This window comes from Periplaneta americana, chromosome 4 (assembly GCF_040183065.1).
Source record: "Periplaneta americana isolate PAMFEO1 chromosome 4, P.americana_PAMFEO1_priV1, whole genome shotgun sequence".
NCBI lineage: Eukaryota > Metazoa > Arthropoda > Insecta > Blattodea > Blattidae > Periplaneta > Periplaneta americana.
The window spans coordinates 44996279-45140457 of NC_091120.1; the positions used below are offsets into that span (position 1 = coordinate 44996279).

Below are 144179 nucleotides of genomic sequence, written 5' to 3' on the forward strand. Positions count from 1 at the left end.
CTTTGGAGAGATCACAAAACACAGCATTAACTTGTGACCTATTTTCAAAATTTCTTAAAATTTCGGTTATTAAAAGCTCAATTGCATCATTTGTTGATTTCCTTCGTCTAAAGCCAAATTGGTTTGTACTAAAGAGATTTGAATTTTCAAAGTAGTCATAAATTTGATTGAAAATTACAAGAACAAAAGGTGGACCATTCTTGTTCTGTTTTCACATGCAATCTTACATTTTTAATGCCTTATATTATTGAAATGCCATCGTATTTACTAATAAGAGGCAATACTTAAGGAATTTAATTTAGTTTCGTTAAAAATGTGAAAAATACATCTACTGTATAGGTACTTTCCATGTTGATATTTTTCTGCAAAACTTGAAACGGATGTTGACTAAATTGCAAGCTTCCTTGGAGGCAGGATGTTCACCCCTGACCCATAACACAACACGAGTGGCAGTTCCTTCCGCCCTCTGCTTGTTCGGGCCCTGCTTTATAGACTATTGACGTCCTCCCCTCCAACATGCCATACACGTTATAGTAAAGGGGAAAGCACTCGGGTTTTTCCATTGGCTTTGATCTTACCGGAATACAAGCTGGCGTTTATTTTTCTGATTCATGTAGGCAATTCGATGACTCTACACCAAATAATGAAGTTGTGTGGTTTGTAATCAAGGCTGTTGATGAATGGAAACTCCAAAAATGAGGGATCACCGTTTTGAAATCAATAATTAATTTTTCACTAGGTATACGACGTGTAGAGAACAAGTATTGTGAGCCTCCAAGATACAGATTTCGAGATTTTCACCGAAACGCAAGCTTTCTGTGTCCCTGACACTGAATACATACTATTTGAGCATACCACCTCCAGTGACAAAGCCAGTATACGAAGAATGAGTAGGCAGAACGCAGTAGGTACATTACTATGTTATTAATGGGGACAATTTTATTCCTGTCGCCGAGTGACGTAAGAAGTCGCTAAATTCTATTGAAATAATTCACAATACAAAAGTTTAATTAATTTTGTCGCTGAAAAATTGTCAAGAGTAATTACATCTAGCTACGGTAAATTTGCAACACCAAGTTAAAGCAAGGGAAAGTCTGAATATTCCTTGTTGATAGCGATTTGTGATTATCATTATTGTATGAGATTTTTTATGGACATATCATGTAAGATTTATAGTTGTCATTATCATCTGAGATTTATGATTGCCATAATATGGGATTTATTATTGTCATAATATGGGACTTGTGATTGTCATAATATGGGATTTGGGATTTTCATAATATGGGAATTGTGATTGTTATAATATGAGATTTGTGATTATCATAATATGGAATTTGTGATTGTCATAATATGGGATTTGTGATTGTCATAATATGGGATTTGTTCATTCATTCATTCATTTATTTTATTCCATAGATCTTACATGAGCAATGAAGCTTTAAGATGTGGAACATGTCAACATTTTACAATATTACAATTACAATTTTTACAAATTTTTATAGTTTTACAATTTAGTAATTTTCTACAATTTTTACAATTTTGTACAATTTTTTTACATTTTTTTACATTTTGGCGAGATGTAGTGAGATGAGATGAGGTCCGAGGATTCGCCAAAATATTACCCGGCATTTGCCTTTTCGGTGGGGGAAACCTCGGAAAAACCCAACCAGGTAATCAAATCAAAGGGGGTAATCAAATCAAAGGGGTTGATGCCAAGGACTCGCCATAGACCATCCGGCTTCAGTCCCACGGCTGGGGAAAACCTCCGAAGAAACCAAAGTCCAAAGGGGGATCCAACCCAAGCCCGAACGCAGCTCCGGATCAGCAGCCCAGCGAGTCTGTCGACTGACCAACATCGATGGCTCTACTAAAAGTATACAATACATAGCCAATCAGATTATTAAATTTACAAACGCAAACGATCATTCATAAGTTGAGCTATATTATAATACAAAACAATTTAATTAAATTTAAGGCATAAACAATTCAACCAGTTGTGATATACAGAAATTGATAATACATATCATGCAAACTACTTCAAATTACAAACACAAACAATTTATCAGTAGAGCTATATAGATTACTATTCAATTTAAGGCATATACAATTCATCGGCCAAATCTATACAAATATATACAATACAAAGTAGCATACTTTCATTAAGCTATACAAATTTGTGCAATTAATATCAAGTAGATTAATTTGTGATTGTAATAATATGGGATTTGTGATTGTCATAATATGAGATTTGTCATTGTCATAATATGGAATTTGTGATTGTAATAATATGGGATTTGTGATATCAAAATATGGCATTTGTGATTGTTATAATATGGGATTTGTGATTGTCATAATATGGAATTTGTGATTGTCATAATATGGAATTTGTGTTTGTCATAATACGGGATTTGTGATTGTCATAATATGGGATTTGTGATGGTTATAATATGAAATTTGTGATTGTCATAATATCAGATTTGTGATTTTCATAATATGGGATTTGTGGATGTCATAATATGGGATTTGTGAATGTCATAATATGGGATTTGTGATTGTCATAATATGGGATTTGTGATTATCATAATATGGGATTTGTGATTGTCATAATATGGAATTTTTATTGCCATAATAGGGGATATGTGATTGTCATAATATGAGATTTGTGATTGTCATAATATGAGATTTGTGATTATCATAATATGGGATTTGTGGATGTCATAATATGGAATTTGTGAATGTCATAATATGGGATTTGTGATTGTCATAATATGGGATTTGTGGATGTCATAATATGGGATTTGTGAATGTCATAATATGGGATTTGTGATTGTCATAATATGAGATTTGTGATTTTCATAATATGGGATTTGTGGATGTCATAATATGGGATTTGTGAATGTCATAATATGGGATTTGTGATTGTCATAATATGGGATTTGTGGATGTCATAATATGAGATTTGTGATTATCATAATATGGGATTTGTGGATGTCATAATATGGGATTGGTGAATATCATAATATGGGATTTGTGATTGTCATAATATGAGATTTGTGATTTTCATAATATGGGATTTGTGGATGTCATAATATGAGATTTGTGATTACCATAATATGGGATTTGTGGATGTCATAATATGGGATTTGTGAATGTCATAATATGGGATTTGTGAATGTCATAATATGAGATTTGTGATTATCATAATATGGGATTTGTGGATGTCATAATATGGGATTTGTGAATGTCATAATATGGGATTTGTGATTGTCATAATATGAGATTTGTGATTTTCATAATATGGGATTTGTGGATGTCATAATACGGGATTTGTGAATGTCATAATATGGGATTTGTGATTGTCATGATATGGGATTTGTGATTATCATAATATGGGATTTGTGATTGTCATAATATGGAATTTTTATGCCATAATAGGGGATATGTGATTGTCATAATATGAGATTTGTGATTGTCATAATATGAGATTTGTGATTGTCATAATATGGAATTTGTGATTGTTATAATCAGGCTTCGGCCTAGGGACACAGAGTAACCAGTATGAGGTTTAGAGTACACGGAGTATAAATGACGTCATGACCCGTGTGCAGTCACCCGACTGCAACAGCACAGGTGGGTCCGTAATGTGCATTACAGTTGTGTGTATTGCTGCTTGGCTCGGTACGTGTAACAGGCTTCGGCGTAGGGACACCTGATTGAAGGTTACAACTCACGTTAATACTTTAATGGTAGACATTTATTGTCTACACTAGGAATGTACGGTATATACTGCATCTGTACAGGATGAAATATATTTTGTGCCGTACTGTGACGGACTGTTTACATGTTGAGACACGAAGTAACGGCGCGCTCCATCTCCCACTCCACTCGACCAACACCACTATCAACTGTGCGTTTTGAACTTCATGCGTTTCTGTGCCCAGGACCGAAGCCTGGTTATAACATAAGATTTGTGATTGTTATAACATTGAATTAGTGGATGTAACATTAAATTAGTGACTGCCATACTATGGGATTTGTGACATTCATAACATGGGTTTTGCAGTTATCATGTGAGATATGACATGTTGAAACAGCACGTGGGTTTGGATGGACTAGTCATACTCATCTGCCCTTCCATTTCACGCAAATATTTAAAGTGCAATTAAAATTTGTTTCAGAGCATTAACTTTGAAAACAAACACGTTATTTTCATTATCTTTGTATTTAGCTCACGATTGAAGGGTTCAGAGCCATAGTGGGCCACGCGCCATATACAAAAAACCGAGAAAACAAGGATTAAAATTAAGTGATTATCATAATTTAATTAAAAATATAGCTAATAATAATAAAGTATGAATATTAAAACTAAAATATATGTCAATCTTCATTAAATTATGGTATTCACTTAACTTTAATCCTTGCTTTCTCCGTTTTTAATAAATGGAGCTTGGCCCACTGTGGTCCTGTACCCTTCAATTTTCCCTTTAATTACCTCACAGCTTATCTTATCGCTGTACCTGAACCGAAGTATTCTTGATTGAACTTATTAAATCTTCTGGAAATATTAGCTCAAACTCCTTAGTGTTTCGGCATTTCTATTTTACGCAAATAGAAAGTATCTCTCATGTTTATGAGATCTAAAATTACAATTATTTTTCTTGATTAGTAATAATCTATTCCAGAAACATGTTCGTTCGTGTTGGTGCAGATAACGACGGGTGTCCACCTTAGTTAAATTCAGAATATTGGTGTCTCCACTGTGCAGTAAGTTTCTTTCGAGTATATAAGTTTTCCCTTTCACTATTGTTCCAACATTACTCCATTATCATATCATCTCGTTGTCATTGATGAACATCTATAGTTGAAAATGTGTATAATAGTACATTATGCAACGAGCCTATAATGGTAGTAATTAAGACGCGAGTATGTTTGTTTATGAAAAGAGCGCAAGCGAGTTTCATAATTTTCATACGAGCGTCTTAATTACCATTATAGGCAAGTTTCATACCACTTTTTATGCTCGACCATATTTCTAACTTGAAATTATTCATAAGTATTCATGTTATGGTTATGTAAGTGAAGAGCGGAAGTGACCTTCTAAATTGAGAGATGTGCGCAGACATGAAAGTATTGATTTTTTTCCGAGCGACGAATGTCATTGATCTTGATATAATCTAGAGAATAACATGAACATTAATATTGATATAACTTGGAAAATGATTTAGAATTGAAAAACGAGATGACAAATTCTATTTATTTGAATATTATTTACAATTAACGCTAATTATTATAGTGACAGAACATAACCTTCTGCGACAGTATTGGATTTCCAGCCTCCGTGACGTTTCGCTAATTGTCTTTCGATTGCATATCCGAGAATAATCGATACTTGCGGTTTTATAATGGTACAGTGGTGATTTCTCATTGGCTGAACAACTGAATTATAATGAATAGGTGTACTTTATGAGGTGTATAATTACTACATTTCGGCATGGTCGAGCATAAAAATAATTATGTATTACAAAATCGTCGTTACATAATACGTTATGGGTTTTAAGTTTTCTTGTCTTTAATAAAATTACGTAGGACTATCTCCAGACTTTCGTGCGACACAAGCTGACTGAAAATTAAATTTGAGTGGCTTCGAGTATATCTCGCTATTGAGTTTGTGGATCCGTTTCCTTTCCGCAATAAGTTCTGTCGCCTTATTCTTCTGCGAGTTTAGGAACTGAATGGCTTCCTTTCTGAGGTCATTATCGTTTTGCACTTCGACTCGACTTCTGAAACTGAAATGGGCAGATAGTGTCCAATACTGGCGTAAAAGCCTCTTCTCACTTTCTTGCTTTCTCGTTGTACGAAATAAAATGAATTGAGATGTTGTAAAAAAGTACACAATGTCCAGTTTAAGACACCAGTATTCGTAAACAAATGTTATAACTGAAAATGTATGAGTTCGGATAACAAAGTAATGAGACTGATTTTTTTCCACCTGATGATGCAACCCTGCAGCCTCCTACCAGAGATGTGTTTGAGCTTGGTCCTATCTCAGCCCGAATTCCAACTGCCAGTTTTCTACTTGCTGTAATATCAAATCGTAGTGTGGACATAGCCTTCTTTTTTTTATTTTCTGAAGAATTAATTGCTATTTTGGTATCCAGCTGAATTTGCTTCAGTACTTCAAAAAATCTGTGTATGTCTGGATTGCATTCATGGTACTTACTGTGGAAACTTTCGCAAGTGTTGGTAGTTCTCTACCTACTGCAACTCTGCCCACACGGAAGGAGGAAAAAGTGCGTTTTCGTCGATGTACGTTTCAATTAAATAGTCACAAAAGTTTGTAGTTTTGCTGAGTCAGGCTTCATTGACATGAAATCCTCGACAAAATAGTCACCAACCATATCAGTGTCCAACATCGGCAAATGAAATATGTGGGCTAAAAATTTTCCTTTTTCATTTCTGAAATTATTATTATTATTTTTTTTTTTTTTTACTTTCTCTCTTACGAGCGGGAGGAGAACATCCCTGTGCACCGCGACCTGAGGTCTATTGTGCGCCCCTGGGATGAGTTGCGAGCCCACCGACCGCACCCTCGCCGAACCGATCTAACCCTCAACACCCTAACGACCAGTTCCTCCATCCTTCTAAATCCGTGTACCATTCCTCCCTCAAATGGTCTGGAGTGTACGCCACCCCTCCCGTCTGGCCAACGGTCTGTAGTGTAGGCCACCCCTCCCGTCGGGAAGGAAGTGGGTTCCACTGTTGGGTCACCAACTGCCAACTTGCCACATATCCATGGAGGCCGGCCGAGAGCGCTAGGATCTTCGGAGGGCCGTCGCAGGCGCGATCTGAAAATCTAGAAGACAACCGGAATGATAAGAAAGGATGATGAGGGTGGAAGGACATCCATAGGAGTGAGGGAAAAATCCCGAAAGAACCTCACCCAGGCAACTCGTCACAAGCCGGAAATCGAACCTCGGCCCGCTGGATTCGGGAGCGAACACGCTACCACGAGACCACAGCGGTGGACTTCTGAAGTGATAATCGTATTCAAATCCCAAAAATGTTGACGGAATTTCAGCCCGAGTTTATTACATTTATCAACAATTGTTGAAAAGACATTCTCGTATGATGAAGTTTTCTTGTCCTTGAAGAGGGAAAAAACCATATGAATGTACGTAATGTCTAACGAGCCATGAATTGTAAATAGCTGACAAAAAAACTTGGTTAAACACTTGAATGTTCCATCAATATACATTGTTTCGCATTGATTCAGTGCTTTCAAAATTTCAGAACCGCAAAATAGCATAAGTAACACCGTCGGATCGTTGGAAATTACCGAATCTCCGTCTGAAACTGAGGTTGGGGGTTGGTGCTGAGAAGAGCTGGGAGGATTCAGGGCTATTACCTGCTCGATACCCGACCAGTGCGGAAGGATTCGGGGCTGCTCCCTGCTTGGGCACCTGGAATACGGGGGATTCGGTCCTGTCTCCGCTCGGAATAGGATCGGTGAGTTCGGGAACTACGATCCTCATACACTTGCATTTCGGCCGTCAGCCCTCTCGCTCGCTACAGTAGCGCCGCCAGTCCATCCTATTTCGAGCTTGGTTGAGTAATAGCTGGAATTAAGTTCAAATTCAAATCCAAATTTATTTATTTAATACATTAGGTTTACACTACATTAGGCATTGCAGCCCGAAAGAGAAGAAGCTCGTGCTCGGGTGCAGTTCAGTTTAATTATACAAAATTGAAGTGTATTCATTTAGCACAAAAACATTAATATAGAGTAAAATACAGACAGCATGTAATAATGTATACAGGGATATCATTTTATTTTTACTTCAATTTTTATTGTACATGAGTTTTTTAATGTACTTCACTCACACCCCCTCTACTAGTAAAATTTCAATCGTTCTCCACAAAGAACCAAGGCTGGGTATGCATTCAAAGTCGCCTTACGATCATTGTAAACACTACTGAGGTAGTGAGTATAGTACGTTCCAGAAATATGTTCGTGTTTTCCAGTGACGAAAGAGCTTTCATTATTGAATCATATTTTCGCACAGGTACTGTCGTCCGTTTGCCTACGTCACAACCCGGTTTCCCCCACTCGCTTCTGCTCGCACCTCTGTAAAGACTAGTGGCTGGGCTGTCTTAGCTCTTTTATGAAAACATTAATTAGGAATTGAACGTCTACGTAATATTATGCAACTGATTAAAATAACTTAAATTAAAGGGCTTCGTCAAGTAATTAACGGTCACGTGATTTCTCCACTTTCTACGACCCTGCGACAAAACCACTTGGACGAACAGTAGATAGCATGTCTGAGTAATTTTATCTTTTCCAATCGGGCAGAAATGAAGACTGAATTTACAGTACGTAAGGTACTCTTTTATAGAGTAGGTACAGAATTATTTCAACATGAGTTACTAGTACGAAGGACGAAACTGGTAATTGGAATTAGGTGTAATAGTCTATAGTGCGATAATATGCACAAAAGAACTGAAGCCTGTATCGAAATGAACGGCCACCATTTTAAAAAATGTGTTTAAATATCCATTTTATGATTATTATTCAATTTAACTTCATTCTCTATATTATTCGCTAATGTGCTGTAGACAGTATAATATAGGTACACTGCATAATGAATACGTCCTAATGGATAGCTCAGTTTGTGAGTAAAAACACTTATTGTTAATACAGTACTGTATTTTGACTAAGCAAAAACCTAATGAAAATTATCAAACTCAAAATCGCGACATTTCCTAGTTTACGTAAATGAATGAACTACTTTTCTTCCCTCCTATACCTAGTAGAGTGACTTGTTTGTATTTTACGGCAGTATCATCGAACTCCAGTCGTGGAAGGGGGTAGCAAACGGTGTTTCCGGTTCTCAACAGTTAATCCCAAGGTATAGCAAGGTTAATATTAGAAATGTTAGTAAAAATAAAATGATGTCCCTGTACAAATATGGAAATTCCAAAAGTGCATGTGTATTAATCTTCAATTTTAAGCGCAATTAGCTTAAGAAAAGAGAAAACAATTAAATAATTAATTTAATTTGTTTCCTAAATCTACACTCTGGAATCTTTGGAGTAAATGATACGAAACAAGTCATTTGCGCAAGTTGTGAGTGGAGGGGGTCAGTCCAATGGAGGACAGCATTGATTGAAGAGGAGCGTCTAAAATACCACCCCCACCTATCACCTTCTGCCACGCGCATCTTACCTCCTGGCGGTCATGAGTCGATGCATCCCGCAATACATTTCCGCACTGATATAGACCACCCAAATGTATCGACTTCTATAAATTTCAGAAACAGAGTCTATGTGTGTTAAGTGTAAGGTAAAGTACCCAAATAAGAGACAGGACCCTAATAAGAGATACATTGTTAACTTCTCCGGTATAATTTGCCATCTCTCGACAACTATGGGAAATCAATGTTTGTGCTTCTCAGTGCATGAGGGTTAAGTTGGCGTGATTTCTACTATCCTTGTCTGCGGTCCTTGTCTATCGACTGTCAACAGATGTAAGGGGGGAAAGGTTTTCTTTTGTAGAATTCTTGGAATTCCCTTCCCTCCTTCTCCCTTGGCCCTTCTAGAACACACTTTTGCAAATCCAATTAGTGGGTCTCTCAGTGGCGTCTTGGCGTTGTTCGAGTTCATTTATTCAGTAGTGTTTAGTGAATAGTGAAGTAAGTGTGTGTCTCGTTGTGTCAATTTAATATAATATAATATAATATAATATAATATAATATAATATAATATAATATAATATAATATAATATACAATAATTCACAATTTAAACAAAATGTTTTCGGAATTGCATGGTTTCCCTGTTATCTTAAACATTGTAATGTGTGTTGTGCTCTTGTTTTTAATAATCATGGTAGGCAATATGGGAAAATGCGGGAAAGCCTTGAAGTCGGACAGTATGAACATGGTTATTAATGTACACAAATTCTTTACTGAAGAATATGAGGCACTGAAACGCGGAAAGCAAACAATATCTGTGTCGAGTGTTATCGAAAGAACTGCTGCAGCGACAGGTATATCGTCTCGTAGTGTTAGCAGGATTTTAAAAAAACAAAGGGAGGCACTAGAAAGTGGAAGTGTTCTGCGAACTCCAGGAAAGAAACGCCCAAACAGGACCCCTCAGAAAACTGCAATTGACTCATTTTCTGCCGCCGCTATAAGACGAGTAATTTATTCTTTGTATCGGACTGATTTTTTGCCTAGTTTGAAGGATATAAATGACGCATTAATTAAGGAAAGCTTATTCACTGGAAGCATATGGAGTTTGAGAGAAATTCTTAAAAAAATGAAATTTAGGTATGTTAAAAATACTCAAGGCAGAAAATTTTTAATGGAAAGGTCAGATGTTATTTTAAAGAGATTTAAATTCTTAAGAAAAATAAAAGAATTACGCGCCACTGGACGCGCCGTTGTTTATCTAGACGAAACTTGGGTTAATGTGAACCATACGAAAAGCAAAGTTTGGAAAAGCGATGATCACGAAATTGACTTCCCACTTCAAACCCCAATAGGAAAAGGTCAACGGTTTATTATTTTACACGCCGGATGTTCGACAGGTTTCATTCCAAACGCGCTTCTAACTTTCAAATCTAAATCAACTAAAGACTACCACGAGGAGATGGACAGCACTGTATTTAAGAACTGGTTCATTAATCAATTATTACCAAACATTCCTCTCAATAGCATCATTGTAATGGACAATGCCCCCTATCATTCAACAGAACTCAATAAGGCACCAATTTCATCAACACCGAAATCTGAAATGCAGTCCTGGCTTCGTAACAATAACATTGAATTTGATTTACGATCCACGAAACCTGTATTATATGAACTTGTAAAAACTAAAAAAGATAATTTCAAAACATACGAAATCGACCAAATTGCGACAATGCACTCCCATACTGTAGTGAGACAGCCACCATACCATTGTGATTTAAACGCGATCGAATTAATATGGGGGCAGGTTAAAAATGACGTTGCGAAGCGTAATATTTCGTTCAAAAGTAAAGATGTGAAATTGTTGTTTGAGAGCGCTCTTGCAAAAGTGACGGAAGATAATTGGAGAAAGGCCTGTGAACACGTGGAAAAAGTCGAACAATTTTATTGGGAGAAGGACGGACTAGTAGACGAAATTAGCGATCGATTCGTAATAAATTTGGATGACACGGACACGGACGAGGAACTTTCTGGCGGAGAGGAGTCAGAATTTGAAGAGGAAGAGAGTGCCGCCGCTGCTAACTCCTGGTCGCTGGAAGGAGTGTCGACCATACCGCCGTCACCATAAATGAGGGTAGAGAGAGATGGTGAGTATTCTTTCTCTTTCTAAAAGGGACTAGACAAGTAAATCCTCATGGACTGTAAGACATCGTGTTCTTTGTCTAACCTCAGTTGAAAGTAAGCAACGAAGCTGAGAGCAAGCAAAGTAATTTTTCATACTTTGAACTTTTTACTGGTTTTTGTTGAGGAAGAGAACAGCAGTTAATGTAAGCTACAACAAATTTATTATTAATTTTATAAAATGGCTGGGAAAATGTTGCATATAATAAGATAGATTGCTAATAAGGAAGATAATAATTTATGACCTTGGGTAGCTATTTCATTTTTACTTACTCTGTTCCCTAATAAGAGATACCTAGGGTCCTATTAAGAGATAGTGCCTCTTATTTAAAACCCTTATTTTGTATTATTATGATGCTCACATTTGAGAGTTTACGAAAAGCGATAATGCTTCCAGTCGTGTCAGTTTGTCTGCCAGGAACTACATAAGAACCAATGAAAGATTAATTGAACTATTATTTAAATTTAATTACGAATTAGGTCAATCATTAATTATCCATTGTCCTCAATTGTTTATTACAAAAATTACTAATTGAAATGGTTAAGTTATTATTATTAATGACTAAAATTAATTATTCATTGAGATGACAATAATATCAATAGCTAAAGTCAATTAAAATTGGCCAGTCCGACAATATTTACCTTACTTAAAGATCAAAACATAAGTGCTTAATTCGTAAAATATTCTCTATACATTTCTAATAAAAAATCTAGTGTAAGTAATTATTAAAACTAGTAAATTTAATTGTGATTCCTGGTTTCGAAAATTTCGTTGGACCTGTGTAAATGTCGCCACTACAACCACTGCCAGCGCTGTGGCGCGTGTTCTTGAGTAAAAAACCAGTCAGTGAGCACTTGTTGCCAGTGTAGTTGAGAACGGCACCGGTAACACCCAACACGTCACATAAGAAATCTGCCAATCACAGTTGTCAGCTTTAATGCCCATAGGCTGTTGCAAAGATAAGTTATTTTCTCTCAACGTTCCCATTACTTACTTCACGCGCCAAAAACGGTGACTTTGGTTATGCCACAGTTATACCTACAGAAGCAGCAGCAACAACCACAACCTCAAAAGCCGCAAGCTTCAAGCAGTGGGTAGTCGCATGTAAAGTCATCCAGGACAGGAAAATGAGCTATCATAATATGAACTCTTATCAGAAACAAATGAGAGAGAGTTTAGAGAAGGAAAAACAAAGAAAAAATGGAGCTCGCAAGAAGTTGTTCGAAAAACAACAAAAACCACAGAAAAACTCAGTCCAAGAAGTACTGGTTGAGTTCGTCCAGTGATGAATAATCCGATGTGGAAATGGAATTAATTAACTCTAGTGACTCGGAATATGGAGAAAATTATGATGGAGAGTGCTTGTTTTGTACTGAATTTTTTTCAGAGGACACCAGGGCCCAGGGGGGAGAAATAGATTCAGTGTTCAAAATGTCATTGTTGGGCACACGAAGACTGCAGCACTGATGAAGAACCTTTCATTTGTCCAACTTGCTCAGTACACCGAAATAAGAATTGTGTCAATTAAAGGGGTCGGCAAAATAAATGCAATCAACTTAAAATTAAAATATGGAGATCGAAATTTAATATTCTATCATTTTTATTTCTCTAGCAAAATATTAACGTTAGCAATAGTAGCCGAAATAAGATTAGTACATTCATGTCCGATTTCACCGACTTTGTGTTCTTTTAGTAAACCATCTTAATTTCACTTGGAAAAAATGCCAAATAAAAAACAGAATTTCTGTTGAGAGGAGTTAGACCACTGTTGCACTGACCCCTTCAATTTTAAAATGTTCCTGAATTTATTAAAGTATCTACACGACTTTACAATGTTATAGGCCTATATTGCTTCAATTTTGAAGCCAAATGATAATAATTTTTGTCCACGTTCAAAAATAAACTTAAATAACACACGTAGGTATCTCTTATTTGGAACCCATTTCCAAAACATCATTATTTCCCAGTTTTACTTTTTTTTATAATTTAAAGTAATAATAAAAACTGATTAAAATTTGTATTGTCAATTCTAAAAATAGACGAAATGCTGTATGTATTCCCTCATTCAGATTAAAAATTTCTATTCCCATCCTCATTTATAAGCAATTAAAAAAAAGTGTCTCTTATTTGGGTACTTTACCTTACTTAGTTCAGGGTTAGCTCTAATTAATGCATTATATATTCTGGGACAAACGTTTCTGCTGTGTTTTAATCCAACAGTTGTGTGGCATTTGTAGGTATTTATAAAGAAACTATAATTTCGTCTCGTGCAGTATTCATGAGGATAAATTTAAAATTTATTTTGATTTTTACGGAAGCAAATCAGCAATGTTTGTTTATAAATTTGTTCTAAACTTAATATATCAAATTCCTAAAAAAATAGTTTTGTTTTGTCCACAAGCACATGACTTTGCCCATTAGTTGTTCATGAAAGAGCCGAAGCTCAACTTTCAGTGGTTCTGGATTATCAGTTCATTTTCAAAGATAGTGCATGATTGCTGTTATTCAGAGGTCTGTGTGTTTGCAATTGCAAATGTTTTGGGATCTTTGCAAAATAAACAGTTTCATCTAGAATGTATAGTTGAGTCAATCATCAATCCTCGACACGACAGCGGCTGCTTATCGCATTAACAACGATTAAACAAAACAAAATCGATGCCTCGAACTGAGCTGCGCGTACTGCAGGGTCCATCAGCCTCCACACGTCGCGTCGCCTGTGTCATTTCCTGTTTGTAAAGAACTTCCTGGACTTGGGTATTACGGCCTCTGAAAAGACTACTCAACTGGTTTATTATGGCTATTCCACCGGGCGTTGTTTATTACGACTGGACAATTTGGGGCTATGAAATATTTAATAGTGCCGCAGGTGTTGTAAAATGTAATCTTGGGGATAAAATTGATATTGCCCTTAACAAAGTTGTCAAGTTCGGTGGTTTCACAGAAGGAGCGAAGTGAATTATACTCCGTATTTGCACTTCTAACCTAAGTTTACTCTTTGTACTGTATCGATCGGATTTTCCCATACACAGTCAACAAAAGCTCAGTGGTCTTGTTCGAATCTACTAACTTTCTGTCCCACATAGGTCTGTTCTTTGGATAATAGGGCATCTGCACCTTTGTATGTAATGGAGTGTAATCCTTTTCTTACTGCTTGGGTCAGACGCTGTTACAGATTCTGATTTCATCTATCTACGAGTATATCATATTCTGTCCACGTCTCAGGATTTTTAGGTCTTCCCTATTTCGCTCTTCCTCAATGATATTGTGACTTTTATTTCTACTTTAACCACCGCGCACTCGATAACAATGCAACTTTTAGTTTTAATAATTCACCCTACAACAATGGGTATTCCACTCAACACAGCAACACAATAGTACATTATGCAACGAGCCTATAATGGTAGTAATTAAGACGCTCGTATGAAAATTACCATTATAGGCAAGTTTCATACGACTTTTTATGCTCGACCATATTTCTAACTTGAAATTATTCATAAGTATTCATATTATTCTTATCTGACTGGGGAGCGGAAGTGACCTTGTCGTAAATTGTGAGATGTGCGCAGAAGCGAAAGTATTGATTTTTTCCGAGGAACAAATATCATTGACCTTGATATAATCTGGAGAGTAAAATGAACATTAAGCTTGATATAACCTGGAAATTGATTTAGAGATTGAAAAACTAGATGACAAATTGAATTTATTTGAATATTATTTACAATTAAAGCTAATTATTATAGTAACAGAACATAACCTTCTGCGACAGTATTGGATTTCCAGCCTCCGTGACGTTTCGCTAGTTGTCTTTCGATTGTATATCCGAGAATAATCGATACTTGCGCTTTCATATTGCTTTCTGATTGGTGGAAAACCTGAACTTTAATGAATAGGTGTACTTTAATGAGGTCCATTAAAGGGCTGCTACCAGGTGTATAATTACTACATTTCGGTATGGTCGAGCATAGAAGTCATTATTGCACTCCATACGACGTGTATTATAGAGACGAACAACAATGTACTCCTAATTTCAATTAAGGTTCACAGTGCACTATTTGCAGAACAGAACTGTCAGTTCTCAGTTCACAGTTCTCTTGCCTTGGCTAGTTCTTCTAGCTTACTTACCTCACTGTTCAAGTTCACTGCACGTCGAACTCAAGTCTTCCGAACTGCGTCGCACTCGCCTAGTCGACACTGTTACAGTTACGGACTCACTCACTCAAGTTCATTGCACGTCGAACCCAGGACTTCCGAGCTGCGTTCTACTGTACGTCGAACTCAAGTCCCATTTGTTCGCTGTTGTCCAAGACAGGACTTGAAGACTGACTGACTGACTGACTGACTGACTGACTGACTGACTGACTGACTGACTGACTGACTGACTGACTGACTGACTGACTGACTCTTTTATCGGCACTCACGTTGTTATTTATTACTAAACCACATGTTCTGGAATCTTCGATACGCGTGGCTTTCAGAATCTTCGAGAGAAATATGCTTCTAGATGTTTCTCCTGCTCTCTCCGCTCCGCGCCGTCACCGTAGCCTTCTCCCCTCGCTCCGTACCGCTCTACAGCTCCTTCCGAAGCTCGAGTTTCCGTTTCCACGCGCCTTCCTTCTCGCTAGATGCGCGCGCACACTCCTGAGGCAACCAGAACAATCCTAACTGGTGCCACATTATTTATATAGAAGTTGTTAATCTGATTTGCAATTGATTTTGGGTTCTCTACTTTACAATCATTGGTTTTAATATAAAAATATTTCCATTCTTTGAATACCGATTACATAGTTTCATTTTTAGTAATATCCCAAATAGTTTTAATTTTATTATTTGGATTTTGTATTTTTTCATTCAGATGCATTCTCTTTGCCTCTTATAGAACTTTTGACAGAATTTTACAGTAGTTCTTATAGTAGTTATAGTAGTTAAGAACATTAGGATCATCACTATTCCTACTCATTAAATACAGATTCCTTTCTTGTAATACAGGATATTTTAATTCCCTGAGTTACCCACATGTTTTCAGTTTTAAATTTTTTCACCAACTTGATTGGAAAACATTAATTGAAATAATTTGCAAATGTACTGAAGACTGCATTAAATTTATGATTAATATCAATTGCATCTGTACTATACACATTTTCCCAAGAACCATTTTGTAGACATTAATTTAAATGGTGAAGAGATTTATAATCCTTTTCATTTTGTTTTTAAATTAACACTGAAATTTTTCAGTCACATCGAAAACACTTAGAATTTGTGCCTCATGATCAGCCAGTCCATTGATTAAAGGTTCTGTTGAATGTCTCCATTGAAAATGAATTTTGTGCATCTACTCAAATACTTATTTTTATTGTATCATATCGTAAGTGTATTCATAACTAAATCGAAAGGATAAACTGCAATAATACAACAAAGCAGATAATATCTATCTATAATGTGATAGGTTGAGCTATATATAATCATAATTTTCCTTACTGTGTGTACTTAAAAATATTGTATTCATTGTATGATTTGTACTGCACTATGTTATTATTACTATTAGTATTATTATTATTATTATTATTATTATTATTATTATTATTATTATTATCATCATCATTATTATTACTACTATTCTTATTTTTTATGATTATTATTATTATTATTATTAATTTATTAATTGTCTTATTTTTTATACTTTATACTTTGTAGGCTATGTCTCATTTATTTTGACCTGCTGTTCACATTTTATTATGCTTTTTTCTTTCTTTCTGTATGTTATATATTATGTCTGATTTCTACTTACTTGTTGTTTACATTTTATTATTATTATTATCTTATTCAGTTTTGTGTGTAAAATTGTAGTGTATATTGTAAATTTTTAGTGTTTTTGTAATCCAGTTTTACTCCTGGTTGAGTGTTAGAGAAGGCCGTAAGGGCCTTAACTCTGCCACGTTAAATAAATCCTTATTATTATTATTATTATTATTATTATTATTATTACTATTATTATTATTATTATTACTATTATCATTATTATTATAATAGTTTTATTATATTATTATTATTATTATTATTATTATTATTATTATTATTATTATTATTATTATTATTATTATTATTATTATTATTATTATACAATATACTATACGTACAAACAGTGAGATGTAACTTTTCTTGTTGCAATTTGTTAGGCATTCCAAGGTGCACAAGTGAAGGAAGGGTTGCCTACCTTCCTGTTTGTTAAAACGTATGTCTTGTAAATTATTTTCACATTTTTATCTTAGGCGTTTCTCGACCGGGGTTCCTGTCTCAGATGGTCACGAAAACAGTTTGTAGAATAAGCTGATAAATCAGACGGTCCACTTATCTACAAAAAAATTTTCCAAAGAAAAATTAATTAATTATTATGTGTAGAATTATTATTTCCAATTTTTCTTGTGCATTTTGTTGAAGTATCCGATCGGAAGTCAGGTATGAGAGTGGAGTAGAGGAGAGCTTCACTGATTTAATCGGTTATTTAACGACGATGTACCGACTGCGAGTTTACTTATCATAGGTAGAATTGGTGACAGCGAGATGGTAACTTATTTGGCGAGAGTCGAGGGATTACATCACGTTCGTCTTCAACAGCGTGAAATGTCAGAAAAATTCCCGATAGGTGCGTGCTGCTTATCTTTACTACGTAGAAATACGAGTGGGTGTGATATCTGTCGGCAGGTGTAGAAAAGGGAATAGAAGAATAAAGAGAATAATGAAAACAAGGAGAACACAGGAAGAACAAGGGGAAAACAAAGAGAACGATGGGAAAAATTGAAATACAAGAAGAACAAGGGGAATGAAAGAGGAATATGGGAAATACAAGGATAACAGGGATAGACAATGATAACAAGGCGGATAAGCACAAGGGGAAAACAAGGAAAATAACGAGAAGACAAGGATGAGAAGTGGAATACAAGGGGAACACGTGGAATGCAAGAATAACAGAGGATAGACAATGAGAACAAGGGAAATATAGCAACGAAAATGAGAACGTAGGGAGAACCAGGATAACACAAGAACAAGAGAGAGACAAGGAGAACAGAGTAAATACAATGAGAACGAGAGAAATGCAAGGAGAACAAGGAAAGTACAAGGAAAATGGTGAAGATAAGGAGAACAAGGAGAATTCAAGGAGACCATAGGAAATTCGAGGAGAACAAGGGTAATGCAAGAAGAACAAGGATAATGCAAAGAGAACAAGGAGAATGCATGGAGAAGAAGAAGAAGAAGAAGAAGAAGAAGAAGAAGAAGAAGAAGAATGCATAGAGAAAAGGAGGAATATAAAAAGAACAAAGGAGAACACAGAGAGAAAATGAGGAATATAGGGTAAATGAGAGGAATATAAACATTCCAAGAGGAGAACATAGTAATAATAATAATTAATAATAATAATAATAATGATAATAATAATGATTTATTTTAGCTGGCAGAATTAAGGCCGTAAGGCCTTCTCTTCCACTCAACCATCAAAAAGTATATATACATATGCATGAACTTACAAATAATTCATAGGAAATACAAAGAGTACAATGAGAATAAGGGGGGGGGGGTGCAATGGTAATAAGGAAGTGCAAAGAGGACAGGGGGAAATATAACGAGAAGAAGGGAAATGCAAGAAGTAAAAAGAATATTCAAAAATATTAAGGGGAATACGAGGAGAAGAAGGGAGATAAAAAAAACAAGTGGAATACAAGGAAAAGAAAAATACAAGCGGGACAAGGAAAATATAAGGAAAGCAAGATGTAGACAAGGAGAACATGGGGAATACAAGGAAAAGTGAAATACAAGCAGGACTAGGAGAATATAAGGAAAGCAAGAGGTAGACAAGGAGAACAAGGCGAATACAAGAAAAAGGGAAATACAAGCAGGACAAGGAGAATATAAGGAAAGCAAGATGTAGACAAGGAGAACATGGGGAATACAAGGAAAAGTGAAATACAAGCAGGACTAGGAGAATATAAGGAAAGCAAGAGGTAGACAAGGAGAACAAGGCGAATACAAGTAAAAGGGAAATACAAGCAGGACTAGGAAAATATAAGGAAAGCAAGAGGTAGACAAAGAGAACAAGGCGAACACAAGAAAAAGGGAAATACAAGCAGGACAAGGAGAATATAAGGAAAGCAAGAGGTAGACAAGGAGAACAAGGGGAATACAAGGAAAATGGAAATACAAGCAGGACTAGGAGAATATAAAGAAAGCAAGAGGTAGACAAGGAGAACAAGGGAAATACAAGCAGGACAAGAAGAATATAAGGAAAGCAAGAGGTAGACAAGGAGAACAAGGGGAATCTAAGGAAAAGGGAAATGCGAGCAGGACAAGGAGTATATAAGGAAAGCAAGATGCAGACAAGGAGAACAAGGGGAATACGATCATAATAAGATGAAGACAGCGAGAATAAGGGGAATGCAAAGATAATAAGGGGAATATAAGTAGAACAAGGAAATATTAGAATAACATGGGGAGCACAAGAAGTAAGCAAGGAGAACAATGGGAATGCAAATAGAAAAATAGGGAATACAATGAGAAAAAAGAGAAAGACTAGGAGAACAAGGGCAATACAAGGAGTAGAAGGGAATACGAGTAGAAAAAGGGGAATATAAGAGGAATGCAAGAAGAAAGGGAAAATATAAGAAAAACATGAGGGAATACAGGGAGAACAATAGAGGAGGGTTGAATTTTTATGTGACGGTCAATTCCCGAATTACCTCCAGACTTAGTGAGTGTAAGGACGTACGGTAGTTCTACTTCAAAAAACCAGCAAGTTTTATATGGCGCAAACGGGACTTCAACCCACGCCCGAACGCAGCTGCGGATCACTGCGTGACCCACGCAGTGGCAGCTCTATTGTTCACCGGCTATTAAAAGAAACACCTCTGTCGTTAAAGCCATTTATTACGTGTGAGTGCACCAATTAAGCCTCAGGCCGTGCGCGTTTCTCTGCTGCTCCGGTGTTGCGCTCGATTCCAGTCTCGGCTCATTGTCTGGTTGTGCTTTCTCGAGGTTTCTTCTAACTGTAAGGCGAATGTCAGTTAATCCCGTGGCGAATCCTTGGCTTAATAAATATCGACTAACAAAACGAAAAGGTAACAGGGGACTATTAGAATCCCTTTAATTGCGTGAACCGTTTATAGACCTATTTTCGGTTGAACGTTCTTGTGATAGATTTTTCAGGGATTGGTACTTATTTATGAGGATTGTGGTTATGATTCAGACTTAAATAAATTTAATGCAATTTACATGTTGCATTATCAGTTATTGTTGTTTCTTTATTTTATATTAATTGAAAGGTTTTTTTGAAAAAACAACCATAGTCCAAAAACATAATTTTCAGGAGAAACAAAAGACTATCTGTCATGGGTGTTGTTGACACCTCAAGTATGAAATTCATCATACTACTTCTTAAGGTTCTGTAGAAACTTGGGAAAACTGAAGGACATTTATAATTAATGTGTAATTAATGTGACTAACTGTGGACAATGGTTGTTTTAAGAAAAAATACTCTGTTGTGTGTGAAGTATGCCTCTCCTTTAATCTTCTTTTTCTTTATTATATCTCGCTCCTTCTCCTTTCTTTGCTTACGTTTCTTCCATGGGGTTACTTCTGCACCTGAAGATGACTCCATAACTCTGCAGTGCTTGGTAAAAGTGACATAAGTCAGTTTTCACAAACCTTTTTTGATAATTTATTGACAACTTACACTGGTTTAAGTCGATTTGATTTTTTTCTGTATGAATTATTGTAATGGGAGGAATACCTATGTATTTTTTTTCCAAGCGAGCAGATGTTCCGTAAGTTGTTAATAAATTATCAAAAATGGTTTGTGGAAACTGACTTGTGTCACTTTTCCCAAGCACAGCAGAACTAAGACATAAATGCTAAAGTATTTTTCTCTGAGGTGACTTTTGCCGCATACATAGGCTAAGAACCAGTACTACGAATCTACTACAGTTTAAAATTGTATGGATAAATGTTTCAAGGTGAGTCCATTCATTCATTCATTCATTCATTCATTCATTCATTCATTCATTCATTCATTCATTCATTCATTCATTCATTCATTCGGAGGCATTTTCAGTTATCTCCAACATAAATGGTAAAGAATAAGCTTTCATTTTCTGTGATATTTACCGATATAATATTATTATTACGTTATGTGTTGCCAGCTTGAAAATAGACATTGATTTATCAGACACATTGTAATACACAATACAAAATATGGGCAAACTCATTCTTCACATTATGGACCAATATTATGCAATCAGTTTGTTAAAATAAATACAGAATTAAGTCAATTTGATAATACTGTACTTCCAGTAAGGGAATTAAATGGTATATTTATTAAAATTGAAACTGTTCATTAGGCCTATTTAAATTTATTTAAATATATAGGCCTACTCTTCTTTTCGATTTCTACTTAAAATTTTAATTATAATTTCACTTAAATTCTAGTACCACATCATGCAACTGGAACTGTGCCAAGCACGAGCATTTGTTGTTTTGGATGCAAACTATACTATTCTGAATATTTACAATTCATTTTTAATATATCAATATGCCTGGTAAATTATTAATAAGTATTTAATGAATTTCAATCTTAAGGCATATAAACTTGCAAATGTTTATTTGCTATTTAATAACAATATATGAACGTTTTCGCCGTTTAGGGCATCTTCAGATATAACAAAACATATTATCTGGACCTATGATAACATATTATGCAAATAACAAGGAAAATAGAGAACAATATATGTGGTACATGAAATTCATGAGCTTTATGTAGATATAACATGAAACAGGATGAATATTGAGATAATCTTTGAATTTGAACTTAGACTGGACGAATATTTTATTTTATACATATAGCTCATGTTACAATTAATATACAATGTTTAAAATTTGTCAATGATGTTAATTTTAAATTTAAAATGATGATAATAAAATATTTAAAGTAATCATGGCTGAAAGTTGTCGTAAGTTACAAGATAGTATGCGTAGTTAATGTTCTTGTGTTTTGTAATTATTTCGCTTAGAGAGGCCGTTGGCATTTGAATGAATGTTGTTTGACGCTGATGACTACTTTACAATTGATATACAGTGATTAAATTAGTCAATGTTAAAATTTAATTTTATAATGAAGATAATAAAATATTTAGAGTAATCATGGCTGGGAATTGTCATAAGTTCAAGATAGTTTTCGTAGTTGATGTTGTGTGTTTTGTAATTGTTTCACTTAGAGGTCATTGACTTTGAAATGGCTACTCTGATGTGATGACATCCTATTACGTGTCCTCAGGTTTATTGAAGTATAAATGAAGAAGTTCTATAAATTTATGTGTACTGGTGTTGATGTGTTGGAGGTTTTAAGAGTTCTCTTTAATTTAATTTAAAATTAACATCATTGACAAATTTTAAACATTGTATATTAATTGTAACATGAGCTATATGTATAAAATAAAATATTCGTCCAGTCTAAGTTCAAATTCAAAGATTATCTCAATATTCATCCTGTTTCATGTTATATCTACATAAAGCTCATGAATTTCATGTACCACATATATTGTTCTCTATTTTCCTTGTTATTTGCATAATATGTTATCATAGGTCCAGATAATATGTTTTATTATATCTGAAGATGCCCTAAACGGCGAAAACGTTCATATATTGTTATTAAATAGCAAATAAACATTTGCAAGTTTATATGCCTTAAGATTGAAATTCATTAAATACTTATTAATATTCTGAATATGTATATGTAATTTATAATTTCAATAAATTCAATTAAATTTTAAAAATAGGACAATATTGAGGAAAACCGTCACAACTTTGTTTTGTTCGCCATAAATATAATTAGCCATGGCCGGGATTTGAAACTCGGGTCTTCGTCATCGTAAGTCATCCATGTTTTAGATACTTACTAATTATGTGATATTTTGAATAATAGTTCACAAAAATAAGCAAAAAACGATCATATTATTCGGAAGCTGATAAAAGAACTGAATTATTGCGAAACGCGTAAAAGATGTGGTGATGGATTCAATCTTCAAGACACTCATTCCTTTTTCTATAGGCCATAAAAAAGTAAATGTTTTAAAAGGAGCTGTAATATAATAGTTTGGATACCCCTGCTCTGTACTTATTATGTAATACAACAATATTATTACAGACTTTCACCTAGAGGCTAGTTTCCTTCATTTGCATACCAAATGCTGTGAGGAACAAACCGTCTAAAAATGTAAAACGTGTGATGAGACAGAGAAGCTCGCGTGGAATGCGAGCGATGTGAAGTGACACCCAGCCGCGTCCTCCAGAGCAGCTGGAGGCTTGACTCACAGCTTGTCTCGCAACTTGCGGCCCCATTCAGGATTCGGATTCCGCCCTGTTCACTGGAATTTTTGGTAAAGTCACAATGGAGCCTTCCACACAGGGGCGGCTCGTCCATAAGAGCTGCGGAGCTGCAGCACTCCCTGCTTTGACAGGAAAATAAAAATAATATTTATTTTAATTTTTAGAAGAATTGTTACAGCTTTTATTGGTAAATTCCTTTATATTTCATCTGGCCGGGAATATGTACTATTATCTTATGCATAATCTTTTTGCGCGTCGACTGTACTGGAATTGACATTGCATTCAAAGTCGTCCTGGGATCTGCAGGGTGGTCAGCTCATAGAGTGTGTCTCTTGCATGGTCAGGGGGTAGAGAGGTGAAGGGAAGCAGAGGGAAACTGCCGCTGTTTAAAACCCATATCGTGCTGCAGTGGCTTGCAGAGCCAGGCCACAAGGGATCTTTCCTCTCCTCCCACACCGCTATTTTAATGCTGCGTCAAATGGATTCTCTATTCCCTTGAAACTTAATGACAAAATGTTTATTTTCTTTTTACATACTTATTGTTGTAGAATCTTATTGAGTTAATATAACGAACTTAATATTCTCTTTTGCCTTCTTATTACTTATATATCCAGCCTCCAGCAGAACCTAATATTTGCCTTAACTCAAAATGATTGCACGAGTAGAATCCTTTTGATATAGCACGTAAAATACGAAAGAGACTTATTTTCCAGTTTTAGAAAATTGTTGACCATCAGTATATCTGAGTGTTGCTTTGGTGTGACGTCTTAATATCGTAACTTAACCAGTGCAAATTTGCAAGCATGAGTGTGTGTGTGAATTACAGAATATTAATTTTATTTTTCTCAACTTTCCCTTGCGGAGAATATTGATGTAATGAAGTGAAATTAAAGGGTCGTCCGTTACCCGACTTAAATCTTATTTAAGCTTCATCCAGCCGAAATAGTGCATATATGTAAGGACGTATAACAATGAAATTTAAGCTAAGCATTTGTGGTTACGTGGATGTAAACAAAAAATTCTTTATTTTGTTTTCCTTGCCTCCTCTTCGGTGGTGATGCTGCTTGGACTAGGAGTGGTGTGACAGATTTAGGACATTTGCCCCTAAAAAGCAAAATGCACGAATCTTCGCAGTCTCACCTGAAAAATGTTGTTTCATTGGCTATGTTACGCAACTCATACTGCTGTGTAATTAAGTGAAACGAACAGAACAAACATTCTCAAACATAATCAAGAAGTGAGAAAAAATCGTGAAATTATTTAAAAAATAGATATTGATTGTATCAAATTTTGTGGACAATATGAACTTCCCCTTAGGGGACATGATGAAAAAACGATTCGAAGAACCCTGATGTGTTTCGTGGGTTGCTACAGTTCGTGAGTAATCTAAACGAGCCTCTCAAAAATCATTTGGAACATGCCACTCTTTAAGGTTATTCTAAGACAATTCAGAATGAACTGGTAGATTGTAAGTTGAGTGTCTGGCGATCTGAAATTCAGACTGAAATCGATGATATTAGTTTTTCTTAGGGATTAGCAAATGGTTCCACAGACATCTCCCAACTAAGTCAGGAAGTTTTGGTTTTTCGATATGTAGTGCATTTATTTTTGTCCTATACTTATTAGTAATTGTATCAAGAAGTGAAATTTGTATGTACCGAAATCTACTGCAGCTCTCCCAATCCACAAGGTCACGAGCCGCCACTGCTTCCACAGCATCAGACAGAAACCCCTTCGAAAATATTCAAACGAAAAAACACCACCAAGGTAAAATAGTGTACAAAATAAGAGATGTTGATGAGAACTGTAAGGCAGAAATGTGACAAATCGAATAGGACTACCTATACTTTTATTGCGTGAAAGGTGTCTTCTGTTCGTTATTGTTATTGTGCGCAAGGTTGATATTGTAAGGATGATTGGGATTTGAAATATCTGTATATATTTTCATTTTTGTCTTCATACTCCCCTCATTTAAATTTAACAAGGGGGAGCCTTCTCGTTAATTACTTCATAATCGTATCCACGTTCCATTAGGCCTAGTCTCGAGGCAACAAGGCAATTGACAGTTGAAATGATTCACACAAATGAGTTGTTAGAAACTGTAATACATTTATTTTATTCATAGCGTTCTGCCCAAGATCAGACCTTTACTGCAAACCCAGCATTCTCCAGTCTTTCCTATTTTATACGTTCCTCTTAGTCTCCGCATATGATCCATATACAGTGGAAGCTCTTAAATTCGACAGAAAACAAGTTCGACATAGAAACTTGCCTAAAAACATCCCTTGGCAGAATTAGAGATCTAACCCGAGACCTCCTGATTAGTAGCAGCGTTGTTAACCATTAAAGCAAGAAGTTAGATAAATAATATAAATTCAGCAAATATGTTACGAGGTCTTAATTCCTTCAGGTTAACAATTTTTATGTAATATCTTTGTACAAAAAATCACAAGGAAAAATATTTATTAAATCAAAATTAAATTTCTTGCCACAAAGCTGGCACGCAACTTCAGAAGTTTCAGTCCTAATCAGTAGGCCTACGGTCTGTTTTTATTTCATTATCTTTGTTTATAGTGTCTTACAATGTCGATTGGTATTCAGTTTTTCTCCTCTCGGGGATTTGGCCTCATATTTTACGTGATGTTTTGTCTATACTTTAACTTTATTCTTGGTTTCTCATTACACAAAATATGTGAAAAAGTAATGCTAGAAAAATTATTTTGAGATATTCATAGAAATGCGCTTTTTCAGCAACCCTGATACCGAGAAATGTATTTTTGGCCGATCGTGTTTTTAACAACCTTACCTATGTTGTTGGTAGGCCTTGTAAATTAAACTTACAACACACGTGCGTTAAGTAAATAAATCAAATAAACTTTTATTTATTTACTTAAAAGTAACGAACTACCAGTGCCGCGCACCACTATGCCGCTATGAGTAAATAACTAAATGCCTTATTATACCTGTAGCCAGTGGCGATTTCTCTTAAGGAGCATAGGAGCAGTGCACCACCTCTTCAAATAAACATGTTTTTAAATTTATATCAATGAGCTGCAGTAGACTATGTGAGCGACATAATTCTTTATTATAATACTATGCAAAAATAACACTGCATGTGTACTGTTCTTGTTGACGCCTGGGACTTACGTTTACCTCTCGACACTTGCGGCACACTGTTCCATTCGAGCATGCGCAGTAGTAATGTTTCACTGGCAGGCTTTGGAGCATGGTAGGGAGGCAGTACAGTGTGCGTAGGAGGGGTTAGGAGTACTTTCAGATGTGTTCTCAAGCTCGTTCCATCATAATGTTACAATGAATAGTGTGTAAAATATTTTAAATGTGTAATTTTCTATAAGACCTTTACACGAAAAGATCAAAATAAAGAAGATGGGTAGACCTACACATGAATTAAAATTATAAGTGACGAAGAACAGTAATAGAGAAGTGGCAAGAAAATTCAACATTCGGACTTACGAAAAATGCAATATGCGACTGCAATATAAAAGACGCTGTAATTTGTTTTCCTTGTCTGTTGTTCAACGGCGAACATTTACTGACAAAAATAAGACAAGTACGTTTTATGAATTTTATTTATTTTTCTGTTTGAATTTAGGACTGTGCGTAGTAACTAAATAATTTTGATTATCGTTCTGCAGATATGATTGATTTGAAGCACATGAATGAAAGAATTAAAAAAACACGACTCTTCAGCTGCACACATCAACAATAATGTTAAATTAGCAGTGTTGGGTCGAACAAACATACAGACACAATTGGATTCAATTGGATTGTTGCATTTCACAATGATAAAGTTACCAAGAACAGATACAGTATGTGCGTGCGGTTTTGTGGAGCTTTTGAGTTGGCTTTAAGAGGTCACGAAGATGGAAACTCATCTTTAAACGTTAGTATTTTTCTTGGCCTCATCAATTTCACTTCTGAATTAGACGCACTCTTAAGGAACATTTGGAAAGATGAACAGTGTTTAAGAGCACATCAAACACTATACAGAACGAAGTCCTTCAAGCCATTTTGATGTATGCCATGATGAGATTTCAAAGAAATACAGAAAGCTGCTGACTTTTTAGCAGTTAAGGCTGATGAGACGACACACGTATCGAATGCTTGTGAACGTGTGAACTGTGTTATAAAACACAATATAGCGAAAAGAATATTATTTACGGTGTGCTGCAATAGAAATTGAACACTTTACTTTGCTATTACTGGACCTACATAGGAAACTAATTAACTGTAATTCCTTGACTAACAAAATTATGTAAATCTATACCTACGTAACATATGTTGGAAGTTATGTAGTAGTTAGTACCTATAATAATAATAATAATAATAATAATAATAATAATAATAATAATAATAATCATCATCATCACCATCATCATCATAATAATAACTATTTGTGCACCACCAGGATTATTTATCACCACACGCCACTGCCTGTAGCCTACTCTTTCTAAATTAATTTATTGGAGTGAAGATTTGTAAGAAAACAGGAATTAATGAAGGTAAGACGTAAGCGTGAAAACCATTTCTGATGACTTTCGGTTGTTGCCACTCGTGGGGTTGTGGCTGAACGCGAAAATATCCATGGAATAAAATACATATTCAGGCCGTGTCTCAAAGCTACATTTTCAGCTGAAGTGAACTAGATTGTTGACTAAATAGCCGAATGTGACGTCAGAAGTCATGATCCAAAGCTACATAGTCCATAGCAATCAAGTCCGTAGTAGCTAGTCAACGAAAATGCTTGCTTGATTGTTGACTTGTTCACTAAACAAACATGGATACCTCATCAGCAAATGGGGTTATGAAATCTGAAAATGCTTTGGAAGTAAAATAATGTAAATATAATTTAGAATAACACGTTAACTTTGAACACTGATATTGTTAGTACCTTCTGTACAATGTTTTAATCATTACTGTAATATTTTAAGCCCTTATCTTTTCCATATAACTCGTAATGAAACTGCATTAGGACACTGCCTTCTTAATTTAGTGCTGCACCGTAATGTCATGGTTTTTAGAAAAATAATCTACGAAGAAGGCCATGTTTCAAGCATACATGTCCAAAGCTCCCTAGTGCGTAGTTTACAAGTCATCTAGTTGCTAGTCACTAGTGTGTAGTATGGACTTGAGCTTTGAGACACAGCCTGAATACCGGTAAGCAATTTATTTACATTGGTGTATAATTAATGTCACCTACAAACATTGTCTATATGCTATTTATTTATATTGATATAGACTATAATTAATGTGTCACCTACCTACTTCTTTGAAAACAAAACTAAACTTTCTATAATTTATTTTATTACAACATTTTCACAATCGCCGCCGAATAATAACAAATGAATAACACCTATCGACAAATACGAATAGGCTAATAACAAATGAATGACGCCTATCGACAAATAACAAACGGCGATCACACATGAAAATGCTGGCGTCCAAAAACAAACTGCAATATTAAATTTATTTAAATTAAAAATGATTAATAATTATTAATTTTCTTTTATTGAAATCGGCCAAAAAATAGTAGGCTGTGCAATACATGTGTTAAGTGAATAACAGAATAACTCGACTTCGGCTCGTCTTCTCTAACTGTTCCTCAGTCTATTAAAATGCACTTACCATGCTTGTATCGGAATATACTATTTTGATATAAATGCCCTCTATCCGTCCGTTTAGTTTAGGTACACATTAACTTTCTCCTATCTATGGACGAATTACCTCTAATTGAAGTTCTGGCTGATATGTACATCTATTATCAGGCAGTACATCTCACTTGACGATATGTGTCAGAGGAAGAACAATTTGTATGCATCTGAAGTCTGATTAGTGAAGTATGTAGCTAATCGGCGATGTATGCATTGGAGGGGGAAATGAACTGGCTACTCTACCCCATTATCTTCTGGCCTAGTTGCCTCCTGAATGATGCCTTATTGGTGTCACTTATGATATTCAAACCTGTCTTCGGACAGATGACTAAACAACAACAACAACAACAACAACAACAAACAACATATAGACGAATTTCGTTCATATCCATTATCTATCCTAATTCAACACATATAGGAGCTATTCACATGAAATACAGTAGGTTATATTATTGTGATGTACTGAAGTACATATGATATTTTCATGCAGATATTCTGCATTACCGTATGATGTAGGATGAGTGGAGCGGAGAAAAATTCTCTCCGGCACCGAGACTCGAAACCGGGTTTTCAGCTCTACGTGCTGACGCTTTATCCACTAAGCCACACCGGATTCCAGTTCCGATGCCGAATTGAATCCTCTCAGTTTAAGTTCCACCTCTTAGTTTCCCTTTAGTGACCAACCAAGTTTTCGCCACAAATAATCTTCTTCACTGAATAAAAGAATTCGTCGTCCGGGTTCGCGTTTATGACCCTGTCCAGTTTATTTTAAAGAAGTTTTGTAATGTTTTACAAAGAACAACTGTCGTAGAAAATATTAGGAAACAGAATAGCAGTGCTTACCTCTTTGCTGCAACAATTGCAGATTACGAAATCCCCCCATATGATCTAATAAAATTCTTTTCTTTAATCCCCTGTGCAAAGAGTAGGCCTACACTTTGGAATATTTGGAGGCATATTAGGAGCACATTAATGCACACAAACAGAATAAACAAACACATTAACAACTTACGAGATTCACACACTGCAAAGACAGTTTAGCGAATGATTCCAATTTTAGAAGAATCTAAACTGCTACTGTAAAGATACAAACAAAACTATCTGATAAATTCTTAACAGTAAATGGGGTGATGCAAGGAGACTCCTTACCTACAATTCTGTTTAATATCGGCCTTGAAAAAGTCATTAGGAACATTGATATAAATTTTAATGGTACCATATTTAATAGGACCAGACAGTGCATGGCCTATGCGGATGATATTGTGGTCATGAGTAGATCTCTTGGAGTGCTAAATGAAATAGTAACCCAAATTCAAATAGAAGCAGAGCACATGGGGTTAAAAATTAATAAAGAGAAAACTAAATATATGAGAAACATAAGACCAAGTGGCGTTTGTAATAAAGATATTATAATAAATGGACAGAAATATGAGGAAGTAGATTCTTTTAAATATCTAGGAGTTCTAATTACCCAAGAAAACACTGCAGATGCGGATATGAGGCAAAAAATTGCTGGGGGAAATAGATGCCTGAGAGCCCTTAACAAAACTTTGAGAGCAAGATGCATAAGTAAAAAAGCAAAACTCACATTATATAAAACAGTCGTAAGACCAATTGTGCTTTATGGCAGTGAAACTTGGACTCTGTCGAAGAAAATGGAACAACAACTGATGACATGGGAAAGGAAAATTCTAAGGAAAATCTATGGTCCTAAATATGAGAATGGGCACTGGAGAATTAGATATAATACAGAACTGAAAACTCAATATAAATCTCCAGATATTGTTGCTGAAATCAAAGCCCGTAGGTTGGAATGGTTAGGACATGTAATCAGGATGAATGATCAGAGAATACCAAAAAAGATTCTAAACACAAAACCAGAAGGCAGGCGCAATATTGGCAGACAGAAACTAAGATGGTTGGATGGAGTGGAGGAAGATTTAAGGACTCTAGGCGTGAGAAGATGGAGGCAGAAGGTTCTGGTTGGACAGGAGTGGACCAAGATCCTAAGGGAGGCCAAGGCTAGACTACAAGGGCCGTAGTGCCAAAGAAGAAGAAGAAGAAGAAACTGCTACTGTACTGAAAAGGGGAGAGAGTATTTACAACCTCCATGAAAAAGGGTGCTTTTGACCTAAATTATTTGTCGGCAGTTTCCTAGAACCAGAACCCCTGTATATATCCTCTCTACTGTTCTCAAAATATCCAACGTAATAAATCCATTTATGACACGCAGTCTCTAGAGGGTCGTCGGTAAAGTGTTGTAAAAGTGAACTTCCGTCCAGGGAAAGTCCTCTAACATCGTATTGTGAAAATTGTAACATTTTATTTCATTTCTCTGTTATTTTTTTTTTCTTTTCCTTCGTCAATCCTGATTCCTGAAGCTAAAATAAGGGACATAAAAATCGAGAAACTGAGATGTTCACTTAAAACAAGCATTTAAACTGAATATAATGTATATTATAAACATAAATAAGCTAAAAATTGGTTAAATATGCATTCTACATGTTTTTATCCCCAAAAAAACAAAATATGTAAATATGCAAGGAAAAAGTACACATATTTGAAACCGGAAAGTAATGAAATGGATAAGTACTAGTTCGAGCTATATCCTGTGTTCCTATAAAACATGCATGTGCATGAAATTCTCGTCTCTAATTATCACAAGTACGTACAATTGACACTACATAGTTTTATTACATTTCAAAACCATATGTGTAAGAGAAATTCCTTTGTGTGTGACATAGGAAAACAAATGAAATCTCAGAGTCTTCCCAAAATAAGATATTTCATTTACAATATTTTATATTCATGAAAATCTGTCGGCCTACATTTCGAACAAAATGTTGGAGCATAAATTGTACTCCAGATAGAAGCACTGGTCATAACTCTCGAGCTGCCATCTAGCGCTGAACTTCGAAATTGTCTTGCAGAGGGAGATTCAAAATAGTAGGCCATAGAGCAGCGTTTTTCAACCTTTTCATTCTCACGGACTAGTAAATATGATGGGGAACATTTTGCAACGAGTTGTTTTTTTAGAATTATTTTTAACCTTAATTATTAAAATTTACAATATTTTAATTCGAAATTTTACACTCACATCAACAAACAGAAATTTAATCCGAACAAATGTAACTTTTCGTTCTGCAAAGGAATTTTGTAGCAGAATATTATTTTTTTTAAATTTCATCATGTATTTTTTTAACATTAATTTACATTTTCTTTTTTGTTCATTTGAATTGATTAGGATGCCGATATTTTAAATCCAAGATCTGGATGGCTATCATTTCGATATACTACTTGTTCAGATCAAATCTCTGCACATTTAAAGGATAAATCTAAAATTCTTTCAATCATTCATCATAATAATACATTGCGCTCTTAAGTTGACTGAGCATATTGGGAATTCAATCAATGGCTTTTTCGAAAGATGCTATGAAATGTTTCATATAAAACAATTTTTATCTCGAAAGGAAGCAAAAACGAGAAAAATTATATTAAACTTTTTTTGTTTGAAATATCTCAAAGAAAAAGCCTCTGAAATTAATGACAATACTTACGGTCCAGCCTGTATGTAAAATGTACAGTGCATACATATTCCTCCACTAGTGGATGTAGAGCATATGCGGCAATGCACAATGCAGTTGTACACATGCAAGTGAAGAAAGATAAAATGTATACATTTCATATATATATATATATATAATGTAGGGGATTGACTGGTATAGTCCACACCTGTGGAGTAACGGTCAGCGCGTCTGACCACGAAACAGGTGGCCCGGGTTCGAATCCCGGTCGTGGCAAGTTACCTGGTTGAGGTTTTTTCCGGGGTTTTCCCTCAACCCAATAGGAGCAAATGCTGGCTAACTTTCGGTGCTGGACCCCGGACTCATTTCACCGGCATTATCATCTTCATATCATTCAGACGCTAAATAACCTAGATGTTGATACAGCGTCGTAAAATAACCCAATAAAATAAAAATAAAAAATTGACTGGTATATGAAATATGACTGACTCCATATTGAACTTGCTAATCAGGAAAAGAAAGTGCTATGTTTTTATTGCAATGCTTTTGTAGAAAAAAAAAAAAAAAGTCCACGAAACCTATTGGCTACGAAATTGGAGGATATCTTTACTGTAAATGTTTTTCCCAATTCGAAGAATGGTACCCAGAAATTTTAGTTTCACGAAAATCCACAATAGCAGTTTAGGATTTAGGCTAAACAGCAGTGAAATCTAAGTTCCACAGGAACATTTTACGTTTTATTTATTGCATATAGACATCAGTTTTGAAAACTATCGTTCTATGGGGAAAATGCCTTATCTATTTATTACTGTCTAAACCTGTACAGGACAATACGAGCTTCTACAACATCCACGGACTTGGTGCAATGCTCTACTACTGCTGCCTGACTGCCAGCCTGAGGAATCATCTCTTGACACAGCTGATGTGATGGTGTCTGGCAGCCACAAAGTGCATGCAGCACCATCTAACCCCCTGGCAGCCGATTGGTGTTGATGATGACCACGTAGGTGGTGCTGTGCTTGAGTGTCTTACACAACGTGTGAATGTTGCTGGTGTAGACCACACTCTCTGAGATGCATGGGTGAGACTCACAGATTCTTCATATATTTTTATTGTGACTTTATTTCATCATTTGGCTCACTTGTGTTGTAATGATATTGATTTATTTATTTATTTTATATATTTATTTCATCAATCATTGTTCACGTCATGGCGGATTAGATGCATTCCAGTTCTTAATCCACCACCACTCTCAATAAAAATATAACACAAACTAATACATAATGAACCTATAAGCATCCTCTGTTTACAATAATAATAATAATAATAATAATAATAATAATAATAATAATAATAATAATAATAATAATAATAATAATAGCTCTTGTATTTAAAACTCCTACCTTAGCTTTTTCATTTTATGCTCAATCTCTTAAGAATTATTCTGTTAACTTCATTGACTACACTTCGTAGTTTCTTATCGTGTCACTACTCAACATTTATAATTCCATCTCCGTTAGAGCTTTGACTTTCTCTTCCCATCTAATTTTAACTCTAAAAAGAAATTTTCCTAATTTATGCAAATTGCTGGCGTTTAGGTGACCATTCATTTTTTATAAGCTACTATAGCGTTTATTTGTAGAAATTTTTTATCTACCCAACTGTGTCTCAAATTATTCGTTGCCTGGCACTTTAGCACAATATGCATTGCTTCTTCAGCTAGACCACACAAAGGACATTTATCCTTCTCTACGTTCCCTCTCCCATTCTTGAGTGTAATGATATTATCCTAGATCATATATGTAACAGATAGGTCGGCCTTATAGGCTTTGACGTTAACAACTTTTGTCAGGTATACTATGCTGCCATCTAGTTGTTACATAAGGAGTCACTCATAATTCCCATTTGAATTGCATTAGCGACTGTACTGCCATCTCGTGTTCGTTTACGGCAGACGGGTGGTGATCCTGGCGATTGTTCTCTTCAAAGTGCTGCCGATTTTTAACATAGCAATGAGTTATCTGTTAGATATATGATCTAGGATATTCTATAGCAAATGTTTTAAAAATGGAAGAATCAGGTCTAGATTATAGTATTTACATAAAAATGGAAAAACAATCAAATAAAAAATTGAAATTTTATTCCAGTGTAAAGTTACACAGACAAGGAGTGATTTTACACCTTTGAACAAAATTTCACATGCAGTGAATTATTTTCATGGTAGAAGTTACGGGAACTTGGAACATGTAGAAAACTCAATCAAATGTATAGGCCAGCAGTTTCCAACATTGTAGCTACTGGACCTTTTAAATAAAATCACGAATATTATGAGCCGGATGAATAAAGGATGAAGAACGTGATAATAATGCAATAAATTATTATTTATATCAAAACACATTAAAACAATATAGGAAAACATTCCTGAGTTCCTGTACAAAAGATTTCGGTAAATTGAAGACGTGCTCATATACTTATGTCGGTTTTACTTTAAGAATACAGAACATTCTTTTGATTTTTTGTTCTTTGGTCCAGGAGCATAAATTCAAGAAATGACATCTTTAGATTCAAAAGAAATTGCCCTGGACCAAAGACTTTAGAAGCACCTTCGATTATCGATTATTTGGTTCAGGGAGCATGCATTCTTTGTTGATAATTAACAATTTGTGATACAATTAAAACAATAACTTATCTTCATTGCATTTAAATACATTGTCCTGGACCAAAGAACAAAAATCAATAGAATTTTCTGCATTACTTGAAGCAAAACAACGTGAACATATGGACACATCTCCTATCAATTTATCAAGAATACTGTTCTTGATAAGGGGTTACAGGCAAAATTTGTAGGACATTTCTAGCCTACATTGAATTTCGATTGTCAATAATCTCTACAGCTGAAAGCATCGTTAAAACTGTATGTATGTATGTACTATACGTAGCAGTATTTTATTTAAAGCCATGAACCTTGAATCCATTGAATCCAACAGCCAGCATTGTAACCACACATCATCCTTCCTTTCATTCATCCATATCTGTCGTTGGTCTCAGTAGTACAGTTGGTATAGCACTGGCCTTCTGTGCTCGAGGTTGCGGGTTCGATCCTGGCCCAGGTCGATGGCACTGAAGTGTACTTAAATGCGACAGGTTCATGTCAGTAGATTTACTGGCATGTAAAAGAACTCCTGCAGGACAAAATTCCGGAACACCAGCGATGCTGATATAACCTCAGCAGTTGTCAGTGTCGTTAAATAAACCATAATTTAATTTTCCACATCTGTCTCTATACGTACATAATTGCTGATACAGTAGAATCCAGTTTATCCGAAATAAAGGGAGCGGAATCATTTCGGATGTGATTTTTCGGATAATCGATGAGAAATGTTTTCGGTAAAAGTGGGAAGGAAAAGAGAGCATTAAGCATGCAGTTTATACTAGCACAGAAATATTTACCGTCTTCCCCCAACATTTCCACTAATAACCTAGCCTTTTCTTGAATTATTGGCCCTGACAATGGCATCTCCTTCGCACGTTGCTGCATAAACCAAAGAAACACAGCCTCGTTTATTTTTTCGAATTGAGCTTCTTTCATTGTTTTCCGATTCGGTATTTTGCAGGAATGTTTCAAAAGTTTGGATTTACATTTTACCCAATCAGAGAGATTTGATACTCCTACTTCATAATCGGAAGCAACCAGTGAGGGAAGTGGGGGAAAAAACCAGAGGCGGTATTCTATCTCAAGATTTTTCCCTGGCATACCTTGATTTAAAAAAGGCATAGCCCCTTCCTTGTAACATACACATACATGATGTATACAATAAATTGTTTCGTGCAGTCAGTAACGCGAATCTTTGAAGCTTACGCACCACATTAAATTTCTTAATAAAATAATTCCAAGTTATTTCAGTTATTTGCTAAATTATTTTGCAATGTCCATTGAGACTATCTTATCATTTGAAATAATGTTAAAGGTTCAAAGTGCCTTACTTAATTATTAATAAAAAGGACAACAACAAAACTGACACAGTCACTAAATTGGCAACAATGGCCACAACAAGCTACAGACCACAGCCTTCTATACTTTTAAGCATTCCAGGGGTTGACTTATCAAATAAACGCGTCTAAATACACGTTGAATACAGTTCCTGAAAGCTGTGGTTGAGATTTACGAAGCAAATAGATAGTATTCTTCGTTGTGAAGAAATGTATAAACAAATTGTTAAGGATCACACTTTTTCATGTCGGTATGTCATTTTTCACTAATCGTATGTCTTCTGGCCATAGAAACCAGTGGTGGTATTCCATACAGGCGCATACTGTCTCACTTCCCTCACTGGAAGCAACATTTCGCAAGAGTACGCCACTTTTCACACTTCTCACAGCTTCGAACTTATCCTATATGGCTGCAACAACACGTTTTCTTTTACTCGACATCGCTCTTGCGTAACTAAAAAATAGGACATACCAATAACGTGATAACCGCAACACAACTAAAATGAATGAGAAATTGGAAACTTACGTTGAATGCATACACCATAATCCTGTAATTCCTGGGTAGGTGGAAGGAGGGAGGGGGGGGGGGTGAAAGGAACGTCTCATTTAACGGGACTGGCCACATCCGGTTACTAAACAAAACAAGTGTTTGTGGGATAGCTTTGTGAAGATGTGGAAATGAAAGATGAGGACCTGCAACGAAATTTGTAAAATTATGTAGGCTAATATCGTTAAAGGAAATATATAAATACTAGTGGCTTGTGCAGCAAATGCTGCAAACTAAGTTCATTAGACGTTCAAATAAACATTTTTCAGATTTATTTTCATTGAAGAATACACAGACATTCTGAAAGTTATTTGCTTCCACAATAATGAAAGATACTCTCTCTTGAGCCAATACTGAAGAGAACGACGCATATAAATATCTACACCACACCGCCATTAAATATATGAAAAAGACCCAACCCCACTTGATTAATAACTATAAAAATATTTGATTTTTAATAATATTATTATCTTACGTAAGTTTTATAGCTTTCGGTAACATATACTATATATACTATATAGCGGCTACTCAGTAAAATATAGAAATAAAAATCTAATTTAAGTTATTCTCTACATCTACTTATAACCCCAAAACGTTTCACTTTCGTATAATCAATATAGCATTAATATGTATAATTAATGAAAAATAGTCACATCACGGCATTAACTACAATAATATTTCATTTCTAATAGTAATAATGTCATCAAACCACCTCAAGTTTTATAGTTTTTAATATCCAATACACAGCTGTACCCAGAAAATTACACACCACAGAATCGAACCTGTAAATTATTTTTAGTAAGTTAAGTTTTTAATAACAAATTTAATTTGAGCTCTAAATATGTCAGCATTCTTGCAGATCATGGTCTTCGTGTAATATTGTTTACTGTAGTGTGTGTTTTGTTTTATTCTGAAATGCAACACGGCCGACTTGATGCTCGCTTCGCTTCTCCTGAATGCAATTAGCTAGTTCTCAAAACTGACGACAGATGGATTTTGGAAAATTGACATTTCACTGAAAACTACTATTTTTTCGAAAAACTTTGGGTTCCAAGTTTCAAAATGAGGGGCCATTTATTAAAATCCGTTCAGCCGTTTTCCCATAATTTCCATTACCAGTTCAAATTATATATATATATATATATATATACATATATATAGATGAAAACTTGAAGGAAAAATGATGAATGTCTAATTTTTACAAAAATGAAATTCTTTTACAACATTCTGCAGAAAATTCTAAATAATGTTGTTGAGAAATCATCGAAGTGAAAAACACGAAAAGACCAGAGAAACAAGCGAAAGAAAATATTACATAAGCAGGAAAAACGAGTTGGTTTGATTTTCCTTGAAATTCATAAAATGTGACATTCATGCCCCCTCCCCTCCAAGTATTTATACAGTGTGGAAGGGGACTGATGCACCAAAATTAAACAGGTGATTCTACATGTTAAAAATAAATGAACTTTTATTATACTTTTTCTTCAATGAAGCACTGCTAAACAGGAAAAAAATCGTCTTTGCCCAATGTTTGCAGAGCTCTATTATGGTAATGGCTCGAGAGATATGGGCTGATTGCTATACAAGCAGATAAGTAAAAATTATCTGAACAGTTAATATCTTGAATCCTTTTTTGAAAATTAAATAGCTTAGCCAAGAACTTAAATTGAATAATTTCAAAAATCGTTAAAATAAATCCTGCAGCACAGCACACTCGCATGTCACCGACAAAATACAGCAGAGGGGAAGGGGAAGGTAAAGAGTGCAGGCTGCGCTTGCTACAGTAATATTGCAGTAGCTGTGAAGTTGCCAAATGCTTTACAGAAACAATGATTTCCTCTAAAATGGTGAATGTTAGGAAAAAACTTATTTAGATTTTTCAAATTTCTCCTTATGATCTATTACCAGTTTCATTTTAGTGCAGAGGTAACCACCCACCCTGAATTTTATATATATAGTAGAGCATCGATTATCCGAAACAATTGGGGGGAGGGGTGTTCGGATAACCGATCATTTACGAAAACAAATTGTACCGGTGTCATAAGAGCAGTGTGAAACAAAGAAACACTGATATTAAACACAAAACTGTACATGGGTGAATATTCTGAAATGGGCAAATATGAATAATAAAATTGGAAAAAATATATTTTATTAAATTGTGTACTTTTTTCTCACATTGGTTACATTTGCTCCTATTATTGAAGATTCTGGTATCAGTTGAGCTTAAAAAAATTTTCATGTGAGATTTTCTAATTTAAAAAAAAACCAAGGGATTGTTGTTATCTTTCCCTTACAGCCCATTGTTTAAGGTATCTTCTAAACTTCTGTACTTCAGATTTCACTTGCCTTCAAACATTTTTTTTTTTCACGATCAGTCATATCTGCTATTTTCTTTTTCTTTTTTATATTCTTTGCCATAGTCCCTTTTTTTCTGCAACTCCTCTTCAGTCATATTTTCCCTCTGCCTACGTATCTTCTCCCTTTCATATTTCCTACTTTCATCATCAGACATTTTTTCTTTCCTTTTTTCTTACACATGAAATAATATTCGAAGTTACTTTATCCACCAGTATTTAATAATTGTATGTTAAATGAAACCTCGGTCCCACAATAAAGGGACCGATGTTACAGGGACCATTGTTACAAATTAGTATAGTTTCCGCAATAGTTCTGACAAAATAAATCGTTAAAAATATCATGGAGGTTAGATTTTTTAGTCGACAAACATTGTAATGTTTTGCATATACTACGAAAGTTTAATATGTACAAACTATATTTAATGCCACCTGGGACCGGTGTTACCAATAGAAAACGTAACATTCAGTCATCAGTGATGATTTTTGTATTTTTCAATAAAATAAATTACGACAATGGACGAAAAGTTTTTTAACTGGCGCCATGTTGACCTCTCATCACTACCAACCATTAAAATTTACCACATGAAGCAAAATTGTCTTTTGTGTAGCTCTTTTATTTCGAGGGACCGGCGTTACAAAATTTTTGGGGACAAACTTTACGTTAAAGTTGTGTCCTTTCAAAATTAAACAAACAATTCCTGTCTTTCATAAGTATTTTAACTATTTATTTTTATAATCTTGGCCGAGGAAATAAAATCAAATCGAAACATTCCGAGAAAAACTTAGTAAACCAGAGTAAAATGTAGTTGGGGACATAGGGACCGTAGTTACATTTCGACATTTGAACGTTATTTTTTAATTATAAATTTTAAAATTAATCCTTTTATGCTTTGTTTCCAACTAAAACATGTGAGAGTTAGTTAATTAAACGCAAAAGTAATCAGTTAACATTTTCAAGAAACTCCTTAAATCAGCCAGGACGTACATTTACCCATTTCAGAATATTCACCTATTTTGTATTACACGTCTTCCAAATAACACAGAGAACTGGCTAGCCTAGTTTGAAAAGTTCAAAACGGTCTACAGTTTAGGAAAAGAAGTCCAAACTGTTTTTTTTTTTTTTTTTTTGCTTCAGAGCTGAGACTCATTGTTTTGCCACAAAATCTCGCAAACAGTGTTAGCGAAACTTCTAAATGACGTGCGCGCAAATTCAAATTTGCCGACTGGAACGCTTTCAGTTAATCAATGTTTCGGTTGATCAGTATTCGGATACTCAATGCTCTACTATACATATACGAAATATGAAAAGCCTGAAATACCATAAGGGCAACGGCCTCCTACAGGAGTATATATACATCTTCAAGAATTATGGAATTATGGACATTTTATTATTTGGACTTGTTTATTGTGGATATTCAAGTAGTGGACATATTATACTTAATTTATGAATAATACCAATGGACATCATGTCTGTTTCCCTTAAAATATATTATATTATTTATTAAGTACACAGGATCTATTTCATATTTACATTTTCTATGTAAAAGCAACAGCAATATTAATCGATTTAACCATCCTCTGGAATGACCTGAATTTCCAACTGTACATTCCCTCTAATCACAATCATCTTGAGAGGTCCTCCTTTCTCTAATGCTGTGTATATGTCACCTGCACCATGAACAGGCACGCCATTTATGTGAGTCACAATGTCTCCAGGTTTCAATCCTCCTCTGTAAAAAATAAACAACATGAATGTAATCAATTTTGTATCCTGAATTTCACCCTATGAATATTACACAGGAATCCCTATAATTTTGTTTATCTTCTTTCCAATGTAAATTTTACCTTCCTGCAAATAGCCAACCTTGATGAACTGTTTCGCTATTAATAGTTCACCATGTTACACAGATTGTTCCAATCGCCTTTTATCTCCCTCAAAATATGATTTCTTAAAGTTTACAAACATTATATTGGTTCCTCATTAATTTTTATTCATTCATTGTTTTCTGCTCAAGGGTAAATCTCTCATTGCAAACCCAGCATTCTCGAATTTTTTCACTTTCCTCTTAGTCTCCTCATATGGTCAATATAATATTCTTGGCTTAAAAATCGATAATGTGTTAAATTGGAAAAATCATATTAAAGAAATTACCTCCAAACTAAATTCAGCTTGTTTTGCTATTAGATCTATGCAAAAGAGAGTAAATATCAATACCTTAAAAACAATATACTTTGCATACTTCCACTCGGTAATGAGTTTTGGAATAATATTCTGGGGAAATTCCACAGATAGTAACAATATATTTCTATTACAAAAAAGAGTAATTAGAATAATAGTAGGTGCCAAATCTAGGGAATCATGTAGGACTATTTTCAAAAAGCTACAAATAATGCCCATGGCTTGTCCGTATATCTTTTCATTAATAATCTTCCTCATATGTAATCGTGAAAACTTTTTAACTAATTCAACAGTTCATAGCATAAATACACGTCAAAAAAATGACTTTCATACTCCATCGGCAAGTCTATCGTGCTATCAAAAAGGAGTGCGTTATATGGCAGTAAAAATTTTTAATAGCCTCCCTATCGAGATAAAAAATGAAACTCAAAACATAAAATTATTTAGGGCCAAATTAAAGAAGTACCTAATTTCTCACGCCTTTTTTTCTGTAGGTGAATTCATGACATTCAATAACACTTCATGAAATTGATACTAAAACTTTGTGTTGTACTAGTAGACTATATTGTAATTCTCGTCTGTATATATTTCATCTAGACTGTGATTATAAATTAAGATTTTATAACAGTATTAAGTTTTTTGACTTGTTCCATATTCTAGCTGTAAGCAATGTATGAATACCATGGAATGTTAATAAATACAATACAATACAATATATTAATGTTGTGACACTAATACAATGCTTTAAATATAAATGATATGCTGCAAGCTTACTACCATTGTTAAAAAAAATATTACATTGTAAAATACAAATTAACAAATAAAACCATAAAAAGTAACATGAGTAGGGGAACCTCGGCTAATTCCGCAGTACGTGTAATTCCGCAGTAGTGCATATATGATTTTACTGCTGCTTTACAATAGCGTGAACATAAGTTTTGAGAGGCTGTCAACAGGAGGTATGTCCTCTGCAGTGCTATAGAAAAAAATCAAGGATATTGGTCGACACCTCTGTCGGCAATACAGTGAAACCTCGAAAGTTGGCTGTTTTGCTACACAGCTGTGAAGAAAGTGAGCATTGTTACATATAAATTGTTCCTTTTATGTTACTTTCATAATGTATTTCATAATTATTTATGACTGCAGAATTAGCCAAGTCCTATTGCGGATTTATCCGCACTGTTGCGGAATTACCCGAGTTCTTTTTCAACTGTAATGTATGTACAACTAAATATATTTGCATTTTAATAGGTTTCTTTATCTCATTTGGTAATGAAAAGTTTTGTCCATGTCTACATATCTTGATAATATTTTTCAATAAACATTTTGATAAAAATATGACAGATTTACTTCTTAATATTGTGGAATTAGCCGAGTCTTCCCTACATTACAACCTAAAAATAAAAGATCATCATCATATCCGTCACGTATTAGACCCTACAGGATCGGTTACGGTCTCATGCCAGCGCTTTCGTGGTCTTCTCAATTTCCTCTTTCCTCTTGGTATATAAGTAAGAATCTGTTTAGGCCATCTAGTGCGATCCATCCTTTCGACATGTTTTTTCCACTGAAGTCGATATTGGTGAACAAAATTAACTATAGGATTCATTTTTAGTTCCTGCAATATGTCCACATTTTTACCGTGTTCCAGCAAAGAGCATCCCGCTGTTCGTCTCATGAATCTCATTTCAGCTGTCATCAGCCCTTGCTCATCAGCTTTTCTGATTGTCCATGCCTCGCTACCATAAGTGAGGACCGGTCGAGCTAGTGTTTTATATACCTTTAGCCTTGTATGTTTCTGAACATGGGAGGATTTGAAGACGGAGTTAATGACGCCAGTGATTTTTATAAATTTAGATATTTTGTTCGACATATCTTCATCAGTGATGTAAGAGAGGTTATAACCTAAATAGTTAAATGAATTAACACGTTCAATTAAAGTATTATTTATCATGATCTTACTTGGAATTGGATTCTCTCCCGAAAATGAAATGACTTTTGTTTTCTCTTTTGAGATTTCCATATTGAAATCTGAGGCGGTTATTTGTAAATTATAAATGGCTCTTTGTAAAGCATCCTCTGTTTTAGCGATAATAACCTGATCGTAACACATAATAATTTCTCTTTTTAAATATTGTTCGCTTTTCAAGTATTTTTGATACAGCAATTGTACTGGAAAAATGGAAAATATACTGCTTTGCCGCCATTTAAAAAATTTAACTTCTCAAACTTTCATAAAAATGGAATATTAAATTGACCAGAAATTAACAGTGATTAATGTTAACAGACTTCGATGAAAATGGCAATAAAAAATAACTGCACTAATGACAGAAATCATTAGTCTGACAATCACAGTATCAGTAACTTCAAATTAAGTGACGTTCAATGACCCACAGCTGAGTATCACATGTGTTCAAGTCAACGAAATATTGATCCAGCTGATTGCTGAAATAGTTCTGTCAAAATCCAATTAGTGCACTTAGCTACAGAATGAAAAAAATATTTGTTTACATTAGGGCTCGTCTCCACTATTAAACATTTAACAACAACAAAATGTTAAATATAACATGTTGAATTTAACATGTACAGTAGCGTGGAAATTAATCCGAACAACGTAATTACTTATGCAAAAACACTCAAACGGGATAAAAAAAAGGATCTAAGACATACCTCAGTAATCTATGTGGCCTCCCTTGCTCCTAATAACAGCTCTGAGACGATTTGGCATGGATTCCACTAATTTCCCACAAATATTCTTCATTTCTTCATCGCGAAACCATACACCAATGAGGGCAGAAATCATCTTCTCCTTTGTAGAACAATCCATTTTTTGCATTCTTCTTTTGCAAATTGACCACAAGTTCTCAATGGGGTTGATGTCGGGTGAGTTGCCTGGCCAGGGGAGTACCTGAATATTCTTCTTGTTGAAGAATTCTGTAGTTTTTCGAGACGTATGGCATGGTGCCAGGTCTTGTTGGAATACACCTCTGCCATCCGGAAATGATTTTTGCAGCTGGGGTACGATTCTGGTTTCCAATAAGTGAATATATTTGTCAGAATTCATCATTCCCTTGATAGGTATTAATGCTCCAGGCCCTTCATGTGTAAAACAACCCCAAAACATTACTTTAGGGGGGTATTTGGGTGCTTGTTGGAGATGAGCTGCTGTTATTTTTTCGGATCCTTTCCATACGTAAGAAACACGGTGGCCATGGACCTCGAAATGAGACTCATCGGAAAAAAGTACATTCTTCCAGTCATTCACTGTCCAGTGTTGATGTAATTTTGCCCACATTAAGCGTGTTTTGCACATAACAGGGGTTAGCAGTTGCTTCTTAATAGGCTTACGAGCCCTTCGTCCAGCTTCCAAAAGCCTATGCCGCACTGTTGTGACGTGAATATTCGCCCCAGTGGTAGCCATTAACTCGCGGGTTAAGTCGACAGCAGTTAGTCTAGGATTTAATTTACTTTTCCTGACAATTAAACGATCATCTGCAGGTGAAGTCTTCCTTTTCCCGCCACAGTTTCCTTTTTTCTGGGGTGTGATGGATCCAGTCTCCCTGTACTGTATCGTTTTATGATCGAATTAACAGTAGCCAAACCGATGTGACATTCTGCAGCAATTTGCCTCTGTGTCATAGAAGAATGCTCTGCTAATGTTATAATTTTAGACCGTTTTCGTGGAGTTGTATCCATTTGTGAAGACGACAGAATGTACACAAGATTGCAGTATTAAGTCTTCAACACAAATGAAATGCTTATAAGTACAAAACGACAGGCAAAATGTCACATATTATAAAAAAAATAATAACGACAGACCTTCAACAATGGCATTACACGTACTACAGATGTCAATTAAAGCGGTATGAGCAGCTGCGAGGCCAACAATGACAGAAAATGTAAAAATATGTCGTGTTCGGATTAATTTGCACGCTACTGTATATGGACATTTCAACTCTCAATTGACTTAACATGTTGATTGAGTATTGTGAAGTTAACACTTTTAACATGTTAGCATGTTTTCCAGCAGCAAAGGAAAACATGTAAAGTCAATTCACTTGCTCGTTTAGTGTCGGTACAGTTCAGCAAAGTTCGTACAGTTTCCATAGCAACAACTAACTTCCTATTTTCTGGCGCATATCTTGTTCATTTTTATACTATCATTGGTCCTTGGTGTTGGCTGCAAGTTGTTCGAAGTAATGGGAGTGGACGAAAGAAAATATGTTAGAATAAAATTAATGCACTGATGGAAAGGCCTTGTTTGTGGGATGTGTCTGTAAAAGAATACAGGGATAAAACAAAGAAGGCCGACTGTTTTAGAGAACTGGAATTATTATTTAATTGTTCTCGAGAATACAATAGAGAGTTTTCGCACTCCCGTCGTACGCTAACGTTAAACATATTATGTTGACATTAGTAATGGTCGTATTTGGTGATGTATGTTAACGTTCGTAAAACTTCGGAAAGAATAATTATACGAGATTATCCATACCTTTAACATCTACCATGTCGTAGGTCCTATGATAGTCAATCAATCGCGCTGTAATTTTTTTAATTGAGATGAAATGGCTGCTCTTAAATTGTGTTTCTCTTTGATGTAACAGGAAGTATTTTTGCAGCACTATATTAAAATCGTGTTCTCACATTCTCAGCAAGTTTCTGAATCCAAATCGATTTTAAACTTTAAGCTCGTTTAGAATGTCTTCTGCATAGTGTCTTTTACTAAAATATTGCCGCACCCACATTCTCATTTTCTTCCTTGTAACAAGCAATAGAGGCAATTACAAAAGTCAAATCATCATCTGAGTCCATTGTCCAAGGTTTGGAAATAAGACATTATCTACATTAAAATCTCATAGACTGTTTATAGTGGACTAACCAAAGAAAGTAAAGTTTAACATGTTTAACAGTGTGGATAGAGAGTTAAATGAAACTAGCATTAACATGTTCAGTCAACATGTTGGGATGTTAATGATAAACAATTTAACATTTAACATGTTATTGTTAAATGTTTAATAGTGGAGACGAGCCTTTAGGCGTTACAGTGCTAAAGCTATGGTTTCGCTACGGCGATCATTGCCGAGCGAACAACGCCGCTCGATTAGCTCTACGTGTAAATATACGGAGCTGGTTTCTTTACGACGTTCACCGCTGGCTGCAGCGATGTGCATCAGCGTTCATTGCTCTGGATTGATTTGACTTCAAATTGAGAGCGATGATCGTCGTACATTCAGAAAACAAAAGAATGACGGTAAAGCAATATGGCTTCAAAACGTGTATTTAGAACTTCTCAACAATAAATGATATTTTAATTAATTTTGTTTCCAGTCATCCTGCCTGTATGATATGGGTTCGAAAGTATATAGAGATGCCCATAAAAAATAAATGTTGTGGAAGGAAGTTGGTGAAATTATAGGGAAGGGTGGTAAAGTAACTTGTTTTCGAGATAGGATAATATGCGAATAGGTACATTAGAAAAACAATATTACAAATGAACTAGGATAATATGCGAATAGGTACATTAGAAAAACAATATTACAAATGAACTTTTTAATGACAGTGTTATAAAAATGCCGAATTGAGTGTTTTTAAGCAGGGATGTATAAACAAGGTGTCAAGAGAATCTCTTCCATTAAATTTCAACCTTTAATAACGACGATTACAGTAATGTAGGTCTAATTAATTAGCCTACTCGAGACTATTTTAAAATTCAAATGAAGTGTGTCTTATCATTAGATTTCAGTTGAATAGCTAGGCCATAGCTTGAATATTGAAACCACTACAATTTATAACGAACAATGTAATTTATTTTGTTGACATGATTTGCTCGCTCGGAAAATACAGGTATTTTTCCAGAAAAGCTAAAACAAAGAGGGCACAATATTCTTTCCCTTCACTGACTTCTGTGAGCTTTAGATACATACTGTATATTGATAAACACGGACCTAGTATTAGTCTGCAGCCACATGTATTTTCAATATGGAATAAAAATCGTTTAACCCGTCAGCACACGCACATTATTTTATAGCGGTAGCACACGCGTTGGGTATTTTTTACCCCAAAATAAATAAAGTGTTATTAAGAACAAAACATAATTAATACTGAAATGCTATAATTTTATAATTGTTAGGAATATTTTAAAGTAATTTGAACACTTTTTTTAATTTAAGAATTAATCATATGAATACTAACTTTGAGTGAAAGTCTTCCACAGAAAAACACCAAAATATTATAATTTTTATCTCAGTGCTAACACAAATGTAAAAATAAAAGAAAAAGTATTTATAGGCGTCACTCATCCACTCACTCACTATCACCACTTCCGGTATCAGCTCACTCCTCACAAAAAGGCGCCGAATGTACCTTACAAATCATCTTGTTGCACCTATGGCATGAAGTAGTAGTTTTACGATCCTTCTTCCTAGGACACACCTCACATCAACTTGAGGACATATTCATTCGTTTCTGTTTTGGTTGGGTTAGTTCCTACACACCATTCATTCTTCGAATAGTGGATCTGATTTCCAAAGGCAAATTCTTCAATGTCAACCGATGAGTCAAATGATTTTTCACCAATCCAAGAGCCAGTTCCTTCAGAAATGATCGGCGGATGATTGGTCCGCAAAAGAAAGAAGAATCTGTTTATTCCCATTGTTGCTGGAAACAAAGGGATTCCTGTTCCATCAGTTGTCCACAAATCTTTAGCGTTGAGTTTAGCTGATCTCAGTGCACCAGCAAAATATAACAGACCAAAAAGTGCTTTTATCTCAGTCTGATCAGTTATCGAAGTATGTCGTTTGCGAATGAAGTTGTTCTGGATAGATCCGATGTAAATATTTGTGTACTTGACAATATCATCTATGATGTTATCATCTATTAGACACGACCAGGTTTCTAATGGTAACTTTGCTTGGCGAGCTTGTCCCTTACAGCCCGGAAGGTGAGTAACTATATTGCACGCTCTGGTCTTAACATTTCGAGGTGGTACACTCTTCCTCCAAGAAGTCCCGTCTTTACCTTTGTAAGTAGTAAACTGAGATAGTGGAGCGTTATCATCACAGTCATCATCACTACTCTCTGCTACCTGTCCCTATTCCTGTTCTGTATCGGTATTATGTTCACTTTTCGAAATATGATCATCTACATCTTCCGATTCACCTTGAATAATTTCTTGTTCGTCCTCTTCATCCAGCCAGCCTACTATTTGACGACTTTGTCTAGACTCTAAGTCCATCTTGAAATGTAAAATACAAATGGAACACTATCAAAATTATTCGCTACTACTGCTTCTTAAGCACACGCGCGGGGTATTTCTTACCCGGTCTTTACATAAACATGTGTAAACTTGTGCAGCCACAAGAAAACTAACTCAATCATACGTACAACAATGCACAAAGATCTGAAAGAAAGATATTGAAAACGCGGGATGAATTTAAAATTGATGGACAGTGTTGCCAACAAATGAAATAACGCCTGGGTATTTTTTACCCCAGCGCGTGTGCTTACGGGTTAATGCTTATCTTTATATTCTAATGCACTGTTGTAGCCCCACTCCACTTGTTAATTTACCAACATAACATGCGAGAGATCCAGGATGAATTACTGTAGCCTACCTATGTGGCCAGTTTCCTTAGTATTGCTCCTGCACCTGTCGAGTATTATGTTTGTAACAAGCAGACGGAGGAATGCTACATATTTCTGAAAATTGTAGATTTTAATAAACATGAATAATTGTTTTAACATAATTGCAATATCATTTTACGGTACCAGTAGGCCTATCTTAAAAAGTAATAGACAATTTCTCGCTGGATGGTTTTTCAACAAATGAAGTAGGATTTGTCTTCACATCACTTTCAATTAAAGACAAAATAAAATTGAACTGCTCTATGGTAAGTGTAAAATAGTCTTTGAATTTAATTTGATCAGTAAGCCTAAGTATATGTCCACAAATTAGCCCATTGAAACATCCTTCTGTACGTCTGGTTTTAAACATATCATTGGTTTGGAGTATTCTGTCTATTGGTATACATTATATTTAATTCGATCATATCCTTCTTCCTCAAGAAGTAATACAGTCATTATTTTTTTCCCTATTTAAAGCCATTTTAACAACTTGTAAATTCTCAAATTCATTGTTAAACAGCTGGAGACAATCGATATTAATCTGCGATGTCCTCGATCGACTGATTGTCGATTCTTAGAAATTGATTATTCTCTACAGCAAAGACGGCGATGTTCGTTATAAAAGGAAACTGCATAGCCGACGTTGAGCACTGACCGATCATCGTCAGTGTTGTTCGCTCGGCGATGATCGCCGTAGCGGAACCATAGCTTAAGAGTAAAAGATGTATGAATACTCACATATGTGCGGGTGAGTCAATAACAACTTTCCAAACAAGTACACCATGCTTAACACTTTCTGGAATTTGCTGATGTCGTTCTTGCAGCTCACGAATGAGTAGTGGTGTCAAAGTAAGCATTGTAATGCCCATGTAACGTCTCCTAACTCGGCCAGAACCTTCTGTAATATGACCAATACATAACATTGAGAAAAAAAACTTGCTTCTGAACTTCAGTTTATAACCAGCTACTCCAACTGGGTTAACTCATCTGAAGCAAAGTGAAAACAGGTATCTTGCCTTTACTTCCCAATTCAGCTTTGCGAAGAAATTCCTTGGCATAATCAATAGGGATCGCAAATGATATACCAGTTGTAACTTTCATTGCATTAATTCCAATAGCTTCTCCATCCAGATTTACCAACGGTCCTCCAGAATTACCAAACTGTTAAGAAAGCACTTGAAGTTAGTCACATCTTTAAATATAATCAATGTAGCTATGTGTACATGCATACATATGCATATACATGTACAAGTTGCCAAATTTATACAAGTGGTACAGCACAATTTACTTAAAAAAATGTAATAACCTACACATTCTAAACACGTGACATGACCACAGATGTTGAAGAGTATATAAAAAAAAAGAGATGCACATTGAGGCCAACATAAAAAAAATTATCTTCTTACACAATCCAGTCTATGTATATTGACATTAATTTGGAGCAATTTATTAAAGGATGCATTCAACACTAACGTAGAAAAATGTTAAACATATTATCCCTACACCAAAAATGGATGTTCCTTGAACCAAATGAAGCTATTTTAATTACGAGAGCTATACATAAAGTAACTTCCGTTTATTTTTTACAAACCTGTGAATGACGTTACAGAATTGGGTTACAATACATTTGAAAGTATACACTCTAGTTTATTTTTCCACATAGTTTCCAGTCTCACTGAGACACATGTCGTAGCATTTGACGAGCTTTGAAATTCCGCAATCGTAGAATTCGGCCGCCTGCGACTGAAGCCAACCTACGACGCTGGTTTTCAACTCTTCATCATCGTCAAAGCGCTTCGAGCCAAGCCACGTCTTCATGTGCATGAAGAGATGGTAATCGCTAGATGCCAAATATGGGCTATAGGGATGGTGATCCAAACTTCCCAGTTAAACTCTTGCAGTTTGGTCGCAGTATGACGCGCTGTATGCGGCCGGGCATTGTGATGCAGGAAAATCACCCCAGAGCTCAACATGCCACGATGTTTGTTTTGAATGGCCCTTTCCAAGTTTGTTAGTGTGTTACAGTAATGCTCAGCGTTAATTGTGGTATTCCTCTCCAAGAACTCCACTAGCAAAATTCCTTTTCTGTCCCAGAAAACAGTTGCCATGAGTTTCCACGTGGAAAGTGTTTGACGACACTTTGTGGGTTTTTTCGGGGAGTGAGTACAGCCCCACTGCATTGACTGAAGCTTTGTTTCTGCATTCACATACTGCACCCAAGTCTCATTTCCTGTCACAATCTGATCGAGAAAAGCATCACTTTCTCTTTTGTAATGTTGCTCCCATCCATTGAGCCTGTTGTTCCTCAGAAAGGAGTTTAGGCATCCATCTGGCAGAAAGTTTCCGGTAGACCAAATCTTCGGTAATCACTTTGTACAGAAGAGTACGACTAATCTGTGCAAAATCCTCACTAAGCACTGACATGGTGAACCTGCGGTTTGCTCTAACCCTTTCATCAACCAAACGAATCAGATCTGCATTCACAATATTCGGTCGACCACTTCTCTCTTCATCATGGACATTGGTTCGCCCATTTTTGAAAATACGGCACCATTGTGTTACACCATCTTCACTCATTACATCTGGCCCATAAACTTCACAAAGTTGGCAATGGATTTCATTAGCTTTACAGTATTTGGCCACAAAAAATCTTATTACAGAACATACCTCACACCTGGTGGGACTTGCGATTGCAGCACACATTTTGACAGCACGTGGCTCAGAGAGGAATAAAGACACGACCTTGACTCTACTGCTGCTCGACGCATACTGCCTCAAGGTACACTCCACCGCAACAAGAGCAGCGCCACTCTCTCTGTTATTACACACGCTATATGAAAACGGAAGTTACTTTATGAATAGCCCTCGTATTTTCCTATAATAAGAGTTAACAACATGTTAAAGGAATTACCCTTACACCAAATGAGTGCTCACTGGACCAAAATGATCGTATATTAATTATTTCAATATAATTTCAATTAAGTAACATATTAAACGATTTATCCTTCCATCAAACACGTATGTTTCCTGGACAAAATGTCCTATTTTAGTTATGTAATTACTTTATATTTATTTCAAACAAGTGCAGTGAAGTGCACGGGTATGGCTAGTTAATAATAAATCACAATATCTAAAAAAAATTAACGATTTTTTTTGCAATTATGAAAACAAATAACAATACTATATGATGTGAATGTGCAAGGATAGAATACACAACTTGATTATCTATTAAAAGTGGGATACGACAGAATTACCTCTGATTGAGGTTCTGGCTGATATGTACATATATTACTATTATTATTATTATTATTATTATTATTATTATTATTATTATTATTCTTATGAAATCCACGAAATCCCATGAAGGGCAAGGGCCTCCTGACTATGCAGGGTGGCTTGTCAAACAGTTCCTGCTTAGCCACTCCGGGAATGATGGTCACTTTTGTAATGTCATATCTGAAGGGTCCACTATTCACAAGTCACTGTTTAGGTTGCAAGTCACTTTGTGATTAGTTTCCATTGTTGTCGGTCTTTCGTTATTCTTAACCATAGATGGCCGAATCTTGCTCTAAGTTCGTCTGCCCATCTTGTCTTCTGTCTTCCAGCGTTCTGTTTGCCAATCCTTGGGTCCCATGTAGTAAGTAGGTGTGTCCACCGGTTCGCGTTGAGTCGCATCACATGTCCTGCCCATTTCTTCTTCAGCTTGTCGGCCGTCTTTGCTGCGTCTTTGAGGTGTGTTTGTCTTCTTATGTCTTCGTTATGTAGTCTATGTCTGAGTGTAATGTTCAGCATCTTCCTCTCCATTTTCCGTTGGCACTTTCTCAGCAATTATTATTATTATTATTATTATTATTATTATTATTATTATTATTATTATTATTATTATTATTATTATTATCATTATTATTATTATTATTAGCAGGCAGTACATCTCACTTAGCATTATGTGTCAGAGGAAGAACAATTGTTTATATGTATCTGAAGTCTGATTAGTGTAACATGTAGCTAATCCGTGATTTATGCAATGGAGAAGGAAAAGAACAGGCTACTCTATCCCATTATCTTCTGGCCTGGTTGCCTCATAAGTGGTGCCTTGTTGGTATCACGTGTGAGGTTCAAAGCTGTCTTCGGACAGTTGACTCGACAACAACAGAATTTTGGCAAATTACGATTGAGATGCAATGACTTATTTTAATGAGAATATAATGAACTAAATGGCTATACTGTGTGATGGTAATGGTACTCTTACACTATTATTAGTCAATACTTTTATATACCAACTTATGTGTGTACCGTAATGGAAGCATCAGTCTGAATATAGTCCATAAATCTGCCCGACAGACCCAGTTCTCCACTTTGCCTGCTGGCACTACTTATCACACCTGCAGTCACAGAATTTGACAATGTAAGTGGACTCCCAATAGCCACAACAAACTCTCCAGTTCTCAAGTCACGTGACGAACCCAGTTTCAAAACTGGCAGATTATGCTGTAATTAAAAAAAGACAAAAGATTCAGTTGGTGGAAGACATAATCGAAGTTCTAAATTTTGTACAGAAGAATTCGCACAAGTACTACCTAAGTTCTAAAAACTGCATGATTCCAATACTGATAGGAACTACAAGGGTCATTTCATAAATTTATTTATTTATTTATTTATTATTTTACTAATAATTATAACATAAAATATAAAATATACAGAGAAACTTTAGCTCGCCCCTGAATGAGTAGAACTCGTGCTCAGGGGCGGATTCCTGAATTGAAATTAATAATTATACAATACAATTATAATTAATAATTATACAATACAATTTGCAATTATAGTATATAAATTTAAATTTACAATTTGTCAATTTTAATAAAATCCATACATAACTTTTTTAATTTAATACTGGAACTATTCGAATTGACAAGATTAGGATATTTAAATATAAATTTGTTATATATTCTTGGGCCTAAATTACTACTATGATTAAATACTGTAACAGTGTTGCATTTTGGTTCAAACAATCTTAAAGAATTCATACCTTTTGTTTCATAACTATGAGAATACAATTCAAAATTATTTCGATTTTTATGTATGAATTTTATTAATACAATATAATAAATTTGTCTTACGTTAAGTACATTAAAGTCTAGAAACAAATTTTGAGATGGAAAATCAATAGGTTTATGAAGACATATTTTAATTATTTTCTTCTGTAATAAATAAAGTGGATTAAAATTGGATTTAAATGAGCTACCCCATCCTATAATTCCATACATAATTACCGATTGAAATAAAGTTAAACATATTGTACGTAATAAACTTATTGACAAGTGATTCCTCAATAAAACAAAATAATATACTATTTTACGCAATTTATTACAAAGGTAATTATGGGTTGGTTCCATTTTAAATGATTAACGAAAATTATGCCTAATACTTAACTTCATAGGACTCTTTAATAATCGGACATTTACAATAATACACAGGTTGGCAGAACTGTGAAGTGGATGATGCAACACACATGAAAATTACATCAGATGCAGAAGAAGCACGTGTGTTCGTTTCGTCCATAGCATACTCTATGTTTAGGTAATGAGAGCTAGAAATGGAGCTTACACGTATCTCCGGTACTGCAGTGGCGATTTCTCTTAAGGAGCACAGGAGCAGTGCACCACTTCTTCAAATAACCCATGTTTTTTAATTTATATCAATGAGCTGCAGTAGACTATGTGAGCGACATAATTCTTTATTATAATACTATGTAAAAATAACACTGCACGTGTACTGGTCTTGTTGACGCCTGGGACTTATGTTTACCGCCCAACACTTGCGGCACACTGTTCCATTCGAGCATGCGCAGTAGTACTGTTTCACTGGCAGACTTTGGAGCATGGTAGGGAGGCAGTACAGTGTGCGTAGGAGGGATTAGGAGCACTTTCAGATGTGTTCTCAAGCTCGTTCCATCATAAATGTTACAATGAATAGTGTGCAAAAACTTTTAAATGTGTAATTTTCTATAAGACCTTTACACGAAAAGATCAAAATAAAGAAAATGGGTAGACCTACACATGAATTAAAATTATAAGTGACGGAGAACAGTAATAGAGAAGTGACAAGAAAATTCAACATTCGGACTTCGAAAAATGCAATATGCGGCTGCGATATAAAAGACGCTGTATTTTGTTTTCCTTGTCTGTTGTTCGACGGCGAACATTCATTGACAAAAATAAGTACGTTTTATGAATTTTATTTATTTTTCTGTTTGAATTTAGGACTGTGCGTAGTAACTACATAATTTTGATTATCGTTCTGCAGATATGATTGATTTGAAGCACATGAATGAAAGAATTAAAAAACACGATTCTTCAGCTGCACACAACAATAATGTTAAATTAGCAGTGTTGGGTCAAACAAACATACAGATACAGTTGGATTCAATTAGATTGTTGAACTTCACAATGATAAAGTTACCAAGAACAGATATGTGCGTGCGGTTTTGTGGAGCTTTTGAGTTGGCTTTAAGAGGTCACGAAGACGAAAACTCTCTTTAAACGCTAGTATTTTTCTTGGCCTCATCAGTTTCAGTTCTGAATTAGACGCACTCTTAAGGAACATTTGGAAAGAGAAACATGTTTAAGAGCACATCAAACACTATACAGAACGAAATCCTTCAAGCCATTTTCATGTATGTCATGATGAGATTTCAAAGAAATAAAGAAAGCTGCTGACTTTTTAGCAGTTAAGGCTGATGAGACGACACACGTATCGAATGCTTGTGAACTTGTGAACTGTGTTATAAAACGCAATATAGCGAAAACAATATTATTTACGGTGTGCTGCAATAGAAATTGAACACTTTACTTTCCTATTACTACATAGGAAACTGATTAACTGCAATTACTTGACTAACAAAATTATGTAAATCTATACCTACGTAACACATGTTAATAGTTGTGTTGTAGTAGTTTGTACCTATAATAATAATAATAATAATAATAATAATAATAATAATAATAATAATAATAATCATAATCATAATAAATATTTGTGCACCACCAGGATTATTTATCACCACACGCCACTGCGGTACTGTGACCAAATATCAAATCTTTAAATCATAAACTTGTTAACTTTTACATGTTTTCTCTCTTTTATTTTATTTTCCGTTAAAAGAAAATATATTTGACCATTTTTTAAAATGAATTTATTTTTTATCAGACAATCTATCAAAGGTAGAGAAGTACTTGTATGTATGTATTTATTTACACTGCAAGTGGGCAAGCACTGGGTGGCAGTGGTATATACAATATTAACAATACACAGTTAAAATGATAAGCAATACACAATAAAATTTACAATACATAATAAAATTTACAACACATATACAATTTATACACAATACAATAAGAATACACAATACAATTTAACACAATAATAATAAAACATAAAATAAAACACCTAATTTTACAACACAACCTACATAATTATGTATAGGTCCTACATAATTTTCAATAGTCTTTCACTTTACTCTCATCTCATTCCCTGTAGTGGCACTATGACGCATTTCACTGACACTTTAGCACACATTTCACTGACACTCTGTAACACATTTCACTGACACTATAGAACACATTTCATTGACGCTATAAATTATCACTGATCGGAACTGTTCACTGCACTGTAAAACCATAACTTCACTGACTCACCTCGCTTCACTGATACAACAGTTCAAATAAGTCAAATAATTGCATTCTTATGCATACTGTACTTATAAACAGAACTACATTTAAACTAAACATTTCTAGTCTAAGGCCCTCTTACACGCTATTTTTAAATAATTTACAATTCAAACCAAGGAAGTAAACTCGTCAGGCTAGATAAATACATGCCACCTTAAAAAATTAAATGTTGAATGTCACCTTAATTTTAATTTTCACTTTATACACAACTCTTTAAATTATTCTTGAATCTCCTTAAGGAAGGACAGCCCTCAAAGACCGCTGCAGGTAGGTCATTCCAATCATTTATAGTTCTATTTAAAAATGAGAATTTACCTACATCCGTTTTCTGTTTCCTACATTTGATTTTAAAATCATGATCGTTCCTACCATAGTACGTTGGCTTTTCTAACCGAGCCGTTATGTCTACCCATGCTTTCTGACCTAGATGTGCTCTATACAATGATGTTATTCTAGTTTTCCTACGTCTGTTTTCCAAAGTTTCCCATTTAAGTTCTTTTATCGTATCGTTCCCATCTTCTCTTTTACCTTTAACAAATTTAGCTGCCCTATACTGGATTCTTTCTAAGGAATTTATCTGATATATTCTATAGGGATCCCAACACGTAGTTCCGTATTCCATTAACGGTCGCACTAATGTTAGATATGCTATTTCCCCCGATTTGGGGCTAGCCTTTCTCAAGATTCTCATAATAAAGTGAAGTGCCCTCCATGCTTTGCCTGTAACATTATCAACATGCTCTCCCCAAGAAAGTTTGGAGTTTAAATACACTCCTAGGTATTTACAACATTGTTCTTGCGGAATTACAACACCACTGAATTCGTAATTAAGACTAGTTTCCTCTCGGGTTTTACAAAATGTTATAGATTTACTTTTAGAACCATTTATTTTCATTCTATGCTTTAACGCCCAGTTGTAAATGTTATTCAAGTCTGTTTGAATAGCATCTACATCTGAATTATTTCTAATCTTTCTATAGATAATGCAGTCGTCTGCAAATAGCCTCACATTTGATGTAATATCCTGGCATAGGTCATTTACGTATATTATAAAGAGTAATGGACCTAGAACGCTGCCCTGTGGCACCCCTGAACTTATATTTCCAATTTGCGATATTTCATGACCTACTCTAACTCTCTGGGTTCTACCTTTTAAGAATTCTTGGATCCATAGCACCACTCTTTTATCTATTCCTAGCCTACTTAACTTATCTATTAATATGTCATGTGGCACCAAATCAAATGCTTTCGAAAAGTCAATCACAACTGCATCGATTCTTCCGCCTCTATCTACCTCTTCAGCTAGATCCTGAACCAGCGACGTAATTTGACTATCACATGAGAAGCCTTCCCTAAAACCATGCTGGCGGTTGTAAAACCAGTCTTTCGCATTTAGAACATGACGAATATAATCCGATATCATATTGTAAATATGACATGCATAAATACACACACAAAATTTCATCATAGAATGTTAGATAATTTTTGAGTTATGATGGAAATGCTTCTTCACTGCACAGTGAACTGCCACAATTTTTAATTTTGAAAAAAAAAATATATATATATAAACAATTTTTTTTTAAATCGTAAAAATATTCTTATCATAATAGGCTATAGCAGAAGGACAGTGTTGTACACATACTAATTTTCATTATTGTACAAGATGCAGTAAAGGAGGAAAAAAAATGTTGAATATTTCCAAAATTTTACTGCTGTAAGCTGTACCTAACCCCTTAAAGGCCTATTAATTGTTCACTAAAATTAACATATTCCCTGTGCATCAATTGCAGCTGAAATGATTCGTAGATACTGAATGTTATATAGAAAATTTACGAGTTTAGACTGCACTCATTAAGACGGAAATATGGTATGCTGGATCATTTATCCATTACCACGTTATCAGGATGTAAAGAATTTCAAAACTGGTATTTTGCAGTATCACAATATATCACATCACACTAATGAGAAAGTTGAAAATACTCACAAAACAAGAATTTCAGAAAGTAAATCTACATAAATGAAGGAAAGTAGTAATAATGCTAATTTAAAAATACCATACTGCCTTGCCAATTATTTAGACATTAGAATTAATAAAAATATAGATACGCAAACACAGACAGACAGATGGATAAATGAACGAACAAACAAATAAGTAAATAAATACGTAAACAAACAGATAAATAAATCAATCATGCAAGCAATCAATTATATCTAAATAAATTATTTTCTATTCTGTTCATTAGTATTATCATCTCTGAAAGTATTTAAAGGTCGTCACTTATTATGATCCCCTTGCAGAGTTTTGAAGGTCTCCCCATTGGTTTAGAATTCAAGTTAAAAACGCTCATACATAGGGAGAAAAATTACTGTTGGCCGGTTAAGTTTGTAATTATCAATATGGTATATTAACAGTGCTAGTATTAATTTTATTCTTGCATAATATCTATCCATATACTTCTCTTTTACCAAATGCTGTGTATCTAACAGTCTAAAAATTTCATTTATATTGCTAATTTCTACAAACAAATCAAGTCATCAACAAAACGAATGTTCCATGTGAGCAACATCAGCTTTTTTTTTTTTTAACTAAACATACTTACTGATATGCTTTAACTTTTAAATGACTTTTCGAATAGAGGAACAGAAGCATATGGTTTCTTCTACTACATCAAATTTGTCTATGTACAACTGTGTTTGATCAATATTCAAAAGAATATGTCTGTTTCATGTACTAGCTGCTATGTCACTTTTAGTTCTTTTTTAAGTCTCTCTCTAAAATAAGAACTTAAGCTTAATATAATTTGGAATCCCTGAACTTTCAAGATAAGATTTACTGCAAATCTTTCTGTGAACTAGTTTATTTATGTTGAATCTTTCGTACACTACTTTTAACACTTGAATATAAATAATTGATTAAATGGCGATCTTACTCGTGTTAATTATGTAAGCACGTGCGGCTTACAGCTGTTTCGGTGTTATTTGACACCATCCTCAGAGCCTACTAGATCTCGGTGCTATCTCAGCTTCGCTGCCTGTTGTGTGGGTGCGTTCATGTGATGAAGAGTTGTGTCAAATAGTGTGTGTGTTCTGAAATTGATCTGTGCATTGAGAATTTGACTGGGGTGTGTTTTAGTGTTTTACATATGCTGAACACATAACTAATGCTAACCACACATACAATAACATAAATACAGACATGGAAATCCTACACATACAACCCAAAAACCAAAAACTCAACACATTAGAACAATATGAAATATACAGACACACTAAAACACACCCCAGTCAAATTCTCAACACACAGATCAATTTCAGAACACACACATTATTTGACACAACTCTTCATCACACGAACGCACCCACACAACAAGCAGCGAAATTGAGATAGCACCGAGATCTAGAAGGCTCTGAGGATGGTGTCGAATAGCACCGAAACAGCTGTAAGCCGCACATGCTTGCATAATTAACATGAGTAAGATCGCCATTTAACCAATTATTTATAGTTTATTTAAGCTATCTTCTTTGGTTTCCTACCAATGATTCCTTGCAAATATATAAGCTTAATGTAAGCAGCCAATTATATAAGTATAAATTAAACATGACATATTTTATACTAATAATACTTTCTACATTCTCCCCCTTCCCCCAACGACAGACCATTTAACTTTGCCATTATTTGCCTCAGCTCTAAAATGTGGGTCATAGATGCTGCTAATGCCAAGTCCACTTAGTTCGTCAGAGACTATCCAGAGTGCACCACAGGCAATAGACTGACTTACATTACACTCTTAATGAGTGAGATGATAGTGGAGAATGGTTGGGATGTCATAGGGGAACCAGAGTATCCAGAAAAAACTCCTGTGTAGCCTGAACCAATTCAAGTTATAAATTCAGGATGGATCAACCAGGATTTGAACTCGAGCTCCCTGGCTTATAAGCCTAATGTGCTAGCTCTGAGCTATCATAGCAGTGATTTTTACATTCTAAATATGAGAGTATTACAAGACACAAATACATTACTTACACACTGAATTCGAATTGTTGCCAAATCTGATCTTCTGTCCACATCTTCAATCACACCAGTGTATGTACTTCCATCATGAAGTTTTACCTATGAATGTATTTTAAAATTAATCTATTGAAATACATGAAATTGTGCATGTAAAATATAATGAGACCAGTGATATCAAACTCGACCACAAGTGGTTCCCACTCAACTTTAATCTTATAGCTACACACAAGCAAAATATCTAGGGAATAATGAGAATTATATAAGCAGGTTTCAAACAAAAGAGATTAAGACATAAGAAAAAAAAAATAGAACCTAGTACAATTTAAATTGAATGTACACCATAAAGATGCTGACGAAATATCGCTACAGAAAAATTAATTAAAAAATTAACTGACGCAGCCTACATTATGTGTTAATTAAATTACGGGTAAGTTAGGTAGGCCTAAGCAAATATTTTACCTGTATTTTGCTGCTAGATCTACCGAGCACAACATGGGCATTTGTTAAAATCAACCCATCTTCTCTGACTATGAAACCCGAGCCATTTGTAGTAGTAGGTAACTCACCTGTAAAAATATCTATCCTGTAAGCAATAATTGAAAACTATTACAATAAAAATAATATTTCTTCATGTACCAATCTAAGTAGAAGCCTGAGAACGCGAGGGAGGGAGAAGTCTGGAGGAAAAGTAGCTGGATGCAAGGTAGGTGTGGTGGGGTTAGAGGGGAAGGTAGTATCCGTGTTTTGAAATTTATCATAGCGTAGGTTTCAGTGCCAGACTGTTCCACAGTTATGAAATAAATAACACACCAACTGTAGTCACCAACGAGTTGGATCACATACTGGAACAAATATGAAGGCTTTCGACAGTCATACATTCAAGCTTTTGATATGTCTTATATATATGCATTTTGGTCTGTAGGTGGGTGGGCCTATGAATAGATAGGCCTAGCACAATTTAAAAAAAAAATTACCTTACAATATTAAGATATTACCATTACCTGTAGCCCTATCCAGGTGCCAAAATTTAAGAGTGGAGAATAAGTAATGAAGTCGGTTTTGAGAGAAGAAGAAGATAGGTATTTAAAATTACTTTAACTTAGTAGAAATTCATAATTACCAAGATGATGTCACTTCTTCTTCAAACAAAACACACATAACCTAAGCTATGGAACATAACCTAACTCATATGATGAAGGTTGAGTGGAATGGAGAAAAATTCTCACCGGCACCAGGATTTGAACCCGGATTTTCAGCTCTACGTGCTGACGCTCTATCCCCTAAGCCACACCGGATTCCCATCCCGATGTCGGATTGAATCCTCTCAGTTTAAGTTCCACCTATTGGGTTTCCTCTAGTGGCCTACCCTCATCAGTGGCACAATGTCCACACATGTGCAGAGGTGCACTCGTTATGAGCAGGGAAAGGATTTATATGTAAATACATATTTACTTATAAAGCTAATATAATTTATATTTTGCATTATCTTTATGTTTCACAATGTGTAGGGTTGAAAAATCCTACTTTTATTTTCCATATTTTTCCATATTTTAGAGTTTAGTACATATTTTCGTTAATTTCCATATATTTTCCATATTTCATATAAAACAGTCCATATTATATTAGGTTTAACAATAAAACAAAACAAAATTCCATTAACTTTTAAAAATACATTTCAACAATAGAGATTTAAACACATGTTCAGTAATCCCTTTAACATCAGAGTTATTTGAAAATTAGCAGTCCTATCAACAATGGGAAAGTAAGTTACAAAACTGTATTAATTTAATTTAAAATTTTTAACAGACTTCAGTTGTGCAGCTCAACAGTTAAATGCCAGTCAGAGTACACATAGGTTCAGTTTTGTAAATCATACTATAAAGACGGTAAATATGCCAAAAGTACGTCATTCAGTCAATTTAAAATCAAAACTAACAAGTTACATTTCAGAATTTAAAGAAGATGGTTTATCAACTGACAATAAAATATTATTTTGTAATTTGTGTCAGTGTGCAGTATCATCTACACAAAAGTTCCTGGTGCAACAACACATTACAACTAGTAAACATCAGGCCAACAAACAACTAAATTCCAAGCAGAGACAATTGTTTTTAACACAACCAACAACATCGAATGTAAGATCTGAGTTTAACATCGACCTGTGCCGTTCTCTCATCTCTGCTGATATTCCTCTCTACAAACTAAAGAATAAGGTCTTCAGGGAATTCCTTGAAAAATATACTCAACATACAATCCCGGATGAGTCAACACTTAGGAAGACGTATGCTCCATCCATCTACGATGAGACAATACAGAAGATAAGAGATGAAATTAAAGATAGTTCAATTTGGGTTTCCATTGATGAGACTCCCGACAAAGAAGGTAGACTTGTTGGTAATGTAGTTATCGGTTTGTTAAGTGAACAATATTCTGAACGAATTCTTTTACATTGTGATGTTCTAGAAAAGTGCAATAACAAAACTATAGTTAAACTGTTCAACGAAGCTATGGGTATCCTGTGGCCAAAGGGTATTATGTACGATAATGTGTTATTCTTTATTAGCGATGCTGCCCCTTATATGGTCAAAGCTGGACAAGCATTATCTGTTGTATATCCTAAATTGACTCATTTTACTTGTGTGGCGCATGCATTTCATCGTGTGGCAGAAGTGGTCAGAGACAATTTCCCTAAAGTAGATTTGTTGATTTCATCAGTGAAAAAAGTATTTCTCAAAGCTCCCAGTAGAGTTAACGTGTTGAAAGAAATGTACCCTGAAATTCCATTGCCACCAAAGCCAATTTTAACTAGATGGGGTACATGGCTAGAAGCAGTTGAATATTATGCCGAACATATAGACTCTATTAACAATGTTCTCCTTGCATTGGACTCTGAAGATGCAGTCTCAATTGATACTGCGAAAACAGTTACCTGTGACATAAGTGTGAAGAATGACTTAGCTCACATTCAGCATACATTTTCATGCATCATAAAAACGCTCAAAAGTCTCCAAAATAGGCACCTTTCACTATCTGAAAGTTTTGAAATTATAAATAGTACTGTGGAACAACTTAATCGTGGTAGAGGTAAAGTTGCAGATGCAGTAAGAGCTAAGGTGGACACTGTACTTTCAAAAAACCCTGGATATGAAGAACTACAAAAGGTTGTTGCTGTGATGAGTGGTGAATCAACAGTGAAGATTAACTTGGACTTATCCCCAGCAGACATTGTGAAATTGAATTATGTACCAGTTACTTCTTGTGACGTCGAACGCTCTTTTAGTCAGTATAAATCTATCCTCAGAGACAATAGAAGAAGATTCACTTTTCAGCACTTGAAAGAAATGTTTGTAACCTATTGTTATGGTAACAGACAATAAAAATTGTGTTTTGTTGAAACTACATTGGAAGATAAGGTACGTCCATTATATTTTTTGTTTAGTTTGATTAAAATGTACCAATATTTAACGTACATAGTCATTTTTTTATAATTTTAAGTCCATATTTAATTCCATATTTTGGTAAAAATCCATATTTAATTCCATATTTTGGTAAAAATAACTACATATATATTTACATATTTCATATATTTTTAGTCCATATAAATCCGTTCCCTGGTTATGAGTGACTAAGTGGCCAGGATCCGACGGAATAACCGCAGTCTTAAATCACTAAGTGATTATTTTTCGCATATCATATATTATTACGATGTACCGAAGTACATATGATATTTCCGTGCAGAAATTCTGCGTCACCATATGACGAAGGATGAGTGGAATGGAGAAAAATTCTCTCCGGCACCGGGATTTGAGTGCACCTCTGCACATGTGTGGACAATGTGCCACTGTCATATATCTATGACGCAGTGCATGAGGGTAGGCCACTAGAGGGAACCCAAGAGGTGGAACTTAAACTGAGAGGATTCAATCCCACATCGGGATGGGAATTCGGTGTTGCTTAGGGGATAGAGCGTTAGCACCTAGAGCTGAAAACCCGGGTTCAAATCCCGGTGCCGGAGAGAATTTTTCTCCATTCCACTCATCCTTCATCATATGGTGACGCAGAATTTCTGCATGGAAATATCATATGTACTTCGGTACATCGTAATAATATAATACTGTACTGTCTATTGTAATTGGGGCTTTGCCCTGTTATAGGCATAAATAAATAAATAACCTAATTAACTCAGTTTAGTATAGGCCTAGGTTAGGTTAGGTTTGGTAAGGAGAGTGACCTTTCCTTTGGAAACTATAAACTTAGTACTTAAATAAGAAAATATATTAGCTTATTTACCTTTTGGTATCTTTCAATTCAATACATACAGTAGATGGCACTACCTTTTCAACAACATCTGCTATAAAATTGTACTTCTGTCTTAAACTTGCTTCAGTCTTCGAACCATCATCTCCACCACCTTTCGGATCTGATAGTTTTGCCGCTTCTATTGTCGGTAATAAACACAAATTTTCTCTGTAGAACCAAGAACCTAAACCGACGCCAAATCCAATAACAGCTGAAATGAGTAACTTTTTGTAATGGCAATTAATGCGTCCATGTGGTGCTTTATTCGCATTGAAATGGGTATAATCTCTTTCACCGTACGTCCTTCTTAAATCATTGAGAGATCCCATACAATAGAGTTGCAATTTAAAAATTTCATCAGATAAATAAAGTCGTTTAGAAAGCTGTAACAAATTTGTCAATTTTTTCCCTGCCATTCTACAAAACATGCTAGACTGTGCTAGGCCCTACTTCTACCACCGCTACCTCACAGAACGGTGTCGAAGCACGGAAGCAGACACAAGAGGGCTTGTATTCTAAGTCTCTTGAGCATACACGACAATTTACAAACAAAAACTGAGAGCTTAATTTCTCATCCGTAGCCACTTCGTATTTCATACAGATTTTTTTTTGTTTCAGTTTTTCTTTATAGTCTCTTTCTCTTTCTTCATTATGTGTTTCAGACCAACGAGTTAGAAGAGAGAATAACTTTCAGCTCACAATCTCACAACACGATACTTCAGCTTCCGAAGCAAGAGTCGGAGAACTTCGGTTGTCGTCGAATTTTTATGACAACACATGCTAGATGTATGAAATGTCAAATTTCATGTTGTGAAGTGTGAATACATTAGACGAACTGTGATTAATCAGCAGATATGGGTGATACAACTGGAAGTCCGTATGATATTAATGGTCAACATTTTAATCCGGATATGTTCTTACAAAAACTGTTTAAGGTACAGTATTTGTTATTCTTATTTTGTTAGCTCAAACTATAACCTCACTTTTTGACTGTTACTGATTTTCCATTTCTAAGCGTGGAATTGTTTGTTGTAAAATATAAAGTTTTGAAGCCCAACTTACGTATGTCATAATTCATTCATTTAGTGTTCTGCCCAAGGGCAGGTCTTTCACTGCAAACCCAGCTTTTTCCAATTCCTATTTTCTGCCTTTGATCTATGATCTGATATCTTCTTCTACCCCGAACTCTTCTCCCGTTCACCATTCCTTCCAGCGCATTCTTCAATAGGCAGTTTCTTCTCAGGTAGTGACCCAACCAATTCCTTTTCCTCTTCCAGATCAGTTTCAGTATCATTCTTTCGGTAATTGGTAAGTACAGGAACGCCATTTCGTAATTCTTTAGCAATAACATGCTTAGCAAGACTTCTGGCTTCTGTTGCATTCAAACAATTATAAAATACGATAATTTGGTCCAGAGAGCATCCGTTTTTTATGCAAAGATAATTCGTTTGGCTTGTTTCTTAAATGAAATTACGAAATGGCGTTCCTGTTTTCCAGAGGTCCGCAGGAAATGCTTCTTTTTCTATTAAAAGAAACTTTTAACTTGGTCATTGCTATTCTCCTTTTGACTTCCTGGCAAGAGCTCATGTTAATGCTTATACTACACCTCAAGTACTTGAAGCTGTCTGCTTGCTCTACTGCCTCATTTAGAATTCGAAAGTTAATCTTCTGCATTTTTCTTCCTATGACCATGCTCTTCGTCTTATTTGCATTTATCATCATTCCATACTGCTCACAGCTGTCATTTAGCTCCAATAGCATATCCCTTAGTATCATCTCTTCTGCTAACAACGCCATATCATCAGCAAATCTTATGCACTTTATTCTTCTTCCTCCTACTACCACTCCTCCCATGTTCTGCAAACAGTTCTTCACTAAATCCTCCAAGTAGATGTTGACCAGGATAGGTGATGTTAAAGGACATCCTTGACGTACTCCTCTCCCAGTTTCACTTCCTTCTGATCTTAGAATATAGGCCTAGACGTCGATTCAATATATGTTATTGTGTGTTGTAATTACCATAATAGTGCAAGTAATGCCGCTATTTCTGTAACGTTTCATGTTTATTTGTTTGGTGAAATGTCGAGATCTTCCCACACTACACATGGGAGAAAAAACGTACTTAAATCATTGAAACCCTTTTACATTCCTTGGTCTCCCGTCTCTTAGGCCTAAATACCCTCTTAACTGATCCACTAACCTTGTCACATACCTGGGCATCATGCTACCTATCTATCCCCTCATCTAACCCATAACTCCTGATTACGTGATCAGGGCCATAACGAAACGCAAATCATAGTTGGTCCCGTGTGTGGTGTGGGGAGATATCGAAGATTGGCATTTGTTTAGCAGATTGAACATTTTTGTTCGATAACTATGTAGAAAGCATCGGCCAAACCATTTTCTCGCAATCGAGGTCCAGGGCATATACATTACCAAATAGCCTATGTACAGTAGTGGCAAAAAAAACCGGACCGACCCTTGTAGCTGATTTCAGAGCCTTGTTCACTCCAGAGCACGATAGACTAGTAACTAAGACTTTCGTGGTTATAATCCTGCCTGGGAAGGAAACTTTTTTTTGTTCCTTATTCAAATTTATTCCCAATACTTTTCGATTGCAGCGATATTTTACTACTTAATTAACTTATTATTCCCAGAACATGAATTTTACCAGCAATCGAAAAGTATTGGGAATAAATTTGAATAAGGAACAAAAAAAAGTTTCCTTCCCAGGCAGGATTCGAACCACGAAAGTTTTAGTTACCAATCTATCGTGCTCTGGAGTGATCAAGGCTCTGAAATTAGCTACAAGGGTCTGTCCAGTTTTCTTTGCTACTACTGCACATGTATTTTAATTAAATTTTCATTATTTCAATTTTTTCTTATGATTGGACATGTTGTCAGCCTCTTTACACTTTAACGGGAAAGTACATGTGCTCTGCACCTCTATTTGGGGAAGTTGATGACGTGGTCGATTACTTTAAGTACGGTACCGTATCATACTTCTTTTTTCTCTTGCACATTTTCCTGCGCCCAATTTGCAATCAATTTCTCATTATTGACCAGTTTCTGCCCTCCAAATCTCTCTCTGTTCAATCCTTTTTCTGTCATCAGTCCGTTGATCTCTTGTTTCGAAGTTGTAAATAAGTTTAGGCCTGTCTCGTTTTCTTCTCTCTGATGGATATCAGGTTATAACTTTTAACCTTAGGCCTACATGTTAATTCGTTCAAATACTGAACGCTCAAATTGGGGAAAAATAGCTGTTCGCAGTAGGTGAATTCGAATGATGGTGTGTAGAGACATATTATCTCCAATAAAACATTATCTTTTACCACAAAATTTCTCATCCTATGACCAGGAATTTGAACTTGGGCCTTCCGAATTGAAAGCTTATAGCTCGTACATGTTCTACTGCTGATGCCAGGCCTTTAAAATAATTTACAATTCATGTTGGGAATAGTCAGCTAAGCCTCGTGTTAATAACATAATATATTATATCAAAATATCTTATCATACATATTCCGAAGTGATACAGTGTTAAAAGTTGTGTAATCAAGATGTATAATCAAAATATAATTAATTATTTATTCCGTCTTATGGCTTAAGCATTGAATTAGGCCTACATATGAAAGGAAAACATTGATGTGTTACATCATATTTAGTCTTAATACTAACGTTTTCGCCCTTTGTAGGGCATCTTCAGGTACGAGATATAACAAATAATGCTTAGCCTATAGGCCTATGTGAATGTAGTCATAAATAATGTTTTGGTATTTGTATTGCTTTGCATTTTATTTCAGGAATGCTCATTGAAACAAATCATGGATCAAGAGGGTGATATTGTACGTGACACACAGACACTTCACTCTGACATGCAGACGCTTGTATATGAGAATTATAATAAATTCATTTCGGCTACTGATACCATACGAAAGGTACCGTACTTTAAGCATTTAATACCATAGATAGTACCGGTAACATTTCTGAAGACTGCGAAAACACTATGATATTCGTAAATAGAAACTTATCCCTAATTAAAATTTCAATGGATAACTGTTATATATTTTTTTCATAGTGGTTCCTAAAACTGTAGACCTATTTTAAATTATTTGGTAATGTAAATGCCTGAATTCATTACACCTAAGTTAGACTGTTTTTAAACCAAATGCATCTATTTTTTATTCATTTAATGAGATATCAACTACCTACCAGTGCTATCCACTGCTGTGGAGTAATGGTTAGCACGCTTGACCATGAAACGATTGGGCCCGGGTTCAAATCCTGGTTGGGAAAAGTTACCTGGTTGAGGTTTTTACCGGAGTTTTCCCTCAACCCAATAAGAGCAAATGCTGGGTAACTTTCAGCATTGGACCTGGACTCATTTCTCTGGCATTATCACCTTCATGTCATTCAGATGCTGTATAACCACAGCAGTTGAAAAGCGTCGTAAAATAGCCAATTGTTGTTTATTTATTTATGTTGCTAATAAGTAACGTAAAATATAATATATACAAAAAAACTTTAGCTCGCCTCTGAAAGAGGAGAACTCGTGCTCAGGGGCGGATTCCTGAATTGAAATTAATAAGTATGCAATTCAGTTTGTCTTATGTCTACTATGCAATTATAATATATAAATTTAAATTTACAATTTTTCAGTTTTTATAAAAACCATAAATAACTTTTTAAAATTAATATTAGAACTATTAGAATTGACAAGATTAGGATATTTAAATATAAATTTGTTATATATTTTTGAGCCTAAATTACTACTATGATTAAATACTGTAACAGTGTTGCATTTTGGTTCAAACAATCTTAAAGAATTCATATCTTTTGTGTCATAACTATGAGAATACAATTCAAAATTATTTCGATTTTTATGTATGAATTTTATTAATACAATATAATAAATTTGTCTTATGTTAAGTACATTAAAGTCTAAAAACAATTTTTGAGATGGAAAATCAATAGGTTTATGAAGACATATTTTAATTATTTTCTTCTGTAATAAATAAAGTGGATTAAAATTGGATTTAAATGAGCTACCCAATCCTATAATTCCATACATAAATACCGATTGAAATAAAGTTAAATATATGGCGCGTAATAAACTTATTGACAAGTAATTCCTCAATAAAACAAAATAATATATTATTTTACGTAATTTATTACAAAGGTAATTAATGTGTTGATTCCATTTTAAATGATTATCGAAAATTATGCCTAAATACTTAACTTCATAGGACTCTTTAATAATCGGACATTTACACTCTATAAGACAACAATCAGAATTATGTAATTTAATACTTAATATAGATGTAGGAGGTTTGTTATTGTTGTTGTTTTTATTGTTATTGGTAATCTAGACAAAGAAACAAAATATTATGGCAGATTTTAGTGAAAGAACAAACTTCTGGATAACATTCCTCATATTCCAATTTTGTATGATACTAAGAAGTGCTTCTTATTAATTACAGATGAAAAGTGATTTCAAGAAAATGGAGGATGAAATGGATCTTCTTGCAGCAAATATGGAATCCATTACGTCATTCTCTGAGCAGATCTCGTGTACATTACAGGTAATATACAGGTTGTCCCAAAAGTCACGATCAGGTCATATTTTAATGCTCCTTTGGTTTATGTTGAGGTAAAAGTAATAGTAAAAATAAAAATAGATGAAAATAAATAATTGAAAACTATTTATTCACCTTTGCTTTCTGCCTCATTTAGAACGTTATAATTAGTTTCTTTTATTTTTGTAGGATACAAGACAGCAAATCACTAAACTGTCAGGTGTACACTCCTTACTGAAACGTCTGCAGTTTCTCTTCAAGTTACCAGGGAAACTTAAACATACAATTCAAGATGGGCAGTATTCACAGGTATAGCAGAAAATACATGAACTGTAACAAAATGTGTTCTTGGAATGGATTGAAATAATTCATTTTCGAATAATAGTAACGGTACATTTTATTACTTGGGCCTGGTTTAGGAATAATGGTTCCTGTTATCATCCTCAGAGGACACATCTCATTGACAATACAACCTCGCTTTTCTGTTTAATTTTATGGATGATAATAATGAAAGAATAACAAAGGAAAAGACAGTCTGCAAAGAAACTAACCTTATTATAATATTTGTCTGTTAGAAATCTATTTTTACTCACTGGGATTTGAACTTGAGTACCTATTTTACAACAATTTCTTTACGGTATACTATTTTGGTTGGAACATTCAAAGTTGGCAGATAGTTAGTTTGAATCTTGCGCTACAGACAGCAATGGCTCGATTAGGTGTCATCTGGGCAGAACGAGTGGTAACTACTGAGTAAAGATGGAACGTGTGCTAGCATCGTCTACTTGTGAAAAGCAGTGATGTGTAGTCCGTTTTTTGAGCAAAACAAAAACTTCCGAGTGAAATCCACAGGGAAATGTTGGAGTGTATGATGCTGATTGTCTGGACCATAGCAACATCTCCAGATGGTGCAAGTTCGAAGAGGGCCGAGTAAATCATACCGACGAAGCATGTTCCGGCCGACCAGTGACTGCTGCAGCTCCACCCAATGTCAGAGGCATTGAGGCAGCAGTCATCCACCCTACAACCCAGATCTTGCACCATCTGAGTTTCACCTCTTCGAACCAATGAAAAATTCCTAGGAGGCCAATGCTTTGGTTCGGATGAAGAAGTGAAATCAGTCGTGTGCAAGTGGTTATGTGCCCAGAAAACGGAGTTTTATGAACGAGGTGTACTGAATCTTGTGTCACAATGAGGGAAATGTGTCGAGAGACTTGGTTCCTGTGTTGAAAAATAGGTAAAACCTGTAGCTTTTTCGTTTTACTTACCTATTAAATACATTGCCACAAAAAGTTGTTGTGCATTACTTTTTGATCCTCCATCGTATTTATAGAAAGTAATTTGATTTGCTTTTTCCATTATAGAAATGGTAGAAGCAAATTCTATATATAGGCTGCTTGCAGTGTAACTTTTGTAGATTACAGAAACAATTACAAGTATTATGGTTTTTGAACTTAGCCACACTTCATAGCATCATGGATTATAAGGCATCATGCCTAGGTATCGTGCACTGGTTCAAGTCTTCATGGAAAAAGAATTTTCTCATGAAATTTCAGCCAGTGTATGGGACTGGTGTCCATCCAGCATTGCAATGAATTTTGGGATCTACGATAGGTAGTGAAATTTTGTTTTGAAAACCAGTTACAGCTGCTGGGGGTATCTTTGTGCTGATCATACAACACATCTATATTTGTTGGACAAACGTTCTCTTCTGCTGAGACATGATATCAGCAGCTGGCTGGTCGGTCTTGGCCCTTCATAGCCTGTTCACGCCATGGATTAAATAATTAATTTTGATCTTAAGATTGTCTTCTGTTATCAATAAAAATAATTTATCTCAATTTCTCATTATCTGCATATTTCTTAATTATTATCGGAAATTTTATAAACAGTGCCATTACAAATTTGTTTATTAATACAGTTCAGTTGAGATTAAATTTTATATTGAAGTATTACAACTTCGTAACTTTTATGTACTTTTTTCCTCAGGCAGTACAGGATTACATTCATGCTCAGAGAGTTCTACAGCAATATGGCAATATGGCATCTTTCCAGGGGATCCAAAGTGATTGTGAAATTATTGTGGAAGAATTGAAGCAAAAGCTGAGAGATCAGTTCAAAAGCAAAGAGGTATTTTAATCATATTACATTATGATTTTTTTATTCTTTAGATATTATTACATAGTGAGTTTCTTCCAGTTCTTATTATATTGTTACTTTGTATGTTGTTATACACAAGTAATGGTTTTATCGGCATTAAGAACAACAATAATACATTTCAGATCAATTAGTTTTGGTAGGTGATGAGTAGGGGTATGATTTTTTGTTATTAACGAAATACGCGAAATGTGTGAAAACTTAATTATTGTTTTCACAAAAAACACATCTCACGAAGGTAATTTAGAAAATGAAAATATCGCGAAATCTAATGATTTCAATGACATAGTCTCATAATCATGAAATTAATACTTGAAAACGTATCTCCTCCCCCAACTCTAAACAACAGTCTTAACAATGTCTTTGCAGAGATCGAAGAGTTTGCATACTAGTTCTAATTTACAAGCTCTTTGAATCATACGAGGGTCACAACAGTTTTGCTTCAACATGTCTTATGTCTCAAACGTTGATAGTGAGAGAATATTTTCGACATAACAATATTTTACCTGATCGACGAGTTTGTTATGTTCAAATGTTGAAACCATTCACAGCTTTGCATTCAAGAGCATGATAGTTAAGTGCTGTAAATCAATGTAAGATTTGCTGCTTGAGTCAGATTGAACTTGCCCTGGTTTGTGGATTGGTCAGAGTATTTTTCATTGCTTTTTCTAGGTATGTGTAAACTGATGTTAAGCAATGATTGGAAATAGGGCTACTTTAAAAAATGTATTTATGTGGTATGATAATTTAATGTTCATAATATTGAAAGCATCAGGAAATTTGTAACAATTAAAATTAATAACTGCATTTCTATTTGTTGTACATTTCTGCATGTTATTTATTATACAGAATATCCAGATATTCATATTTCAACAAAATATTCACCAAAATCATGATAAAATAAGCACAGAAATAAAGGTAAAATAATCATCAGTATCATCACAATATCACATCCCTAGTAATGAGATAATAATGGAGAGTTGATTGTTATTATCGCCATGGCCTCATACTTAACATGCCGATATCATACAATAACGTGTGGTGTGCTTTTAAAATATAATTTTGCTGACCGATTGTTGCTCTGTAGGTTTCACTCTAAGCGTCACGTTGTCACATCTGCTTCCTCGATAAGAATAAGCACTAGTTTGTTATATTGTTAAATGGCTATTATTATTATTATTATTATTATTATTATTATTATTATTATTATTATTATTATTATTGTTTCATATACGAGTATGTTGACATTCTTAACTCTTAATAATAATTCTTTAATAATAATTTTTAATCACATACCTTTGTGTTCGTCCTCAGCACAAGACATTGCAACCTCGGTTTTAGTCCACGTGGATTAGACAAATAGGTGTCATTTTATAATGGAAGCAGCTTATTGGTTGCAACATTGAAATTGAGGCGAATGATTGGAGCGGTGACACAAGAAATGAAAACAATACTTACTTACTGGCTTTTAAGGAACCCAGAGGTTCATTGCCGCCCACACATTAGCCCGCCATTGGTCCCTATCCTGAGCAAGATTAATCCAGTCCCTACCATCATATCCCACCTCCCTCAAATCCATTTTAATATTATCTTCCCATCTACGTCTCGGCCTCCACAAAGGTCTTTTCCCCTCTGGCCTCCCAACTAACACTCTATATGTATTTCTGGATTCGCTCATACGTGCTACATGCCCTGCCCATCTCAAACGTCTGGATTTAATGTTCCTAATTATGTCAAGTGAAGGATACAATGCGTGCATCTCTTCTCTGCATTGTGTAACTTTCTCCATTCTCCTGTAACTTCATCCCTCTTAGCCCCAAATATTTTCCTAAGAACCTTATTCTCAAAAACCCTCAATAAAGAAAATAATAATACAATTAAATTTCAAAGACCTGCCAAATGTTATGCACGAGGCCACTCAAAGACCTAGCGAATGTTAAGCATGAGACCGCGTCGATAATACTTCCAATGTAATGTGAAATAGCCCAACTTATTAAAACTGAGCAATCTGAAACATACATTCAGTTATTTAAAAACTAATACATAGCACATTGTTCTTCAACAAGTAACCTCAATCCAGAAAAGAAAAGAAAAAACACATTGTTCTCGAGACTTGTTTTTTTTATTTTTTGCAGTGTAGAAAAATTTATATTTTACACTCTTAACAGTGTACCGCATCAGTTACTATGCTGAATTTATAGAAGAAAACACATGAGGGCTGTGAAACTGCACACATGTTGTAAAGTGCTGTTGTCATTGTCCATTGACTTGCTTCAACATTAACTACAGCTCGCCTAAGACAAATCTGCGAGTGGGGTTACCATGAATGGATTGTGAAGAGCGCTGCAAAGAACTAGCATTTCCTGCCCTTGTCTTCAGTCAGAGACGACCTGTGCTAACAGTTACCAGTATGCTGTCTACTGAATTCCCAAACATCTTCCCTTACACTCTGTGATGTGAAAACTCATTTTTGAATACGTTGTCTTGTCAAACAGAATTACAGTCTATTTCAAAGTTTTCGTTTATTTTTCCTCGAATGTTCTTAATTGAGAGAGGGAAATCAAAAACTCCCTAACTCCAATAAACCAAATTTTACAGGAGAGAGAAAGAACTTATTTCTCTTACTAACTTTAAATATTATACATTTATCTTTAATATTGTGTAAAATTACAGTCTTTATTAATTAAATACTTCAAAACCTAAATTTTTACATTATCTTACGCTACAATTTGAAATAAACGCTGCTGGAGATAGTGGTTTTCTTATTTCCACAGTGTATGAATTAAGAAAAGTGAATAAAAATGAGCCATGTGAAGAAAAAAAGATAAGTATATCGTAATTCCCTTATGGAACATTGGAATATACGAGAAAATGGAAGTTTATTATTAAAATTAACATTGCTACATTTTTTTTTAAATTTCAAATATCTGAGACAGAAAATCACAAATTACCATAAAGCACATCAAAATACACAAATAAAACCACAAACAACATTAAAATGTTAACACAGTCTCATTCATGTTACAGATTCTGTTTTTTTCTCTCACTCTCATGTTCTTCCTATGCATCTAGATTCTAGATTATTACTGTCCGCAAACAGAGTTTGGTAATTCATCCTACTTTCCTCAGAAATAAACAGCATTAAATTTTGCAAGTCCTTTTACTTTCTTCTTTCAATGGCAATGCTGAATTGTACTTTAGTTGACTGGGGAATGATGCATGTATATTGGGTTTCTGGAAGTTAATCGACTCGATATTGTGCCTTTCATAGTCTTAGTAACATGGATTTCATAGATTTTTGTGTCATTCTGAATATTGTATCGTATCACTTTACTCAGTTGGTTGAGCGATAGTGTTGCCACCTACCGGGAAATTAAGCTTGGAATGCAAAAACTCTCTTATTCCATGGAGTAAGTGGAATTCCGACTTCCACGAGTTTTAAAACAGCCCCAGAATGCAGATGAATGTCGATATTAGTGTATTCTTGCCTTCCACGCATGCAGGACAAACTTAAAAAGCGTCATCCAGCCCATAACTCAATTTTGTCAAAAATTGGAGTTAGTGGGTTTTTGATCTCCGTCTCAATTACAGATCTTGTATTCTATGGTACTTGTTTATTTATTTTGATTCAGTGACAAATATAACTATACAGAGTAAAGGTAGGAAATACATTTATCAAGTTGGCAAATGGAAGTTCTCCAACAAGCCATACATTAGCAACCAACCAACATTTACCATGTAATTAAGTTCTGAATAAAGAGAAAGCTATTGACTGTCCCCATAAACAGTGCAAAGGCACGTGCACCACTGGCAGCTCAAGTATGCGAGAAAATAATCTTGCAATAAGGAAGGAAGGTCGAATCACGCAGAAGGAATATTGTTGGATGTGACTGGATCTCCTCACATTACTACCGCCTTTCACTAGAGGACTATCTTCAACTTCCCCTCTCAGAGCACAGACTTTACTTGGCCAGGCTGTATTCTCTCAACATTTCATACTAGTGGGCTGAATTGTATTATCCCTAATTTTAGTCAAGTTCTGTGTTGTCAAATTATGATGTTTGATGTTTCCTACAGTAATTTTGCCACTTTGCCTTTCCACGGTAGGCAACAGCCAAGGAACTGGCAGAATCAGTAGACTTACTGCTACAGCTCCAAGAGCCAGCTGACTCTTTGTGTGCAGAGTTCTTAGCACATGCTGAGACTCGACTTGGAGAACAGCTGACAATATTAAAAGAGTTGCAGGATCAGGTAAAACATTTAAACTTTTCTGATTAATTATAACATCTTTTGATATACCGGTACGTTTTTTTAGAACACTTCCTTTACTTTTTTTTTTTTAAATTGCTTATTTAATTACGAGTATCAAGTGCATGGTTATCAGTTATTCACAAATCGAGATGGATGATGTTAATAAAACAGAGAAATTTCAGTGATCATTTGCCTCTTGAGCAATTTCAGTCGACTCTTTGTTTGAGAAACAAATTATTATTAATTTCCTTATTTATTATTAATATTTATTTTTTTATTACAAAAACTGCCCCATTGAGGGTAGCACCTACAGACTCAGTATATCCTAAAAAAAAAAATTATCATACATATGAGGGGCTTAGAACAAAAAGCAGGTAAGTGACATTATTAAAAAATGAGGTAAGTGCGTGTTGTGGTAGCCCAAAAGGATGTTTCTTTGGGATAAAATCAGGTAAGTGATCACACTGTGCAGTGCTGCTGTATGGGCATCATTTCACCAAACTAGTGTATAATATTTCATTGCATGTAGAACTTTAACTGTAATTTCCTCAAAACTAGGTTTCCGTCACTTACCTGCTTTTTGTTCTAAGTCCCTCATATGTAAACATAGATATGAAATTTAAAAAAAAGAAACAAAGAAAAGGGCATGAAAAATTACAATTGCTATTAATGTGGCACCATGTGATTAATTAGGATTTGACAGGATTTTTTAAACACAATTATCACAATGTCTTCCCTCAGAGATGTTGGCAGAGCAAACTGCCGTCGAAATTCTTCGAAAAAAAGCTAGTATAGTCCCTCGAGCACCTACCTCAACGTGAATTAAGGCATATTTCAGCCTGAAATAGTTCACTGTAGGCTCATAGATCGACTTCTTCTCATGGTGGACAAAATTCTTCGTTAATTTGGAGATTTCTCACACTGCCGATCTCTTGCTGACTAACAGCTGTTTTGTGACCAATTTTGCATTGTTGAACTCATAATCACATCAAATATATAAAGTGGGTAGGCATTAGACGCACACACATTTCAGAGGTTCAGCAGCATGCCACTGGTCGTAGGGATGGCTATCTGTGTATCTGTTGTGTACAACTTACTAGCATAGCATTGAGAGAGGGATGAAGTACTGGCTGTAAACATAGTTTCAAAATGTGATGGCATTAATTGAATAGATTGTACTGTAAGATATGACAGCATGATTTGCAAACCTTCCACTAATGTTTCTAACTATATGATTTCTACTTTGTGGTTGCCATTTATTTCATTTACAACATAATTTCATATTTCTCCATTTTATGATTTGTACATAACAGTATTGGTGAACTTGCCAGTTGTTTTGTCATTGAATAGGTATAGTACGTAACATGCTTATAAATGTAGGTAAATGTTCCATGTTCCAGGATATTATAGAATTTGTGGATGTAGGCAGCTCAGGATTCCTCAGTGATCTTTGTTTAATGGTAGCCTCATACAATGATATGTTCATCAACAGACCACGGTTACAAGATGCTCAGCAGTGGTAAGTAGTTTTAAGAATTAATAAGTTCTGGTTCATGATTTATTCAACTTTTTTTCTTTCTTTTTAAATGCTAGTTATTCTAATATATTCCAAGTGGATGGTTGTTAGATATAGTAAACAATGTAGTGTGGAAATGTAACAAGAAATTCAGAATGGTAAACATTTAACAACAACATGTTAAAGATAACATGTTGAATTTTACTTGTATAGGGACATTTCAACTCTCAATTGACTTAACATGTTTACTGAGGTTGTTGAACTTTGTTAAATATTTAAATTTGTTCCGAGCCCTTTGTTAAAATGGCTCACAAGGAAAAATCAATAAAATAATCGCACTTTTCTACTTTAACCATCTCCTATTCTACATTCTACTAGAGCAAAGTATGAGGATTTAGTGGCTTTTCAATTGCTTGTTGGAGACTTTATATAATTTTATTGATGTTGTCAACTATTGTCATGTTAGAGCTTGCATTCATTTCAGTTGGCGGCCTATTTTATTTTATTGTTGTTTTTAATATATCTTAATTTTTTCGGTACCAGTATTAATTAAAATATAGATTTTCTGTGAAGTTACGTTAGTCTGTTAGATGAAACATCGTCAATCTTGGAGTTAATAAAATATTTCAGTAATCTACACAATTTAAGCACGTTGACTACACATTACTTCTATCAAATGTAATCTCCATCTTACGATGTTTGGTGACGTATACACGTTCGTTGATGTGACATATTAATGAATTTAAATACTATTATAATCACAATCATGCCATGGTATGAAAGAAAAATTTCAAACCTCGAGCGGGAATCGAACCTGCGACTTCCTGTTCTCCGGTCAGGCGCTCTACCACTGAGCTATCGAGTTCGTCTCACGCCAAAGGCTTGGAATTATCCTTTCATACCGGCGACTCTGTTATAGAGTACTGTCTTGTAAAGTTTCTTTCAACCCATAAGCAGTGCTGACTAGATCAGACGCTATGGACAGTACTATATAACAGAGTCGCCAGTATGAAAGGATAATTCCAAGCCTTTGGCGTGAGACGAACTCGATAGCTCAGTGGTAGAGCGCCTGACCGGAGAACAGGAAGTCGCAGGTTCGATTCCCGCTCGAGGTTGTGAAATTTTTCTTTCATACCATGGCATGATTGTGACTATAATAGTATTTAAATTCATTACTTCTATCATTTCACTGATGTTACCTCATTTGGCAACTGCTAAATAAAAAAATAAAATCGCGTACTTTGAGCGAGATGGAATTGTATATGAATTAAATTCAAATTGGAATACTCGGTATTTTGGTTTTGAATATGTATTATCCATTCTGACAGCTTATAATTTTGTTTTCTCACAGTGACGAGCTGGATTCTGTGGCATTATCACAACTGGGTAATTTTGTATTGTGCAACATGCAGCACTATTTTGATCTGGTGGGAAAACGCATAGAACGTGAGCAGGAAGGTGGAGCAGGGGACACAGTGGTGCTTGTAAGAGCTCTCGATCGCTTCCATCGCAGACTGCAAGCTATGAATACTCTATTTTCTGACACGGATTTTGCCAGGTATTGTATAATTTGTTATAGTCAGTAGAAATAATGATTATTTCTTTGTGAGAAAGAAGAAATGCTTTCAAAATGCTTGTACTTGTGTATTATTTTTTTTTTTCATCAGCTAATCGATGAATAACAAAGAACAAATACGAAGTCAACTAGAAATATAAATTTACAAATTCATGTTGGAAAATGTTCAGCTAAGCCTCGTGTTAATCACATATATCAAAATATGATTAATTATTTATTCCGTCAATATGGCTTAAGCATTGAATTACATATGAAAGAAAACATACTTACTTACTTATTGGCTTTTAAGGAACCCAGAGGTTCATTGCCACCCTCGCATAAGCCCGCCATTGGTCCCTATCCTGAGCAAGATTAATCCAGTCTCTATCATCATATCCCACCTCCCTCAAATCCATTTTAATATTATCTTCCCATCTACGTCTCGGCCTCCCCAAAGGTCTTTTCCCCAGGCCTCCCAACTAACACTCTATATACATTTCTGGATTTGCCCATGCGTGCTACATGCCCTGCCCATCTCAAACGTCTGGATTTAATGTTCCTAATTATGTCAGGTGAAGGATACAATTCGTGTAGCTCTGCAATGTGTAATTTTCTCCATTCTCCTGTAACTTCATCCCTTTTAGCCCCAAATATTTTCCTAAGAACCTTATTCTCAAAAACCCTCAATCTCTGTTCCTCTCTCAAAGTGAGAATCTAAGTTTCACAGCCATACAGAACAACCGGTAATATAACTGTTTTATAAATTCTAACTTTCAGATTTTTTGACACCAGACTAGATGACAAAAGCTTCTCAACCGAATAATAACAGGCATTTCCCATATTTATTCTGCGTTTAATTTCCTCCCGAGTGTCATTTATATTTGTTACTGTTGCTCCAAGATATTTGAATTTTTCCACCCCTTCGAAGTATAAATCTCCAACTTTTATAGTTCCATTTCGTACAATATTCTGATCACGAGACATAATCATATACTTAGTCTTTTCGGGATTTACTTCCAACCCTATCTCTTTACTTGCTTCAAGTAGAATTTCCGCGTTTTCCCTAATCGTTTGTGGATTTTCTCCTAACATATTCACGTCATCCGCATAGACATAGGGGTGGTCCTCCAGCTTGGGGGTTGGGCGAAGGGCTAACAATCTATCACCGTAAAAAACAGCTGTTACGAAACCTAACAATAAGCCTCGAAAGAAAACATATGAAAGAAAAATTGATGTGTTACATCCTATTTAATCTTGATACTAACGTTTTCGCCCCTAATGGGGCATCTTCAGGTACAAGATATAAGTATCATCTAAAATCAATTACAATACAATTTTTACATTTGAAAATGCCATGACTAGAATGAAATATGACATAGTGACAATATTATCCATACCAACATTAATTGTCCTGTCAAAATATTAAAAACAAATTTAATTTAAAACAATGTGAATTTGCTTAGCTATACAAAGTAGATCCCCTTGTATGGTATCTCAAATATATTGTGTTGTTGCCAGTAAGGTCAATAAAAATACTAAAATATACAAAATTAAAACCTAATATTATTAAATGTGGAGTCATGAAAGCGTGTATAACTAATTTCGTAGAGCGATTGGAATTCTCGTTAAAAGTTCAATGTTCTCGTATCTGAATGACAGTTTCAAATGTAAAAATTGTATTGTAATAGATTTTAGATGATACTTATATCTTGTACCTGAAGATGCCCCATTAGGGGCGAAAACGTTAGTATCAAGATTAAATAGGATGTAACACATCAATATTTTCTTTCATATGTAATTCAATGCTTAAGCCATATTGACGGAATAAATAATTGGATACTTTAAAGTAGAAAGGTGCAAAGTGCCAAAATCATAGAAAACGAAATTATTATGCAGAAAAGTGCAATGTGCCTAGGATGATGATGTATGAAAGAGGCTACATCCACTTGTGTTTCTTAAGCGAGATATTTAGATGTTACGTTGCCAGCACCATGCAGTTTCAGACGGTAAGCGCCCAATTGAGCTGCATCATAGAATGCAATGGATCTTCAACAGGTCATGTTTGTGCCCAAACTTACACACAGCGAAATGTTTTACAGATGTCAACTTTCACCTTATAACTTTGGAGTTTGTGTTTGTGATACAATGCAGTCTTATATGTGTATGTGGGATGAAAGCATCGCGAGTAGAGGTGCCAATGAGATTGCCTCGTGTGTACTAAAACTGATGAATATGGACATAACAAGCAAGAAGAATCTGATAACTGTGCAGCTGAAAACAAAAATCGTGTAATGGTTTTCATGTGTCTCTTTTTAGTTGTCATTGGTTTATTTGAGCACATAGAACAAGCGGCCACAGTTTCTTGCAATGCGATTCTGATTTCGCTTTGATTGAAAAACGACAGAAAGTGACAAAAGCCTTCATTCCTAGTGATCTGCTTAAAATCGTACAAGACTATAAAGCTGTAAAATCATTTCAAACCGTTTCAATGCTAGAGTCATATTTCCTTAATATGCAAGATGTTGCTGATCAACTAATTTCCATCAAGAACTTGAATATTTCTAAGGCATGTTGCATTCAGTATGATGTTAGTAAAGCAGGTAGTGTTTCTGTGAAATAGTCCCATGATAATGAAGCAGTGCATACCATTAAAGTGCTTAAAAAGGAAAAAAAAAAAACATATGATGTGCTGTCAGCATTGTTCCAAGTTAAAGCATAAAATAGGGAAATTACTGAAGAAAAGAAGGGGGATCTACTAGCAATGACTCCCTATTTTCCAAATGAGGAGCATAGGCAGTTCTACAGGCAGATCTGTGAGTAAAAATTGCTCCAGAATAGGAAAAAATAGGTATTGGACTTTGCACCATTCTACTGCAACTGTACCCATTACTTAACCCTTTTCACAATCTGTGTTATATAATTAAATATACTTACTTACAAATGGCTTTTAAGGAACCCGAAGGTTCATTGCTGCCCTCACATAAGCCCGCCATCGGTCCCTATCCTGTGCAAGATTAATCCAGTCTCTATCATCATATCCCACCTCCCTCAAATATATTTTAATATTATCCTCCCATCTACGTCTCGGCCTCCCTAAAGGTCTTTTTCCCTCCGGTCTCCCAACTAACACTCTATATGCATTTCTGGATTCGCCCATATGTGCTACATGCCCTGCCCATCTCAAACGTCTGGATTTAATGTTCCTAATTATGTCAGGTGAAGAATACAATGCATGCAGTTCTGCGTTGTGTAACTTTCTCCATTCTCCTGTAACTTCATCCCGCTTAGCCCCAAATATTTTCCTAAGCACCTTATTCTCAAACACCCTTAACCTATGTTCCTCTCTCAGAGTGAGAGTCCAAGTTTCACAATCATACAGAAGAACCGGTAATATAACTGTTTTATAAATTCTAACTTTCAGATATTTTGACAGCAGATTGGATGATAAAAGCTTCTCAATCGAATAATAACACGCATTTCCCATATTTATTCTGCGTTTAATTTCCTCCCGAGTGTCATTTATATTTGTTACTGTTGCTCCAAGATATTTGAATTTTTCCACCTCTTCGAAGGATAAATCTCCAATTTTTATATTTCCATTTCGTACAATATTCTCGTCACGAGACATAATCATATACTTTGTCTTTTCGGGATTTACTTTCAAACCGATCGCTTTACTTGCTTCAAGTAAAATTTCCGTGTTTTCCCTAATCGTTTGTGTATTTTCTCCTAACATATTCACGTCATCCGCATAGACAAGAAGTTATCATATTTAGTACTTAAGAGTAGATGGTGCGATATCATAGTTATAGTTATATAATTAAATATGGAGAAATAATGTCTCCACATACCACTATTATTAATGAGCAGGGAAAGGATTTATATGTAAATACATATTTACTTATAAAGCTAATATAATTTATATTTTGCATTATCTTTATGTTTCACAATGTGTAGGGTTGAAAAATCCTACTTTTATTTTCCATATTTTTCCATATTTTAGAGTTTAGTACATATTTTCGTTAATTTCCATATATTTTCCATATTTCATATAAAACAGTCCATATTATATTAGGTTTAACAATAAAACAAAACAAAATTCCATTAACTTTTAAAAATACATTTCAACAATAGAGATTTAAACACATGTTCAGTAATCCCTTTAACATCAGAGTTATTTGAAAATTAGCAGTCCTATCAACAATGGGAAAGTAAGTTACAAAACTGTATTAATTTAATTTAAAATTTTTAACAGACTTCAGTTGTGCAGCTCAACAGTTAAATGCCAGTCAGAGTACACATAGGTTCAGTTTTGTAAATCATACTATAAAGACGGTAAATATGCCAAAAGTACGTCATTCAGTCAATTTAAAATCAAAACTAACAAGTTACATTTCAGAATTTAAAGAAGATGGTTTATCAACTGACAATAAAATATTATTTTGTAATTTGTGTCAGTGTGCAGTATCATCTACACAAAAGTTCCTGGTGCAACAACACATTACAACTAGTAAACATCAGGCCAACAAACAACTAAATTCCAAGCAGAGACAATTGTTTTTAACACAACCAACAACATCGAATGTAAGATCTGAGTTTAACATCGACCTGTGCCGTTCTCTCATCTCTGCTGATATTCCTCTCTACAAACTAAAGAATAAGGTCTTCAGGGAATTCCTTGAAAAATATACTCAACATACAATCCCGGATGAGTCAACACTTAGGAAGACGTATGCTCCATCCATCTACGATGAGACAATACAGAAGATAAGAGATGAAATTAAAGATAGTTCAATTTGGGTTTCCATTGATGAGACTCCCGACAAAGAAGGTAGACTTATTGGTAATGTAGTTATCGGTTTGTTAAGTGAACAATATTCTGAACGAATTCTTTTACATTGTGATGTTCTAGAAAAGTGCAATAACAAAACTATAGTTAAACTTTTCAACGAAGCTATGGGTATCCTGTGGCCAAAGGGTATTATGTACGATAATGTGTTATTCTTTATTAGCGATGCTGCCCCTTATATGGTCAAAGCTGGACAAGCATTATCTGTTGTATATCCTAAATTGACTCATTTTACTTGTGTGGCGCATGCATTTCATCGTGTGGCAGAAGTGGTCAGAGACAATTTCCCTAAAGTAGATTTGTTGATTTCATCAGTGAAAAAAGTATTTCTCAAAGCTCCCAGTAGAGTTAACGTGTTGAAAGAAATGTACCCTGAAATTCCATTGCCACCAAAGCCAATTTTAACTAGATGGGGTACATGGCTAGAAGCAGTTGAATATTATGCCGAACATATAGACTCTATTAACAATGTTCTCCTTGCATTGGACTCTGAAGATGCAGTCTCAATTGATACTGCGAAAACAGTTACCTGTGACATAAGTGTGAAGAATGACTTAGCTCACATTCAGCATACATTTTCATGCATCATAAAAACGCTCAAAAGTCTCCAAAATAGGCACCTTTCACTATCTGAAAGTTTTGAAATTATAAATAGTACTGTGGAACAACTTAATCGTGGTAGAGGTAAAGTTGCAGATGCAGTAAGAGCTAAGGTGGACACTGTACTTTCAAAAAACCCTGGATATGAAGAACTACAAAAGGTTGTTGCTGTGATGAGTGGTGAATCAACAGTGAAGATTAACTTGGACTTATCCCCAGCAGACATTGTGAAATTGAATTATGTACCAGTTACTTCTTGTGACGTCGAACGCTCTTTTAGTCAGTATAAATCTATCCTCAGAGACAATAGAAGAAGATTCACTTTTCAGCACTTGAAAGAAATGTTTGTAACCTATTGTTATGGTAACAGACAATAAAAATTGTGTTTTGTTGAAACTACATTGGAAGATAAGGTACGTCCATTATATTTTTTGTTTAGTTTGATTAAAATGTACCAATATTTAACGTACATAGTCATTTTTTTATAATTTTAAGTCCATATTTAATTCCATATTTTGGTAAAAATCCATATTTAATTCCATATTTTGGTAAAAATAACTACATATATATTTACATATTTCATATATTTTTAGTCCATATAAATCCGTTCCCTGTTAATGAGTAAACACTGTACTATTGCTGTCTTCTATCAGTAAAAAAAAACATGACACAAATATGTGTACAATTATTCTTATAGCTACATTTTTTTATCTTATCTCCAATGTTTCATTTTGGCACTTTGCACCCTTCTACTTTAAAGTATCCAATTAATCATATTTTGATATATGTTATTAGCAGGGAACGGATTTATATGGACTAAAAATATATGAAATATGTAAATATATATGTAGTTATTTTTACCAAAATATGGAATTAAATATGGATTTTTACCAAAATATGGAATTAAATATGGACTTAAAATTATAAAAAAATGACTATGTACGTTAAATATTGGTACATTTTAATCAAACTAAACAAAAAATATAATGGACGTACCTTATCTTCCAATGTAGTTTCAACAAAACACAATTTTTATTGTCTGTTACCATAACAATAGGTTACAAACATTTCTTTCAAGTGCTGAAAAGTGAATCTTCTTCTATTGTCTCTGAGGATAGATTTATACTGACTAAAAGAGCGTTCGACGTCACAAGAAGTAACTGGTACATAATTCAATTTCACAATGTCTGCTGGGGATAAGTCCAAGTTAATCTTCACTGTTGATTCACCACTCATCACAGCAACAACCTTTTGTAGTTCTTCATATCCAGGGTTTTTTGAAAGTACAGTGTCCACCTTAGCTCTTACTGCATCTGCAACTTTACCTCTACCACGATTCAGTTGTTCCACAGTACTATTTATAATTTCAAAACTTTCAGATAGTGAAAGGTGCCTATTTTGGAGACTTTTGAGCGTTTTTATGATGCATGAAAATGTATGCTGAATGTGAGCTAAGTCATTCTTCACACTTATGTCACAGGTAACTGTTTTCGCAGTATCAATTGAGACTGCATCTTCAGAGTCCAATGCAAGGAGAACATTGTTAATAGAGTCTATATGTTCGGCATAATATTCAACTGCTTCTAGCCATGTACCCCATCTAGTTAAAATTGGCTTTGGTGGCAATGGAATTTCAGGGTACATTTCTTTCAACACGTTAACTCTACTGGGAGCTTTGAGAAATACTTTTTTCACTGATGAAATCAACAAATCTACTTTAGGGAAATTGTCTCTGACCACTTCTGCCACACGATGAAATGCATGCGCCACACAAGTAAAATGAGTCAATTTAGGATATACAACAGATAATGCTTGTCCAGCTTTGACCATATAAGGGGCAGCATCGCTAATAAAGAATAACACATTATCGTACATAATACCCTTTGGCCACAGGATACCCATAGCTTCGTTGAACAGTTTAACTATAGTTTTGTTATTGCACTTTTCTAGAACATCACAATGTAAAAGAATTCGTTCAGAATATTGTTCACTTAACAAACCGATAACTACATTACCAACAAGTCTACCTTCTTTGTCGGGAGTCTCATCAATGGAAACCCAAATTGAACTATCTTTAATTTCATCTCTTATCTTCTGTATTGTCTCATCGTAGATGGATGGAGCATACGTCTTCCTAAGTGTTGACTCATCCGGGATTGTATGTTGAGTATATTTTTCAAGGAATTCCCTGAAGACCTTATTCTTTAGTTTGTAGAGAGGAATATCAGCAGAGATGAGAGAACGGCACAGGTCGATGTTAAACTCAGATCTTACATTCGATGTTGTTGGTTGTGTTAAAAACAATTGTCTCTGCTTGGAATTTAGTTGTTTGTTGGCCTGATGTTTACTAGTTGTAATGTGTTGTTGCACCAGGAACTTTTGTGTAGATGATACTGCACACTGACACAAATTACAAAATAATATTTTATTGTCAGTTGATAAACCATCTTCTGTAAATTCTGAAATGTAACTTGTTAGTTTTGATTTTAAATTGACTGAATGACGTACTTTTGGCATATTTACCGTCTTTATAGTATGATTTACAAAACTGAACCTATGTGTACTCTGACTGGCATTTAACTGTTGAGCTGCACAACTGAAGTCTGTTAAAAATTTTAAATTAAATTAATACAGTTTTGTAACTTACTTTCCCATTGTTGATAGGACTGCTAATTTTCAAATAACTCTGATGTTAAAGGGATTACTGAACATGTGTTTAAATCTCTATTGTTGAAATGTATTTTTAAAAGTTAATGGAATTTTGTTTTGTTTTATTGTTAAACCTAATATAATATGGACTGTTTTATATGAAATATGGAAAATATATGGAAATTAACGAAAATATGTACTAAACTCTAAAATATGGAAAAATATGGAAAATAAAAGTAGGATTTTTCAACCCTACACATTGTGAAACATAAAGATAATGCAAAATATAAATTATATTAGCTTTATAAGTAAATATGTATTTACATATAAATCCTTTCCCTGGTTATTAGAAATATAAAGTCTGAGCATAATCGATAACAAAAGAAGAATGTTTTGTTTCGTGTAACAATTCTAGTAATATTTTCTGCATTTTGAAGGACGGGAACAGAGATTGTGTTACGAGCTGGTCGAAGACAATGTCGTTATCATCTTCAAACCCTGAAGACGCACTTTTCTGATACACTAACACAAGTGAGGCAGAGCTTAGCTGCTCCTAAACTCATTAATCAAGATGGAGATAGTTCCACCAGTCTATCAGAATTGCTTACTTCTCTGGTTTTAGCTACTGTTGAAAAAGTTAAGGGCGTACTACAAGATTTATTGGTAAGTTATGTGTTTTAAACATAGGCAGTAGTTAAGTTACATTTATAGGAATGTAATTCGTTTGTGTTGTAATGAAATAAATATTAAATGATAACGAACATAAATGGTTGTATAGAAACTCCTGATTTTTTAAATTGTGTAACTGCTATAAACTGTCGAAAAGATGGACCCAATTTCAAAATCCTATATCTCGCATTGGCAATAAGTTATGATTTTATAATATATTTCCGTCAAAATGACTTATCAAGATTTTAAACAAAACAAATATTATGGCATATAATAATTTGTTAATGTAGCTAATAACATACATTGCAAATATTTTCGCCAATTGGCATCTTCAGGCATGGATTCAATATCTATAGTCCCGTTGCTCTTATTTCCGGCAGCCAATCATGTTGCAAGTTGGCTACATTTAAACATGTGCGTCTTGTCATTCGCTGTTGATTTCGTCATGGACTTCCTAAGGCTCTATAGATACTGGGTATAATCGTCCGCCATTTTCGTTCTTTCCTTGTTGTTTGCGGCAAGCAGACGAGAATTTACAACAGTACAAATTTTAATTCCGCGCTCTTTTAGGTGTATTTCTTTAAAATAATAATAATAACAATAATAATAATAATAATAATAATAGAATCAAGGGTAACAATTGACTTAGAGCCATGCAGCTGGATACTCTGGTAATTAAACCTTCAACAAACAGTGCAATATTTGATCCACATACATTAAACATTATAGTCAACAATTGATTTTGTTAGGTATACAAAAGCTATCTCAACATTCACTTAGCTATTTATTTTTAAGTTTCTCACATTAAACATTATAACAAGAACGTAATCGACAGATTGAATTTTTTTCCGGCAGCGAGTCCCACAAAGCACGGGGCCTGGGGTGACCACCCCACTTGCCCCGCCAAAGGGGGGCAAGAATGAGAATCCACAGTTCTAACAGACCTAAGTTGTTACTCTGCAAACTGAGGTCCGCGCATATGTTACTCCCAGTAACTGGGAAATTAGTACGGTACAGATTTCGAATAGGAATCACTTTTAAAAGTAATTCTTTCTAAACATTTCTCTCACTTTGACGCCCATCTAAAGTTAAAAATAGAAAAACTTTTGAAGGTGCCAATGTCTATTTTGAACATGACACTTCGAAGTTAGTAATTTTTTCTCCCTTCCCAAAAAACATTTTGATTTCGAATTTTTTCTATGCTTTCCTTAGATATTTATCTATCAAACCTAAAATTTACAATGCGATTATCATAGGTGCTACGACGTGATAATGTTTAACGGTGCGGAAAATAGCGTCGTCTGCTAACCGCAACTGGCAATGAAAGAACTAAAATGGCGAACGATTATATGTACCTACTCTTTATAGAGCATACTCTTACCAGGACGTAAGCAAAGAGGCGGAGCCACGCCAGAAATAACAGCGACGTGACTTTAATATTGTACATTGGAACAAGTGCGAAAATATTAGCATATACAATTGAAAAATTTACAACGAAACAAGTTTTAAGGGGTTAGGTACAGCTTACAGCAGTAAAATTTTTGGAAATATTCAACATTTTTTTCCCTCCATTACTGTATCTTGTACAATAATTAAAATTGGTATGTGTAAAACACTGTCCTTCTGCTATATGAAAAAAAATATTTTTACAATTTAAAAAGAATTATTTATATTTTGCAAATTCAAAATCGTGGCAGTTCACTGTGCAGTGATGAAGCGTTTCCCTCATAACTCATAAACTTGTTAAATTTTTCATGTTCTGTCTCTTTTATTTTATTGCTGAAACTCATGTTTTCAACTACATTCCTTAATAAATAATTTTTTTTTTATTTTGTGTTAGAAGAAAATACTGATATTTGACCATTCTCTCAATGAATTTATTTTTATCAGACAATCTATCAAAGGCAGAGAAGTGATCGTGCATCATATTATAGATATGACATGCATAAATACACACAAAAAGTTTCATCACAGAATGTTGAATAGTTTTTTAGTTATGTGGGAAACGCTTCATCACTACACAGTGAACTTAATTTTGAAAAAAAAATATATATATAAATAATTTTTTTACACAAACTAATTTTCATTATCGTACAAGATACAGTAATGGAGGAAAAAAATGTTGAATGTTTCCAAACTTTTACTGCTGTAAGCTGTACCTAACCCCTTAAAAACAAACATATTAAGAAACGATAGTTGTGTTAATTATTATATCACTTTTGATTATATAATTATTACAATGGTAAAACCCTAGTTATAAGTTACAACATCTACTTCCATTATTTCACATAATGAACACCAATCAAAATACCCCTCATTTCTCGTGAAAAACAACTGAATAGACTACAGTGGACGATAGTGGACTTTATGTTGTCAGCAAAGAGCTGGATACATTAAGAAGATTGATTGATTTCACATAATATTATATAATTAAAAAAAACTATTATCGCACATAATATGAACATTTTACTCAATATGGATTATTAAATGCAGTATTACTTTTTGGTAACTAATTTAGAATAGCTCTTTTATAAATAGAGGGACATAACTACATGACACATAATTTATATTTATTTAATTAAAATTTGACAGGTTTTTGCTCAGTCAGACCTTACATTTGGTTTGAAACCTCACTTCCGTGAAGCATTCTGCATAGATAATGTTCGCGAAGATCTGGTCGTTGGCTTCCTACATCATCTGACAGCAACAGCAAGAGGATTCTGTGACTCTGGCGATTCAAAATCACCTCCAGCTTTACTACTTCTGCTCTCAAAAATGTGTCTAGAGTTTGAGACATCAAGTGTTCACTATTTGGTAAGTTCATTTAGAATTGGACAATTTTATTATGTACACACATACATATGCACTCAAATTTAGCTTCTCTATCGATATGAGACCCTGGTGTGGTCTTGTCAGTTTTATCTGTAAATAAGGGGGTTTAATCAATTAAATTTTTAAAATATTAGATAAGAGTATATTACACTAAAGGATAGGAATGCAGGTGCATTATTTACAAACATACTTAAAAAAGATGATTTTGAAGCTATGGCTTCAATCCTTTTGTGTAATGTGGATTGGTTGAATCGAGCACTCTACAATTAAGTCATTTACTCTTCTCGATTGGTCTTGACTTAATTGATAGTCATCTTCAATTTGTGCATCTCTCACTATAAATTTTATTTAATTTGAGGAGCCACTAAGAATCCCACCAACATGATTCTTGTCAATAATCAAGTTGCTACATGGCATTTCAAGAAGAAGAAGAAGAAGAATTTATTTCTTTATTTATTTACATTAAAAAGATACATTAAGAAACTATTATATACATCTTGATTACACAACTTTTAATACTGTATCACTTCGGAATATGTATGATATGAACTTTCTTGTGTTAAATTTTAACGTACCTTGTTAACATGTTTCGACCTATTTTCGGTCATCTTCGGAACTGGTCGTTGTTAGTCTTGGCGCCTCTTGTTTCCTGTGTGGGTGCGTTCGTAGTGTAGAGTCAAAGAGTGTATGTGTTTTGAAATTGAGTTGTGTGTTGAGAATATCGTTGGGGTGTGTTTTCGTGTGTCTGTATATTTCATATTGTTCTAGTGTGTTGAGTTTCTGGCTTTTTGGTTGGATGTGTTGGATGTGTTGATGTCTCTGTAGGTGTGGTTGGCATTTGTGATGTGTTCTGCATATGTGGAGATGTTTTGTAATTTTGTTGTGGCTGTGATGTGTTCTTTGTAACGTGTTTGAAATGATATGCCTGTCTGTCCTATGTAGAAGTTGTTGCAGGTATTACATTTGAGTTTGTATACGCCTTTGTGGTTGTATTTGTTTGTTTGTGTTGTTTGTGTGTCGATATGTTTTTGTAGAGTATTATTTGTTCTGTATGCGATGTTGTAGTTTAATTTCTTGAATGAGGTTGCAATTTTATGTGTGTTTTTGTTTTCGTATGTTAGTGTGATGTATTTTTTGTGTTCTTGTGTTTGTGTTGTATTCTTCTGTTTTTTGTGGTTTTGTTTTGTCTTACGTATTATGTTGTCTATTATGTTAGGGTTGTATCCGTTTTCTTATGCTATGTATTTGATTGTGTTTAGTTCTTTGTAATCCTGTTGGTTTATTGGTATGTTGAGTAGTCTGTGTACCATTGTTCGAAATGCAGCTTGTTTGTGTTGTGTGGGGTGGTTGGATGTGTTGTGTATGTGTGTTGTTGTTGTGGGTTTTCTGTATACTTTGAATGTGCGTTTGTTGTCTACTTTTGTTATTGTGATGTCTAGAAAATTTATGGATTTGTTGTTTTCAATTTCTAATGTGCTTTGGGTGTATTTTGTTTATGTGTTGATGCAGGTTTTGGATCTGTCTTTTGTTTCCTTTGTATAGTATTAGTATGTCATCTACGTATCTGTGCCAATATATGATGTTGTCTGCGTGTTTGTTGGTGTTGTCGTCTTTGTTTAATATGTATGTCTGTTCTATGTGGTGTAAGAATATTTCTTCTAGTATGATGGAAATGGGTGATCTCATGTGTAAGCTTTCGGTTTGTGTGTAATATTTGTTATTGTATGTGAAGTAGTTTTGTTTTGTGAAAAACAGAAATACTAATTAAGGAATTTACCCCTGTATGAGCAAGCGCTTGTGGTTGGGAGTAAACTGACCTGTAGATAAGCAGAAAGAAGAAGACAAAATAAACAAATTAATGTAAGCAATAAAATAGCACAGATTACAAAAACAAAAGCCTATAAGATAAAGAACAATCACAATTGAAAATGTTTATAACCAATATTCACAAGTGTAATAATATAAGACTATTATTTACCAGTTAATTATCTAATACTATGTTAAGTTTCCTTAATAATTTCTTTAATTTTCAGTTTAAATTTAATCATACTTATGTTAGCTAAAACAGGGTAATGAGAAATTAATTTGTTGTAAAGTTTACATCGGTATTACTGTTTCTAAACATTTAAATCATCAAAAATGTTAATGAGATGTATTAGGTAATTATAAAGCTTTGAACAGTAAATACTAGTATCAGCTACATAATATCTAAACTGTTTTATTTTAAATACAATACAATAACATTTATTATAGGCTTTAATAATGCATTTGTGAAATTTATTAGCATTATTGTTTTTAAGTGCTTTCCTCTCCTATACTGTAAGAGTTGGATCCAGACTTATTATCTGTGAAATATATATATAGAATCTTACTGGCTTTCGAAATCTGTTTCACATTCCCTGTAAGTGACTGTAACTCAATTGGTTGATGAATTAAGTTAATAAATTTGTTAAGATCGCCACTGCATATGACTGGTTATAACCAAAATGAAAGCAACTCTATATGCTCTGATGCAACACCGCATCAATATGCCTGATTTGAAAACTTCCTTAAACAAAACAAACCACTCATATACGAATATGTAGGCCTGGGAAGAGTTAAATTAAAATACTTAAGTTGTTATATCTGTTATGCTTTTATTAAAGAATACAGAAAGTGTATACCGGTACAGGAAGAATTTTGTAATAAAGTGAAGCTATGGTGTAAAAATAATATTATATATCTGTTTGTGCATGCGTGAGTGCGTGAAATATATTTCTACTTTCAAACATACATTGTGTTTTTTTATATTCCTTACTCCTTACACCGTGGGAGATTGCTTCGTTGTCAATAGCTTGAGCATTGGACAACAATCACATTCCTGAAACGTTGTTAAATTTAGCAGACATATCCAGAAAGACATTGTTGTTGTAATCTGTGCTATTTTATTGCTTATATTAATTTGTTTATTTTGTCTTCTTCTTTCTGCTTATCTACAGGTCAGTTTACTCCCAACCACGAGTGCTTGCTCATACAGGGGTAAATTCCTTAATTTGTATTTCTGTTTTATGTATATAATCGTTTCTTAATGTATCTTTTTAATGCAAATAAATACATTCTTCTTCTTCTTCTTCTTCTTCTCCTTCTCCTTCTCCTCCTCCTCCTTCTTCTTCTTCTTCTTCTTCTTCTTCTTCTTCTTCTTCTTCTTCTTCTTCTTCTTCTTCTAGAAATGCCATGTAGCAACTCGATTATTGACAGGAATCAGGTCGGTGGGATCCTTACTGGCTCCTCAAATTAAATAAAATTTCTGCACCCCTGCATTAACATAATAGTGAGAGATGCACAAATTGAAAACGACTATCAATTAAGTCAAGACCAATCGAGAAGAGTAATGACTTAATTTTATTGTAGAGTGCTCGACATTAGAATTCAACCAATCCACAGTACACAAAAGGTTTGAAGCCGTAACTTCAAAATCATCTTTTTTAAGTACGTTTGTAAATAATGCACCTGCATTCCTAACCCTTAGTGCAATGCACTCTTATCTGATACTTAAAAATTTAAACAATTAAACCCCTTTATTTACAGATAAAACTGACAAGTCCGCAGTTACTGTGAGCCCATTAGTTTTTTGTAAAATCGCAATGAATGTAATTAAATATAGTATTTGCTTACAACATACATCATTTGATATTTAATGCTTGTACTGTAGAAAATGAATTCATATATTATTTCTTTAATACAGTACATGTCAGTAGTCTTTTAGACTCGTTAACTCTACAGTCACTAGCTTGTTAATTACCATCTCATTAATAAACCTACAGTATAGAATATAAGTTGAAGTAATAGATCACCATCTTGTTCACGTGTGATTATCTTCACAGCTTAGTCAAACTGATGAATGGTTCAACATTGAGGATCGTCATGGATCTGGAATTCTCACCGGCGAAGCAGAAATATGCAACAGTATGAGGGCAGCAGCTCAGGAATTGCTGAACCATTACGTGAGAATGCAGGGACTTAGTGTTTCGCAGGTTTGTATGTTTATGTATTTGTTTGTTTGCAATGGAATTGATCGCAACATTATCCTTAGTTATTGTGTTTAAGTTGACTAAATTTTCTTCAATGAATTGTACTAAAATAATAGCTGAGATAGTAATCGTTTATTTTAAAAGAAGTGCACAACATGACACTATCACAATAACCTTTTTTCTTTTTTCTTGTCATACAATTTCCCACCACTTTTGACTCAATATTTTAGGCAGATACTTCCCCCCCCCTTTATAATCTATATTCTTCACATTAAAGCTAGTGGGGGTAGGTAAATAACCATCTCGTTACTATTGATACCTAAAATGAATGTAATCAAATTACAAAACTAATAAAAATGGGAACAAGATGGTGACGAAACTACGAACTGAAATGAACGATAAATCAATTTACAATAATTGCTTGCAATCATAATGCCAGAGTGAAGAAAACAGAAGGAAAAATTACATCAAAGGAGAAAAATTAGAGACGAGAATACAGATTATATACGCACTGAAAAGCAGGGGAAAAGTAGAAAAGTCAACAGAAAGATTGGCAAGTTGTATATGATCACATGATGATGGTGTATTTCTTTCAAATTAACACTTTGTATTATTTTCACCTTCATCATTTGAGAGAATTGCCGATTGTTTCAAATATTATGGTGTGTAAAATTTTGTGGATTTTAGTAATATGTTTTTCTGATGATTGTGTACAGTTCATTCATAGTTTTCTGTCCAAAGGCAGGTCTTTCACTGCAAACCTAGCATTCTCCAATCTTTCCTATTTTCTGCCTTCCTTTTAGTCTCTTCATATGATCCATATGTCGTCTATCATCTGATATCTTCTTCTGCCCCGAACTTTTCTCCCATTACCCATTCCTTCCAGTGCATCCTTCAGTAGACAGTTTATTTTCCTCTTTCTGATCCGTTTCAGCATCATTCTTTCTTCACCCACTCTTTCCAACACAACTTCGTTTCTTATTCTGTCTATCCACTTCACACATTCCATCATTCTCCATATCCACATTTCAAATGCTTCTAGTCGTTTCTCTTCACTTCGTCGTAATGTCCATATTTCTGCCCCATACAATGCTACATTCCACACAAAGCACTTCACTAGTCTCTTTCTTAGTTCTTTTTCCAGAGGTCTATAGAAGATGCTCCTTTTTCTATTAAAAGCTTCCTTGGTCATTGCTATCCTCCTTTTGACTTCCTGGCAGCAGTTTATGTTACTGCTTATTGCACACCCCAAGTATTTGAACCTGTCCACTTGTTCTACTGCCTCATTTCGAATTCGCATGTTTACCTTCTTTATTTTTATTCTGATAACCATGGTCTTCGTCTTGTTTGCATACTGTTTACAGCTGTCGTTTAGCTCCAGTAACATCCCTTAGGATCATCTCCTCTTCTGCTAACAATGCCATATCATTAACAAATGGTGTACAGTATATTACAGAAATTTATTTAATATAATTTTTTATAGATGTTAAGAAAATCTGTTGAAACCCGTGACTGGCTGCATACAATAGAGCCACGTACAGTCCGTGCTGTCATGAAGCGAGTGGTTGAAGACATTGCTGCTGTTGATAGCCAAGTGGGTGCCTTATATGAGGAGGGACAGCGGGCAGAAAGAAGTTCAGACTCCAGCAGAAGAACTCACAGGTAATGGTTAAAATATGCAAAAGTTCTGTTTAATGATGGTTTATTAACTATGGAAAACTTTTTAATTCTTTTTATAGTAATTATTGATAAATGTTTAGTTTTGATGTTATGAGCATTTGTTATAAACAAGTCATTGCTATGTTAATGATTTCATGTATGCCATTTATGTTACCATATAACGTCTTCATATTTTCATTTCTATTAGTGCAAGTGTGTCTCGCCATGTGTATCGATCCAACTGGTCATCTTATGCTCCCAGTCAACTAGATTCCAGCCTGGTGACAAATATTCAGAAGCTCTTTTCAGAAAGAATTGAAATTTTTTCATCAGTAGAATTCTCTAAAGTTTCCATCCTCACTGGAATCATCAAGATCAGTCTGAAGGTAAGTGTGATTTTAGTCATGGACTTGAAGAATAGTGAACAAAATCATCAATTATATGTTGTTGTTTTCTAATGCCAGGCGTTTGACAATAGAGTCATTTGACCTCTTGCACTCCAATATTTTTCAAAGATATTATCATGACCAGCCACTGAAGCACAGATTTTGAGGTTCCGAATCCATTTCTTGGTTTGAGTTACACAATGTGCAGTTAGGGGACTGATATATTCCAATTCTATGCAGGTGTTTGGCCAAACAGTCATGGTCTGTTGCCAATCTAAATGCAGCTACAAACGATTTTCGTGGTAAATCGGGAATTAACTGTGGATTATGATGCAGAGAGTTCCATTTTTTCCCTTGAGATTGTGTTATTAAATTTTGTTTGTTGAAGTCTAAGTATGTAGATTTAATAAATCTTTTTACAGAGTAATACATAGCATTAATTATATGTAGTTTATGAATAAAACCAAAGTTTGCGTTACTAAATAACTAGCGTGTTCAGCTATTCATTTTTAATTATTTTAGAATTTTCCTTATAAACCTTATTTGATTTCACTTGTTCCAATACTTCTCCATCTTTAAAACTAGAAAAAATATCAACAAGTGGCAACACCAGGAATGTAAGAGAATTTATTGTCACCTTGTCCATTCTAAATAAGTTCAAATAAACCACAACATCTTATAAAATCAATTATTCAAGAAAGTGCATACCATTTTCTTCTATTGGATGGTTTTGTTTTACGTTTTCTTTATGAAAGATACAACTTATTTATTTTTTTACTTGATTATTTAACAACGCTGTATCAACTACGAGATTATTTAGTGTCGATGGAATTGGTGATAGTGAAATGATATTTGGAGAAATGAGGCTGAGGATTCGTCCTGATTACCTAACATTTGCCTTACGGTTGGGAAAACCTTGGAAAAATCCCAACCGGGTAATCAGCCCACGCTGAAATCGAACCCATACCTGAGCACAACTCCTGATTGGCAAGCAAGTGCCTTAGCCAATTGAGCTATGTCAATGGTGGTACAACTTAATAACGTTACAATATTTACACTGTGAAAATATTATTTCACTTCCACTGTTATTACTAAAAATGAGACATGAAAAACAAAAAAGAGCATCCCTATATCTCATTACAACATACCCAGCTTTTATCATATATATGTTTATTATTCTGCGTATTATAAGTAATGTTGGTTTTTTATCTTATTAGGTATGTATAACTATTTTATTTCCAGTTTTTCTTCTAAACTTGTAGAAATAAAATAATTTATTACTAAACTGTTCCCTGAAATCATGTTGGTTCAGAACAAATGCATGGATGAATTAAACCAGTCATAGTCAATTTCACTGTTAAATTCATACCGCGCTAATACTGGGATGATTCAGTTTTGAACGACTGAAATCATATGTGGTCACAATTTCGACGGGTAATTTTGTTGCTGTATGTGCAGATCTTTATTTTTATTTTATTTTATTTATTTATTTATTTAGTTATGTAGTTTAAAAATAATATTCTTTAGTAAATAAAATAGAAGGTTTTGGAAAAAAAATAATGGTACTTTTAAATATCACTTTCAATGACAAATAACAGGAATTGGCAACTTTAGCATTGGATTCAGAGTATAAGAAATATGTTTATTATGTTATTGGGGAATTCAGTTGTTGGAAATAGTTTTAAAAGATTACTTTGTAATTTTTAATAACAATGCATGGATTTGTTAGTTAGTTAATGTTTCGTCATTACTAACATAACGGATTTTAATAATTGAATCGGTTATTGTTGAAAGGAACTAAGTCCACTTTTTAAAGTTTTGAGATAATCGAAAAATACTGTTTTGTGGATAATCTATCGAAGATTAAACCATCATATATCGTACACTGTTTTGTGGATAATCTATCGAAGATTAAACCATCATATATTGTACACATAAAAAATATGTGTACGATATATGATGGTTTAATCTTCGATAGATTATCCACAAAACAGTATTTTCCGATTATCTCAAAACTTTAAAAAGTGGACTTAGTTCCTTTCAACAATAACCGATTCAATTGAAGAACAGGCCATTTTTTTAAGTAAAAATTTAAAATGATGATGGCCATCGGCATAGCTCAGTCAGCTGAGGCACTTGCCTGCCGACCTGGAGTTGCACTCAGGTGCAGCTTCGATTCCCGATTAGGTTGATTATTTGGTTGAGTTTTTCCGAGATTTTCCACAACCGTAAGGCGAATGTCAGGTAATCTATGGCGAATTCTCGGCTTCATCTAGCAATCACAATCTCATTGACGTTAAATAACCGAGTAGTTGATACGCGTCATTAAATAACCAACTAAAAAGCAATGGTATGAATGGTAATTCAGTGCTTGATATTATTATGATGATGATGATGATGATGATGATGATGATGATGATGATGATGATGATGATGATGATGATTTAGCATCTCTGAATTCCCTAACTTTTTAATCGCTGCAGTGACATATTTCAGATTTTTAAAATCTAGAACAATTGCAAATATTTTAATGTTAAAACATGATAGGTAACTCATGTTACATGGTTGGAGATATACTAGCTATACACTCGGAACAAATATTAAGTTGTGTTCGCTTGCAGAGTCTATAGTCACATACATCAAGAGATGCTATATATAACCAGCATGTTGAAGCCACCTGTGCAGATGTTCTAATTGAATAGGTAAACAAATGGAGTTGGTAGAACTTTATTAAGTAAAGAGGCTTTGTCTGCTCTCGTGTGTCTTGCTATTGAGTGATGAAGTACAGTCCAGTCAAAATATTTGTTTTAATAGAAGCCCAAGGTTCACTGTTAAGGAGAAGCTTTGGGTATATGTTTCGTTATTTATAAAGAAGCACAGTCCGGTCAAAATATTTGTGTTAATAGAAGCCAAGGTTCACTGTTAAGCAGAAACTTTGGATATATGTTTCGTTGTTTACAAATTTCAGATTTATCTAGACAAATTCTCAAAGTTCAAATGATTGCTTTGCATTATTAAGCCTTGTAAAAAAAAAAGTGTTTCTACCGAATTTATTACCAACAGAAATATTATGGACAGATTCGAGGAAACCATATTTTACGCATTATGTGTATTGAAGGCAGCATATCTTCGATATAATTGAAGTACACGTAGTCGACATGCTTATGCTAAGGTTACCAGGCATCTCCATTTCCCAGGGACAGTCCCTGAATTCATACTTTTGTCCCCAGCTAAAACTGTCCCCAGAATGTCCCTAGTTTCTAATAAACTTCCCAAATTGTCCCTGTTTTCAAACGCGATTTAATTTTATTAGGCGTATTTTTAGGTCAATATTAGGGTAGTTAACGGTTATTTATATTATAAATTATAATATTAAGAGATTGTAATGAGGGTTGGTGACAGTCATAATAGTTAATAGTTTATACATTTCTCCACCACATGGTGAGAAGACCGTGTTCTTAGTTTTCGTACACTTTTAATGCATACACTGTATTACTTCATTCTTGTTTCCGATTTAAACAAAGAGTTCTATATTCGGAAATGGAAACGGAATGCGTGAAATTTGTTAAAATTTTTGAAATTTTTGCGATGAAACTTTTGAAAATTTTTAAAATTTTTTTAAATTTTGAAATGGTAGCCAATGGTAGCTATCTATTACGCACGCTAAACAAGACGACTTTTTTACAGTGTAGCCTTTGTGTATGTAACGTAAAAAATGTCAGGACAGTGACGGAAGAGCTTCTGATACAAAAGGAATGACAACAAAAATTATATAAAAATGCTGTACTCAATCATAATTATTGTTCTAAATTGTACACTATTTAAAAAGTGTTATTGCAGACAAGAATTACATGAGAATTGCACTACAAGAAGGTGTTTTTCGTTCCATATCATAACACCATCAGAGTTTCAAGTCCATGAGCTGTACATCTGGCCTGTTGAAGAAATTGTATGAACCGAAGTTGACATGTTTCAGGATGAAAGTGGACGCAATTGTTTTTCTCATCTATGAACATAATGTGGATTCAAAATGTTCAAGATTATAATATGTAAAAACAGTTCAATCTATGCTGATTGTCATCACAAACTTTACTATGATATGTCAAGAATTTACAATAAGGCTTGCCTTTTAAAAACATTCATTCGTCAGAAAAGTATGTGTGATTTAGTGTCAGAACCGCTATAGGCCTACATTTGTGTATCAGTCTTGTAGTAATTTAATTTAATTAAGTAACAATTGGCTCGTTATAATAATAGGATAAGAAATAATAATAATAATAATAATAATAATAGAACCAGGAACAACAACTGTAGTCCTACTGTGGAGCTGACCGGTGTCCCCAGATTTCAGGCAAAAGATATGGTAACCTTAGCATATGCGCATATGTAAATAAAAACATGATTGTTTCATCAGCTAGTTCTTTTCATAGAGCTGTTTTCTTAGAAACAGCGTTAAAAAACTATACCAGTACTTATTTCTTTCTTTATGATGGAAATGCACCATTCTTTTTTTTTTCTTCATTGTTCTATATACACTTTTAGTACTTGTAATAGTCACTGATTAGCTTTATAACTCTTCATTGTGTTAAAATGAGGAAATATTACCTGGCTGACTAGTTTCGAAGTGATGTTCTTCATTTTCCTAAGCCTAAGAGTTATGAAGTTAATCAGTGATTTATTTTATTTATTTATTTTTTGCTTATGTATTATTGTAGTCTGTTACCTATTACACCTTTTGATGTTGTCTATGGGCTGTATTTGTGCTGAATGACATTAAATTATATATCTATCTATTTATCTGTATTGTATTAATGTTCTGTATATTTTATATTTTTGTATATATTTACAAAATGTAAATTTGTATTAAATAAATTTGAAATTGGAAATGCTAAATGATTAAAATTTTCTGTAACTCTGTAATTAAACCATTTTCCATTTGCAATGAATGTACTCCAGACAGGATTAGAATGACGACAAAATCAAACAGTTTGGCCGCAAGTGGACAAACTCTGCATTGCGTCTATTGATGTCTTAATTAAAATGCTTTTAGATAGATATTGAGCGTGATTAATGAATGATGAGAATTGAGACATTGTGTTATGTTTCATATATGATTATAAAGTAACTACAAAGTTCCAACTCTCTTCCTGTAATTTACAGAAAGATGACTTGGCTTCATTTTCTTTACAGACTTTTCTTGAGTGTGTGCGGTTGCGCACATTCAGCCGGTATGGGCTGCAGCAGATTCAGGTTGATACTCATTACTTGCAGCTCTATTTGTGGCGATTTGTTGCTGATGAAAAGTAAGTGGATTCGGAAATATGCTGTTTTATGTCTTACATTTTGTTGTTGTGCATATGGAAAGTATTAGTTATTCATACTCTGTATGAATTCAAAATATGCTCACAAGTAATATAAGTAACAGGTGAAATTGTGGAAGTTGCGAACAAAACCGGTTATTCCCACCAAAAACAAAAAATAAGTTTTTTATGGTTTTGGTATGTTTAAAGCAGGGGTTTCCAACCGGTGTGTCGCGCAGCCCCATGGAGTATGTTGCGAAATTTTGTAATTGAAAAATAAATTTTATTCCATCCAGAAAGTCTCTATTTTTTATTTACAACGAAGTTTTTGATATGGTACATTTTATTTTGAGACAGACTTTACCAATGAAACGTGAACACCTGCAGCAATGCTCAGTTTAATTTTTCTGCCATACGATAATTCCAATGAAAGTGAACACCTGCAACAATGCTCAGTAATTCGTTTACTCTTTCCACTTAGTAATAAACAGAGTTTATAATCGTCAGAACATATTGGTCAGTTACAATATATAGTATTTAGTATTAGTATTTATTTATTTAACCTGGTAGAGATAAGGCCGTCAGGCCTTCTCTGCCCCTCTACCAGGGGATTACAACTATAATATGAACAATAAAATTACAATTAATAATAAATTTACAATTACAATTACAATAAAAATTAAAGTACGACAAGATTACCTGATTAATGAAAGCTAGACATTTTATCATAGAAGTTAAGAACAAAGAATATTTTTGTATTTACTGAAAAAAAAATATATATATATATATTTATTTATTTATTTATTTATTTATTTATTTACATACGTGTGAAAGGGTGATAGCGCCACTATTTTATCAAAAGTGCTTCATTTAGATTTCATCATGGACAAATTTTTAATTCGAAAAAGACAATCTGAATCAAGTTCTGTGTTAGATGACAGCAGTGCTAATTTAAATAATGTGAGCGAAAATTCTCTTTAGGGTTCACAAAAACGTACTGCGTTTCTTAAATATAGTGGTGAATACTTGCAGTATGGTTTTACGTGGCGTGGAGATGAATATAAACAAAATCCTGAGTGTCTTATATGCGGAAATGTTTTGTCAAATCAGTCGATGGTACCGAATAATGTAAAAAAGACGTTTAAAACTGCCGTTTTCAACGTCATACTTGTGTGAATCAGCATTTCCTATCATGAAAATAGTGAAATCTAAACAATCTGAACAGACTGCTGCATCTTGAAGATAATTTACATGTTGGCCTGGCAAACATAAGACCACGTATAGAGAAACTCTGTGCAACCCACCAAGGTGATTTTTCAAAAACGATAATAGAAATCTTTTACCATACATCCAGCATAGATATGTTGGAATTTTTTTATACATCTTCAGAAGAAATAAAAACAAATAAGTGTGTCGCGATATCGTGGACGTTCAGTAAAGTGTGTCGTCAGTCATAAAACGTTGGGAACCACTGGTTTAGAGAGGCATCTTTCTGAATGTGTTACTGTTTCTATTCTAACTCGGTCATTTACATGAGAAATAATATGGTAAAATCAGTATTTTCAATCAAAACCGTGTCATTCCATATCATACTAATGCCAATATTTTCACTTTTCTGTGTCCAAAACACTGTATGTGTTGCAAATTATAAATTCATTCAAAATCGGCCATTTCCACTTCTGTGTGCAAGAGTGATAATATCTTATTGCTAATTTAAATTATTGTAAAAGTTAGTTATAATATACTGGTACTCATTTTTCCATGATACAGTAGAATGAAGATGAAGGATATGTAGGGAGATAAGCTATTCAATTCATATTTTTATTCTCATGCAATGTGCATTCACATAATTCAGCTAAATGTATTTTAATTGAAATTATTGTAAAAGTGTTATGGTACGGATGATTATGTAATAAACATGGGCCTGGCCGTTATCTTTCCACAGTAGAGGTCTTGGATACATATTTTGCCCTTAGAGTGTAAAGGGACTTGCGATGTGCTGGTCATAAGAAAGTTTTCAAAATTTAATTAAAGTATTTGTATGTATTTGGTAATGTGAGCCTGTGTGCTCTGGATGTCTACTGCTGAAAGATTACCTGGCCAATGCTTACTACATAATTACCATGTAATGTTATATTCATTACCTGTACTCCATGATACAGTTAATGTAAGTGATGTGTATGTTTTACAGTTATAAATGTCAAACAGCTTTCTTTCGAAAATAAGTGAAAATTTCCCTCACATTTCCAATAGATTTTTGTCTATAAAATGCACAGAAAATAACTAAAATTATCGTCCAATTTGGGGTAAGATGAAGGTTCAGTACAGTTTTTTTCTACTTTATGAGAAATACGTTATTTTGAAAATGACCAGTTTTGTTCGCAACCTTCACATTTATTGAAGATATCACAACGAAAATTTGAATCAGTCGTACAATTATTAATTGATGATGATGATGATGATGATGAAGAAGAAGAAGAAGAAGAAGAAGAAGAAGAAGAAGAAGAAGAAGAAGAAGAAGAAGAAAAGGCGTAACTTTGAGGTTCTAACTATTCAACTCCGAAAATTTAAATGGAAAGAGGGGTCATAACTACTATTTTTGTCTGCTACCCAAACTTTTAGCACTGAATGGCTCAGTTCAAACTAAACGCAAGTTAGAATTAAATATGAGTTTCGTCTGAATATTATATGGTAACACTGTTTTATTACTCAGTCTTGATCATTCAGAAAATATGTGCGTGAATATTGCATGCAGGAACACTGTTTGAAATTTATCAGTTTTTCGTGATATCTATGACCTTCTGTGTAGTACCTAGGCCTAGCCTACACTGACACTTATTTTTTAAGTGTGCGTTTTATTATGTACTAGAGTGGATGATAAAACCTACCTATTACACCTTTCCTTCTTGCATAATACGAGATTACTAGAAATGATATTACATTTTAGAATTGTTTATACTTTAGTTACGGAGAATTATTTTTGAGAAAAACAGATATTAATGGATATTTTTGAACTAAGAATTGCTGCTAAGTTGAAAATATTTACACATTGATAAAAGGAACATTGTCTTGAATTAATTAAAATTTAGACATCTTAAAGTTGTACTAAAGCACTCCACAATTGCAGGCGACACGCCTCATTTATCTTTGATATATGTTTTTAGTAAAGTAACTAAATGGTAACTTAAAGGTGACTTAATTTCTTTCTAATTTTCACAAAACTCGTAAGATTTGATCCAAAGGAGGAAGATAGCAATAATACACTGTTCAGAACATGTAGAGATTGGACTTTTTTCATTGCTGTTAATGAAAAAAGAATTCACGTTGTTTCCAAGATTGGTTCTGTCTTTGTCTTTCGTGAAAAAATGAGGTGGAAAAACTCCTTCTTACCGAACTTTTTTCATCTGAACAATGAGATAGAACGGAATTCCTTATTCATTAACAACAAAGAAAAAAGTCCAATCTGTACTCTTAAATTAATAAGATTAATTTTGGTTTATTACTTTCTATTTGTGACGTACATAATAATTGAATAATGAAGTACAGTAATGTTCTTTGTTGTGTTTTCTTCTAGCTTGGTCCATTTTCTACTGGATGAAATTCTAGGCAGTGCCGTACATCGTTGTTTAGACCCAGTTCTGATGGAACCCAGTGTTGTTGAAATAATTTGTGAAAGAGGCTAGAAGAGAATTCAACCTTCATCACGAATGAAATTGACTGAATGATGACCGTACAGTTCGTACATTCAGGTTTATCACGTAGTCATAATTTATCTTGTATTATTATTATAAGGATTTGATTGTGCGACTGGAGCAAAAACCTATTTTATATTGCATGGTGTGTGTATGTGTATGCGCGTGCGTGTGAGAATGAGCAGAGAGAGAGTGGAGGGAAAAGGGAACGATATATATTTCAAAGGATTAAGCAGTTTGACTAGCAGTAATGTGTCTTATTTATATTCACAATTTATTTTGAATCTCATTTGGTAACACGTAGGTTGTCAACTCTTCTGTATTTACCAGGATCTCCCTCATTTTTACCTCAGTTTAGTGTAATCACCCTCAACTAGTCTGGATTTCTTCCGTATTCTTCACACTGTGTAAAATAATAATTAGTAGATAATTATGTTTTTCTTTTTGGGTCAATAGTTTGTTATTAAAACTTCATTACAATTCATAGTAATTGTAACAGACATGAGTTACCACTTTGAAAGCCTATTAATTAAATGTAAAAGAATTTAATACATCAGTAGACACACAATATTATAATGGACATGAATAATTACTTAATCGCGAACATGTGTCAGGCATTAAAATTCATTCATTCATTCATTCATTCATTCATTCATTCATTCATTCATTCATTCATTCATTCTTTTTTATGCCGTTCACTGTAAACCCAGCATTCTTCAATCTTTCCTATTTCCTGCTTTCCTCTTATCTCCCCATATGATCCATGTATCTTAATATCGTCTTCTCCCCCGGACTTTTTCCCCTTTCACCATTTCTTCCAGTGCATCCTTCAGTAGACAGTTTCTTAATACCCAGTGACCCAGCCAATTTCGTTTTCTCTTCCTGATCAGTTTCAGCATTTTTCTTTCTTCGCCCACTCTTCTAGCACAGCTTCATTTCTTATTCTGTCTGTCCATTTCACATGCTCCATTTTCCTCCATATCCGCATTTCATATGTTTCCAGACGCTTCTCTTCACTTCATTGCAACGTTTATGTACCCCATACAGTGCCATACTCCACACGAAGCACTTTACTAGCCTCTTCTTTAGTTCTTTTTCCAGATGTTTGCAGAAGATCATCCTTTACATTAAAATATCTTTGCAAAAATTATCCATTGTGTACTTACACTATAATGTAAAATTATGTCAGTCCTTTGGGTAAAAGTTTTGTGGATTTCCTGATTTCCCTAACCCTAACTTTTTTATAAGAAATAGTTGGCAATCCTACGTGTGGTTTTCTGAAAGTCTTTCAGGTACTGGTAGATGTTTAGTTACCGTATTGAATAAGTCACTGCCATGAAATATTCCTAATATATTTCCAGATTTTCATAATGAATAGTTTCAGGAATCGGTGATTACAGACGAAAATGGAAATCGCATGTAAAAAAGATGAAAAATTTTGGATTTCCAAAAGCAGCAGCAGTGTTACACAAGCCAAGAGAAAGGAAAAGAGACCAAGGAAGGATATTCGAAAGATAGATAGACCCTAACCCAGAAAGTTGAAAGAAGGAGAAGCTGAAGAAGAGTTTCATAATGGAACTGTTCATATCTTAATATGATTTTCTTCTGTTACCAGAATTTTACAGTCTGTGAATGAATATTTTCAGTATTTGCAATTCTCAAGTTTCTGTAGGCTGTACAAATTATTATAGATACCATAATGTGAAAAGGAACGGAATATCTTAAGAGATATTAATTAATCAAAAGAATATAATCATTAAAATACTGGTATGCATTTCTATATTACCTACTATACTTTCTAAGGAATTCTGATTTGTGGCTTATATGCTATGATGTGTTAATTTTTTTTCAAGCTAACTCAAATTCATACTTTTTTATTGATGGGTGAATTGGTATTATGTAAATTATCCTAAAACAGACATTTATGTTCTTGTAAATGTTGTAAATATTTTTACCAAAGAATTGTTAATATTACTCTTAAAAGTTACTTATAAGTAACTTAAGTCAATGGTGACTGTAAATAAGATTATTGTTATTAATGCTATTTATATGGAGATTGTTATTGTGTCTTTATGATATGTATTTCATTCTTCAGCTACATACAATTTCTTTGAAAAATGAATTATGTCGATTTCAGATTATTATTTCTCCAAAAACTTCACTTATTTTTTTTACGTAATAATATGAGCATATATTTCAAAGGAAAAGGGGCGTTGTATCAATTTGAATACGGTAAGTACACTCAGTCATAAGCGTGAGAAGTTATTGTAAGCAGTAATTAACTCATTTGTAAGTTTATTTCTTTTATTATCTATTAAAGTAAAACCATGGAAATATTTTGCGATGCTGTTAAAATTATACCATGGAAATATGCGGTACTATTACAATAAAATCATGGAACTGTTTTGAGATTCTGATAAAATAAAATCATAGAATGTGCGGTACTATTAAAATAGGCCTAACACCATGGAGATATTCGATACTATTAAAATAAAACCAGAGGAATATGCGGTACTAATAAAATAAAACTATGGAAATATTTTACGATTCTATTAAAATATAATCATGGAAATGTGCGGTACTGTTAAAATAAAACCATGGAAATGTGCGGTACTATTAAAATAAAACCATGGAAATATGTTGCGATTCTATTAAAATATAACCATGGATATGTACAGTACTATTAAAATGAAACCATGGAAATCTGCGGTACTATTGAAAGAAAACCGTGGAAATCTGCGGTACCAATAAAATAAAACCATGGAAATATGTTGCGATTCTATTAAAATAAAACCATGGAAATGTACGACACTATTGAAAGAAAACCGTGGAAATGTGCGATACTATTAAAATAAAACCATGGAAATGTACGACACTATTGAAAGAAAACCGTGGAATTGTGCGATACTATTAAAATAAAACCATGGAAATGTACGACACTATTGAAAGAAAACCGTGGAAATGTGCGATACTATTAAAATAAAACCATGGAAATGTACGACACTATTGAAAGAAAACCGTGGAAATGTGCGATACTATTAAAAGAAAACCATAGAAATGTGAGATACTATTAAAATAAAACCATGGAAATGTGCGATACTATTAAAATAAAACCATGGAAATGTGCGATAATATTAAAATAAAACAAAGGAAATGTGCGATACTATTAAAATAAAACCATGGAAATGTGCGATACTATTAAAATAAAACCATGGAAATGTGCGATACTATTAAAATAAAACAAAGGAAATGTGCGATACTATTAAAATAAAACCATGGAAATGTGCGATACTATTAAAATAAAACAAAGGAAATGTGCGATACTATTAAAATAAAACCATGGAAATGTGCGATAATATTAAAATAAAACAAAGGAAATGTGCTATACTATTAAAATAAAACCATGGAAATGTGCGATAATATTAAAATAAAACAAAGGAAATGTGCATACTATTAAAATAAAACCATGGAAATGTGCGATACTATTAAAATAAAACTATGGAAATGTGCGATACTATTAAAATAAAACCATGGAAATATGCGATACTATTAAAATAAAACCATGGAAATGTGCGGTAATATTAAAATAAAACCATGGAAATGTGCGATAATATTAAAATAAAACAAAGGAAATGTGCGATACTATTAAAATAAAACCATGGAAATGTGCGATAAATAAAACCATGTGAATATTTTGCAATAGTATTAAAATAAAAACAATTAAAACAAAGCCATGAAAATGTTTTGGGTTTCTATTAATAGAAATGTGCGGTATTATTAAAATGAAACTATTGAAAAGTGTGGTACCGTTAACTAATTATTTCCTCCACTTCTTAAATTAGCGAACTCACTTCAGTCACTCGGTAATATTTGCGGTTTCGTACATAACTTTTATGTGACAACACTATAAAACAATCTATATATATATATATATATATATATATATATTTTAACTAATGGCGGATACTTGACTTTTCGTCATTCACCGAGATGAAGCTAGTTGTGTAGACCAATTTACCGACAGAGTCGTTATATTAATAAAGAAATAACATAAATTTCTAATGATTTATTTTTAAATCTATGAATAATGAGTTGGAATGACAACAGTAATGTATTCAAATATTATTGCACGGAAAATCGTTTAATAATATTAATTTTATGACACAAGTTATGCCATCATAATAGCAGTCATTACGTTTTAATTAGTATGGTAACATCTTCCGGCACTAGTACAATAATGTGGCATATTGTGCGCGATTTTGACTACCGGTACCCAAGAAAGACTGTTTAAATCTACCTTTTTCTGTACACCAGTATTATAAACATTTTCACGAAAATTCATATTTTCATCATTCCTAATAGGCCTACTGAAAAAATGTTTTTTTCCTTGCTATCTGTTTGTGTACAACGATGTATCTGAAACTATTGGGCGGATTTTATGGTTCATCAGATCATCACTTTACTTCCTCCTGAGGTGACTGGACTTTGATATGCGTGCATTTCTTGTTGCCTATGTGATTTCCTTCCAGAGACACTTCCTCATAGGAATACGGTGTTTCTGCGTGAGTGTATATATTCATCCATGCATGTATTGCACCTGCCAGCATATAAGCTACACGTATGTAGTGACTGATATCTTGCTTGTTCCATAAAGTTGCAGGGGGAGTGGGGAGACAGATGTGACACCTGTGGAGACAAGAGGATAGCAAATGAGTGTGTGAAAGGGAGGGGAGGGTGGTAGGGGTAAGTGGGATGAAAAAATGCAGGTGTCTTTTTCATTGCCTGATAAGTAAATAGGTGGATCCTGCCACAGTTCATTTCTGGTCTCCTTACGGGTAAGTTTTAATTTATTATAATTATGTATTTTTATTTGATTTTTCTCAGAATTGAATTATTACATTTTTTTTAGCAAATACTGGTGTTTGTATGACTCCTACGCCCAAACGTGAACTTTCACGAATACATACAAATGTGTATACGTATACAAATGTATACATATAATACATATACACACAGGCAAATATATGCATATATTTACATATGTATGTAACACATATCTATAATATTAGTGAGATAAATATTAATCTCGATGAAGAGTAGATGGTTACTATTGTGTGACCTCCAGTTTCTTCTCCAGACCTATCCCTGTTCGGATTATCGATTCGTTCGGATGTTCAGCCCTGTTCGGAGAATCAATTCGTTCGGATTTTCGAACATAAAGCAAAAATACACAAAAATAGTTTTAACTACATACTCTATTAACTTTAAATATTTCAATAGGCCTAAATACTGTACTACAATCAACACTAGACAGATTTTAAAAAGTCTATTATCTTTTTTTTTTTTTTTTTCAAGTCTCTAACTTGTCGTAGACAGGCAAGCTGTGTTACCTACACTCAGGCATTTTAAACAGCCAATTTATAACCGTTTCTAGAGCATTGAACCATGCTCGCGCGTTTTCGAACGCACGTAAAAATAATTTGAGGGTTCGGGTTCGGTTTTTCGACGGTTCAGATCAATGACGTTCGAATTATCGACGCTCTACTGTATATTCAAATCAAAATTCAGACATTTATAGGAACAAAATTTTTATGATTATCTAGTTTTGGCAATAACGAAATGAAAGTTTCTCAGTACAGTTCTTGGTGTTCAGGAAGACTATTGCAACCTATAAAATATGTGATATTCGAAATTCTCTCTCGTGTGAATATGTCCAAAAGTGTGCCTGTTCTAGAAGTCTAGGTTGTTCTGTATAAATTATCTTTAATATTTAGGCCTATACAATATCATGTGGATTAGCTCACCACATGAGTTTCCAAACGTCTCTCTTTTAGGAGGGCTTAACACTTCATGAAATAAAAATAGTTCATCCATTCATTCATTCATTCGAAATTATACATATTTTTAGTCTTTGGACAGTTGACTAAACAAATAAACATTGTTGTTTAGTCAACTGTCCGAAGACCTCATAAGTGAAACCAAGAAGGCAGCACTTATGAAGCAACTAGGTGGGGTAGGGTAGCCAGTACAAACATTAAGTTATTTAAATTAAATAACAACTTCACTGTGTTAATATTTAAATTGTGGTGTTATATTACCCGATTGACTAATTTCGATATTGTATCCATCAAATTCATCTTCAAGACTTAATAGACACATTCATAAATTAATTTATTTTCGCTACAGTATTTTACTTCAATCGCAACAAAAAAGAAGAAAAGGGAAAGATGTTTTTAAAATTATTCACTTTAACATATCCCGTTTGGTAGGGAAAATAAAATGTATCATATAGCGACAGAAATTGGACACACGATTCGGTTTAAATATAAAAGCAAAGAATGTATTTCGTTAAATAATTTGACAAAAAAACGTATGATTATTACGTAAATATTTAAAATCTATTGTTAAGTCAACTGTCCGATGACAGGTCTGAACCTCAAAGGTGACACTAATAAGGCATCTCTCATGAGCCAACTAAGCCAGGAGATAATGGGGTAAGGTGGCCAGTTCCTTTCTCTCTCTAAATTCTATTATTGGTACAAAAATTGCCTGAGTTTAATCGGCTGTGTTGAAAATGTGAACATGCAGTTTTAGCAAGCTACACATCTGTTCTACATGAAACACAAAATATAGTTTCATTGAAAGAAGTTCGAAACCTACTCAGGGGTTGAATTAAACAAGCCTTGCTTTTCGACAGTTCATACCTTAGACTCAAACTTAAGTAAACAGACTATTAAACTTTCAGGGAACATCACGTTTATAGTAGGCTACTTTGAATTCTTCATATCCACATGCTGCCATGTTGGAGAAAGTGTGTAAATTACTAAATATTTCAGCGGAAATATCTGTTTTGTGCTCTTTAAGGGGAGAGGATGGTATTTTTTGGTGAAAAATGAGTAAATTAAAAAAATCTTTAAAATACCCTGTGATATGTGCGGAATACATAGCACACCATTTTGTGGGTATTTGTGTCTTTATCGGATGTTGAGTCGCCATTTTCAAACTTCCTGCGTTATGGATTTTTAAATCACTCGCCCACTTTTATTGTTGTTTCCGGTAAATTAAAATTTTATTTTTCTTTAAAATACCCTTTGATATGTGTGGAATGCATTGCATAACATTTTGTGGGTATTTGTGCCCTTATCGGATATTGAGACGTCATTTTTAAACTTCCTGCGCTATGGATTTTTAAATCACACACCCGCTTTTATCGGTTTCCAATAACTTCATTTTTTTTTGCTACATTGCCAGACAAAAATAGATATAATTTCTGAACTATTAAAGATACATGCATGAAATTTAGAACACAAATTCTTTAGACTATTAGGAAACTTTTCTCTGTAACAGAATTTTGTTAATTGATTTTATTTTAAAAATATGTCCGTTTGTTTGCAAGAAAGGAAATCAGAAAGTTGTTATTAAATTTTAATCGTTTATTTTACAAACGTAGGGAGTAATATCAAAATTCTGTTACAGACAGTTTGTAGAACATGCTTTTGCAAAGACATTGCAAAAAACTGTTTGAATCTATCTTTAAAAACGGTTTAGATATATCGGTTTTAGTACAATCCTGCATTGGGAAAATTTTTTTTCAAATTTGGGCCCCCAAATATTTTTTTTTTATTTTTATTTGGTTGAGTTGACACAGCTATGAGCTCCCTACATACAAAAAATTAATATTTTACACCAAATAGGAAAAAAGCTTAAAAAAATACCATCCTCTCCCCTTAAACATGTTTCGTCTCATGTGTGTACGTGTGAAATTCTGATAGAATTTTATGGTCACGATATCTCAGTAATTAATATAATCTTGTGATTACGATAACATCCAAGCAGCAATTAATAGAATCCCGTGGTCACGAAAATTTAAGCAGTAGTCTACCGATAATTTTGTGATTACGATTTGTCAAGCTGTAATTAATAAAATCTTGTGGTCACGAAAACTAGAAAAGTAATTTAGAATTTTGTGGTTAGGATAATTCAAACAGTAGCCTAATCGAACTGTGGTTACGATAATTAAAGAAGTAATTTATATAATTTTTGTGGTCTCGATAACTAAATCAGTAAGTGATAGACTCGTGTAGCCACGAAGACTCAAAAGAATAATTTTATTGATTGATAGAAGTTTGTGGTTATGATCATTGAAACTGTAAACGGTAGAATCTTGTAGTCACGATAATACAATTCATAGTTGATAGAATCCTCACGATAATTTCAACAGTAATTATTGTGATATTGTGATCATGCTAATTAAAAATGTAATTGATAGATTCTTGTAGTTACGACATCTCAAATAGTAATTGATAGAATGTTGCGCTCACTATAACTTGAAAGGTAGGCCTATTTAATAGAATCTTGTAGTTACGATAACTAAAACAGTAATTGGTAACTACTTCTGGTAAGGATAACTAAAACAGTAATTGGTAACTTCTTCTGGTAAGAATAACTAATCGATAACATCTTTTGTAACGATAACGTGTTACCGGTAACTAAAACAGTAATTATTGTTAACATATTTTGGTAACGCTAACTAATAAAACAGTAATCGATAACATCTTGTGTTAACGATGACTAAAATAGTAATTATTGATATTCCATCTTGAATTTAGCGTACACTACTTTTAACATGTAAATTTAAATTGTTGATTAAATGGCAAACTTACTAGTGTATTAGGCACACGTGCTTATATAATTAACACTAGTAAGTTTGCCATTTAATCAATCAATTATTGATAGCATCTTGTAACGATAACTAATAAAGTAGTAATCGAGAACGTCTTGTGGTAACGATAACTGAAAAAGTAATCGATAACATCTTGTGGAAACGATAACTAAAAAAGTAATCGGTAATATCTTGTAACGATAGCTAATAAAACAGTAATCGATAACATCTTGTGGTAATGATAACTAAAAACGTAATCGGTAACATCTTGTAACGATAACTAAAAAAAATAATCGATAACATCTTGTGATAATGATAACTAAAACAGTAATCGATAATATCTTGTGCTAACGATGCCTAAAACAGTAATTGATAACATCTTGTAACGATAACTAAAACAACAATCGAGATCATCTTGTGATCATGATAACTAAAACAGTAATCGATAATATATTGTGGTAACGATGACAACAACAATACGATGATAATAATAATAGAGATATAGCATGTATTTATCTATTTATTAGGGAATCTAATAGGCCTACATATACACAATTTATTTAAATGTAGGCCTCGTGTGTGTGTATAGGCTATATTTATTTTTTTTTGGAACAGATGCATTATAGGGGCCACCCATCACACATTATACGTAAAAAAAAGGTCAGCGGAAGTAATGGTTCGATTAGCGTTTTTAGAATTCGATAAGCATTAAATGCTACCAAATAAAAAAATTAAATAAAAAAATTAAACAGTTTGTTACTACTTATGTCATTTTAGTCAGTTTGTATTAGCCTATATTTTTGGTCCAGGGAAAATATATTTTACTATTACAGCCGTTATTTCCATTTTGAAGTAGGCTACAAGTCAACAATATAAAACTGACTGTTAATTTAGAAGTTGGCAACATATTTTATGTCGATTATAATAACAATGCATATCGATAGTAACATTCATACCATTCGACCAATAAGGAGATTGGCCCCTATAATGCATCTGTGCCATTTTTTTATTTACTTTATGTTATTCATTTCATATGTAGAGTCTCCGAGAATGAATTGTAGAATTTCATGAGGTTGCTGTATAATGGATTGAACGTACTTTTATTTCATTCAGTAACTCAAAAAGATTGACATTGTCGTTAAATTGATCATTTGTCTTCGTAAAGCTAGGCGCTCAGTTACCGGAAAAAATTCTTCGTTGCGTTCGGATTTTATAGTATAGCTCACTTGTCCGCATTTTCTATTTAATCATCAAATAGTGTTGTAATTTTCTACGACTGAACAGGAGCGAGAAGTATTAGAAAGAACTCAATGTTTATTACCCTTCTAGAAATAGCTTGCCGCTGATAAAACAGTAGAAGTTATTCCTCACAACATTCTCCAAATCCTAAAGAACATGAATTCATATTCACCTATACTTAACTAAACAAGTCGAAATTTGATTTTTGTCTACCTAGATTGGAAAAATTCACTTTCTGAAGTCGAAATTGCGATAGAAAATCTGAAAAAGTACAAATCTCCAGGTATTGATCAAATTCCAGCAGAATTAATACAAGAGGGTGGAAGCATATTATCTAGCGAAATGGGAAATGCCTGTTATTATTCGGTTGAGAAGCTTTTGTCATCTACTCTGCTGTCAAAAAATCTGAAAGTTAGAATTTATAAAACAGTTATATTACCGGTTGTTCTCTATGGCTGTGAAACTTGGACTCTCACTTTGAGAGAGGAACAGAGATTGAGGGTTTTTGAGAATAAGGTGCTTAGGAAAATATTTGGGGCTAAGAGGGATGAAGTTACAGGAGAATGGAGAAAGTTACATAACGCAGAGCTGCACGCATTGTATTCTTCACCTGACATAATTAGGAACATTAAATCCAGACGTTAGAGATGGGCAGGGCATGTAGCACGTATGGGCGAATCCAGAAATGCATATAGAGTGTTAGTTGGGAAGCCAGAGGAGAAAAGATCTTTAGGGAGGCCGAGACGTAGATGGAAAGATAATATTAAAATGGATTTGAGAGAGGTGGGATATGATGGTAGAGACTGGATTAATCTTGCTCAGGATAGGGACCAATGGCGGGCTTATGTGAGGGCGGCAATGAACCTCCGGGTTTCTTAAAAGCCAGTAAGTAAGTAGGCCTAAGTAAGTAAGATTGGAAAAATTGCACACTGTGCGACGTTGCAATCTATTCGCAACGTTCAGTGGCTTGAAATTAGTAGTTTTTAAAATTAAATTTATATGAAAACTACACGCTATTGAAATACGCCAGAAGGATAAATGATTCTTTATTAGATTTTATATCGATATGGACAAAAATCACGATCCTACTCGCAATAGTTACCGAATAAGAGGGTGTTAAACATTTGGGGGGGGGGGACATTTTTTTCTGAGAAGATTATGAACTTTCAAGTAATATGGTATTTCACTTTTTTGTTACATACAACATGAGCTATTCGCTCTGAAAATCTGCAGGATTATTTCACTTTCACCCTGTATATACTTTACAGCAATCTCCTGAAACCTCAACCATTTATTCTCGGAGACCCTGTATTTTCCAAATGAGTGAATCTACATTTACGTGTGGTTTGTTACCATAACTTCGTTTATTATAGTTTCACATCTTTGTAAGTAATCAGTCCAGAGTCCAGTCTTATTGCAAGCATCAAAGTTCATTTCTGAGTAAATATACTTTGTAATGTAGTCTAGGCCAGTGGTTCTCAACCTATGGTACGCGTACCACCGGTAGTACCTGAGCGACTGCTGAAAAGAATATCCTCTCATCTCAGTTGTTATGGTGTTCATAACTACTTACCTTTTTGAATATGAGTTTTTTTTCTCTCTAATTTGTTTTAAAAATAAGTCGAAAAAGTTCAACATTGAACCTGATTTTAGACTCAGACTAACTCAACTGAAACCTGACGTAAGGAATTTGGGTGATGCTAAAGAAGCACAACCTTCACATTGAAACTGTGTATTTATTCAGTTACAGATTATAAAAATATAAACAAAGTACATTACAAAATGAAATTAGATTAATTTTAATGTAAAATGAAGGCAATGTTCTTAATATACTGTATTAGGGAAAGTTTGCAGAAATAATTTATGGACTTTCTTTTCAAAAAATGAAATTATTAATTAATGTTGAACTTGAAAAATTATTAATGAAAAAAAATGTATTGTCTTGAGCCAAAATTAGAGCTATGACTCAGGCCAGATTTGTACCACACTTAGGCCCGATTAGCAGGAGAGAAATAGCATGTCTTCTTGTAGAATAAGCATGATAAATTCACGTGTAATTGATTTAGTTTCTGTGGTAATACGTTTATGATAATTCACCGCTATGGAGTAATGGTTAGCATTTCTGACCGTGAAAAGAGCGGGCCCGGGTTCAAATCCTGTTTGGGACAAGTTACCTGGTTGAGGTTTTTTCGGGGGCGGTAAACTGCACACATGTTTCAGGTATATGACCTAAAAGAAGGTAATTTACAAACATGTAATTTGCACACACCGATTTTGGATATGTAATCTGCACACTCAAACAACCCAGGTAATAAAAACAGGATGTAAATTGCACACAGAGCTATAATGGCATATATTTCCTTTGAACATACTCCTACTACAATATTAACGTATTAACCAATAATTTATATTGGTAGGTGGTATTTTGTTCGCTTAATGAATTCCAATCGGGATACATGCTTCTCAGTAAAATCTTTTATATTTCTCTCCATAGATTCTTTCTTCTTTAAAGAGCCTTCTTTTTAATTTTTGCTGCAGTAGATATCCCCTGAATTTTCACGTATATGTATATTTGAAATTCAATTAACCTACTTGTAAAAGTATAAATATCTGGATGAGCAGAGTAAAATGTCTTGTTGAATCTAATATGAAAATACTCACAGACATTAATTAGTTGTACGCTGCAAGCTTTCTGTTTTAGCTGCCCAGATTGAAGGAGGAAAGGTAGCGCCATCGTCTACATAGGTGTCTACTAAAATAAATAGTAACAAAAGTTATCTAGCTTTTCATCTTGTGGCTTAATGGCCACTAAATCAGATACAAAACAGTCCCATCCTCATGTAGGTCTAAAAATGGTAGAGCGAATACAAATTTTAACCACCTGCCGATTTCAGAATCACTTTTATATTTGTTTATTAAACCATATTTTTTTTTAATCTGACGAAGCCAAGATTGACTTAGGTGGAATGTACATCCACTGACATTGGCTTCACTCCATACAACACTTATTGTAACATAGATATCACTTATAAACAACTGTGTTCAAGGACCAATACTTTATGTTGAACTGCTGTGTAACTATCCATCTGAGTCAGTCTAATTCATACAGTACCTCTCTCCTTTCATTGCAATTGTCAATTGTGTTTATCGCTTGTAACATTGGTTGACATTGCGTTCGATTTATATGTCATTTATTAAAAAAATAATCCGAGTTATGCTGTGTGTGTAGTTTACATACGACCCCTACTACCTAAACGACATTTCATACAAGTTGAGAGGATGCGAAGGCATTTCTTTCCCCTTCTACTTGCCCTGAGTCCGTCAGTATAACAGACCGGTAGCTGTTACCTCTTATACCTGCACCCCCCAAGTTGTACACACAAGAAAATAAAATATTAAATAAAGTACATAAATGGATATAAAACACAGTGACACAGATGTTTGACAATTACATGTTTCAGTATATTTTAGTGTCGTTTTTACAAAATGTTCAACTAATAATTAATTAAATAAAGGGATGCTAGTTTTTTATTATGAAGTCAGGGGCGAGTGACACAGTGCAGATTGTTCCGTCGTTTATGCTGTAGAGTAGCAACTAGCGGTGAAAAAAACATTTATCTTCTGCTGTCGGTAGCTTTTTAATGTGCCAGTTGATATAAACAACAATAAAATGAAATATAAGCGCTTAGTATAGATTTTCGAAATATAGATTACCGGTAAACGTTTTCAATAATAAGAATTTTCACTATGTTCAAAGTCAATTAGTCGAACGTTAGTAAGGTAGACAGTAGCATCTTCCCCTTCACGGATGGTAAAGAGTGTGAGTAGAGGGGAAAGCCTATCAACCAAACTGAAATGGGGATTAGGTTTTGTTGTGTGTGCAGATTACATGCCACAAATGTACAGAAAAGGTATGGGAAAAAATATACCTGAAAAGTGTGTGTAGTTTACTTCCGCCCGGTTTTTTCCGGGATTTCCCTCAACTTATTAAGAACAAATGCTGGGTAACTTTCGGCGCTGGACCCTGGACTCATTTCGCTGGTTATTCTACATTGAATAATCTACTGATATAAGCTAAATAAATAGATAAAGAATTAAATAATAGTTCTTTTGGTCATTCCTAACTTCCAGAATAGCAATTAAAACAGGGTGCTAAAAATAGGTCCCCAAGGAGCGCAAAAGTATTGGCAAGAAGAAAATTTTAATTCTCCTCCTGACAACGAACCCTAAACGTCCCTTCTGCCGCAGCTTCTTGCTGTGACGCCCCCAGATAATAAACAAAATGAAGGAACGTTGCAGTAACCGAAATCCGCAAGTTGCATCTATCTAGAGTGGAGGGGGGGAGTGGACTCAGTGATCCCATCTACGCGCAGACGAGCTCAATGTTCACCAATTAAGACTACTTAAAACACTCCCATTCACATACTCTCTTCTGGCCTTGCGTCACTTCCGGTTCAATTATTCCAGCTACAGCCCAGCGAAAAAGATAGACAACCTTAGGAATCGAATGCAACAATTTCCAAATGGCATTTCATTGCGTCCCTGTACTGTATATTAAATGACGGTTTTAGTTTTCATTATAGAGATATCGATTCCTTCTGAACAAATTCTGTTTGAATATTTGAACATTGTTATAGAACGAATAAATTTTACGATTTCATGCTTAAAATTCAAGTTTTATATTCGAAGAATCTCATGTTCGATTCCGGAGTTTATCGTCGCTATTGTTAGTCGCCTTAAGGCTGGTTCACAGTAAACCGGGAACGGAAACGACAACGAGAACGGGAACGAGAACGGAAATATTGTTAAAATAAATGTATTTAAATGTGAGCATTCACAAAGGTTCGTTCCCGTTCCCGGTTTATTGTGAACCAGCCTTTACAATTTTTTTTCGTTTCAGAACCTATCAAGAAAATAAAATAGTTTTTAGTGCATTTCGATGTATTTTTAGTCCCTTATAGGCATACAAAAATTATGTCAAAACATGCACTGACACTTCTGAAAATATCTACCACAATATTTATGATAGCCATACATAAATTTTATCACTGACTCTCGAAGAAAAGCTGAATTGAATGACATACAGTTCATTTAATTTAGATTATTCACTTGTCCTAAATAATTTGTTTAATTTTTGCAACGAATCGAAAATACACTGAAACATAAGATCACATAGGTACAAATTCCTAGTAAACTAATGACCTCATTGGTCATACATTTTTTATCAGTTGTTACATATACATACAAATATAAGAAACTCGCTTTTTAATTAATTTGAGAAAGGTCTATCGATTTTGTGACATTTTAAAACATCGGAGTTTGGAAAAAATATTTTCACAGCATTATAAAATTATGAAACCAACTTAATTTTCAAATTATAAAAATAAAAACTGAGTTTTACTATCAGAAGGAAATATTGTGTAAGATCTGGTAAAAATTTTAGACCAATGGCATCGTTACTTTACCAAGAAGATGTACATATGTGATCTTATGTTTAAGTATATTTTCGATTTGTTGCAACAATTAAACAAATTGTAAAGGACGAATTAATAAATTAAGTGAACTATAAGTCATTCAATTCAGCATGCTTTCCAGATTCAGTGATAGAATTTATGTATGGTTATCTTGTGATAGATATTGTCAAAAGTGTTACTGCATGTTTTACCATAATTTTTCAATGCTTTCGTAACCCTCTGCCCTTAACATTTTTCCTTCTAAAATTTTCCTGTGAAACATACCGGGAAAATAGTACTTCCAATAATTTTATTTGCCATGTTAAACTCATACTTACAGTAAACTGTGTTACACTGTGTAACTTATATATGATGTCTCAGAAGGATTGTAAAATATTTCATGATAATTTAATTTGGGTAATTTATATCGATTTAACCTGATATAGACTACCCAAGTCCGAAATGTAAATGGTTGGAAAGTTATTTACTTCAATGGATTATTTTACGACGCTTTATCAACTGCTGTGTTTATCTAGCGTCTGAATAATATGAAGGTGATAATACCGGCAAAATGAGTTCAGGGTTCAGCGCCGAAAGCTACCCAGCATTTGCTCTTAATGGACTGAGGGAAAACCCGGAAAAAACGTTGGGAAGGAACCCCGGAAAAACCTCAACCAGGTAAATTGTCCCAACCAAGATTTGAATCCAGGCCCTCTCGTTTCACGGTCAGCATGCTAACCGTTACTCCACAGCGGTGGACGGAAAGTTAATGGCCGAACTTTTAAATGGAGAGAGGCATTATAGACGTATTTGTACGTTTTAGAACATCATGAGCGGGAAAGGAACTGGCCACCCTACCCCATTATCTCCAGGCCAGTTGCCTCATAAGTGGTGCCTTGTTGGTATCACTTGTGAGGTTCAAACCTGTCTTCGGACAGTTGACTAAATAACAGACCATTGTGATATGATACATTATTGAAAATGCTGCATCTCGTGTTGTTCCAATAAGTTTATTTCATAATTAAGTATAAACTCAGTAAGAAAATAAAATAATTACAGAAGACAAATTACTAAGTTTGTCCTTCTTAAGTATTTAATGAATTGTAAATTCATATCAGGTACCGGTACCGGATCTCTTTCCGACCTCAATTAAACACTTAGTAGCTTGCCAGTTTCAAATAGCATTCGATAAACACGGGAAACACACAATTACATCAAACTCTTCGATTGGTAAAACGTCGTCTGTATTCCTCAACAATAGCCAATGCATTGCAAGTCTTCATATTCACTATGTGAATACATGATTTAAATGTCAAGTGAACGTGTATTCAGTTATGTGTGTTGCGCTGGCGTTGCGGTGCTCAGATGCTACCGTGTGCAAATGATCTGGCGTGACACGTCAAGTAGCTGTAGTACACAGAACTGCAAGATGTTTCAGTATTTCTCCCCAACCTTTAGACTTCGGACATAGGTATATCAGGTTAAATCGATGTAGGTTAACCAAAACAATATTATCTTGAAGTACAGTCTGATCCGTTTGGGTATGGATAATATTAATTTATTATTATAAAGCTATTATGATACAGTAGTAGGAAAAATTTCTTGCTGGTTATATTATGATTAAAAAATGGGAGTTTCTATATGTGACAATCAATAATGCATAATCTGAAAGGACAAATGAAAATCGTAGATGATTAAAATGGCTACTAAAAATCAACAGCGAGCACAATGTGTTCTTTCGTATGATAAATTTGAGAGTGTTAAAAGAATTCAAAGGGAATTTTGACGTGAGTGTGGTGTGCGTAAGGTTCCTAAATACGATTCCATAATGTTGTGGTATCGAACATTTGTAGAAACAGGTTCTGTGTTAAAAAAATGCAGGAGATCGCAGCCGAAACCCAGTGCGAGAAGCAGCTATCTCTTGGTTTGGTCCCCAAACTCCCCAGATCTAATCCATCCTGACATCTTCGTGTAGAGTTTTGTTAAAGACGTTGCCTATTCACAGAAATTCAGGAACATTGATGATCTGAGAGTAAAAATTACTCAAGTTTTTCAACAAATCACCCCTCTTACGTTACAACGGACATGGGCTAAATTACATCACCATTATGAGTTGTGCAGGGTGCGCAATGGGGGTCATGTTGAGCTCTGAGGAATCTCCCATCTTTCAGTGTTGTATGCACAAAGTTTCAGCAAATAAAGTTCAGTAGTAAATGTTTTACATTGTTTTTATTTTATTCATACCCAAACGGATCACTATGTATTTTACATTCCTTCTGAGACACCGGGATAAAATGTACGAGTGTAGGTGATATTGGTTGGAAGAGGTCAGCCAGTCTCGTATCTTTATAAACCCATTAGCATTTCGGGAATATGACACTGGTTTTGGATTAGGAGTGCATTGCGGCAAGCCTAGATATCATCCGAGGGTTTTTCATATCCGGTGAGGATCCCAGGCAACCCTTTATTGTTCGCGGATAGTTTATGTTATCTGATGACCGTTAAGGAACTGCCTGAATCTTCTCTGCGGTATCTTCATAATTGAAAAGCCACCCAATTATTTCATTCTTACCTTTTGAGGATTACATGCATGAAGGATCTGCCTGAACAGTGTACACACAGAAGGACTTCAGTCTGACCTCTACTACTGTACACATAGAAGTGACTAACCAAGAATCAACCGGAATACAACTAAAAGTTTGGTTATTACTGACAAGAATCATGATAAGCAGTTATATGTTTAGTCTGAGTAACTCGCTCTGTTTCATGTAGGCCTACATGCTGCTTTAAACCAGGGTTTAAGCTAAAAAAAAGAAATAAATAATTGTCGCAAAAATGCACAAATGAAAAATTATATTTGCGAAAATTGCGAAATGCTTGTGCAATAATAATATAAATAATTGTGAAGAAAGATAAAATTAATAAAGTATACAGAAACAAAAAGTTACGTAATTTGTTTATTAGAGTTTTATTACTTTCAATCCATCTTACCACACTCTAGATCAGTGATGTCAAAGCAAGCGCATTTTTCTGACCTTGACGTCGTGCGCGGGTAGCAAGCGCTAAGTATGGAAAGAGGAAGGGTTGTGTATATGAATAAGCAACCTGTTGGATTAAGAAAACAGTGGTGCACAAACTCCAAACGGAACGTGAAATTTTATGTCGTTATTTTTATATGGCTTCTTTCTGTTTAATATTATCTATATTGTCTGTAAAACAAAAGTACTAACACTGATTTCTTAATATTGCACTTGTGTTTTAAATCCTAATAACATAATAGAGAGTTAAGAAGGAATATTCACTTAAATTCCATAGTAGTAGTATATTATACTGTATTAAGTGGATGAAACACATCATTCATAAAGAAAGTGATATTCCAAAGAAAGAGATTGAGTATGACATGATAAGTTGGAATTTATATTGATGGTATCTTTAGCCTTACAAAAGTAATCAATAAACTAATCAAAACAATATTACAATACAAAGCAAAGTTACCTAGGTAATGTATCTGTTTTAAGTGTAACTAATATTACATAACAAAACTCTTATCGCATTATGCTTTTAAGGTAATATTTGTGAGCAACTTCCTATCATCAGAATATTAAATTATTTTCTCGAAATCTGCTGAAGCTATAGAGCTGACATTTTTACAACACATGGGCACGTATCTTTTGCTTATGATGTAACAGTAGTTTCTTTGTTAATTCATTTCCTTACAAACAATTTCCATGTGATTATTTTCAAAATTTCCAATACTCTATCTTCAGTAATACGTATATACGGTATATTAGATTTACGAAAACATTCTATAAGGCTACTAAATAAATAGGCCTATACCTGAAAATTTTACTTTTCTATACGAAAAGTTGAGAAAATATTTCTTTTCAATAAAAAAATCAAACTTGTGAAAAATGAGCATTAAAATTAAAACTTACATTCTTATAATGCACTTATACTTCTCAGGCAAATCTAAAAATTAACATGGATACAGTTTTAATAAGTTCTCTTCCCTTTATCTATTGAATCAGTGCTGGCCATCCCTGAATATATCTCGACCAAGCGGCATATACCACCTCTTTCGCCTGTCTCTTTCCTTTCCGCTGTAAAGCGCTCAGGCTCTCCTGGGCTCTGAAGCGCGCGCTTGCTTCTGTGGGCATCAATTGACATGCCTGCTCTAGATATACTTATGTAAGTAAGTATGTTTAGAATCAATTACTACTGAATTTACATCACATTAAAATACGTTATTTTATGGGCATTCTAAACATTGAAATTCTTTACTAGTAGGCCCTTCAAGATTTATCATTAGCAGAGTGCTAACTCTTTTTACTGAAAGGTAGTTTCTAATTCCAGTTTTTACAAGATTCATGAAACTAAAACCTCGCTCACAATTTGGTCGGCGGGAAAAGCACATAAGTTAAAAAAAGTCGATTTTTCTGTTGTACCTAATCACATAAGTCTAGTATTTTTTTCTAATTTTTGAAATAATAAAATTTCTTGTATTTTAAATTGAAAAGAATCTTACTTTAACCAACATGAATGAATTTCATTATTATACTTACATTCATTTAAGAGTAAATTAAAAAGGAAGTCTCTCCTGAAAAATTATTTTTTTACTTATGTGCTTTTTCCCGCCGACCAAAGAATGTACAGTAGGCCTATGCGATGAAATTATATAAATCAATTAGAATAAATTGTTCACTTAACTTACATGAATTTCACCAACTTTTTGAAATCAATTCCTGAACATCTACTGCTCAATACTTTTTTGAACATTGCCCATGCCATTAACATTTCTTTTAAATTCAGATTAATTCAAGCACATCTCTGATTTCATTTTTTCCATTACCATCTTCGTTTCTGAAGTCCAATGTTGTTGTCGCATTTACATTCAAAGTTTGTTCCATTTCTAGAAGTCGAGTAGCAAAATGCGACAAATGCGACTGTGCCTTAAACCTTGCTTCTAATCTCTTCCAGATTACGGAGTAGCAAGCTATCATTCATATTTAAATTGTTGAAGAGCTTTACAATATCCATCAAGTCAAAATATATAGAGTGCATTAGAAGTGTGAGTTAAGATGAAGGTTATATTATTAACTGGAAAATTTGCTCGCCTGTCATCGTTCCACTTGTGAGGCGAGGGAATTAAGAACCCAGACTTGGGTCACGTTGATAGCATGAGTTGAATGCTAAGCAATGCCAGCCCCACAGGACATGGGGATGTGCATACACACATCAATGATTTCCTGCAAGGCTTGTTTTCACATATCCAAATAACTTTGTGGAAATTACTCCTATAATAATAGCATAACAATCTCACGCACTATTACCACAGTCTAGTACAGGGACATCATTTTATTTTTACTTCAACTTTTATTGTACCTGAGTTTTTGAATATACTTCACTTCCACCCCTTCTACTAACGAAGTTCCAACTGTCCTCCACACAGAACCAAGGCGCAGTACTGAGTTAGTGATTATAGTACGTTTCAGAAATATGTTCGCGTTTTCCAGTGACGAAAACTTCCAATATTGAATCATATTTTCGCACAGGTACTGTCGTCCGTTTGCCTACGTTGCATCCCGATTTTCCCCACCTGCTTCTGCTCGCTCCACTGTAAAGACTAGTGGCTGGGCTTTCTTAGCTATTTTCTGCAAACATTAATTTCTGTTAGGGATTAATTGGACGTCTATGTAATATTATACCCAAACAACTGTTTAAAATAACTTAAATAAAAGGGCCTCGTTAAGTAATTGACTATCACGTGATTCCCCCCCTTTCTACGATCCTGCGACATAACCACTTGGACGGACAGTAGATAGCATGTCTGAGTAATTTTATCTGTGCGGCTTGGGCAGAAGTGAAGATTGAATTTACAGTACGTAAGGTACTCTTTTATAGAGTAGGTACAGAATTATTTCAACATGAGTTACTAAGTATGAAGGACGAAACTGGTAATTGGAATTAGATGCAATAGTTTATAGTGCGATAATAGGCAGAAAATAACTGAAGCCTGTATCGAAATGAACGGCCACCATTTTCAAAAATGTGTTTAAATATTCATATTATGATTATTTTTCATTTTAACTTCATTCTCTATATTGTACGCTAATGTGCTGTAGACAGTATAGGCCTAATATACACTGCATAAAGAAATACGTTCGCATGGAAAACTCAGTTCGTGCGTAAAAAACACTCATTTTTAATACAGTACTGTATTTTGATTAAACAAAACCTAATGAAAATTATCACACTCAAAATCGCGATATTTCCTACTTTACGTAAATGGATGAACTACTTTTCTTCCCTCCTGTACCTAGTAAAGTGATTTGTTTGTATTTTACGCCAGTATCATCGAACTCCAGTCGTGGAAGCAGGTAGCAAACGGTGTTTCCCGGTCTCAATCATAATCCAAAGATATAGCCAGGTTAATATTAGAAATGTTAGTAAAAATAAAATGATGTCCCTGTATATACAGTCACGAAGCTTGAGTTTGTGAGGTAACTAGGAACAATAGGCTGTGGCGGTACTGTTTCACATTGTATGTGATGAGGCGATAGTAGCGAACCTAGTGGTTAGCAACTATCTATGGATGCATATTCCCTACGTATTGAGCTTCGTGACTGTGCTATTACGAAGTCCTGCCTGTAATTTCACATATTTCATCAAAGTTCGTTTAGTTTTCTTCGACGAACGTCATCTAAACATTCATAATTTTTCTTTCTTCTCGTTAAAATAAAAATTACTTCTCCAACAGTAATGAAAAAAATAATGATCAGCCATCAATTTAACGACACACTAAGCTTCTCTATGATTAACCGTTCAGTACTCGCGCCACAATTTGTGACACCAGTACTCGCGCGGATTACATTTTTAACTCATCTCATACATTTGTAATCCATCTCTTTTTCATTTAATAAATAATTTTTTACACATACAGAAATGTAATTTTGCAACATATCTACAGTATATATATATAATTTGAACTGGTAATGGAAATTAAGGGAAAACGGCTTAACGGATTTTAATTAATGACCTGTCATTTTGAAGCTTGGCATCCAAGGATTTTCACAAAAATAGAAACTTTCAATGAAGCGTTAGTTTTCCTACATAATTTCCTATTTTCCAAAATCCATCTTTCGTCAGTTTTGAGAACCGATTTTATTTCAGAATAAAACAAAACACACACTACAATAAACAAAAGTCTATTACACGAAGGCCATGACCTGCAGGATTGCTGACATATTTAGAGCTCAAATTCAATTGGTTATTAAAAACTTCAAGACTTACTAAAATAAATTACAGGTCTGATTCTGCGGTATGTAATTTTCTGAGTACAGCTGTGTATTATGTATTAAAATCTACAAAACTAGAGGTGGCTTGATGACATTACCATTAGAAATGAAATATTATTATAGTTAATGCCATGATGTGATTATTTTTCATTAATTATACATATTAATGCTATATTGGTTATATGAAAGTGAAACGCTTTGATGTTATATAAGCAAATCTAAAGAATATCTTAAATTAGATCTTCATTTCTGTAATTCACGAGTGGCGGCTATTATATATATCGGGTCCAACATCGAAAGTTACCCAGTTATATATATATATGTATATATATATATATATATATATATATATATATATATATAACTTGCGTAAGATAATAATATTGTTATTAAAATCAAATATTTTTATTGTTATTAATCAAGTGGGGTTGGGTCTTTTTCATTATATTTAATGGCGGTGTGATGTAGATATTTATATGCGTGATTCTCTTCAGTATTGACTCGAGAGAGCGCAAAAATTACAGTTCCTAAGGAAAGACCAAAAGGTATTATTTACTGACAAAATAAGAGGCCTACAAAATTTTGTAGTCTCCCGATCATTTCAGCAAGATCTCTTACCAGGATAAAATGATACTACCTTCTACATTTCAAGCTCTACATGCAGCAGCTATACCAAGATGCTGTGTCTATTGTTCGAAAGCATAGCAAATCTGATACATACACACACACACACACACACACACACACACACACACACACACACACACACACACACACTTCACTTATGTGATTCGTGTTCTGCATACTGCGGATTTATGGCAGGACTGTGACCCATTTTTCAAGTTGCACACAACTTCGGCGGGCCACGTTATGCATGATGTGTATCTGTGAAGAGTTACGTAGTGTACTAGGGTGAGTGTATGTGTAAGTGTTCGTGTAAGGGTAGTGTAGGGAGTGGATGAATATGATGAAGGTGAGAAGGGGAAACTAGGTACCGGCATGTAGCCTACTCCTGCCGAATAGCACCAAGGGGGCCACCAGGCTTAACGTCCCCATCACACGAACGAATCACTATCAACAGTGACATATGCCTTCTCTTCATATGCACTGCGAAGAGATTTGGAATTTAACCCAGGCATATTGGTGCACAATGTAGTGATTAGAAGTTAGGCAGTCCACATCTGTGGAGTAACGGCTAGAACGTCTAGCCGCAAAATCAGGTGGTCCGGGTTCGATTCCCGGTCGGAGCAAGTATCTGGTTGAGATTTTTTCCTGGGTTTTCCCTCAACCCAATGTGAGCAAATGCTGGGTAACTTTCGGTGTTCGATCCCGGACTCATTTGACCGGCATTATCACCTTCCTTTCACTCAGAACCTGGTTGGCGAGTTGGTATAGCGCTGGTCTTCTATTTCCAAGGTTGCGGGTTCGATCCCGGGCCAGTGTGCTTAAATGCGACAGGCTCATGTCAGTAGATTTACTGGCATGTAAAAGAACTCCTGCGGGACAAAATTCCGGCACAACCGACAACGCTGATATAACCTCTGCAGTTGCGAGCGTCGTTAAATAAAACATAACATTTAACATTTCTCATTCAGACGCTAAATAACCTAAGATGTTGATAAAGAGTCGTAAAATAAAACAAAAAAGAAGTTGTGCACAGCCATCTCTCCTAGTCCCAAGGTAAAAATTTGACAAGAAAATATCAGATCCCGCCGGGAGTCGAACCCGGGCCAACTAATCTACAAGCAGATGCGCTGCCACAAGCTAACTCTACGTACAGAACCAATTCTCCTGAAATTCTAAATATCGTAACACCCTACCGAAAACTTAAGCGTTTCACGCAATTACAGGGGTCCTATGAATCCTCTGTCACTTTTTTATTTTTATTTTGTTTCATCAAAGCATTTGGGGTCACCTAGTATAGTGACAATTACTACGTTTGTCATTGTTCTTATTTGTTGCAATAATTGATTTCGTATTTCTTTTTCAGTGATAATGACCAGAATGATAGAGCTGCAATACCGACGAGGGTTTTCGGTTTGTGACCGTTCTAATGGGCATCTAATTTTCGGATCTAAGCATTATGCTCGTTGGAACGTTCACGATTCGAACACCCTTGCATACCATCCATCACACAGCTCTTGCTGCAAGACACCGCTGCAGCGCTACAGGAGCAGCAGTAAAAAAACAAGTAACTGTCGGACACAAGTTTAGAGGTAAACAGACAGCAAAAATTGTGATTCCACGAAACAAGTAATGTTACGAAGGAGATAATACTTTCTCATTACACGTTTTACGCTTTTCTCACAATTCAGTGCCTCTATCGTGTTGCGAACGATTTATTTATTAACAGGGTTACAATGTAAACTACATCTTCCTGTATCCAACGTGTTTAAATTCTTATCTTCTTCCTCCATTCTTCTCTTGTCTCCCAATCACGCTCTTCCAAGCCTCTCTCCTTCATTCCACTTCTTATATCGTCCATCCAGGTTCTCCTTGGTCTTCCCCTCTTTCCTATTCCTGGCGGAATCCATTCCAAAATCTGTCTGGGCAATCTTGTTTCTGGCATTCTACGTACGTGGCCATACCATTCTAATTGCTTGTAGCTAACGAAATCTAACAATGTACTATTAACTCCCATTTCTAATGGTTGTGTTTCGAATTTTTTCCTATTACAATGTCTAGTGGAACGTCTAAAACAATTTGTTTCAATGGAGAGGAGTTTCAATCTCAGATTCGTGTTTAAATGCCACGTTTCCGCCCCATATGTTATAGTACTCCTTATTATAGATTTATAGATTTCGAGTTTTGTTTCAATTGTTATTGTCTTATCCCACCAAACCCCATTTAACATAGCTATTGCCGATCTACCTTTCTGAATTCTATATTTTATGCCACTTTCCTGGCTGTATGTTGATATTGCGAGCGATATTATCATAAAATGTATTTTATGCTCGACCATGCCGAAATGTAGTAATTATACACCTGGTAGCAGTCCTTTAATGCATGTCATTAAAGTACACCTATTCATTAAAGTTCAGGTTTTCGATTATTTTCGGATATGCAATCGAAAGACAACTAGCAAAACGTCACGCAGGCTGGAAATCCAATACTGTCGCAGAAGGTTATGTTCTGTACTATAATAATTAGCGTTAATTGTAAATAATATTCAAATAAATTCAATTTGTCATCTCGTTTTTCAATGTCGAATTCAATTTCAAGGTTATATCAAGTTTAACGTTTATCTTACTCTCTAGGTTATATCAAGGTAGTCGACATTCGTTGCCCGGAAAAAAATCAATACTTTCGCGTCTGCGCACATCTCACAGTTTACGAGATTGCACAAGGTCAGTTCGCTCGCCAGTCACATAAGAAGAACATGAATACTTATGAATAATTTCAAGTTAGAAATATGGTCGAGCATAAAAAGTCGTATGAAACTTATCTATAATGGTAATTAAGACACTCGTATGAAAATTATGAAATTCGCTTGCGCTCGTTTCATAAACATCCTCACGCCTCAATTACTATCATTAAAGGCTCGTTGCATAATGTACTATTAAAAAAACTGTTATTAAAATATAGGGAAAACAGAAATGATCGGGACGATATTCAAATACAAATTGCTGAGCCATTTATACCCGAATCCACACTTTCTGAAGTCGAAATTGCGATAGAAAAGCTGAAAAAGTACAAGTCTCCAGTTATTGATCAAATTCCAGCAGAATTTAATACAAGAGGGTGGAAGCGCATTATTTAGTGAAATTCATAAACTTGTACTTGTGCTTTGTATATTCTTCCTGTATCCGTACCTTCGATGTGTTGGTACCAGTTAAGCGCTCATATGTTTTAATGTTCATCCTTCTGTTGAATGTGTTTAATTTTTTCTGGCGTCCACATTGTTAAGTTAGTCTACGATTGCGCTTCGAAAAATCTAAAAATGTTCATTTCTACTGTTTATTTCTGCTGTGTTCTCTATATGTTCTGTTCGTTGACCAATTTTCAGATATTTACAGTATGAAAGGGACAGCAATTGTTTCACAGAATTCAAGCATTGTACCTTATCTAACGTTATTTTTAAATATGTTTTAATATAGCTATCATTAGTAGTTGAGGAGCCTTTGGAGTGTAGTCTGGCAGAGACGAGGGAGAAACAAAGCTGCAACTCAACCTTTGTAAACAGCCGAGTTAAATAGGGTCTACCATTACGAACAAAATATGTGCTGATTTCATGGAATTAAACAAATTCATAGTATACTAAATTGGTATACTTACACACACAAATTCCACAATTTGGGACATCTGGTCGAAATCTACGGCTGACCACTAGAATCCAGAATACAAAGCAGAGGTTAAATTAAAAATACAATATGATTGCGGAGAGAATACGGAACAATGATAAATTTAAAAATAAAGTACAATTTTATTTCGGAGAAACATGAGATGAAAATACATTGAAGAGTAATGAAATGAAGTAAAAAAAATTACATAGTATTATACAAGTGATTGTATAAAATGGATAATGAATCTCTCAATACCATTAGACAAATTTTGTTAATGTCCTCATTAGAAAATTTAAGATAAAGGAGAATGGTTTTGGTTAACTTAAATGAAGTTCCCCTAGCGCCAAAAAGAAGTCCTTTCACTTCCCATGTATTAATATTCAATTTGTATCTCTCACTGAAGTGAGGAATACATGGGTTGTAAATAGACTTCTTTTCATCGTTAACGTTATTGGCTTGTTGATCATCCTTCTCAAAACGAACAGTGGGGTCAAGAATGAGGCTTCTTTTATTCCGGCGATCGATGGCTATAATGTCTGCTCTTCTCGTTGACCCATTCTCAGCCAAGCAGTGCACTTCTTCGTAAACCTCATGAGCAAATGCTGGGTAACTTTCGGTGTTGGACCCCGGACTCATTTCACCGGCATTATCACCTTCATCTCATTCAGACGCTAAATAACCTAAGCTGTTGATAAAGCGTCGTAAAATAACCTAATAAAATAAAAAAATAAAATAAATCGTAAATCTCCCACTTTGCCTTCCGAAGAGTGGTTGAGATGGAGCTTCTCATTTTATGGTGGCGATTGTTCCTCAGTAGTTCTCCTTTAGGGCAATAACCCAAAACATGCCCAAGGGTTTCTGCTTCGCTGCATCCTGGAGTACAATAAGAAGGCCTACACAAATACAATACAAAGTCGACCAACACAGCCTCATCTTTCTTAGAATCTGTCCCTATCCCTTCTTTGTTCCTCTTATTCTGTCCGTCCGTCCCTTCTGGTTGTCTACAAACACTACAGTCTCCCTGAACACAAAGAGAACAAAATTGTGAATTGTTACTGAAGTGATGAAAGCACAAATTCTTATTGCACCAAGCATAGCAAATAAAACTGTTATTGCTGCATACTACATAGTATAGTTTTAATCCGTAATATGTTTAATGGACTCGCTTATTATGTTCGGAACCAGTGAATTAAACTATTGTCCATAAGAACATACGCTAGGATAGTACGAAGTTCAGGAGATATTATGTTAGAGTTAGATGATAAACTTGTAGTAATCAATTATGCTATGGCTGAACAATTCTGTGGTGTTCGGGTAAAGGGGTATAAGTCATTTTTTTGTCCAGGTGGAATTTTGTTCCTCAGATGAACACACAAGTTAAATTATAAAAGTGGGTGTGCAAAAATCAAAGAATACAAGCAGTTGATGTGTTTTATTTGTGTAGAAAATTATTTGTAATAAGGGTTCCAAGTTTAATTTTCATTTATCTCCGAAGTCATTTTTATGACTTATCTCCCTTTACCCAAACACCACAGAATTAGTCTACTATGTGTTATATTTTTCATATTATGTCTCTTGTGTTCAAAGTATAATAAATTTAACAATACTATAAATAAAGTAAACACTTTCTTTCAGAAATATAATCTAATTTTCAACACATTTAGCTACGTGAAGTTACCTTCAAACCTCAAAATTATTTTCAGTACTGCACAACGTGAATTTTCTATTCAATTACCAACTAGTCAAATTGATAACTTGTCTTTATTTTAGGAATTATGCACCGATGTAATACTCTCTCTTTGAAACACAAAAATAAATAACCAGTAAGTAAGCAGTAGTTCCAATAGTATCTTGATATTTTCTTTAATTGATTAATATAATTTAATTCAAGTTACTAATTGCTCGTGTATGTGAAAGATTCCATCACGTGAACAATCAGACTAGTATGGTAGACTATTTAATTTCTCTCAATTTAAACCAGGCATGCCAAAACCTTGCACATTGTGCAGTAGTCTCTGTGTGATGTGCACTTTCTGTTCCCCTACCTGGAGGGAGTGAATCGCCTTGGAGGGGAACGCGACAGGGCTATACAGACCTGCAACAGCATATCAGCTTTTCTTTCAGTAACGCAGTTTCAATACGGGTGCTGATTTGGCTATGTCTGTGAATGAGTTATGATAAATAAAGTGAGGAGTTCACAGATAACGAAGAAGAAAAATTACGAATCATATAACATAATTGTTATAAAGTGTTCCTCAGCCAACAATAATTATTTTAAAATGAAAGACTTTCATCAGCCCATGTCGAGGTGACACTTTAGATCAGATTAATAAAGTTCTCAAAATATGATATTGCCAGCACTTATTTCTTAATCAGTACTCTCACGGCAAAACGAACTTGACAATGACGTTATTTTGGAGTCTGTACTAACAGCCATCAAAGATTAGACGACTTACGACTTTCATTTCGTAAGCTGGTAAGTGATGAGAATATAGTGAGGAATACATGTGAAGCTGTTGAGGTTAAGGAGCGAAGAAAGCAACTATTTGCAAAGCGGGAAATTTTTCTGGAAAAATATATAATGGCAAATTTTTCATCTCACGTCACTATATTATGCTAATATACTTACATGAATAAACCTTTAAACCTGACATAAATAGAATATCGTCGCTTCTCAACTTGTGAACTACACTTTTAATTTCTTACAGTAACGGTTCCAACTTGTCGATACTTTCTCTCATCGTTTTCAAATAAACTATATGCGAATTTAAATTCTAATCTTAATTTATATCATTTATTAATATTAATGTTAATTTATATTGACATACAGCAAGGAAATTATTTCAGTGTAAAAACTTCACAATGTCCTACTGCATGTAATTAATTGGGAGTATAATATTTTCTTCAACATTTGTTTCAATGGTCCCAATAAATAAAAATGCTTGACGAAATGATAGAGTAGGATCTATTACTTAAAAAAAATTAGTACCTACTACGTAAAATGAAATACTTGTTCGTTTTTTTGTTGCTTCGAAATTACTGTAATGTTTTTTTCTATACTATATAAAAATCATATTAATAAATTATGCTTTACAAACCACTACTTTGTGAAGTATAACTGAGTAAACCTAAAGTTTCTTGTATTGCAATTTTCAAGTATAGACACTGATAATAACCGTGTTTTTTTTCCTTCTGCTAAGTGTGTTTATAATGTCCAAATGCCTATTTAATCCAATCCTATAAGAGCAGAATAGAATATTGTACACCCCTCCAGCTAAGAATGGGTAAGAGCAACGCTTGATTGATGCAGTCTGCACAGACCGGCGATCCGCGCACAAAATTGCACATTTAGAGTCTGATTTCTGGCATGCCTGATTTAAACCTATAACCACAGTCTAGAATATACAGTCGCGAAGCTCAATACGTAGTAAATATGCAAACATTAGGTAGTTGCTCACCACTAGGATCGCTAATATCGCCTCATTACAGGCAATGCAAAATAGTACCACAGTCTTATACATACAGTCGCGCAACTTCAACACTTTTTTTGCCAACATTCGCGACACTAGCGCCCAAGCGGCAGGCAAGGCACTGGTCATAGGGTTGATACGCCAGCACGTGCTTTAAAGGGATGCGAGATGTTATAATAACGTTTTAATCATGCGTCGGAATAAAGGCAATGTGTGCAATGACGAAAATTGCAGTAACAACAAGTTTAAATCTCCGAATTTGTCGTTCTTCAGATTCCCTAAAGACCAAGAGAAAATCATAACTCAGGAATAACCAATAATCCACGTTGTAGATAGCCTACGTATTGTGTTCTATAAAACATTTATTAGTTATCGGTTACCTATTTGTATGTCAGGAAGGACAGTTTAAATGAAAACAAAGTAAATACCTGTTACAGTATATTATTTTTTTGCAGAGATCATATGTGTAAATGTGTAACCATTCCGATTTTGGATAATATATCTACAGTTTTTAATGCAAGTAATTCCATAATTTTTGTATTCGTGTTTTTTTTTTCTTTATATTTTTAAAAAGTTGAATGTTATATAGCATTCAAGTGGGTATCATGGTGTTAATTTTGCAAGAATTCATGGAGTATAGTAATCCTTTTGTAAAATATTCACTTCTTGAATAAATCCAGACTGTGTCGATAAATTTCTGATGTGTTGGTGTAGATTCATGTGGCAGACGTATTAAGTTCTCAAGAAATGAAAGAGCCTTTTTAAATTTAATATAAAAAGCAATCTTTTCTGTAATAATTTGCATGACTGTTATTGGTGTTGATTTTACATTCCCAGTGATTATTTGAGCCGTTCAGTGCAGAAGTGGTGTAAGTCAAAAGCAGGTAATGAGGTTTAAAGTAAGAATTCTGTAAAATACAGCGCAAAGTAGCAATTAATATATCCTTCGTTCTATTCACCGACTATTAATAGTTTAAATACATTCAATATTAACTGCCACTTTGCGCTGTATTTTACAGAATGTTTACTTTAACCCCTCATTACCCATTTTTGACTTACATCACTTCTGCTCTGAAAATAAAATTAGGCCTACATTTTCTGAGTTAATTGAAGTTACAATTTTTTTTAACAAAATTGTGTGTTCATTTATTTGTTCTCACCTACGTCATATTAACAGTAAGTGCATGTAAATTACGTATTATATAGGTAGGATAAGTTAAACTTAGGCATTATGTGTGAAAACTGGAAATGTAATGTAAAATGCGGTAAACTTGCCATAAAAATTTAAACCATAACATCAGCACTATTTGTGACCCAAAATAATAAAGGAAATACAGGTTCTTAAGAAATGGAAAAATAATGAACTTCATATTAATGTTTAAATCCTCCCCTTTTCTTTATTTTCAAGTTTACCTCAGCGGCCGAGTTTACCCCAATTTGCGGTATGCAAAATCGTTAATTTCTCAGGAAATAGGGAGAGGAGTTCACCACGCGATGTACCCTACGAGATATGCCCTACAATTCTGAAGCTACTAATTTTTACTCTTCTCACAGGAAATACAAAGTTCCAATGATTCATAAATATATTTAGGAATGAATGAATTAACCGACCACGCACGAACAATTATATTATTTGAAACCATGATACGTGATCAGAGCCATGATTCAGTTGTAAGGAGCAGAAAGAATTACGTTTATTCCCAGCTTCTGAAACTTGTAGATTAGCTGCGTGTGAAATTCTTTCAGGATTCTGAAGTAGAATTAATAAGAACCATATACACTTATTGTATAGCATAAAAATATAAAATAAACTACGCAAAACCCGTTTTCTAATGTGTTATCATAAATCGTGTGCACACTTTTAACTTGCCTGCCGCTAGAGGGCTACTGTCGCGCCAGCTGTCAAATGTTGGCATATTTTATACGTATGAGTTGCGTGACTGTATCTATTAGACTGTGATAGTACCGTCACAGTCTATTGTTTCTAGCACCCTCAAAACTCAAGCTTCGTGACTGTATATATCAGACTCTGCTATAACTCTGTAGTTACAGTACACTGTTGTGTTCGATGTCAGACTGCGTATTTGCTAGTCATTGCCTCGCGACACAGGTATTACACAGAGGTTGCCTTCTACTGAGCTACAGCATCAGGGCTTGCGAACTACCAAACTCCTACTACTATTCCAAGTAGACTACTATTTAACTGTTTTATAGGTCGATTTCAATTTTTTTTTCGTAGAAAATTTGTTATAAATACGACATTTCAGCGTACAAAATTTGAATATCCTATCCAATCTGAACTTTATCATATGTTGACAACAACTTATTGATCAAACGCAGGGAATGTAAGTTTGTAATTGTATAAATAGTAGATTACAATAAGATGTCAACAGATAAAACATAAGTTTGGGCTCTCTGCGGTTAACATGAAGTAAGATCGAATATATTACAAACTGCTAAACACGTACAGGGTTTAAATATTTATCATGTGACATAATAAGGGTAAGATGAAGATTTAATGCAAAAGTAGCAAAGATTTGTAAACGTTAACGGCTGCTCAGCCTTGGTTCTTCATGGGCAGTCTCCGCCAAGGATCGGATCGGATCATATTATTATTCAAAGGTAACCAGGAAGTCTAAAATGGTCAAAAATGATATTTCTTTTGTTTTCAGGCATAAGAAATCTACATTTCTCTAGGATTAATTTGATGTATGTTTCATTGCAAAAAAATAGTATTTGAAGCCTCTAAGACAGTTTTAAATTATCGGTGGGAGACATGTGTACTTAAATGCCACGCCCTCTGTCAGACTTTTTTTCAATCCTGAAGTAGTTTTAGAATAGGGTTTTTTCGTCATTATCCTGATTATGCGTTCTAAATTTCAAAAATGGGCACGTCCATCTCTGTTTGTTTCAAAAACGGACAAAAGTCAATCTTAGTTTCAAAAGTGGACAATGTGATGTTTCTTAATTTTCAAATTAAATTCCATTTCTTCTCAGGATTGGTTGGACCAATCTACATGAAAATTTGCACACATATTATTCAATCATGTCTGAATTCTGTGAAATACAATTATTTAAATATTTTAATTATTTCATAGAAGTCTATAACAATAATCACTGTAAAATATGAAGAAAATGATATTAATTTTTCAAATTTCCGACAAAAAAACTCATATAATATCCAAACCAACATAGAAAAATAATACTAGTTCTCAAAATTAAATTACGTCTTTATTATATGTTAAAAAATTTCATTCCAATCACTCTACTAGTTTCTCAGAAAAATTGGCATTTATATCTTATTGTTTTCAGTTTCTTTTCCGGAATGTTTATTTCTAAAATATTTTATTAACATTTTTATATGTTCGCTAAAATGTTGAAACATATAGAGAATGTTCATCAGAGTCTTCTTTATCTGTCTTAAAAATTTCATATAGATTACTTTGTTAGTTCATGAGATACAGAAATAAATGTGCGCTGCCATATTTTATAGTGGATTTACACTTCTTGGTTATACCACAATCTAGTAAATACAGTCACGAAGCTTGAGTTGATGAGGTTGCTAGGAACAATAGACTGTGTAGATACTATTTCGCATTGTCTGTAATGAGGCGATAGTAGCGATCCTAGTGGTTAGCAACTATCTATGGATGCATATTTATTATATATTAAGTTTCGTGACAGTATATACTAGACTGTGGTTATACCTTAATTAACTAAAAATTGGCAGGAGATTTAACGAAATCCCAACGACTGCATGAAACGTCTATACTCCAATTAAAGTAATAAAATATAATGTGTACTTTTTTTAACACTGTAGTGTATTTTATTTGATATTCACGTGTATACACAAACCATATGCACAATATTTCCATGACTATTGTGTGTAAAATCTCAGACACTGAAAGACTATGGAAGAATATGAATTATGGCGAGAAACAATTAAAAGTATCGCGCATCTTTGTAAGGGAATTTGGGCCTGAGAAGAAATGTGTATGTGAGCTCCAAGCCTGTTGGCCACATGTCTCACTCCGATTTTCATAATTACGTTTAAAGGAACATAAGGCACTTTTGAAGGAGTGAAGTCGAAGATGGACGTAATATAATAACTACGACATAGAAAGCCTCGAGGCGACTTAAATTTAGAACGAAATAAGTCGGACAGCGTAGAAAACCATGCGACACGAAGTTCATCTTACACTTCAGCTTCCATGGTACCATAAGAAGACGTCAGAGTAAATATTTCATGTTAAAACGTTACAATTTTTCTCTCCTTGTAAGTTAAATATACTAGGCGTTTCACGACAAAAAAAAATATTACAAAAAAAAAACAAAATAAACACTGAAAATGAGTGAAGATCCTTAAAAATCCACGAGAAAAGATTATTGTCCTCAGAGTAAAGAAAATTGTACTGTCACAGCTAAGCAGGATGACTAACAATAGACAGGTCAGATAACTTTAAAAACAGTAAGATAAGACCCTCTAACTTTGTTTTCCTGGTTTCTCTGGCTCTAACATCTTCGGTTCTTGAACATTAAACGTTACTTTTTAAACATGACGGGTGCATTATAACATCAAAGTCTGATAAATTTATTCGTAAAAATGAATTGGAATATATTGATATACTATTTTTCTCAAGGTATGATGTCTTGTCTTTCTTCCAGATAATTCTGTAATATTTCCTATTCTAATACCATTTTGGATCTCACATTATTCTTGGCATAAAACATAGTCACTTTACTTTTTAGAACTGGAATGCTACCAGGGACTGGAATGCTTTACCTGCAGTCTTACTAAATCTATACCAATAAGCAAAAATGTATTTAAAAATAGGCTTAAGGACTTCACTAATAGACTGTAGTATATTATACACACTATTTAAAGGGTATAATTGATATTTTGTTATTTGAAGTGTTGTATCAGTGAAGAAGTGTGTTGTGTCAGTGAAGTGTGTTGTGTAAGTGAAGTGTGTTTATGTCACTGAAGTTTTATAGTTTATAGTGGCAGTGCAAAGTATTTGAACAGTGAAATGTTTTTGAAGTGTTAGTGAAATAAGGATAGTATCAGTGAAATGTGTCGCAGTTCCAGTTCAGTGAGTGAGTTGACGGCGAAATAAGTGTAGTGCTGAAAGGTACTTGTGCAGATATGAACATATTATATATGCGTGGGTTTTAGTTCGAACTTAAGATTACGATACAAATTAAATTTACTTTAAATGTTATTTTAAGTGAATGTGCTTCGTTTAATTTAGGATGCTACTCATTATTATTATTATTATTATTATTATTATATTATTATTATTATTATTATTATTATTATTATTATTATTATTATTATTATTAGTATTAGTATTATCATTATTTATTTTCTCCCTATTCCTCTGCACAGAACATCCTTCTACTCATCATCTTTCAGCATATCGATTCCACGCCTCTGGAATTCTCTCCCTGACTATGTCAGAGACTGTCGGACAATATCAAAATTCAAATTTAAATTAAAAAATCATATTCTAGTTCATGGAATTGCTTGTTGAACACCTGCCAGGGTGCGCAACTTCGGCTTAACCCATGACATATAGTAAATATTGTAACTATGCTGTTGTAAAATTGACAATTAATATCTAATGTATTTATTATTATTATTATTATTATTATTATTATTATTATTATTATTATTATTATTATTATTATTATTATTATTATTAGTTATCACTATCATCATTGCTATCTCTGTTTTTCTTTCTTTTCTTTTTCTTGTATTAGCTCGATGAGAGCTCTATAGTGTTCTTTTGACAGTGTTGATCTCTATACGGCTTTAATTTAATTTGTATTATTTTCATCAGTGTTTGCATTTCTTTTTTGTATTTATATGTGCTATCTGGTAGGATGGAAGAGAAGGCCTTAATTCTGTCAGATAAAATAAATAAGTAAATAAATAATATTATTATTATTATTATTATTTATTATTATTATTATTATTATTATTATTATTATTATTATAGCAGAGGCATTTGATATGATTAGAAAAATGTGGGGATGTGATCAAAAAGTGCAAGTAAAGTGAAATTGTAAATGATCGAGAAGTATAGGGGAGAGAGAAAGTGTATAAGCTGATGTGTAGAGATAAATATAAGTATGTATTTATAGGAAGTGAGAATAGTGAGAAAGGATAAGGTGTAAGTGGAATAGTGAGAAAGTGAAAGTGAGCGCAAATAGGAATGAGTGAAAATAGTGTAAAAGAGTTAATAGAAGTGAACAAGTGACAGCATAAAATTAGTACTAACATTTGAACGTTGGAACAGTAAATAAATATAAGAGAAAGATAGGAGAAAAGATCAAAGAACAAATAGGGCAAATAATTCAATATAATAATTTATAGAGAAAAAGTGCAATTGAGATTTTAGTGAATAG

General features: G+C 34.2%; 2 protein-coding genes across 3 annotated transcripts; one reads left to right on the forward strand and one right to left on the reverse strand.

Annotated features, from left to right (window-relative positions):
* Positions 1-41297: 41297 nt before the first annotated feature.
* On the reverse strand, positions 41298-66096 carry HtrA2 (HTRA2-related serine protease). 2 transcript variants are annotated; one of them, XM_069823280.1, is made up of 7 exons: positions 65660-66096; positions 61829-61952; positions 61382-61468; positions 53924-54118; positions 50653-50791; positions 50369-50528; positions 41298-41558 (listed from the first exon to the last, which is right to left on the reverse strand). In XM_069823280.1, the coding sequence occupies exons 1-7, from the start codon at positions 66094-66096 to the stop codon at positions 41396-41398; spliced, it is 1305 nt and encodes a 434-aa protein (XP_069679381.1). In that variant the 3' UTR covers positions 41298-41395. The 2 variants fall into 2 exon arrangements, with proteins under 2 accessions (XP_069679381.1, XP_069679380.1); XM_069823279.1 differs by having other exon boundaries at positions 50647-50791.
* A 369-nt stretch (positions 66097-66465) lies between these two features.
* Vps51 (vacuolar protein sorting 51) lies at positions 66466-109488 on the forward strand. Its single transcript, XM_069823278.1, has 15 exons — positions 66466-66603; positions 69469-69603; positions 71146-71247; positions 71431-71550; positions 73231-73371; positions 77506-77649; positions 79050-79168; positions 80517-80723; positions 89256-89481; positions 92080-92301; positions 96183-96332; positions 97813-97991; positions 98197-98374; positions 103565-103677; positions 107249-109488. The coding sequence occupies exons 1-15, from the start codon at positions 66523-66525 to the stop codon at positions 107355-107357; spliced, it is 2226 nt and encodes a 741-aa protein (XP_069679379.1). The 5' UTR covers positions 66466-66522; the 3' UTR covers positions 107358-109488.
* Positions 109489-144179: the final 34691 nt, after the last annotated feature.

Coding starts and splice junctions, on each gene's coding strand:
- HtrA2 (XM_069823279.1), bottom strand. CDS start 66,096: ATGTTTTGTAGAATGGCAGGGAAAAAATTGACAAATTTGTTACAGCTT. Junction 50,792..53,923: donor AGACTGATGCTTCCATTACG/GTACACACATAA, acceptor CTTTCTTAACAG/TTTGGTAATTCTGGAGGACC. Junction 41,559..50,368: donor ATTGACTCACCCGCACATAT/GTGAGTATTCAT, acceptor TATTTTTTACAG/AGGAGGATTGAAACCTGGAG.
- Vps51 (XM_069823278.1), top strand. CDS start 66,523: ATGGGTGATACAACTGGAAGTCCGTATGATATTAATGGTCAACATTTT. Junction 89,482..92,079: donor GCGTACTACAAGATTTATTG/GTAAGTTATGTG, acceptor AAAATTTGACAG/GTTTTTGCTCAGTCAGACCT. Junction 103,678..107,248: donor CGATTTGTTGCTGATGAAAA/GTAAGTGGATTC, acceptor GTTTTCTTCTAG/CTTGGTCCATTTTCTACTGG.